This window comes from Musca autumnalis, unplaced genomic scaffold, assembly GCF_047663935.1.
Source record: "Musca autumnalis isolate F117 unplaced genomic scaffold, ASM4766393v1 scaffold_1, whole genome shotgun sequence".
Taxonomy (NCBI): Eukaryota; Metazoa; Arthropoda; class Insecta; order Diptera; family Muscidae; genus Musca; species Musca autumnalis.
Genome location: NW_027411644.1, coordinates 235,206,345 through 235,350,523, shown reverse-complemented (window position 1 = coordinate 235,350,523; position 144,179 = coordinate 235,206,345). Strand labels below are relative to the sequence as shown.

General features: G+C 34.8%; 2 protein-coding genes across 28 annotated transcripts in view; one reads left to right on the top strand and one right to left on the bottom strand.

Moving 5' to 3' along the window:
- Window positions 1-27,808: 27,808 nt before the first annotated feature.
- Skel (DM13 and DOMON_DOH domain-containing protein skeletor) lies at window positions 27,809-90,473 on the top strand. Of its 3 annotated transcripts, XR_012409008.1 has the most exons (11): window positions 27,814-28,033; window positions 28,188-28,322; window positions 52,809-52,958; window positions 53,034-53,384; window positions 57,083-57,342; window positions 79,157-79,256; window positions 85,405-86,184; window positions 86,252-86,445; window positions 86,500-86,886; window positions 87,017-87,174; window positions 89,833-90,473. XR_012409008.1 is itself a non-coding variant. In XM_073960518.1 (10 exons), exons 2-10 carry the CDS (start codon window positions 28,262-28,264, stop codon window positions 87,056-87,058), a joined length of 2,325 nt encoding a protein of 774 aa, XP_073816619.1. In that variant the 5' UTR covers window positions 27,809-28,033; window positions 28,188-28,261; the 3' UTR covers window positions 87,059-88,747. The 3 variants fall into 3 exon arrangements, 2 of the variants coding, with proteins under 2 accessions (XP_073816619.1, XP_073816621.1); XM_073960518.1 differs by lacking the exon at window positions 89,833-90,473 and having other exon boundaries at window positions 27,809-28,033; window positions 87,017-88,747; XM_073960520.1 differs by having other exon boundaries at window positions 86,500-87,060; window positions 87,166-89,924.
- Window positions 90,474-106,799: 16,326 nt separating this feature from the next.
- Window positions 106,800-144,179, bottom strand: part of LOC141389243 (diacylglycerol kinase theta) — a 140,167-nt gene continuing 102,787 nt past the window's right edge. For 4 of the 25 annotated variants that reach the window (XM_073960516.1, XM_073960514.1, XM_073960515.1 and 1 more), the window contains exons 8-18: window positions 133,679-133,909; window positions 133,374-133,510; window positions 132,991-133,280; window positions 132,603-132,924; window positions 132,310-132,539; window positions 128,506-128,654; window positions 128,262-128,441; window positions 121,957-122,266; window positions 121,735-121,891; window positions 121,557-121,664; window positions 106,800-107,083 (exon numbers count right to left, since the gene is read on the bottom strand). In XM_073960516.1, coding sequence (XP_073816617.1) covers window positions 106,928-107,083; window positions 121,557-121,664; window positions 121,735-121,891; window positions 121,957-122,266; window positions 128,262-128,441; window positions 128,506-128,654; window positions 132,310-132,539; window positions 132,603-132,924; window positions 132,991-133,280; window positions 133,374-133,510; window positions 133,679-133,909 — 2,270 coding nt within the window. In that variant the 3' untranslated portion in view covers window positions 106,800-106,927. Of the gene's footprint in view, window positions 107,084-114,565; window positions 115,107-121,556; window positions 121,665-121,734; window positions 121,892-121,956; window positions 122,267-128,171; window positions 128,442-128,505; window positions 128,655-132,309; window positions 132,540-132,602; window positions 132,925-132,990; window positions 133,281-133,373; window positions 133,511-133,678; window positions 133,910-139,183; window positions 141,077-144,179 lie in introns of those variants that run through there. The other 21 variants (XM_073960508.1, XM_073960506.1, XM_073960507.1 and 18 more) reach the window with 9 other exon arrangements.

Genomic DNA, 144,179 nt, shown 5'->3' with positions numbered 1-144,179 from the left:
TTTGAAACAATAGCGCTCATAGTTACGAAAAATATATAAAAAAAAATTATAACAGCATCCAGACATTTTGAGGAATAATATGAAACCAAAGTTGTGAAGGTTTGAGCTATAGTATTCATGTTATTTGCAAAAATACGAAGAAAATATTACGAAAAATTTAAAATCATAATATTCTAATTTTATTTTTTATGGTTTTATAGGAAAAGCTGGAGAAACACTGTTTGAGTTCTTCGGCATTTTCGTCAAAATTTCACGCAATAATGATGATATTCCGTTGTAACAAATTTTTCGCTTATAGTTTTCCTATTGGATAATATTATTAGAACCTTATATTAAATCACAAGGAATTCCAATTGTGGCATAACGTTAAAATAATGTTATATTGAATATTACAACATTTGAGACGCATATAAACCGCGTAATTATGAAAATGACATGATGCGCATCCGATTTTCCAACACAGCGAATCAATCCCTCTTATTTGATGTACAGTTTGTCAAATTCTATTTGGCGGCCACGATGTAGCATCTGCTGCATATTAGGGTGCAAAATACTGTAAAATGGTCATAATTTCCGCGAAGTTCGTTTACATTTTATGCGCATCCGATTTCAATAATCACCATTAAAAAATACATCATTCTATGCCGTTTCCATGCGATCCATCAAGAACCGTGGATGTAGCATCGCACTCAATTTTTAGAAAAAATCTATTATATCTCTGGTATTACGAGAGTTTTTAAATATCTGTTTTCGCACAGTTTAAACACACGTATCGATCTATTTATTTAAGTAGAACTGACACATCCAAAACGCGCTTTAATATGCGATATTTTCAAAATAATTTTTTGCAAATTTTCGAAATTTGAGGGGTATCATATCCGCCGATCTAGTGGGTGGATTTTTACGCGTCGTGGCTTGTTAGATTCAGAACGTAAAAAAAACTAAATTTACGCGGGTTCCCACGGAAATCGAATGACGTTTGTAAATTTTAAACCAAAAAAATAGTTTTTTGAGAAAAATTTACGCACAAAAATTTCGTGTTTGGGCGCAGATTACTGTGATCCTGTGAGGGCTACACCCTCATGTTATACATTAAAAAATGCGAAATCGCGAGTACTACAATCAAATAATAAGCTTTTAGGGAAATCCAGATGCGCGTCCCGATTAGAGCAAAAATTCAAAACCCCCCATTTTTCAGGTTTCAAAATGTCAGCATCCGTTTGAGGTAGATACAGTGGATATATTAAAAAATCATACATTAGAAACTTCAACTCTGAAGTGTACTCTTTAACTTCTCCTTTGAGCATTAAGCTTTACATTGTGTTGTAAAACCACTAATTGGAAAATAACATAATGAAACTCGTTTAATTCAACGATTTTTTTCCGATTTTTTTACATTAGTACGACCACAGCTTCCGCTCAAATTATTATTTTAAGAAACCCCTCGGTGAATCGGGCTAAAACAGTTTATTTTACCGAAATGCGGTCAAAAGTTATGGTATAGTAAAACTGATCGCGAGTTACAATACCCCATACCTCAGTTTCAACATAAGTTAATTTTCTACAATAAGCTTGATATACATGTTCTTATTACAACACAATAGGAATTTTCAAATATTTTTTCTTTATAAGAGATTAAAACCTTCCATAATTTTTGAGTGCAGCATCCAATTTTGTGAACGCGAACAGATTTGAAACCACGATTTTTTTCGTAACCCATGTACCAAAAATGGCGGATGTGCTCGCCAAAAAAGTATTTAATTTTTTTCCTCTTTGTGTTTATTTCAGCTTTAGTCCATATTTTGTTGTATTCAAGTATTTGAATAACAACAAAATGTTTTACAGTGGATATGAAATTGATTAGTTGCGGGCGCAGGGTAGGGAATACTATAGTTTCAGTTGTCACCAAACAACTTCATCAGTTCCCTTTTCCGCCGACTCTGTATCGATAAACAGGTCAATAAGCCCATCCAGCAAATTAAACAAAATGAGAAATTTGCTATATGGCCCTAAAACTGATTACCCTACAATTTGAGTCGAACTAGGGTAATCAGTTTTAGGGCCATATAGCAAATTTCTCATTTTGTTTAATTTGCTGGATGGGCTTATTGACCTGTTTATCGATAACTCTCGAACGGATCTGCCGATTCGGTCCAACATTTGGCCTTCGTAATGTTTTGTCCAAGATTAGTTTAAGTTCGAAGATAAGCCATATCGTCCCACTCCATCAGGTACCTCCCACACAAAAGTTAAAAAATTTTCGGAAAAATTGCGATTTGGTCCATACTTTACACATCCTAATATATCTATCAGGTATAGATCAGGTTCGAATATGGACTATATTTGTGCACTCCTTCGGGTACATCCCACACAAAATTTCGGATAAGTTCACTTCAAGACCTTGCAACGGTAATTTAGCCTTCGACATATTTTGTCCAAACTTAGTTTCAGTTCGAAGATGGGCAATACCGGTCCACAACATCCAGTTCTCCCCCCCCCACAAATTTTAAAAAGTGTCACTAAAATGGTATGCACGATACACTTTCTTGAACGGGGTAACCAATTTGGTCCAAACTTTGGATCTTCTAATATTTTTTCTAAATTTAGTTTAACTTGCAAAAATGACCCATATTGGTCCTCTACTTAAGCTACCTTCCCTACAAGAGTTCAACATTTTTGTTTAAGTACAGTTTAGGGTCTGTTCGAAGATCCTTTGGAAATCTATACCGATGGTATTCGTTGTGGTCCTCTGTACTGCCATATTATGTTTTCCGTGGACAAGTTCATGCTTCCAGGCATACTGGTCCATATGTTATACGTTGATCCACTGAAATGACTAGTGGGTGCGATATCTATCAAAAAGATATGACTCCCAAAATAAGATCCACTTTCATAATGGACTATATCGGTCCATTTCTTCAAGTACCTCCTGCGCAACACTTTTGAACTTTCATCCTAATCCACATTTTTGTCTGTAAGTTCAAATGTTTAAAATTCTGAAAAAACCCCTAAATGCATTCGATCTGTCCGTAGATGAAAGTTTCAATTCGCATAGGCTGAGGGTATATCTCTGTCGACTGATACTTTTTTACTTGTTTTAATGATAAATACCTCTGCCAATTTATTTGGTGTATTATAAACATATAACATGTCAATCCATGCTTGTTTTTCTTTTAATACCCTCAGCATTTATGCTAACGAGGGTATATGAGGAAAAGTCAAAATTTTTTAGTTTCCATGAAGCCAAGGTTTGCACTATTATAATACGCGAACTATTGTAGTTTGCCAGTAACTATGACTATTGCTGGATTTATTTAGATGTTTTTGTACAAAGCTCAAAAATTTAGCAAACAAATTTAATTTACGTGGTAGTTACGACCGCGTAAAGGAAAAACCATAGGTAAAACACGTTGAATCTAAACAGTTTTTTTACATTGCTATTCGATTTCTGATTAAACCATTCAAATGACGGAGAATACAAAATGAAGATTACACTTCTAATGTATCACTCTCCAAAATTTCCACTGCATCCACCTTTTATGGATGCTGACATTTTGAAGCCGGATTTCAGGTGTTTTTTGTATTTTTTATGTAACTGGGACGCGCATTCGGATATTTCGAAAAACCAATTATAGGATTAAAGAACTCACGATTTCGCATAATCTGATATGTATATTGAGTATGTAGTCCACACAGCAGCAGAGTAATCTACTGCCAAAGGCCAAAATTTAGTGCGATATTTTTTCTAAAAAACCTATTTTTTGGGTACAGTATTTACAATATCGTTTTGAGTGTGCTGGTACCCCGCGATATTTTAGTTTTTCGACGATCCGGATCATATGAATCACAGATCGTAAAAATCCATCTAATAGAACGGCGGAAATGGCTACTGCAAAAATTGAAAAATTTGCGAAAAATGTTTTTCTAAATATCGCTGACTAATTCGCGTTTTATGTGGATCGTTTCCATTTCAATGAAGAAAGTGAATCATCACTCGCGTTTGTGCGAAAACAGCGGTTTGAAAAATTTAGTGGCATGGGAGCTGTATCCGATTTATCCTAAAAATACTGTATGATGCTACATCCCCGGTTCTTGATGAATTTTATTGAAATATGTTTAGATCGATGTATTTTTTCACGGTTGATAGTGAAATCGGATGCGCATAAAAAGTGTATGCACTTTGTGCAAAATATAAGCGTTATACAGTTTGTTGCACACTAAACTGCAGATGATGCTACATCTTAGCGGCCAAAGTAAATCCTGGCAAATGTGTACAAATTAAAAGAGAAGAATTCGCTGTATTGGTAAACCGCATGCGCATCAAGTGATTTTGAGGATTTCGCGGTTTACATGCATTTCAAAATGAACATTACACGATACAGTTTTATTTCAAGAGTATACCCCATTTAAAGGAACGCAACATTTATTTGAAAGATATCCATATCTTCTGCTAGATGTTAGCGTGTTTTCGAGAAGTGATTAGAATAAAAAATGTGATTTATTGCGTAAAATTTAACTAAAATAGAAGAAAAACTCCGACCTATTTTTCTTACATTTTGTTCAACTAACTCACAAAATAAATTTTAATAAATATTTTCTCTTACAAAAATTTTATAAATTTCCTCAATATATTTTTTGTTTTTTGCTATAATATGCAAACCGCTAAACGGATTTGTATAGTTTTGGTTTCATTTGAATCTTCGCGATGTTTAGATTACGTACATATTTTTTATATATTTTTCAGATGCATAAACAGCTTGAATTTTATTAGAACAAGTTGTAATCTACCAATTGCTTTGAATGCTTTCCTAATTTCCGCGAAAATTTACAACTTTTTCACTAAAGTTATGGGACCTCAGTAACCATATAGTATGTAGGGAGCCCCTAATTAAGAGAGTTTCTCAATATAATGATTAGAGTCTTTTAAAGATTTTTTTCTTTTTATCAGAATTGAAACCGCCATAACTTTTGCGCGCAACAACTAAACTTAGTATCTCGAACAGATTTAAGAATGGGATTTTTTTCCCAATGTATGTACCAAAAATCATTCATGTAGCTTAAAAAAAAATTTAATTTTTTTTTTTATGGAAAACTAAAAAATTTTGTCTTTTCTTCATATACACATACGGGCAAAATGTGCCTCATCGAAATAATGGTTTTAGGTCACAAGTATGTTCGGACGAAATCCGTTTCAAACAATTTGGAGTCGATTCGGATGCTCGTCTGTCTGGCTGGAGCGCACGATAACTCTCGAACGGATTAACCGATTTGTTCCAAAATGTGGCTTTCCCCATATTTCGTCCAAACATAGTTTAAGTTCGAAGATGGCCCATATCGTCCCACTCCCTCGGGTACCTCCCCCACAAAAGTTATAATTTTTCCCCAATATTATGCGCACGATAACTCTCGAAGGGACTAACTGATTGGGTTCATACTTCGCACATCGTAATACTTCTACCAGACATAGATAAAGTTCGAATATGGACTATATCGGTTCACTTCTTCGGGTACCGCCCACACAAAATTTCGGAAATGTGAAATTTAAGACCACCTCTCGAATCCTTTTGATTTTTGTTGTAACATTTTGTATTCGCTGCCCCCATTACGACGGTGCAAGATTTTTCAGGGACAAGTCCACACTTCCTGAGAAAATGGCCTGAAAGCTGTAAGAACCCGCTATGGATTATTACTTGATTCGATCCAAAATTTGGCAAGCGCAATATTGTGCCCTAAGTTAAATCACTCCCTTGGGTACCTCCCCCACAAAAGTTCAAAACTTTTCGCTAAAATGGTGCAGTAACCGATTTGGACCATACTTTTGACATCGTAGTATTTCTTTCAGACAGATATCAGGTTAGAATATGGACTATATATGTCATCTCCTTGGATACGTCCCACACCAAATTTCGGAAAAGTGTAGGTTAGGGCCGGCTCTCGAATCGTTTTGACTTTTCTTGCAAAAGGTTGCACTCAAGGACCCTATTACAATGGTATAAGTTTTTTCAGTGGCAAGTCCATACTTCTTGAGAAAATGATCCGAAAACTCTAAAAAAAACTGTACGGCCAGCATGTGTGGTGGCTGTTGCGCACGACAACTCCCGAAACAAATACTGCGTTGGCCCACACTCTGCATATCGTGCTTATAGGTTCCCTCTTTCCGGTACCTCCCCCACAAAAGTTCGAAAATATTCGCTAAAATTTTAAGTAGAATATTTCATAAAAGGAGCAACCGATTTGATCCAAACTTTGGATCTCGAAATATTTTGTCCAAACTTAGTTTATGTTCAAAAGTGAGCCATTCCTTAGGGTACCACCCACACAAACGATCAACATTTTTGTTAAAGTGCGGTTAAGGGTCCGTGCGAGAATCCTTTGACAAATTTTATCGAAGATACTCCTAGTAGCCTTGTTAACAGCGGTATGATGTTTTTCTTCGGCAAGTCCATGTTTCTTGATATAATGGTCCTATCGAGAGGAATGACTCCCAAACTAAGACACACTATGTCGGGCAATTCCTTTATGTATTTCTCAGCAAAACTTTTGTGATTTTATCCTAATCCATATATTTGTCGGCAAGTACATACGCACAAAATTCTGAATACCCCCATAGATACATAGGTTTTTTGGGAAAAAATGTTTCAATTCACACAGGCTGAGGGTATACCTCTGTCGGCAAAGCCGTCTGATAACTTTTTAATTATCTTTCTGATCTATTTGACACAAGGTGTGCACAAAAGTAGAGATATATTGAGCGATGTCCCATTTATTCTTATTACTTATTATTATGTATAAATTGTATGTAAATTATTTATAAATTGTATTATTATAATTTATTATTTATTTATAAAGTGTATGCAAAAAATAATTTACTTTTTGAATATACTAGAAAAAATCTTGGTTAATCCAGATGTTTTACTTAAGCGAGCGTATACGACAATGTTATAACTAATGATTTTTCAAATGCAATATGATATACACGCGCCGGTCATCTAATCTGTATAACATCAACATTAAATTGTCTAGTTTCGACAAAAAGAAAGAACGTAAAATAATTTATTTTTGGAGATAAAGCTTTTTGATCCAGTTTTTTTGTGGTTGGATTGTCTCAGTAGAAAACTAATGCGAGCAACTCTGAAGCTATTTACTTAAAGGAAAGTGAAACAACGTTATTGTTTATCACGATTTATAAATAAGTAGTATGTAACTTCCGTGATTCCAAAAAAAATTTCAAACTTATATAAAAACATGAAATATTCACTTCTAATTGTGACTTTTTATGGCCGGTAAAGCAATACAATTTTTTTCCTTCTTTTAGGGTATCCAAAACTTTTGGCAAAAAAAATGTAGATATAGCCTTCATGTAACAGTATCACATCATGATTTAACGATGTAGTTGGTCTATGACCTTTTTTAGGCCGAATAAACATTAGGCTAATCAAGATAAGCCAACTAAAAAACAACTAGACTTGATACGTTGAAGATATAATGTGTATAAAAAAAAATACATTATTTGAATTAACTTTTGAATGCCGACAGAGATAACGGCTGATGAATGTACGACGGACGGGTGCTCTGTTGAAACACTTATGACAACACAACACAAGTCATGGAGTTCATCACATGTAACTGCGTTAGCGCCATTGTGCACTGTCATTAAACAAAAACAAAAACTGTTTAATTTACATTTGTGGCATTATTTGTCGTTTTCTCCAGCAGTTCATATACGCAATTACACAGGTAACATGGTAAATAATGTAACTAATAATTTCATATTTATTTTTATCATTTAAAAAGTTTTTGGATTAAATATTACACATTTTAATATTTTAAAACAACGAATTTATTTATAAATGGAGAACATTTGGCATTGTTCGCCAAGGCGTAAGTCAGGGAACACAATGATTACTCAAAGGTTTGTTATATCCTTTTGAATTTTAACTAACAATTTACATCAACTTCTGCACGAGATGTGTATCTCTTTTTGCATGCCAATGTTGCAACTATCAACACAAATATACACACACACATAAATGTTTTACATAGTTTCTTTGGTAGTTGGATGGAGGGATGTTGATTGTAGGGAATTACATTTCTTGTTGACCGTTTGCAATGCAAATAATTTGGAACGAAAATGATGATTTAAACTTTCATTTTATTTCCTTCAGTCAGGAAATGCAAATTACTCTATGACATTATGATGCCAGATAACATTTCATTACAAGCTGAAAAGGCAACAACAACAAAATTACATTATACTAATGAATGTATTGTGGTCCAAGAGTGCAGCAAGTCAGCAACCAAGTGGGTTTAATGAAAGTGATTTTTTGTGATTGTGCATGTTTGTAGCTTAAGTCTTTTGATTTCTAGAAAAAATAGCGACACTAAGAAAGGAAACCATTATCGATTTTTCTTTTTATATAAAGAAAAAATTATATATGTAAATGTAAATTATATAAAGGACAAATGCACATGTGAGTTTCAGAAGTAAGGTCTTTTCTAATGTATGAACCTACATAACCAAATTTTATTTAGCTTTCAATAATATGATACTATATTCTTAGCATTGCGTCCGAACTAAAAGTCGATCGACATTCGACCCTATAACACAACTTATAAGGAAGTTTAAGGTTTAACCACTGCCAAACGACAGTTCACCACAATGTGTATTTCTAGAATAAATGAATAAAAATAAACTTTTAATGAAAAATAATATCCCAGCAAAATGTTCGATGACAAATCATGAGTTGAATCATGGGTGCATGTGATCTGGCATGTCATCTTTTTGTCAGTTTTACTCATGAATTTTGTATGAGCGCGACCCCCAAAAGATGACGTCCTTTCTTGGATCCTAAGCATGTAATTTTAACCAATGCGTTGACATGTCATTTTCACCAATGCTTTGGAATGAAATTTCCATGTGTTGTTTGGAAAATGAAAAATGATGTATTGAAATACGATTTTCATGATAAACAAAACTTTTTATTAATTCAAACGAATAAATTAAATAATTACAACTAATTGAGACTAAATGCTGATATCCTGAAGGGGCCGCATATTCTCTAAAATGTACGGGAATGGCTTATGCGTATGATCTACGACTCTAGTGGACAGTATGCTATGTAATTAACATTTTGAAGGAATAAGGCAAGCCTTGCCAGGCATTACACTTGATATTAAAAAAAAAACCTTGCCAAAGTAGGATATACGGGTGTATTCTAAATCAGAACGGATATACTTATATTGAATATTGCTTCATTTTCAATATAGAGCGAATATACAACGATATTCTAATACAATCTTTCGGTATACCCAAGTTTGAAAGGGGGGTTCTATTCAAATGAGCCAAATTTTTTACTTGAATTTTTTACTTTATTTCGCTTTCGTTGCATAATTCTTATTTAAATCGGAGTTAAATAAAAGTGAATGACTAAGCTTACTCCAAACACATGAAACAAAATATAAAAAAACATCAACACTTCATATCTGGTATGAAAAAGAAAAAAATGGAGGCTGAATAAATTTGGTACTGGGTTTTATTCAAGTGAGCGGTAATGTATTCCGATTGCACTGAAACTTTGGCAATCTTAAAATCAAAAAAAAAAAAAAACTAATCACTTTAGGGGTTCCACCTACAAAAATCCGACAGCGATTTTTTTAAAACCACCCTAGTGAGTATGCTATGTCCCGTCCACAAGAAAGGCGATAAGACTCTGTGCAACGTTCATAGATGAGAAAAATCCAAAAGCAAGAAAAAAATCACTGGAGGAATTAAAAAAATCGCGGTCAAAGTTCTTTAGGGTTTCATGATTTTGTTTGGAAACGGCAAGTCCTATCGAAGTGGGACTAAACAAAATGTTGTGGAGAATTTTCAATGCCACAACATTTTCTTCGACTGATTTTCGATTTGTTCTTGTTTTTGGATTTCCCTCTTCTGTGTTTCAAATTCCGCAAAAACTTCGCAGGTGTAAGCGGTTTTCATTTAAAATTAGTTAAGGCTCACCGTGCATGAAGGCAATACTTTTAGAAATATGGGTGCCGAAATGACACAATATTTATGGTTACACTTTCATACGTCTCTCGCACTAAGGTTTTAATAGTCTTTGTACAACGGCTGCACGATAACTTTCCGGCCTAGGCAACACCGCCTGTTGCCAGGAGCCATTTGAAATTTGTTTAGAAACTTTCTTACAACTTTCGACATGGATAATCCGGCACGAGTGCATCGATCAAATCAAATCTTTGTATGTCGATAAAGGACAATTATTAGGGTTATGAATTTTTTCTTCAAAAATGATTTCCTGTAGTGAGAATGAATGAACTTTTGCCTAGTAATGCCTAAAATAACATTCATTCCATTTTAAAATAGGCTACAAATTTTGTTGAATTTCGGAAGGGGCGAGGTACTTCCCCTATACCTTATGTAAGGGAATATACAGGAAACACCCGTGGTGAAAATAAGCTATATATTTTTTTAATTTCGAAGAGGGCGGGGTACCTACCCTATGCCCTATTTTTATAAAAAGCCTATTTTATCACGTCCACTTTTTAAATAGGTTACATAAATAAATTCAATACATTGTGTTGAATTTGGGAGGGGTTTGGTACCTCCACTATATCTGATTTAATAAAACCGCTATTTTAGCAAAAATGAAACGAGTGATTGAATTAATTCTTTCGAATAACCACCCTCTGAACCCGGTCCGCACTTCCACCATCCGAAGCACCCCGCCCCGAACTTCCACCTTCCGATCCACCCTGCTTCGACCTTCCACCCTGCTGCGGACTTCCACCCTCCGATTCACCATGTTCCGAACTTCCAATTGTGGTTGTGTCTCCGACCAGAGGGACTTATTTGTGGCTTTAAGACCCGGCCACGCCTACTTTTTTAAATGTGTTATATCTTCAAAACTTCTAAACCGATTTCCATGTAATTTTCAGATGATGTACAGGGATGGTCCTTGGCGGAAAAATGCTATAAATTTTGTTAAATTTCGGAGGTGCGGGTTATACCCTGCGTCCTATTTCTTAAATGCGCTGTATATGTAAAATGTACAAACCATAAGGCCCGACCACTCCTACTTTCTTAAATATGTTACAAATCAATGGAAATACCAGATGTTATTCATAGCGAAGCTTTGGTCTTATTGGAAAGCAAGTCTTTAGATTAGAAGGCAACATATCGATAGCTATAGCTTCATCAGGTATATTAGATGTACATTATAAGAAGGTGGAAGGAGGACACAGTTGGCCCTTAAGTTGCCACTGAACATTCATGTGAATGAAGGGCGCATATGCAATATTAAATATAACTTATCACCTGGAACGAATTTGCAATGGCACATAATAATGTAAGAAGCAATTAACCTTTAGATTTCAGACAACACTTCCAGTTATACAATTCCAGCAGATGAAATAAATGCATGCCTCAAGTCATCAGCTTTTTGGCGGCATGTTAAAATTGCATATCGACACAAACAAATCTGAAGATTTTTCATTTATAATCACTTGCAGTTCCCGAATAATTAGCGTTGCAATAAAAATACAATCGCTGATTGAAGGTAACATGAAACTGCTTCAAGGGCCAGCAGTGCGGACCCGGTCGGCTAGTATAATATAAAATTATATATATGTAATAATACGACGATAAAATAGTGAGAAACCAACAGTTACGTCATTTCGGTTATGTCGTGTACACCTATATCTTGTTTTCAGTTAAATATCTGATTATAGTGACTTCAAAAAATGGTCAAAAGTTCTAAGAAATAAAAACTTTAAAAGGTTTTTGTGCGGAAGCTTTTTTTATCGAAGCCGAGACAAATCCCACGAAAATTGTTCATGGAACAAGCACTTCGAAACAAATGGTCGCTCTTTTCTTCGGCTAAACTGACCATGTGGCTACTATACGGCTTGGAGAATGTAGCACGGTTAAATCTGAGTGATATACTACAATGTGTTTGCCTGAAGTCTCCTGAGAAATTCGAAAATACAAACAAGAGAAGACGAATCATTATGCACCATGAAAATGTGAGCTCTCATACATCGATTCAAACCAGCGGACAGTGGAAAAAAGTACAAATTTAGCGCGCCAAATAATAATAATAATAAAAACAAGTAAGAACGGCGTTAAGTTCGGCCTGGCAGAAGTTGTTATACCCTCCACCACGAGTTGTATTGAAGTAAAATGGAACAATTAGTTTCCTTTCGTTTATGAAGAAGACAAAATACCAATTTCAGTCATTTCTGAGAGATATAGTCCGGTCAAAATAGACATTGAAATAGCAAAAATTCCCACAGAGCTGAATTTTGGTGGAGAGCTAGGGTTTGCCATTAGAAGCAACGTCCTAAAAGTCCCCATCGATCCCATGTGTGCAAAAAAAATTATTCGGGGTCAAAGTTCAAATTTTAAGGGTTTTTTAGGTTTTCGGATTTATTTTTTGAAAACGGTTGATCTAATCAAAAAGTGACTAAAGTAAATATTGTAGACAGAAAAATTATCTACAAGTTTGACTTTTATAATTGTTTTCCTAGGAGGAACCATTCTTGAGATATAGCTGTTCTAAAAGACACATGATTTTTATGCACTTATAAGGGAAATATGCACATATTCAGACGAACCAGCTAAAATAAGCGAAGTAATCGGGTTCTGTCCCCCAAAAAATATATATTTTCTTGAAGAGCGAAATTATAGCTATCTTCTAAAAAAAGATCCAACAAAATCGGAGCGTGTTTAGTAGAGTTATTCAATGTTAGAGTCATTTTATGCGAAAATAGCCCATTTAACCCACATGTATAATCGAAAGCCCAACGGGAACGACCCCAACGAAAACTCTTCGATTTTTTCAAGTTTTGTCCGAAGGTAGGGTTTGTTGCGCTGATTACGGAAATGTATAATTTTCAACGGTTGCGGATCCGGTTCGCCGGTTATTCGACCCGAAAGGCCAAATTTAATAACCGGGTTAGACCCGGCTCTACTGAACCGATTACTGCAAAGTGGATATCGTTTGAAAGCTTACGGAAGTATCTAACACATAGTGTCGTTACTTTAACGGGTTCGCCTCATAATGTACTTACGCGGCTAATTCTTTATTTGACCTTTAGATCGCGATATCTCGAAAATGGTAAGTCTTTTTTAAGAATCATAAAGACCACTCTTGTAGACAATTATTGAATCTACAACTTTTACTTTAGCCGGCTTTTGCTAAGTCTTACCGTTTTTGAGAAAAATTAAGAAAACTGAATAATGCCTCCAAAAATGACCTTTGACCCCGAATAACTTGTTTTGCACACATGGGATCGATGGGGACTTTTAGGACGTTGCTTCTAATGGCTAACCATAGCTCTCCACCAAAATTCAGCTTTGTGGGAATTTTTGCTATTTCCCCCTTATACGCATGTCTATTTTGACCGGACTAATATTGCCGTCACAACCTTCAGAATTGCGAAAATCTGGAGGTATTGTTCTAGGAGGCTATATCGAAACGTGCACCTATACCGATGAATTTCAGTCGGAAATGGGGCTATATACCAACAAATTTCAGGTGGAACGTTTTATATCCTCAACGATGACTATTTAACAAATGTCAACCATTTTGGTGGGATAATGAAGCTAAAACCTTCAAAATACCGAATATCGGGAGGTACCGTTCTATGGGGGCTATATGAAGGCGTGAACCTATACCAACACATTTTAGGTGGAACGTTTTATATCCTCAACGAAGACTAATTACCAAATTTCAACCATTTTGATGGGTAATGAAGCTAAAACCTTCAAATTACCGTATATAGGGAGGTACCGTTCTATGGGGCTTTATGAATGCGTGGACTTATACTAACAAATTTCAGGTGGAAAGTTCTATACACCCAACTATAACTAAATACCATATTGCAGCCATTTTGGTAGGATAATGAAGCTAAAACCTTAAAAATACCGAAAATCGGGAGGTACCGTTGTATGGGGGCTATATCAAAACGTGGACCGATATATCCCATTTTCAATACCCACTATTCTGCAAGTAATAAAAATTTCTGTACCAAACATTGATTCTCTATCTTTTAAGTTGCGAGCTGTATCTTGATTTCAACAGACGGACGGACGGACATGGTTAAATCGACATAGAATTTTATGCTTATGATCAATAATACTTTATAGGGTCTCCGACGAATATTTCGATTATGATGTTACAAACAGAATGACAAATTTAATTATACCCTCCATGATATGGTGGAGGGTATAAAAAGCGTAGGTAGCCGCATCGGCAATTGTTGGTAACATAAGATGTCAAAATTTGACATCAATTCAATGCAATTGACACATTATGTTACCATCAGCTGGCTTGATAATGCTACCTGTATTATTGTACCATGTTAAGTACCATCATGGTACAATCATTACAAGGTAGGGCATAGCAAACAGCTGATTACCATTTTTTGTATTGGTTTGCTTAGTCCGTATTTATATCAGGCAATTTCCCTTGCGGCAATTGTAAGCTTGATGGAGAGAGATGCAAATGTTAACCCTCAACACCCTCTCTCACCGACACACTGACAATTGCCGCAAGGAAAATTACCTAATGTAAATATGGACTACTATGAGAGAAGTCTCCCCTGTCCCTTCAGGGATGTTTGTGGAACAATTATATAAATATGGACTACCATTAAATATTCTGAAATAACATGTAATAAATAGTTTTCTTTTTGTTACGAAATTACGTACCCAGCTAACATTTTTTCCGAATTCGGTCAGAATCTCTGCAGAAAATTCTAACAAAACATTAGAATTTCCCCACGAAGTCGGTCCGAATTCGGGAAAAAAATTCTGGAAAATTTAGATTTTATGAAGAAAATTGGTCCAAATTAGGAAAGAAATTCTGGAAAAATTCGAAGAAAAGTTTAGATTTTCTGTTGCATTTATATTAAAAAAATTCAAAAATTCTTTATGCGAATTTTATAACCAATCACTTTGTTTTTCGACAAGAACTGAACAAAAAATCCCTTAAAAATCGATTAGAAATCGGAACGAAGATTGTTAAGATTCTTGAGAAAATCTGCAGAGATTCTTACAAAAATCGGTACAATTTCTAGGAAAATATTAGAGAAATCGGCAAATTTCTAAAATATATACAGAAAATCTCGGAAATTAGAGCCCTCGAAAAAAATTGTTAGCTGGGTATGTTCATAATTTGCGGTGGTTGAGTGGTATCGTTATATGAGGCCCATACCTAAACTTGGACCAATGTCCGTAATTTTTGTTGGAAATCCGAAATATCACATGGAAGTTGCTTAACACTGGGACGTTTTTGCGGATTCTGAAACTACAATACAATCATTCCATTGTCCTAATTTGAACTTCTATATCTCAATAATGCTAAACACTACGAAGATATCATTAATGTTAATCTTGTAGAGAATTTACTTAGCTACAACATTTTCTTTTGTTCAATTTCGATCGGACTTACGGTTTCCAAGCAAAATCCTAAATCCTGAAAACCTAAAAACCCAAAAAAATCCAAAATGTCAACTTGAATCGCGATTTATTTAAAAGGCGTTCCGCCGATTTTTTTTTTTTTTTTTTTTTTTTGTTTTTTGATTTTTCTCATCTATGAACATTGTAGTTTCAGAATCCGCAAAAACTTCCTTTCCATTTAAATTTGGTTCAAGAGCACCGTGTGCTGCTTTAGCGTTCAAAAAACATGTTTTGGGGGTGTCTCAATCCGAGTGGAAAAAATGCTTCAACAATTGGTTTGAGCGCATGAAAAGGTATATAAATCATGCTGGAAACTACTTAAGAGAACAGTAAAACTATTTTTGATGGTAAATGTTCGCGTTTTATATGTTACGCCAGAAAGTTATCGTGCAACCCTCGTAATAAAGCAATTTTTAGTCCTGTGTTGAGTAGGTCTGGCGGTGGAAACATTAGGACCATATTTATGATACATAAACGCCTAAAAATTTATGATGTTATTTTTTGTTACTTAACAGATGCTAGGGATCTGTTCTCAGCACATTAATGTTCTCCTCTCACAGTCTCTCTGTTCTCTGTTTTGCTTTTAAATGATTTAACATATCTCTCGATTTTAATGAATTAGAAGGTTTTTATAAAGTCCACATACAGCACACACAAACATATCAAATTGGCATATCTTCGAAAATTTCAGTATTTCTCAGTCTATTAGTTAATGTTAATCATTAATTATGTTTAATTTATTCAAATTAAATATTTCACTCAAGTATTGTTATTATAATTTATGATACGTTCTTTGTGAATTGACATACATGTGAACCTCATATTTTTTCTAGAAAGAAATCTATCTATTAAAAAATCATAACTTATTTGTTATCATTTCAAACAAATATTGGACTCGAATGCTACTTGGGTTTTTTGGATTTGATTGAAATTCAAATTCATTTCGAGCTGCTGCACACTTGTCTGAAATATTGTTGAAATGAAGACCAAACAAAACTTGTTTCGTTTAAAACCAATTTATGTCACTGGAACTAATGCGAGAGACATCTACAAGAAATACTCAAAACAAAGAAAAACAAAATTAACAACCAAAAATTAAATAAGTAAAACAAAAAATGAAAAAAAAAAAGATTCCACTGCATTTCTGTATCTCATGTTTTGTTAATTCACCGAATAAAATATATTGACTATTTAAAACAACACAACAGTAACAACAACTTCTTCTTCATCATCTTGTTCGTCTTCTGTTCTTCTTCAGATGAGCCACAACAAGCCGGGCAAGTTAAAGTCACAAAACACAAAAAAAAACTTAAATAAAAACACACACAACGCAAATCTTGACAGACAAGACAAGTAGCTGCAAGTAAAATTGAAATACAAATAAAGCAACAACAACATTCTTCTTTTTTTCTGCTGCCAAGAAATCAGCACTTGAGCCAAGTAACATCTCATCAGGCTGCCGTTTAACATCATCAACAACATTTCCATAGGCGATATCTACATTTGCCGTTGAATTTACAACAAACAACATATTTGCGAGTTGACGACGATAATGTTGTCTTCGGCAGTAGCAGCAGCAACAACTTCAACATCTTTGTTTATTTAGAAATATGTTTAGAAATATTCATAGAAAAATTTGCCCCAAACGGTCTGTGGTAGTGGCGGTGGTGGTGGCCAGTTGGATAACTATTTGCTGGAAACTGAATGAAAACTCTACGAGGATGAGATTTATGCATATAAACCGTATTAGTGACACGAACTATGTTGGCTGATGTATATACATACTCGTATAACATATCTGTGTATGTGTGTATGCTGATATTAATTGAAGAATATCAAAAATGTTGCATACTAGTTTGATCGATTTGTTTGTAACGATAGTTCAGAAATTTCACATCTAAAAAGCCGAACTTTAGTCTACCGTTTCTGTTCTTCGAAATGTTGATCTTTGCCTTACGGGTGACAATCAATTAATTACATTTTAGTAAAATGTTCACGTAAAAGGACGATATATATTGGTATTGGGAAGCCAAAGAAACTTTTCAATGAAATTGTCGCTTTCATCACTCTTATATTTCGAGCCGATAGATATTCTTACAGGAAATGCCATAGAATGGGAAATGTTTTTCATAACTGATAAAGGTGACGTGTTGCATTCCACTGTTCTGTGTGTTTGTAGTTAGATGAGTTTAAAATATAATTTCGCGCCGATGAATGAAAGCTCAGCGACAATGTCAACATTAATCTAGACGATTAGAAATCCAAAATAAATAATAAATATAAAATAAAAGCTGGACATGGTTAAACTACAAACATATCAGAAAACCGCAGAATATTCCATTTAACTTGCAGAATTAATCCACTTGTCGCTCCGATAACATTCCAGCGCAATGGCAAAAGTATAGTACAACCACATATGGGTGCTACCGTGGTCCGAATTCGAATGTTTTTTATCATGAATGTTGTTTATATCTGTCAAAAAAAAAGTATATGGAAATATCTCTAACCTTCAAAAGTTACATGGCGCTCATCTTCCATGACAACGCCAAGAATGCAATCTAGCACAGGATGCTGAAGTTGGATGTGGGCAGCAATCGGCACACAACAACAACAATTTAAGCAAACACTGTTGTTAGTGCGTGGTTGTTCAATTAGAGAATTAGTGAGAGAGCCCTCTTTGCTTGCTCGCGAGTAAAGGGCTGCGGAATGTTGTTGTGGGGTGACCTTTCTATTCGAACTACAATGCCTGTCATTTAGCTGGCATTCAAGCTTGTTCTATCGGCAACAATCACCACAATTGATCCCCCACAGGTTGAACAAATCTAACATATTCAGGAGTTCTTCTGCGATTGTTTAAGCTTTTCCATGCTTCATTCATTCTTGAGAACCACCGTCTGAAATTCTCTCAAAGCTCTCAGTGTTTTTGTCGTGAAAGTGCTGCTGCACTTATCCAGTTAAATCATGCTTAATACGTATTTTTTCATACGAGCAACTTCCTGGTATATAGCCTTATGTATTCCTGCCTGACATGGGTTTGGGATGCCATTCCCCTCAGTGGAAAGCTGGTGGCACATAGTATTTTCGGAATAATAAGGTATTAATGAGCTGGTAAGCGCGAACACAGTTGCTTCCATTGTCTTAAACTGCTAGCGCAAGTACCCAGGCTTCGGAACCATACATCAGCACGAATAGTATCGGTGTTTTGTAAAGTGTTATTTATGTTTGACAAGATTGTCATTGTTTTTAAAATGCTTCTTTAACAAAAATAGCCATTCTGTTATAGGTACTAACTTCCACAGTTGTTCCGAGTTCTATGGACGTATTGATCGTGGACACCATCAACATGGTCGTGTTGTCGTTTAGTGTCTGGCCCACTTTAACAGATCCTCTTTAGACTTTTTAACAGTTAATTCTTTTCTGATGCAGCCATGATGTCAAAGTATTCGGCATCAGCATGTAACAGGTGGCTATTTGTGTACATTTTGTCATTTCTTTTAGCTTTGCTCGTATAACCATTCGCGCAGGATTTTGAAAGCATGTCTCCTTATCTGAAACCTCAGTTGGTACTAAACTGCTCTATTCTAACTGAGGATCGGATATGAGTCATCTTACGAAGCCGAATGGGGAATACCAAAATCAGACATTACGTGGAATAATTTAGAACATATGGGTCTGCCAGTGGCTGCTTTGTTATCGACAAAAATACGTTAAGTGACGATCTGTACTTCTTGGTTCTTTTCCAAGACTTGCCGCAAGGTAAATATCCGGTCAATTTGCCGCATTGGTATGGTCCTTCATACAATATCCCAGATACTACCTTATATGCAATAGGGATCAGATTTATGTTCCCATAGTTTGAGAAGACCATTTTATCTCTTTCTTGTGGACTGGACATAGAATGCTTACATTAGGGTACGCGTTCATCTTGGCAGATGGTGGTGATTCGTCTCCGGTCTTGAATAGTTCGGCTAGTAAGCCATCTGTAACGTGGTTTTCTCGACGGCTATGGTAGCTCCAATCGCGTCTAAGGGCTCCATGAGGACCCACTAAACTTTATGAATTATTGATTAAAACAAGTAAAAAAGGCTTTGCTGACAGAGATATACCCTCAGCCTGTGCAAATTGAAACACTTTTTTCGCCAAAAATCTTACGTATTTACTTACTTACTTAGTTGGCCCATTACAGAACATTTGTTCCATAGACCGAACTAAGAAAAGATCTCCATTCATCTCTGTTTTTCGCTTGACTTTTTGGAATACCGCGCCTTTTCATGTCTTCATCCACTTGTATGCTCCATCGAAGCTTAGTATTTATGGGCTTATGTATTTAGGGGGTTTCAAAATTTTGGTCGTATGAACCGACAAAAATGTTGATTATTATTAAAGTTCAAAAACTTTGCGGAAAAGGTACTTAAAGGAATGGACCGACATAGACCATGGGGTGCCATAGGGGGTTTCTACACCCTTCGGGCTGTTTTCTCAAGAAGTATGGGCTTGCCCCTGAAACAACTTTTACAATCGTAATTGAGACAGCGAATGTAAGTTGCTTCAACAAAAATCAAAGTGATTCAATAGCAGGACTTAAAGTGAACTTATCCAACATTTTGTGTGGGAGGTACGGGATGGAGTGGACAAATATAGTCCATATTCGAACCTGATATATATCTGGTATATATTATGAGAATGTGTAAAGTATGGACCAAATCGGTCACTCCCATCAAGAGTTATCGTGCGCACAATTTTTCCGAATATTTTTGAACTTTTGTGGGGTAGGTATCTGAAGGACTGGACCGATATGGATTATCTACGAACTTAAACTAAGTTTGGAAACAATATTACGAAGGCCAAATTTTGGCCGGAATCGGCACTTCCGTTCGAGAATTATCTTGCGCTTCCACCCATAAACATGGTATCATAGGGTTTGTTTTTCAACTTTTATGCTATTTTTCAGGAAGTATGGACTTGCCCCTGAGGAAACTTGTACCTTCGTATAGGGGACAGTGAATACAAGATGTTACAACAAAAACCAAGGCGAATCGAGAGCAGGTCCTAAGCTGAACTTTTCCGAAATTTTGTGTGTGAGGTACTCGAAGGAGTTTATCGATTGAGTCCATGTTGGAACCTCATATAAGTCTGGTAGAAATTTCATAATGTGCAAAGTATGGACCATATCGGTTACTTCCTACAAGAGTTATCGTGCGCACAAATTTTCCGAACATTTTCGAACTTTTGTGGGGGAGGTACCGGAAGGAGTGGGCCGATATAATCCATCTTTGAACTTCAACTAAGTTTGGACAAAATATTACGAAAGCCAAATTTTGGACCGAATCGGCAGATCCGTTCGAGAGTTATCTTGCGCTCCAACCACTACACACGTTGTCATAGGGTTTTTTGTAACTTTCAGGCTATTTTCTCAGGAAGTATGGACTTACCCCTAATGAAACTTACAGCGTCGTTTAGAGGACGGCGAATACAACTTGCGTAGACAAAAATCAAAGCGATTCGAAGCCAGGTCCTAAACTGAACTTTTCCGAAATTTTGTGTGGGAGGTACCCGAAAGAGTGGACCGATTGAGTCCATATTGGAACCTCATCTAAGTTTGGTAGAAATTACACGATGTGCAAAGTAAGGACCAAATCGGGGGAAGGTACTGAAGGAGCTATATGGCGCATCTTCGAACTTAAATCGAATCTGGACAAAATATTTCGATACCCAAAATTTGAACCGAATCGATTGATCCGTTCGAGAGTTATCGTGCGCACCAGCCAGACAGACAGACGGACAGACAGACAGACAGACAGACGGACGGACATTGCTAGATCTACTCAAAATTGTCTGAAACGGATATCGTACAAACATACTTGGGGTCTAAAACCATTATTTCGATGAAGCACATTTTTGGTCGTATCAAAGTGTAAATACCCTCTTTAGCCTAAAGGCTGAGGGTATAAAAAGTAGTAAGTTCTACTTCAATGAAATGCGATGTTATTAATTTGGTCCTTCTTCCGACCGATTTAAGTGCTTGCTAACGATTTATAGGTGATCGGGAACTTTATCAACTTTATGTGTTAGTGTTCGCCAACTCGGCTAAAGTTTTTCGGGAACGATGATGGTTGACGAAGCTCGGTGATGTTCGAGAACGACAATGGTTGACGAAGATCGGTGACGGCGATTCGGCAACTCGGCTAAAGTTGTTCGGGAACGACGATGGTTGACGAACCTCGGTGATGATGATTCGATGATGTTCTGGAACGACGATGGTTGACGAAGATCGGTGATGGCGATGTTGGCTGCTAACGATAGTTGTTGGTGATCGGGAGCGAGGATCCTGATTGCTGCTACGATTTAGTAGTGATCGGGAACGTGTTGATTGATGTCGGGCGGTATGACGACGATCTGCTGCTGTTCGGAACGACTACTGTGTAACTATACAACTCTAATTTAATTACAACTACGGTCTCGTACAAACTACTGCGTTTGTATCTACATTTTCGTACCAGATTAGTAGACAGCGGAATTTTATGCAACCCCTGTTTTTGGTCCGATTCATGTCAAATTTTGGGACTGGGCATATTTTTGGCTTCCGATTACATTGCAATCGAAACATATGACATATGCAACAAATATTTCAATAATAGTCCATATTTATATTAGGCAATTTTCCTTGCGGCAATTGTCAGTTTGATGGAGAGAGAGGTGGGGCATATGGTAACCCTTTGCCTCTCAACACCCTCTCTCAACGACAAACTGACAATTTCCGCAAGGAAAATTGCCTAATGTAAATATGGACATAGATACAAAAATGTTTGTGTGTACAACTTTTCTGTTTAAAATTATCTTCAGACAAGTCAATAAAATAGCCAGCCACAACCTTCAAAATACCGAAAATCGGGAGGTATCGTTCTATGGGGGCTATATGAAGGCCTGAACGTAAACCGACAAATTTTAGGTGGAAAGTTGTTTACCCCCAAGGAAAACTTAATACCAAATTTCAGCCATTTCGGAGGGATATTGAGGGCACAACCTTCAAAATACTACAAATCTGGAGATACCGTTCTATGGGGGCTATATGAAGACATGGACCTATACCGACAAATTTCAGGTGGAGAGTTTTATACCCACAACGAAGACATAATACCAAACTTCAGTCATTTCGGTGGGATATTGAGGGCACAACTTTCAAAATACCGAAAATCGGGAGGTACCATTCTATGGGGGATATATAAAGACGTGGACCTATAACGATAAATTTCAGGTGGAAAGTTGTATACCCCCAACGAAGACTTAATACCAAATTTCAGCTATTTCGGAGGGATATTGAAGGCACAACCTTCAAAATACCAGAAATGCGGAGGTACCGTTCTATGGGGGTAGAATGTTTTATACCTCCAACGAAGACAAATTGATTGCCTCAACTTCAAAATGCCGAAAATCGGGAGGTACCGTTCTATGGGGGCTATATGAAGACGTGAACCTATACCGAAAAATTTCAGGTGGAATATTTTATACTCACAATGAAGACAAAATGCCAAATTTCAGTCATTTCGGTGGGATATTGAGGCCACAATCTTCAAAATACCGAAAATCGGGAGGTACCGTTCTATGGCGGGCCATATGAAGACGTGGACCTATGCCGACAAACTTCAGGTAGAATGTTTTGTACTCCCAACGAAGACTAAATACCAATTTTCAGTCATTTCGGTGGGATATTGAGGCTACAACTTTCAAAATACCGAATATCGGGTAGGTGCCGTTCTATGGGGGGCTATATGAAGACGTGGATCTATGCCGACAAAGTTCATTTAGAATGTTTTATACCCCTAACGAAGACTTAGTACCAAATTTCAGCCATTTCGGTGGGATATATAGACCACAAATCCTTGAATATATCTTTGCATATGGTTTTGCATGTGATCATTTTATGCAGATATGTCAAAATATGCACGATATGCAAAATATGCAAAAATTTCTGGGCCTAATTCTTTTTATTTTGTAATAAAACGAGTTTCTGTCTAATCAGATTTTCTTTACGACCATCCTAACCATATATGCATTTGCATAGGATTCCGCTGTTTACCGATTAGTTGTAATTGATAATAGGGATTCTCAACGGTCAGAAAACTTCCCCGTCACGATTGTGGTCATTGGAAATTTTGTATCAGAAAGAAGACTGGTTATTTAATTTTAGTTCTTAATATTTCATGGAGGAGAGATAATAAGTTTGGCCTAGCCGAACTTAACACTTTTTTTAATCAGTGATAGTAGTCATGAGGGCTGCTTTTACCTTTTTATGCCCTCAGCCTTTAGGCTAAGGAGGGTATATACACGTTGATACGATGAAAATGTGCCTCATCGAAATAATGGTTTTAGACCCCAAGTATGTTTGGACGAAATGTGTTTCAGACAATTTTGAGTCGATCTAGCCATGTCCGTCCGTCTGTCTGTCCTGCTGGCTGGAGCGCACGATAACTCTTGAACGGATGAACCGATTCGGTTCAAATTTTGGCTGTCGTAATATTTTGCCCAAACTTAGTTTAAGTTCGAAGATGAGCTACATCGGTCCACTCCTTAGTGCGCACGATAACTCTTGAAGGGAGTGACCGATTTGGTCCATACTTTGTATAGCGAAAACTTTCTACCAGAGTAATATGAGTTTCCAATATGGTCTTAATAGGTCTACTCCATCGGGTACCTCCCACACAAAATTTCGGAAAAGTTCAGTTTAGGGCCATCTCTCGAATCGCTTTGATTTTTGTTTTAGCAACTTGTATTCACTGCCCTCCATACGACGGTACAAGTTTTATCAAAGTGTGGCCTACATAAAGCGACAACTTTCTTGAAGTTGCCCACATCCAGGGGAGACCAAGTGCCAACTCCACACAAAATTTCTAGAACTGATCAACCGATTTTGTTCAAAATTTGGTCTTCGTAATGGTTTGTCCAAACTAAGTTTAAGTTTGAAGATAGGCAATATCGGTCCACATTTTCCGGCACTTCCCCAATGCTAAAAAATAACACTATCATGGTACGCACGATATCTCTCGAACGAAGGAACCAATTTGTTCCAAACTTTGGATCTTCTTATATTTTGTCCAAATTTATGGTCCATATCGGTCTTCTTCTCAAGGTACTTTACCCACAAAAGTACAACGTTTTTGTTATACTCTCAGCATTTATGCTAACGAGGGTATGTACACTTCCATACGGACAAAATGTGCCTCATCGAAATAATGGTTGGGGTCTAACCAAGTATGTTTTTTACGAAATCCGTTTCAGACAATTTGGAGTTGATTTAGGCATGTCCGTCCGTTTGTCTGTCTGCCTGACTGGCTGGCTGGAGCGTACGATAACTCTCGAAAGGATCAACCGATTTGGTCCAGTTTCCAGTACCTCCCCACAAAAGTTCGAAAATGTTCGGAAAATTTGTGTGCACGATAACTCTTGAAGGGTGTAACCGAATTAGTCCATACTTTGCACATCGCGAAATTTATTCCAGACTTAGATGAGGGTTTAATGTGGACTCAATCGGTCTAATCTTTCGGGTGCCTCCCACACAAAATTTCGGAAAAGTTCAGTTTAGAACCTACTCTCGAATTGCTTTGATTTTTGTTGTAGCAGCTGGTATTCACTACCCGTCATACGACGGTACAAGTTTCATCAGCGGCGAGTCCATACTTCCTGAGAAAATAGCTTGAAAGGTGAAAAAATCCCCTATGACACCTTGTGTAGTGGTTGGAGCGCAATTTTTTTTTTTTTTTAACAAAATTTTATATGTTAAAGTCAATGGCCACGTCGACTCAAAGACTCGCGGTAAAATTTAACAAATTTTGATACGTTATAATCTATGGCCACGTCGACTCAAAGTCTCGCGGTAAAATTTAACAAATTTTGATGTGTTATAGTCTAAGGCCACGTCGACTCAAAGACTCGCGGTGAAGTTTAACAAATTTCGATATGCTATAGTCCATGGCCACGTCGACTCAAAGACTCGCGGTAAAATTTAACAAATTTTGATATGTTATAGTCTATGGCCACGCCGACTCAAAGACTCGCGGTAAAATTTAACAAGTTTTGATGTGTTATAGTCTATGGCCACGTCGACTCAAAGACTCGCGGTAAAATTCACTATTCGCACTTTCACACTGTTTTCACTATGTCAACTCACCTCCTGTTTACTTGTAATCTTCGCTGGTGTCGCGGCTGGTAAAACTTTGTTCACTGGTGGGTGGTATACGACTGATCCCCAATTTGAGTACTCGCTCGCTTTTATTGCCTCGGTATTGACTTCCAGGTTTCTTTCCAACAGCCTTCCCGACGCTGCCACTCTGCTTCTACTCTCACCACGTGGCCTCTCGGATAACGGGACCTTGTTTGTGCTTTGAGTAACGGGACCTGGGTGGCAACGAAACAATTGGTCGATCCCAAGCCATGTGTTTTGGGCTCAACTGTATCTGTAGATTTGCCCACCGTGTTCGGCAATAATGAAACATTGTATGTAATGTATAATTAAGCTTTAATGACAAGCAGAAAAAACAAAGAAATAATTCGGAAACAAAATAATAATTCGAAAAAAAAACAAGTTCTGGACTCCACAAGGTCATCCCGTTTCGACGTAGGCCTTTTGTGTGGCCGAAAATTAGGGACGATTTTCGTCCTCACATAGTCCGAAGATAAGCCATATCGGCCTTTTTTTCAGGTACCTCCCCCACAAAATTTCAAAAATGTTCATCCTAATATATCTACCAGATATAGATCAGGTTCGAATATGGACTATATTTGTGCACTCCTTCGGGTACCTTCCACACAAAATTTCCGATAAGTTCACTTTAAAACCTGCTCTCGAATCATTTTGGTTTCTGTTGAAGCAACTTGCATTCTCTGCCTCAATTACGAAGGTAAAAGTTTTTTCAGGGGCAAGTCCATACTTCTTGGGAAAACAGTCCAAAAGGTGTAAAAAATCCCTATGGCCCCATATGTAGTGGCTGTTCACCCGATTTCGTTCAAAATTTGGCCTTCGTCATATTTTGTCCAAACTCTGTTCGAAGATGGGCAATACCGGTCCACAACTTTCGGTACTTCCCTCCAATATTTAAAAATGTTACTAAAATGGTGTGCCTGATATCCCTTGAACGGGACAACCAATTCGATTCAAACTTTGGATCTCCTAATATTTTGTCGAAATTTAGTTTAGCTTCTAAAAGGACCCATATCGGTCCTCTTCTTAGGGTACAACCCACCAAACAAGTTCAAAATTTGTGTCTAAGTGTAGTTTAGGATCTGTTCCAAGATCCTTTGGAAATGTATAGTAATGCTGTTTGTTGTGGTCCTGTTTACAACGATATTATTTTTTCCGTAGACAAGTCCATGCTTTCTGACATAGTGAACCTAAAACTTTGAGTTATACGGCGATCAACTGAAATGTTTGGATGGCTCATCGATATATCGAAAAGAAATGACACACAAAATAAGAACCACCTACAAACTGGACTATGCCGATGCATACTTTCAGGTACCTCCTCCCCAAGACTTTCGAGCTGTTATCCAAATATATTTTTGTCGGTAAGTTCATATGTCCAAAAATTTCCAACTGTCCAAAATCTGAAAACCTCCAAAATACATAATAATTGGGAAAAGGATTTTCCTTGTGTAGTCGGTATTCGATTATATATTGTCCATAGATGAAAGTTTCAACTCTGAGGCTGAGATATATCTCTGTCGGCAAAGCCGACTGATCCTTTTTACTGACATTTTCGTATTAATGTCTGCACATGAAGTATTTTTTGCCACTCTTTCAATACAAGTATGGGGACGTCGCGGGATACAATATACATCTAGGTTTTAAACAAAATTGTGTGATCCTCAGTTTCCCTCTATATCTCAGCTATAGACGATTCCAAGAGGAGACTAAGTGCAGAGACTGACATCTTCCTTTGGGCGACCTACGAGTCTCTATGTTAAGAATAAGTTAGACACTAAATATTTATGTATATGATACAACTTGTCCTCAATTTTCAACTGTGAATGATAATGGTTTCCCTTATACATTTTCAAATTATGGAACAGATAAATGTACCGCATCACAAGAACGGTACATTACTATTCATGTTAATTGAATTTTGTGCTAAACCATTGTTTTGTTTTATTCATCTTGGTTTTGTGTAAAGAAATGGAGTTTAGAGAATAAAACAAAAAGCTACACATGTATTCACGTATGTATGTGCAGATAACAAATATATTGTGTCCAGACAACTCAAATACGAACACCAACAACCTGGCAGAAGCAAAAAAAAAAACACACAAAACTAGCCAACAAAAGCTAAACAGGCAGCAAATCAAACAACCAGCCAGCCAGTCAGCCATCTAGTCAGTTAGCCAGCATCTGTAAGAGCCAAGTTATTATTAAGTTGGCATTTAAATTGTCAGTACGGTTTGGGTGTTCGTGGTGATCGGTTGGATAAAAAAGAAGTTAGCTCTCGAGAGTAAACGCTAAACTGGTCATAAGTTTTATCTGTTTTTGTTTCTTCTTTTAATTTCAAGTGTTGTCGGTTGCAAATTCTAATATCAGTGAATGTAAGAAAGTTTAGCACCACGGCAAAAATATAAGAGATGACAAATTTATAAAGGATAAGCATATCCTTAGAGAAAGAAAAATAAAAAGAAAATTAAAAGAAAAAAATTATTTAAAAGTGATTCCCCTAATAAATGTTTTATTTCCATTTTATAGTTGTTGTGCAAGAAAAAATCCTTTAACGGTCATAAAGGACCTTAAATAAAAAAGAATACAAAAATTACAACAAAATGATAAATCCACTGATTACACCAAAAATGCTTTATGCATTTGGATTAATTTGTTTAAGTTGTAAGTATTAAAAACAAATAAATAAAAAATAAATTTTGAAAAAAAAAACACACACACACTAACTATCCAGCTGTTAACAGACCTCATCGGCATATTCCTCCAAGCAAACATCATGCAAAAATAACTGCGGATTAATTATTCTCCCACAGTTTAAAAAAAGAAACAGAAACAAAAACTAACTACTTTTGTTGTTGCTGTTATTGTTTTAACATTTGAAACAACACAATTAGCAAAAAAGTTGTTTTGTTTTTTCGTGTTTGGTGCGGGGTACCACAAACAAAAGACTTAAGACACGAACTTTGTCTGTCTTACAAAGTAACCTCGATTATGTCAGCAGCAGCTGTTTAATTTTTGATTTGTTGTTACTATTGCTATTTTTTTCTTCTGTTGAATATTCAAATATCTTGAATTCAAAATTGAAATTAATTTTTGGGTTTATCTTAATTATTCAAGTTTGAATCAATTTTCCTTGATACAGTTTTGAAGAAGACCTTCTTCTGTCTGCTTTTTGTTTTGTTTTGTTGAATCGAACTGTGATTGACATGTGCAATGCTCTTGATATCACCGCAGCTACTGCTTTTGACCTTTTCTGCTAGATTGAAATGGATTAGTAGATTTTGGGTCAGAAATACGCTATAATTATGCTAAACATTTACATTTTTCGGAGAGAATGTTGGCCTTCGGGGGGGTTTAAAAATTTTGTGGACGGTGCCACCATGGTGCAATGGTATGCACACCTTGCACATTGAACGTCCGGTTTCGATTCCCAGGCTAGGAAACATCAAATTTTCTACTGTGGCAAAATACCCCTCAAGTAATATAGGTGATATTTCCTAAGTATTTCAGCCATGTAAAACTTCTCTACATGTGGTGTCGTAAAACATGCCTTTCGGACTAGGCGATAAACAGTAGGTCCCATGTCAATGAGCTAATATGAATCGGGGTGCACTAATTGATATGAAGGAAGTATTGTTGCCCCTTTCGGGATGATTGTGGAACAATTATGTTATTATTATTATTTTTTTTTTGTGGAGGTCGGATAAGTGTTCCAACTTCCACCGTTGTTCAACAACAAAAACCACCCATCACACTCAAAATCCTTTTAAGATTTGGTGAAATTGGGAGAGTCACCGTGGTTCAGTGGTAAGCACGTCCATCTTGCAATCATAAGGTCTGCGATTCAATGCCCGACCAAAACGTCAAAATATTCCCGCAGCCATGCAAATCTTCTCTACAATTGGCCTTGTAAGGTATGGCGTTCTGACTCTGTGATAAAATGTAGGTCCCATACCCTTGAGCCAATATGAATCGGCGTGCACAAATTGTTGTGGGAAATGTCTCCCTTGTCCCTTTAGAGATGTTGTGGGAATATATTTATGTATGTATGGTGGAGTTCATCCAATATTTTCAAAACTTTCATATTTGGACTGACACAAAACCTAAATATTCATTCAAATCACTTTTTCTTATAAGATATCGTGCATTCAAAATCAATTCTGTATGTTCATTGGAATATCATGCCGCTGTTTGTTGTTGTTGCATTCCGATGTCCAGCGTTTTGTTGTGTCACTTCCTACGTTATTCGCTACATACAAACGGGAGCGAAACATTGCTGCAAAAAAATAGTGATCCAGATCGATGCTTGATTTGAGAGAAGCCACCATTGGGGATGTTTGTGGCAACTTATGTTTGTATGAATATCGACGTTTATGTCCGGAGGTTCTTTGGCGCCTCAATATTTATAATTTTCAATCGGCTGTCTGATGTTTCACTGTAGAGGAAAATTTTTCCGACAGTTGGCCAAAGGATACGCGGCTTACCAATGTTGACATTCAAATCGTCCAGATATATTTTAATATCATGGTCTGGCCATCGGTCGTATTCTCGAAAAATATATTTTTGATCTGTCTTCGTTCGGGGCATGGTATTAAATAATGTATATTTTAATCGAATTGCCGCTAGTCGTTCATGTATCGTTATGAATCTGGAGACTACTTGTTTAGTCCCCCGGATAACAAAGCATAGTGTCTTCGTATAGCATGACAGGTAAAATGTTGTGAATCATCTTTCGGTTTTGTTACACCTCGGAATATAGTTGTTTAGAAATGTAAATATTTAAACATCGTTTCTACCAAATAATTTTTGCAATCTCTGTGCTCAATCAAATCTGCGCTCCAGTGGATTGAAGTTAGCGATACAGAAAGTAACAAAATTCGATTTTTGACATAAGGGTTTGCCTTATTTTGCAGAATAAGTGGTGGTAAAAATTGCAGGTCGATCGGAACAAAATTATTTCTGTGAATTTGGGTAGAACAGGAAGGTGAAATAAAAACTTTAAATTTTTTTAACGGCCTTTGGCAAATCGAAAGCTTACTTCTTATATTTTTGTGAACTTTTTAAGTACTTACTTAATATTCAAAATCTTGTCTTAAAAGGGGCGATTTCTTATTTGCGTTTCTATACCCTCAGCCTTTAGGTTAAGCAGATGTGTTTGACAAAGTCCGTTTAAAACAATCTGGAGCCGACAAAAGTTCAAAATTTTTCGCTGAATGATGCGCATGGTAACTCTCGAAGGTCCAAACGTTACATATCGTAACATTCCATTCAGACATAGATCCGGTGCAAAAGTACAAAAAAAAGTCTTGGATCGTTTTGAGCATTTTTGTTGCAGGTTGTCCTTGTTACATGGGTTACGACGGTGCCATTTTCTTCGGGAACAAGCATACACTTTCTGAGTAAAAGTTCAAAATAACTGATGAAATAAATAACTTATGTATTGAGTACCCGATTTGGCCAAAAGTTTGCACAACGTAAAACATCTTCCAAACATATGAACATGAAGTTCCATGAAGGATAACACATTCTAACCATTGTACGTCATAACATTTCTTTAAAAGTCATCGGACAACTTCATCCGGTATTTCCTTCACAAAAGTCCAAAATGTTCGATTATGTGCAGTTTAAGGGCTGTTCGAGTATTGTTTTGAAATGTTCTTCGAAGCTAATGCTTGTGCATTTCTTTACATGTCATATCTCCAAACGATAGCTATCAAACGGTATGACTCGTAAACTTAGATCCAGTTCCAAGATTCATTCAGTATAAGGTCTTTTCTCGTTGTCGTTGTGAACATGACTACATCATTATTTGTTTGGTATACGCGAATCCAAGACTTCCTGAGATATAGGCCCCGAAATGTCCCGATATTTAGGGTGACTCCCTTACACAACTCTCGCTCTAAAACGCAACGCAATGATTTTATTCTCCATGCTTCTGTCGAAAATGGCCCGAATGTCCCTACAATTCCGTCCAAGGGGTATTCTATATACTATAAATGAACGCTGGAAACTTATAAAACATCTTTTGTCAACTACGAAAATGTCATTCACTTTTAAAATTAGTAATAAAAAAATTAGTAATGCATTAATGCACACCCGCCATGCACTTCAATGCTGTTCTATTCCCAGGTCAGGCAACATGAAATTTTCAACAGTGGCAAAATACCCCTCAGTAATGTTGACGAAATTTCCTGAGTATTTCAGCCATGTAGAGCTTCTCTACAAGAGGAGTATTAAGACACGCCGTTCGGACTCGGCGATAAACAGTAGGTCCTATATCATTGATTAGGATTAGGAATAAACTGTTGAACCTTTGTGTGGAAGGTACCCTTAGGGAGGACCGATATGGGCCATTTTAGAAGTAAAACTAAATTTTGACAAGATATTAGGAGACAGCCTTTCGTGTGATCTTTTCAACATCCTGCTAGAAAAGGTAATACGAGAGGCAAACGTCAAAAGAAGTGGCATAATCTACACCAATAGCCACATGTTACTTGCTTATGCTGATGATATAGACATCATGGGCCGATCAGTAAAAGAAGTAACCGATACCTTTATGAAGGTAGAAGGAGAATCTGCTAAAGTGGGTCTGGCGGTAAACGGTGAGAAGACCAAGCTGATGGTGTCGACGCGCAATGCGCCCAACTGTTGAAGTTGTTTCCTATAATTTTGAGGTAGTAAAAGACTTCGTATACCTCGGCACCGCCGTAAACACAACAAACGACATCAGTTGTGAAATAAAAAGAATTGTATATTGGCCAACAGATGCTACTCCGGCTTAAGTAAGTACTTCAAAAACTAAGCCACAACTCGTCAAACAAAAATAAAGCTTTACAAAACATTGATACTACCCGTGCTGATGTATGGTTCCGAAGCCTGGGTACTTGCGCAAGCAGATAAGGCAGTGCTTGGTGTGTTTGAAAGAAAAATTCTTTGAAAGATCTACGGACCAATCTGCGTTGACGGTGAATATCGACGTCGTATGAACCACGAGCTGTATCTGCTATACAACGACGTCAGTATAGATAAACGCATCGAGATGCAGCGATTGCGTTGGATAGGCCATATAATAAGAATGAGCGATGATGAACCCGCTAAAAAGGCGTGATATCGTCCTAGCATTTTAGAGACATTTTTTTAAATATTGGGGAGAAGTACCGGAAGTTGAGGACCGGTATTGCCCCATGAAACTAAGTTTGGATATAATATGACGAAGACCAAATGCTGGACCAAATCGGTTGAACAGTTCGAGAGTTATCCTGCTCCCCGACAGCCACATATGGTGACATAGGCATTTTTTTACACCTTTCGGGCTGTTTTCCTAGAAATATGGACTTGCCCCTGAAAATACTTTTACCGTCATAATGGAGTTAGCGAATGCAAATCGCTTCAACAAAAATCAAAGTGATTGGAGAGCAGGTCTTAAAGTAAACGTATCCGAAAATTTGTGTGAGAGGTACCAGAAGGAGTAGACAAATATAGTCCATATTCCAACCAGATATATATCTGGTAAATATATTAGGATGTGCAAAGTATGGATTACATCGGTCACTCCCTTCAAGAGTTATCGTGCGCACAATTTTTCCGAACATTTTTGAACTTTTGTGGGGTAGGTCCCTGAAGGAGTGGACCGATTTGGCTTATCTTCGAATTTAAACTATGTTTGGACAAAATATTACTAAGGCCAAATTTTGGACCGAATCGGCAGATCCGTGGGTATACAAAATCAGTTCATATTTCTGTTACTGTTTATGTTTAATCAAATGCTGAGGGTATTTAGCTATCGGCTGATTTTTTTTTTTGCTTCTTATTGTAAAATCGAAAAATGTAACATTGACTTTCTGCTTTTTTATATCCCACCTCAAAGTTGGTTTTGTCCCTGAAATTTGTAAAACTTGGTAGTTATGGCCTTTATATATGTACAAACATCGAAATCGTCGATCTGAGACGATCTGTCTATGTGTATTTGTCCGTTTGAACCCTGTACTCACGCTACAGGTCGCAAAATGAATCTAATTATCACGAAATTTTATGTTCCCTTCCCTCGACCGGAAGAAATCGATTTTATTTTATTATGATTTTAGTGAGAGTCAAATAATATTCAGACGTTGGGGATGCAAACAAACTTATGCGCGGAAATAATCAATTTTGTATTCTTATGCGAATATCTCTGCTTCTACTAGGTGAATTCCCAAAAGCTTGACAATGAAAGTAGAAAATCTCACCTTTGCAATGATGATAAATAGGTTGGCTTAGGTGGTCAAACAACGGAAAGATCGCAATAGTCGCTATCCATCCACCCCATTTTCCATTTTTATACCCTACACGATCAGTAGGGTATTATATGTTGGCTCAAAATGGCTCAAATCAAATCGAAATTGTTTTCTTACCAAAATTAATATCTCGGCGAGCTGTGCCGATGTTGGTGGGATAATATTCAGGTTTGGAAAAAAACGTATGTGGAGAAAACAAAGCATTGAAAAATAGGGTTAAGTCAAGTCGGACTTTAGGAAAGGTTTAGAATTAAATAATTAACATTAAAAAACATACGAATATAAAATTTTCGAATGATTTGTGATATAAATGCTAGTTTCCAAGCTTAGCTTTCGTCCACCCACTAAAGGGGTGATGGCCACTTACAAGTTTTACAAATTCGAAAAAATTTTTATTGGCTCATTTTAAAGTCGATCGGACAAAAATTAGCTGAGATATGAACAAATGAAAGAGAAAATTCATTGTGATTTGTATGTAACATCGAAGTTTTGAACGCGTTTTTTTTTTGTCAAAATGGCATTTTGAAATGCGGTGCCCACTGTAGCTCGAAAACGGATGATCCGGTCTTCATGTGATTTTGTGGGATTATTATACACATAAAAAGTTGGTGCTTAGGTGAGAGACTTTTTAAAATTTATGGCGAAAGAACTATAATATTTTTAGTTAAAATCGAAAGTTTGACTTTGACAGTTGACAATTTTTTGAAAAATGTATATTTTTTAAATCCGCTTCGCTTAAATACAAGATTATTAGGTTCTAAATGATCCCACAAAACATATACTGATCGGTTTATTCGTTTTCGAGCTACAGTGGGCACCGCAAACTGCTTTAGTGAAAACCGCTTTTCGTACGCGCCTATTTGTCAGAACACTGTGCAATATTTTTCAATAAGTAGCTCAAGGTGTGGTCTATCAGATGAAAACAAATTCTTCTGCAAAAATTGGTAGATTTCGCGTAAAAAAATCATGAAAAAAGTCATTTTTCGTTCTCAATAAGTGGCCATAACCCCTTAAAATAACATTCTAATATGCCTGATGATCGGGCTTAAATCAAAATTTTATTCGTATTCTAATATCTCGGGCGTATTCTAAAAGCAAAGCCTGTCAATTGAAGAAGAACATATTGCCTTTACAATGATGCACAGTAGGTTGGCCTAGGTTGTCAAACAAGTGAAATATCGCAATAGTCCCATTTTGCTATTTTTATGATTTGAATTGTAATGACAAATATCCCAACTTTGTGGTTAAATACCAGAGATATGGAAAAGAATATAGGAAATCCAAGGAATAAACCTGATAATTAAAGTATATCGTCTGAGCTTTACATCAATACCAAATGTATTGATGGTCTGATATCATAGTTATTGCAAAAGACGCTAGGAACTTTCTTGAAAAAATTAGATTTTCTTTACATCTCTAAGTAAATTATTTTTATTATAACTACGCTTTACAAACACGGAAAATAAAATACTAAAAATTATGTAGATAAGTATGTTTTACTAAACTTAATTTTATGCCAGGAACACGAATATTCATTTGAAAGTATTGCTACTGAATGGACATGTCCAAGAAAAAAATCGTTCCTAAACGGCCTTTCTCGAAAAGTCTAAACTACCTCAAAAAGTTCAAACTGGCAATAGAAAAATAATATAAATTAATTAATGGGCAATAAATTAATCTTCAATATTATAATGCTGATGTGATAGAATAAATCAAATATTTGGGAACGAACATAGTTTAAGAATATACCACATCTTCAAATGCGGATGGATATAATTAACGACAAAACTTCATTACTAAACTTCATTGGCCTTATTCAATAAAAACAAATAACAAAACAAACCAAAAATAAAAATTAATTAATTTTTGAATACAGCAATCAAATTTTATTTTGTAGATCTACAAGAAAAAAAGTTCTAGAAAAGAGTGGAAATACCATAGATACTTCTCAATAGAAACTTGTTAACAATTAAAAACCTCAATCAAGAAGTTTGGAAAAAAGAAACATCCATCATTCATAAAATTAATTTATTATTTTTTTAATTTATACAAACACCCCGATATTATGGTATTAACAGCCAAATCACACTCCTTAATATTCTGCAAAAATTACCGTTATTTTTGTCGTTTTTTTGCAAACATACAAAAAATTGACAACATTTTTGTGTTTAATTAATTGGAACATTGATCTCTAATAAAAACAAAAAACTAAAGTTGCTCGGTCTTCAGGCCAACGACATTCGTTGGTATTCCATCTATGTTGACATTTAAATAACACCTTTTAGCTTGAAACTAACCAGTGGGTCACACTCGTACAAACGTTCGTATGTATGTGTGTAGATGGAAATATGCATCTGGGCCATTGCAATGCCGTTTTATTGGTTTCTAGTTTTAGTGGATTTTATGCAACTTTAAATGACTTTTTTGAAAATTATTATCATTAGCCTCGTTGAACCTTCGGCGTTTTGTACATATGAAGAGTTTTTTTTATGTTTCGACTTTAATTTTCGTTGTTTCTTAAACTTGTTTTTATGTGAATATATGTGTGTTATTTTGTTTTTTATTTCTTTAATAATCACTTAGTGTGTGTAATCTTTGATCAATTGGTAAGCCGATTTTTTTCCTTTCTTGTATTGGAAGTAATTACAAGTGATAACGAGTGTTGAGATGGGTTTAAAATTAATTTTTGTTGACAAACACGCATAATGGGAATAAGGGAAATACTTTCGATTCATTTTTTTTAACTTTCAAGTACAATTGTATTCCTTTAGAGATTTCTGGGGCCATTGGCAGCATGGGCAATGTGCTTACGAATATATAAGGGAAATGTATTTTCAACAGAATAAAATTAAGGTGACTCTTAACATAACAAGTAAAAAAGTATGAGTCGGCTTTGCCGACAGAGATATACCCTTAGCCTGTGTGGATTGAAATAGTTTTTTCCCAAAAAAAACCTATGTATTTAGGGGGTTTTCAAAATTTTTGCGCATGCACCGACCAAATTATGGATAGGATTAATAGGATTTTATCACAGTAGCCTACGAACAACAGGGCCACTAGGAACAACAGGGCCACTAGGAAAACCTTCGGTAAAAATGTCCAAAGGATCCTCGAACCACACAAAAATGTTGAACATTTGTGTGAGTGGTACCACAAGGGTTGGACAGATATGACCCCAATTTGAACATAAACTAAGTTTCGAAAATATTTTGAGATCCAAAGTTTGCTACGGTTGCTACGTCTATGAGAAATCGCGCGTACAATTTTAGGGAATATTTTCGAATTTTTGTGGGTTAGGTACCGGAAGGAGTGGACCTATAAGCACCACCTTCGAATTTCATCTAGTATTCGAAGAAATATTACAATATCCAAAGTGTGGACGAACGCAGTATTCGTTTCGAGCCCTCCAGCCACTACATATGGTGCCATAGGTGTGTTTTAAAACTTTCGGGCTGTTTTCTCAAGAAGTATGGACTTGCCCCTGAAAAACTTTTACTGCCGTAATTGAGGCAGCGAATGCAAGTTGCTCCAACAAAGATCAAAGTGATTCGATTGTAGGTCTTAAAGTGAACTTATCCGATATTTTGTGTGGGAGGTACCGGATGGAGTGGACAAATATAGTCCATATTTGAACCTGATCTATATCTAGTAGATGAATTAGGATGTGTAAAGTATGGACCAATTCGGCCACTCCCTTCAAGAGTTACCGTACGAACAATTTTTCCGAACATTTTTGAACTTTTGTGGGTGAGGTACCTGAAGGAGTGGACCAATAATGCTTATCTTAAAACATAACTAAGTTTGGACAAAATATTACGAATTTTGGACCGAATCGGCAGATCCGTTCGATAGTTATCTTGCGCTCCAACCACAACACACGGTCTCTTAGGGCTTTTTTGTACCTTTCAGGCTATTTTCTCTGGAAATATGGACTTGCCCCTGATGAAATTTATACCGTTATAGGGGGGCAGTGAATAAAAGTTGCTACAACCAAAATCAAAACGATTCGTGAACAGGTCCTAAACTGAACTTTTCCGAAATATTGTGTGGGAGGTACACGAAGGAGTGGACCGATTGAGTCCATATTGCAACCTCATCTAAGTCTGGTAGAAATTTCACCATGTGCAAAGTATGGACCAAATCGGTTACTCCCTTCAAGAGTTATAGTGCGCACAAATTTTCCGAACATTTTCGAACTTTTGTGGAGGAGGTACCTGAAGGATTGGACCGATATATGCCATCTTCGAGTTTGGACAAAATATTACGAAAGCCAAATTTTGTATCGAATCGGTTGATCCGTTCGAGAGTTATCGTGCGCGGACATAGCTAAATGGACTCCAAATTGTCTGAAACGGATTTCGTCCAAACATACTTGGGTTCTAAAACCATTATTTCGGTGAGGCACATTTTGCCCGTATGAAATCGTATATACCCTCGTTAGCATAAATGCTGAGGGTATTAAAAAAGTGGACGTAAACGTGAGTCTGGTCAAATTTTCTTTTCATAAAATCCTAGGTTGGGTTATGGCGAATATTTCAATAAAAGAATTACCCAAATCGGCCGAGCCGTTCTCAACTGATGCCATTGCCAACGAACGACATTTGATTTGTATTTATATAGATATAGCATTTTTAAAGAAATAGGGTATAAGGGAAGTTCCCTGCCCTCTCCGAAATTCAACAAAATTTGTTGCCCATTTTAATCGGGGTCATTTCTGTATATTCCGGGAAAATTTCAGAAAAATCGGTTCAGTAGTTTTTGTAGAAAAAATAAAAATAAAATATTTATTTTGTTTTTCAAAATAGTCAGGCTTAATCCCATAGTCGTTGTCTTAATATTTTATTAAGGATTAAGCCTGACTATTTTGAAAAACAAAATAGAAGTCGTCATCCCAAACAAAAAACGCCAACCCTCATAAAATATTTATTATAGTGGGCGTGGTCAAATTTTCTTTGCATAAAAACCTAAGTCGGGTTATGGCGAACATTTCACAAAAAGAATTATCCAAATCGATCCAGCCGTTCTTATCTTATGCCATTACCAACAAACGACGTTTGATTTTTATTATAAAGATTAGCAGGTTACATCTTTTTAATACATCCAATAGAAACTGGAATAGGGTCATCTAGTTCCTTGTTCACTGTACTATTTCCAAAAACGTATTAGTAACGTCATAAAATCTAGCCTGTGATATTACGTATACACAGTTTGTTCATACAAATGAGGTGAACCATTCCAGTTCCATATAGTTCATTTGGCACAACTCTAATGGAAACAGAGATATTTTTCATTAAAATATTACTTTCAAAACATTAAAATTGGGATACGTTAGCGCATGTTGCAATAACTCTGATATTCGATCATTAACATCAACATATTTTATATTAATTTAAAGCTCTGAGCGTCAAATTTCATTATCAGCTTCTGTTTAAATATATAAGTGGAGATATCCGCCATGGAAATAAAATTTCACAAGTTGGAAATTCGGATATCTGAGTGTTTTTTTATATATCTCTAGTATTTGACTACTTTGGTAACGCAACCTGGATCAGTTTAAAGCTCAAAAGTTATACTTTGATATTGCGCACTTCTGTTAAAATGCCCCCCAAATGGTATATTCGTTAATAAAATTTAACTTTGAAACAAATTAAAAATGATAAATGGGACATTCTTCAATAAAATTTAAATTTGGAAAAAAAAATTAAAAATAAGTTGGATTGGTGACTATTGCCATATCTTCATTTTTTGACCACCTACGCCAACCAACCTTTACATAGTTGTAAAGCTCAGATTTTCTAATTCCATTGTCAGACTTTTGGAATACCCTCAATAGAAGCGGAGATATTCTTGCAAGAAGAAAAAGTTGACTTTTTCTCCGACCATTACCAAAATCAATCATCAATAAAATTAAAATGATCGGTCACCCATCAACACCCGAAATTTCGTGCGATCCTATCCAAATTGCAACCTGTAGCGTTATTACAAGGTTAAGATGAACGGACATACACATCCAGATCGTCTAAGTAGGTGTACGACCATTATTTCGATGTGTTGCAATCTTTGGAACCAATTGGTGTAGTGTGTAAAAATGTGCCTCATCGAAATAATGACCTTAGACCTTAAGTATGTATGTTTGGACAAAATACATTTCAAACATTTGAAGTCTATTTATCTCTGTCTGTCTGTCCGTCAGTATGTCTATCTTTCAACGGATCAACAAATATTTTGTCCAACATTAGGTCGCTGTTGTTCTCACAACGGCAAGTCCATACTTCCGAATATAATGGTCCAAAAGCTTTAATAAACTACTAAAATGTCCGATTTGGCACAAACGTTAAACATGGTAAAATGCCTTTCGAACGTACATTAAACTCCAAGAAGTTCTATAATGGACAACATATTCGAGTACCTCCCTTACAAAAATTCAACATGTTCACTTCAAATAGTTTGAAGACGCTTTTGATATAATATATTTTTCGTGGGCAAGTCCATGCGTCCTGACATAATATTCCTAAAACTAACATTGGTCCAACCTCTCTCAGACGTACATCAATTTCCAAGAAGGCGTATTTCAGACAACACTTTTGATAGCTCCTCACAAAAGTTCTATATTTGAACTTAAGTTCAGTTTAAGGGCTGTTCGATGATGGTTTTGACATTTACATTGAAAGAAGTCCTTGTAATTCGGATTACAACGATATATTTTTTTCGTGTGCAAGTCCATGTTTCCTGACATAATGATCCAAAAGGCAAAAGAAATCTCAACATAACTATTGAAAGCAATGACTCCAAAATAAGATCCATTTCCAAAATAAACTACAGGCGTGTGTTGGTCCATTCTTTCAGGTATCTCTTACCAAAAATTTCAACACACTTGCTTTTTAATCCAGTTTAAGGCTACTTCTCCGATCGAAATTTAACAGCGGATAGTCCTGGTTATCATGTTAAAAACATTATTTTTTTCGCGAGAATTGATTATACATGGGACTTTATTTTTCATAATGAACCGAATGTTTCAAAAACCCGTTCCACGTAGTATTCCTGTAATATAAGACGGATTTTTTTGGTGTACACTGTGTGGATTTGTTCTGTAAGAGAAATTATTATGATACCTACCCCCACAAAAACCTAAAAAATTACGCTGAAAACTTTCAAACTCTATTGTCGTACAAGAAAATTGTATTTTTCGTTAAATGTTGTGATTTTTTTTATTAGGTCCAACATTCCTGTTATTATAGGTCCACGTCTTAATATAGCGCCAATAGAACGGTACCTCCTGATTTTCGATATTTTGAAGGTTGTATCCTTAATATCCCACCGAAAATGACTGAAATTTGGTGTTGGTCTTCTTTGCGGGCATAAAACTTTCCACCGGGAATACAACTTTCCGGTATATGCTCACGTATTCATATAGCCCCACGTATACATATAGCCCCATAGAACGGACCGCCCGATTTAGGTATTTTGAATATTTTAGCCATATTATCCAAACAAAATGACAATAATTTAGTAATTCATTCATTCCTGCAAAGAAATGTCCGTAAAGGTCCACGTTTCCATACATATAGTCCTTGTAGAAAAAATCCCGATTTTGAGAATTTTAAAATTTCAGCCACATCATTCAACCGAAATGGCTGAATTAATTTTTCAATTAAATTTATGGTGGAGGTTATAAAAAGTTTGACCCGGGCGAACTACACGCCTCACGGTGCCCTTGAACCAATTTTAAATGGAAGGTGCTTACACCTGAAAGTACAATGTTCATATATGAGAAAATTAAAAAACAAAAATTCGCCGTAGCACTTTTTAAATAAATCGGGATTTAAGTTGACATTTTTAGGGTTTTTTTAGGTTTTCACGATTTTGCTTATAAACCGCAAGTCCTATCGAAATGGGACTAAAAAAATGTTGTAGCTAAGAAATTCTCTATAAGATTAGCCTTTATGATGTTTTTGTAGGTTTTACCGTTTTTGAGATATAGAAGTTTAAATTAGGGCAATGGACTGACTGTATCGCCTCCTTATAAAACAATGTCATGAAGGGTGCGCCTTAACTAACTTTTAATGAAAACCGCTTAGACAGGGAAGTTTTTGCGGAATCTGAAACAGCAATGGTCATAGATGACAAAAATCCAAAAACAAGAAAAAATCGCTGGAGGGATTTTTAAATAAATCGCGATGGAAATTCACATTTTTGGAGGTTTTCAAGGTTTTAGCGATTTTGCTTGGAAACCGTAAGTCCTATCGAAATGGGGCTACAGAAAATGTTGAAGCTGTGAAAATTATCTAGAGGATTGACAATTGCGACTTGTTTCTAGGTTTTACCATTTTTGAGATATAGAAGTTCAGGTCACATTTTTAGGTTTTTTTTGTTAGGTTTTTCATGATTTGGTGTTATAGAAAACGAACTAGAGAAAATCATATAGCTGTGAAAATTCTGTACAAGATTGGCTATCGTAATATTTTCCTACCATTTTTGAGATATCGACGCCTCCAAACAATAGTATGCTAAGTCGACTTAGCATGTTTTCAAGTTCTTTACATTTTTATATTTAACGTCCTTTAACTTAAATTCTGTCAAATTTTGGTAATAATCGGACAATCCGAACAGAAGTTATAAACAAATATTTACTTAGCATAGTACTGAAGGTCAAAGAAATTTCCAAACTTTTAGAGCTTGTCCTGCAAAACTCACTGTTCAGAATTAGCAAACTATTATTTGGAGGTGTCGAACGTCCTTTAACTTAAATTCTGTCAAATTTTGGTAATGATCGGTCAATCCGAACAGAAGTTATAAACAAATATTGACTTAGCATAGTACTGAAGTTCAAAAAAATTTCCACACTTTGAGAGCTTCTCCTGCAAAACTCACTTTTTAGACTTAGGGTCATTATTACATGTGTTCTTTTACTATTTGATGAATTTGAAAATGCAAAATAAACTAATTTGGAGGCATTAAAAAGATAAATTTCACATTGAATGTTAATGACTTGAAGCTCCTCCTTGAAATTCAATCATCACTTTTAAATTTAAGTTAACCGGAACGCTATAAATCTGTTCGGTAAATCCAAACTATAACAAAAGAAGACTTATAATAATGGGGGTTAGCATACTATTATTTGGAGGTGTCGATATATAAGTTTATGTTGGGAAATTGCAGTCATGACATTGTCCTAATTTGAACTTCTATATCTCAATAATGGTAAAAACTACGAAGATATCATGAATGTCAATCTTGTAGAGAATTTTCATAGCTACAACACTTTCGTTAGCCCCATTTCGATACGATCTGCGGTTTCGAAGCAAAATCGTGAAAACCTAAAAAACCCTTAAAAATATCAACTTGAATCGCGATTTATTTATAAAGCGCTCCGGCGATTTTTTGTTTTTATTTTATTTTTCTCATCTATGAACATTGCAGTTTCAGAATCCGCAAAAACTTCCCAGGTGTAAGCACCTTCCATTTAAATGTGTTTCAAGAGCACCGTGCCCTTTTTTACTTGTTTTTGTTCGCCGACGTTATACGTTGAACTCACAACTCTCGGTTTTGTAGTCGAACACACCTGTTTCGTGCCACCGAAATCATTGCTTAGTAATTAGTACGAGTCCTAACCACTATTAATTCGTACACAGAGCATATTTCAACAATGTGTTGTTAAAGAATGTATTTTAGGGCGACCAAAAAAAAACATTTTTTTCTATTTTGAAGCTCCTACCTCCTAAATTTGTTTCCATTCGACCCAAAACCCTTATATATGAAATTGTACGGCGATTGGTTAACGTTAACCCGTGTCGAACGAGCAATCTTTGTTTACATAGTAATTTGCATGGGGCCAAAGGTGCATCGTCACCAAAATTGTCTAAAGCCCGAAAGTATGGTCCAATCGACGAAAAAAATTTACCAGTTCATTGTTGTGCGTAAAAAACGATTTCTCAATAAATAAAATCGGTTAACGATAACCCTTGCCCCTGACCACACATTATTTTTCATAGTATTTTGTATGGGGGCCGAAGGCGAATTTTCTGAAAATCGATCTACAGGCCACAATTACTACATTATTGTGGATAAAAAACGAATCCTACAAAACTGTATGAAAATCTATCCTCTTTAGACATATATTTGATGTTATTTAAAATTCATGTTAAATAGTGAAATAAGTATGTAATTAAAAAAATTAAGTAACAGTGTTTTATTTATAAATGCACTTAAAAGTAGAAAATAATTTTGATGATGGAATCTCTCAAATAAAACGCTTGCATTTAAATTAAAACTTGTGATAATATTGAACGGCAAGCGTTTTATTTGAGAGATTCCATCATTAAAATTATTTTCTACTTTTAAGTGCATTTATAAATAAAACACTGTTACTTAATTTTTTTAATTACATACTTATTTTCTAGTTTTTAGTGCATTTAAAAATAGAACACTGAAACTTATTAATTTTATAATTAATTTTATTTTATTTTTTTTTTTTTTTTTGTAAATACATTTTTTTAAGATTTTCAATTTTATTTGTATATACTTGAGATTATAAATGATATTTAATGATGGTGTCCATATAGCGGTACCACCCGATTTAAGTTGTTTTGAGGATTTAGTCTTCGAGTTCCCAGTTGTACAGAAACGTCCCCACCAAAATTGTGTACATGGGTCAGATTTTGAAATAAGTATTTATTTTTTGACCGTTTGTGTGCTTTTGGGTGTGGATGTGTGTAGTAGTGAACAAGTTAGGCTGAATGTGGAAAAGGCAAGTTGAGAAGGGGAAGTTCGGAGAAGGTTGTTTGGAAGTTCGGAGGGGGGTGGAAGTTCCTAACATCCACCTTCATAACACCACCCCTTCGAACAACCTCCACCGATCTTCCGAACAACCTCATCCAAACTTCCGAAAAATCTCCTCCGGACAACCTCATCCGAACTTTCAAACAAACTCCTCGGAACTTCCGAACAACATTCACTTTAACTCCTAACAACTTACACCGAACCACCGAAAAACCACCGCCGAACTACCTCCTCCGAGCTTTCCCCTCTCAACATGCTCTTTCAATTTTCAACGGAACCCCATAACCAATTTAGGCCGAAAATGTAGATACAAACTTTAAAATGCCTGAAATTGGTTGGTACCATTTATAGGGGCTATATCAAAACCTGGACCTATGTCCACAATTTTTGGTGGAGAAGTTGGGAACTCGAAATCAAAGTTACAGCCATTTCGGACCAAAAATTAAGACAAAAACACTTGAAATCGGGTGGAGCCGTAATATGGAGGCTATACCAACACCTGGACCTATGTCACAATTTTTGGTGGAGAAATTTCTGTACCACTGGGATCTCCAAATGGCAAGTTACACGCAATTCGGTATAAAAATGAAGATAAAATCCATAAAACACTTGAAATCGGGCGGTACCGCTATATGGGGGCTATACCAAAACCTGGACCTATGTCCATAATTTTTAATGGGTACGTTTCTGTACCTAGTTGTCAAAAAGCAGCCAATACGCGCTTAAAATGACGATAAAATACCTTAAATCGAGTGGTACCGCTGGATAGGAGCTGCAGGAAAAAATGGACCAATATTGATTTTGGTTTCATATTCACGTATTGTCATCTAAATCTGAAAAGTGTGCAAAGTTTTACTTCGATTGGTCAACTGCAACCGCTTTAAAAATCAGTTACCAGATTTGAAAAGGGGGTTAAGTTAGACACCGTAAAAACACTGTAAGAATGGTCCAATATTGGTTTTGATTTCATATTCATGTATTGTCATCCAATTCTGAAATGTGTGCAAATTTTAAGTTCGATTGGTCAACTGCAACTGTGTGAAAAATTAGTTACCAGATTTGAAAAGCAAATTAGATAAAACACTGTAAAACAGTGTAAAAATGGACCAATATTGGTTTTGATTTCATATTCGTGTATTGTCTTCCAAATCTGAGAAGTGTGCAAAGTTTTAGTTCGATTGGTCAACTGCAACCGTGTTAAAAATGAGTTACCAGATTTGAACTAAACACACACCAAGGCAAGTTAAATAAAACACTGTAAAAATACCTGGTGTACGAATTAATAGTGGTTGGGGCTCGTAATATACATGAGTAATTTTGGCTTTATACACATGTCAACTTGCATATAGCCATAATACTTTGCTGCTACGACGTTCTATCGTACTTGTGGCAAGGTGGTAATATCGCTGTTGCAGTTTAGGACTACATTCCCTTCTCAATAAATTAGGCGGATAAGTAAAAGCCGTCAACATTGGGCCGCTTAATTCGTTCTTCATGAGAGGGCTACTAATGCTATGCGTCAGTCCAAATTTTGTATCCTTCTGGCAAACTATCAATAGTCGAACTAACATTGATTTAATATTCGTAAATTGTGAATCGGTTAAAATCTTGCAGAAATACAAGGTCTCTAACCACAAAAAGCAATGCTCGCATTCAAATCTGAAAAGTAATTCATGTTTTATCTTGTTACTCCAATTGGCAATGCAATTCACATTTAGTTTTATTTTTTCCATTTAATTTTAATACAATTTCTGTGTCACTGTGTTAGGGACAAACTTTTAAATTTCAAGTTCCATTTTGTAGACATGCCATAAACATAAAGCGCACATGTGCAATTTTTATTTCAAGGTAAAGGCTAATTTTAATTTATTGCAATGACTTGTGCATGTCTCCCTCCCACTGCGGCCAGTTATCTTGGCATGGCAAACTTTTCAATTGGTGGGAGTTGTTTGAATGAATTGGATATGCTGTCCAGTTTATGGTTCGTTGAATACGTTTATAATTATTAATTACTTGGTAATGGTAAACATGATTTACTATCGATTCGAATGTCTTTGCGGTGGGGTGGGAAGGTGAATGCATGTTTATGTCTCTTTTATTGCAGTATTTTGTTTTATTTCTTTTTATTTTATTTATTATTATGGTTTTTGTTTAGCAAAATATCAATTCAATTGAAATTAACAAATTTGTTTGCAATCAAGAAAAAGGTTTAAATGAGTATGCAGTTTTTTTTTTGTTTCATTCATATTACTACATTAATTATTATAATATTTTTTATTTGACGGGTGAATATATCAACGCCCCTTGTTTTAACTACAATTTAAATGGCTTTGTTGAAATTATTCCTGTCATGCAGCTGCTGCTTTGCTTGTTAAGAAAGATGGAAAAGAATAAAGTTTGCTGTTTTTCTCAGCTTTTTATATCCCAACAAAATCAAACAAAAACAAATTGTCGAAGTGGACTGTCGAAAGATAATTAAAAAAGTATAATCATTGTCAAAAACTTTTAAGAAAAGATTTAATTACTAAATTATTAATAAAAGTGTTAATAATTTATTGCGCTTTGAATATATTTGTATGTGAATGAGGCATTAGAATTTTGTTTTGGCCATAGTTAACTGACGAAATTCATGTCGAAAAGTGGCGTTAAAACGTCTACCGAAAACACTTGAGGTTTTCCAGATTTTTTCGAATTTCTTATTCGCACAATATGGTATACATCTTGGGGAACAAATTGAAGCCTTCGGCTAGACATTGAGACTTCCATACATGGATCGACCATGGAATTTTTGGGCCTTTATCTTGACAATTGCGGACTCTCAATAAATGTTGGCATTTGCAAATAAATTTGATATGTATGCTGGAAATTAGCCAATTAATGAATTCGGCTGGAAAATCTGACTATAATCTTCCAATCTCAAAAACCACTATAAAAACCATCCAAGTTTATTGTTGTCCAAAAGATTTTTAAACAAGTAAAAAAGTGTCAGTCGGCTTTGCCGACAGATATATATTCTCAACCAATGCGAAGTGAAACTTTCACCTACGGACAGATCGAATGTATTTAAGGTCTCTTCAGAATTTTGTGGCCCTTTTTGGACATTTGAACTTGCCGACAAAAATGAAGATTAGGATTTAACTGCACTTAGACACAAATGTTGAACTTTTGTGGGGGATGTACCCTTAGGGAGGACCGATGTGGTCCATTTTAAAAGTTCAAACTAAATTTTGACAAAATATTAGGAGATCCAAAGTTTGGACCAAATTGGTTGCCCCATTCATGTGATATCGTCCTAGCATTTTAGTGAAATTTTTTAAATATTGTGGAGAAGTACCGGAATTTGTGGAACGGTATGGCCCCTTGAAACTGTGTTTGGATACAATATGACGAAGACCAAACGTTGGTCCAACGTTCGAGAGTTTTCGATTGAACAGTTCGAGAGTTTTCGTGCTCTCCGACCGCCACATATGGTGGCATAGGGGTTTCTTTTTACACTTTTCGGGCTGTTTTCCCAAGAAATATGGACTTGCCCCTGAAAACAATCTTTAAAAAATCCACGTAGCCTTTGTGAAGTTCAAACAATCTTTAAAAAATCCACGTTGCCTTTGGGTAGTTCAAAAAATCTTTAAAATATCCACGTTTAACTTGAAAAAAATCCTCCTTTATTGTTGTCTTTGATTTAAAAAACACCTTTTTGTTTTCTTGTGTTATTCAAACAATCTTTAAAAAATCCATTTTTGTTGTCTTTGGGATGTCCAAAAAATCTTAAAAAATTCAAGTTTTTTTGTTGTCTTTGGTTTGTTAAAAAATCCACGTTTACTGTTGTGCAAAAATCCATTTTTATTGCTGTCTTTGGGTTCCCCAAAAAATCGTCAAAGATGCCGCGTTAATTGTTGTCTTTGGTTTATCCAAAAATCCACGTTTTTTGTTGTCTCTGGGTCGTTCAAAATTAAAAAATTAAATTAAAAATTCATGGTTGCCTTTGGGTTGTCCAAAAAATCTTTAAAAAATCCAATTTGGCTTTGAGTTGTCCAAAATTTGTTTATCAAAAAATCATTAAAAAAATCTACTTTTGTGTTGTCTTTGTTTAAAACACCCTTAAAATTGTTGTTGCCTTTAGGTTGTTCAAAAATCTCTAAAAACTCCTTGTTCATTGTTGCCTTTATGTTGTCCAAAAAATCTTTAAATAAACTTTGATTTTGTTGCCCAAAAGACTTTAAAAAATCCAGGGTTATCGTTGTCTGTTGTTATTCAAAAGTCTTTAAAAAATCTACGCTTATCGTTATATTTAAAAAATCCATGTTTATTGTTGGTTTTGGTTATCCAAAAAATCTTAAACAAGTAAAAAAAGTATCAGTCGGCTTGGCCGACAGATATATACCCTCAGCCTGTGTATATTGAAACAATTGTTTCCCAAAAAACGTACGTATGGACGTTGATTAGATTAAAGAGCAGAAGTTTTGCGGAGGAAGTACTTAAAGGAATGGATCGACATTGACCATTATGGAAGTCGATCTCCAGCCGCTACATACGGTGCCATAGGGGCGTTATACTCCCTTCGGGCTGTTTGCTTAAAAAGTGTGGAGTTGCCCCTGAAAAGACTTTTACCATTATAATTGAGGCAACGAATGCAAATTGCTTCAACAAAAAAGTTACCGTACGAACAATTTTCCGGACATTTTTGAAATTTTGTGGGGGAGGTACCTGAAGGAGTGGACCGATATGGCTTATCTTCGAACTTAAACTATGTTTGGACAAAATATTACTAAGTCCAAATTTTGGACCCAATCAGCAGATCCGTTCGAGAGTTATCTTGCGCTCCAACCACTTCACACGGTGTCATAGGATTTTTGTGAAACTTTCAGGCTATTTTATCAGGAAGTTTGGACTTGCCCCTGATGAAACTTGTATCGTCGTATGGGGGGCAGTGAATGCAAGATGCTAAAAAAAAATCAAAGCGATTCGAGAGCAGGTCCTAAACTGAACTTATCCGACATGTGGGAGGTACCCGAATGGTCTACTCCTTCGAGTCCATGTTGGAACCTCATCTAAATCTGGTACATATTTCACGATGGGCAAAGTATGAACCAAATCGGTTACCCCCTTCAAGAGTTATCGTGCGCACAAATGTTCCGAACATTTTCGAAGTTTTGTGGGGGAGCTACCGGAAGGAGTGGACCGATATAGCCCATCTTCGAACTTAAACTAAGTTTGGGCAAAATATTACGAAAGTCAAAATTTGAACCAAATCGGATCATCCGTTCGAGAGTTATCGTGCGCTCCAGCCAGCATGACAGACAGACGGACGGACATGGCTAGATCAACTCCAAAATTGTCTGAAACACATTTCGTCCAAACATACTTGGGGTCTAAAACCATTATTTCGATGAGGCACATTTTCATCGTATCAAAGTGTATATACCCTCTTTAGCCTAAAGGCTGAGGGTATAAAAATCCACGTTTAATTTTGTCTTTTGTTTATCCAAAAAATCCTCGTTTGTTGTTGTTTTTGGGTTGCTCAAAAAAATCTTAGAAAATCCACTTTTATTAATGTCTTTGGGTTTGCAAAAAAAAACTTTAAAAAATCCACGTTTATTATTGTCTTTGGGTTGTCCATAAAATCTTTAAAAATCCACTTTTATTGTTGTCTTTGGGTTTGTTAAAAAATCTACGTTTTTTATTGTCTTTGGGTTGTCCATAAAATCTTTAAAAAATCCACTTTTTTGTTGTCTTTTGGTTTGTTAAAAATCTTTAAAAAATCCACGTTTATTATTGCCTTTGGGTTGTCCATAAAATCTTTAAGTAAATCCTTGTTTCTTATCTGAAAAATCTTTAAAAATTCATTTTTATTGTTGTCCAAAAATGATTGTCGAAGTATGGAGTATTCCCCCATTGGCTTAACTTCATCACTTTCCTCTTTGCAGAGAAAAATGTTTACAAAACGCACTGACAGCTTGCAAAATTTACTGAACGCTACCTATATCATGATTTCATCCCGGCGGATGAATTATCAATTGGCTTTTCAGTTTTTGAAATGATGATTTTTTAGTGAAAACCTGAACTCTTTAAGCATCGAGTAATCTCATGTTAATGAGAATGATGCTCACTTTTCGGCTTTCCCAAAAAAAAAAAAAAAAAAAACACCAGAACAAAATATTTACAAGCTGACAGCACGATTCAACTAAGAAATCATCGATTTCTGTTAAGTTGAAATAACATCAGCACAGTTACCTGTGAGTATGTTGTTGGAATTTTATTTACAAAATTCCGTTTTGCGCATGCCTTCGCTGTTTTTTGTTTGTTCTGTTTTAGTTGAAGATTCAATCATATGATTGTCTAAGTCTGGAGTATTCGCCCATTGGCTTGACTTCATCATTTTCCTCTTTGCAGAGAAAAATGTTTACAAAACGCACTGACAGCTTGCAAAATTTACTGATCTCTACCAATATAATGATTTCATCCCGGCGAAGGGAATTATCAATTGGCTTTTGTTCTGGTGTTTTTTTGGGAAAGCCGAAAAGTGAGCATCATTCTCATTAACATGAGAATACTCGATGCTTAAAGAGTTCAGGTTTTCAAAAAAAATCATCATTTCAAAAACTGAAAAGCCAATTGATAATTCCCTTCGCCGGGATGAAATCATGATATTGGTAGCGATCAGTAAATTTTGCAAGCTGTCAGTCCGTTTTGTAAACATTTTTCTCTGCAAAGAGGAAAGTGATGAAATTGTCCAAAAATCTTTTGAAAAATCTGAGTTTATTGTTGTCTTTGGGTTTTCCAAAAAAAATCTTAAAAAATCCCATTTATTGTTGTCCAAAAAATCTTAAAAATCGCATTTAATGATGTCCTAAAAATCTTTAAAAAATAGTCATTTATTTTTGGCCAAAAATCTTTAAAAATAATTATTTATTGTTGTTCAAAAAATTTAAAAAAAAATCTACGTTTACTGTTGTCGACAAAATCTTTAAAAAATCTGAATTTATTGTTCTCCAAAAAGACTTAAAAGAAATCCACTTTTATTGTTGTTTAGAAAATCTTAAAAAATCCTAAGAAATTTATGTCCATTGTTGTCTAAAAATCTTTAATTAATTTAATCAATTCACTTTTACTGTTGTCCAAATAACCAAAAAAAAAAATCACTTGTTGGTGTCCATAAAGTCTACTTTTTTGTTGGAAAAAAATCTTTAAAAATTCCCATTTATTATAGTCTCAAAAATCATTAAAAACTACCCATTTATTGTTGGCCAAAAAAGCTTTAAAAAGTTCCCATTGTGGTCCACAAATATTTAAAATATCACGGTTAGTGTTGTCCAAAAATCTTTAAAAATTAACGCTTAATGTTGTCCAAAAAATTTATTTTTGTAAAAAATTTTGTTGTAAAAAAAATATTTATAAAATCCACGTTTATTGTTGTCCAAGAAAATCTTTAAAAATTCCTCGTAAATTAGTGTTTGTTCAAAAAGCCCTTAAAAATCTAAGTTTATTGTTGCAAATTTTGTATAAGCATACCTAATTAACGCCAAAAAATAATTTATTCACAAACCACATTTATTCTTATAAAACCCCCTAGTTCTTTATTTTGTTTATAGGTCAAGAGCTATTTATTATTGATTGATGATATTTTTAATATTAGAGAATGTATGATTTATGACCAACCAATAAATTTTAAACGTTTCAACAAAACTCAAACACTCTACAAAATAAAATAAAAGTTCTTACTATTTTCGGGAGGTTCTTGAAAAAAAAAAACATGATGAGAAAAATTAAACAATAAAAATCATCAACAAATTTCAATTGCTACTGCGGTGATTAATAAGAAATATTAACTGGAATACGCCACACGAGTTTATGGAAACAATTAAAAAAATACAAGTTTCAGTCTTAAGTCTTTTGTTTTCCTAGCCATGCGTCCGTCCAACACTATTGTGGAAACACATTTAAATTTTAATGACGCTAAATTTTGGTTGATAGCTTTGCAAATGTGTGTGTGTTTTTATTTAAATTTCAATAGACTTGAATATTTTTACGTTCTATATTTTGTAAACAAATGATGTTGATGTTAATCTCTTCTTGTTTTTTTTATAATTCCAATTCACAGTGGTCTCATACACACATGCCTCATTTCCATATTATGGCACAAAAATTGGCGCATTAAAGCGATTACATCATGGCGTTTCCGGTGATGTCTATGCCGTAGATTCCAGAACAATATTTGTGAAAAAATTCAATTATGATGGTGAAGCACCAGGTAAGTCCAATGAACAAAGAAATAGCAAAACAAAGAGTAGCTAATAATTTTTGTTTTTGCTTTGTTTCTTTTTAGCTGCCTATTTTTATGTGGGTAGTACCGGTAAGCCAAGTGCTGCTGGTGGTACTCGCCTTAGAGATGAACGTGGTGCTACCGCTTCGCTAACAAAACGTTACCGCAACAAGGACATAACCCTCACTTTGCCTGAGGGTATTTCTCTGAAAGACATTAAATGGTTCTCCGTTTGGTGTGATGAATTTGCCGTGAACTTTGGTGATGTTACCATACCCAATAATTTAGATTTCCCACGACCACAAAAACTTACCGGTCTTTCTGGTGTCCATGGTGTTAAGTCGGATCCTATTGTTGTTGTGGATGCCCAAACATTGTTGGTGCCCAATTTCAGTTATGATGGTGAAGCTCCTGGTAAGTTGATGGAGAAACATAAAAGAGAATCCGTCCACAAAAAATCTTTAAAAAATCCACGTTTACTGTTGCCTTTGTTTAGTTCAAAAAATCTTTAAAAAAATCCAGGTTTATTATTGCCTTTGGGTTGTCTTCAAAATCTTTAAAAAATCCAAGTTTCTTGTTGCCTTTGTTTAGTTCAAAAATCTTTAAAAAATCCAGGTTTATTGTTGGTTTTGTTTAGTTCAAAAAATCTTTAAAAAATCCACGTTTATTGTTGCCTTTGTTTAGTTCAAAAAATCTTTAAAAAATCCAGGTTTATTGTTGGTTTTGTTTAGTTCAAAAAATCTTTAAAAAACCACGTTTATTGTTGCCTTTGTTTAGTTCAAAAAATCTTTAAAAAATCCACGTTTAATGTTGCCTTTGTTTAGTTCAAAAAATCTTTAAAAAATTCACGTTTAATGTTGCCTTCCCAGCAAAAAGTTTGCCCCCAAAGAGGCAGTTAAATGATATGTACAAGTGATCTGGAAGTGCATCAAATTATGCATTTTCACTCATGATTTTTACAAGAGCGTGACTACTGAAAGAGGCACTCCATTGCACTGCATTTTAACTGAACCTCTGGCACTGCATTTTAACTGACCCTTTGGCACTGCATTTTAACTGACCCTTTGGCATTGCATTTTAACTAACCCTTTGGGGTAGAATAGGATGCAGTCCAAAGCACGTGTTTTTGTGCAAGCCATTACAAAATATCCCAGAACAAATAAAATGCATTAATTATTTGTGGAGAACAAAAATATTAAGAACTTTATTACATTAACACAAATTATGAAAATTCTCCATTGAATTCAATCGCAAACATGCGTGTTTCCTCCACTCTCTATTTAATCCAAGCTGAATTGTTTATGCTTCATCTGATATTTGGGTTTGAGTTTGTCTTGCCATCACCAGTTAAGATTTCGACATGTACTCCAACAGCACTCCATTGGGAAATTTTCTTCTCGTGAGTTACCGGAAAAATGTTCACAAATTAAATATTTTGTAGTTTGTATTAGCAAATTTTTGGAAATTTTAACACGCTTATCTCTTTTTGTAAAATGTATACCGCTGTCTGTAGAGATGTACACACTGATTTTTGAACTTGTAGGGATCTCTAACAACTGCTAATAAAATGTAACGAACGGAGTGCCTTTTTCACGACTCCGTTTGGACTGCATCCGGATGCTGTTAAATTGTGAGGAATTGGAGTGCCTTTTTCACGACTCCGTTGAGTTCAAAAAATCTTTAAAAAATCCACGTTTATTGTTGCCTTTGTTTAGTTCAAAAAATCTTTAAAAAATCCAGGTTTATTGTTGCCTTTGTTTAGTTCAAAAAATCTTTAAAAAATCCAGGTTTATTGTTGGATTTGTTTAGTTCAAAAAATCTTTAAAAAATCCACGTTTATTGTTGCCTTTGTTTAGTTCAAAAAATCATTAAAAAAATCCACGTTTATTGTTGCCTTTGTTTAGTTCAAAAAATCATTAAAAGAATCCATGTTTATTGTTGCCTTTGTTTAGTTCAAAAAATCTTTCAAAAATCCACGTTTATTGTTGCCTTTGTTTAGTTCAAAAAATCTTTAAAAAATCCACGTTTATTGTTGCCTTTGTTTAGTTCAAAAAATCATTAAAAAAATCCACGTTTATTGTTGCCTTTGTTTAGTTCAAAAAATCTTTAAAAAATCCACGTTTATTGTTGCCTTTGTTTAGTTCAAAAAATCATTAAAAAAATCCACGTTTATTGTTGCCTTTGTTTAGTTCAAAAAATCTTTAAAAAATCCACGTTTATTGTTGCCTTTTTTTAGTTCAAAAAATCATTAAAAAAAATCCACGTTTATTGTTGCCTTTGTTTAGTTCAAAAAATCTTTAAAAAATCCACGTTTATTGTTGCCTTTGTTTAGTTCAAAAAATCATTAAAAAAATCCACGTTTATTGTTGCCTTTGTTTAGTTCAAAAAATCATTAAAAGAATCCACGTTTATTGTTGCCTTTAAAAAATCTTTAAAAAATCCACGTTTATTGTTGCCTTTAAAAAATCTTTAAAAAACCACGTTTATTGTTGCCTTTGTTTAGTTCAAAAAATCCTTAAAAAATCCACGTTTATTGTTGCCTTTGCTTAGTTCAAAAAATCTTTAAAAAATCCACGTTTATTGTTGCCTTTGTTTAGTTCAAAAAATCTTTAAAAAATCCACGTTTATTGTTGCCTTTGTTTAGTTCAAAAAATCCTTAAAAAATCCACGTTTATTGTTGCCTTTGCTTAGTTCAAAAAATCTTTAAAAAATCCAGGTTTATTGTTGCCTTTGTTAAGTTCAAAAAATCTTTAAAAAACCACGTTTATTGTTGCCTTTGTTTAGTTCAAAAAATCTTTAAAAAATCCCCGTTTATTGTTGCCTTTGTTTTGTTCAAAAAATCTTTAAAAAATCCACGTTTATTGTTGCCTTTGTTTAGTTGAAAATATCATTAAAAAATCCACGTTTATTGTTGCCTTTGTTTAGTTCAAAAAATCATTAAAAAATCCACGTTTATTGTTGCCTTTGTTTAGTTCAAAAAAATCTTAAAAAAACCACGTTTATTGTTGCCTTTGTTTAGTTAAAAAAATCTTGAAAAAATCCACGTTTATTGATGCCTTTGTTTAGTTCAAAAAACCTTTAAAAAAATCCACGTTTATTGTTGCCTTTGTTTTGTTCAAAAAATCTTTAAAAAATCCACGTTTATTGTTGCCTTTGTTTGGTTAAAAAAATCTTTAAAACATCCACGCTTATTGTTGCCTTTGTTTAGTTCAAAAAAATCTTTAAAAAAATCCACGTCTATTGTTGCCTTTGTTTAGTTCAAAAAATCTTTAAAAAAATCCACATTTATTGTTGCCTTTGTTTAGTTCAAAAAATCTTTAAAAATCCACGTTTATTGTTGCCTTTGTTTAGTTCAAAAAATCTTTAAAAAATCCACGTCTATTGTTGCCTTTGTTTAGTTCAAAAAATCTTTAAAAAATCCCCGTTTATTGTTGCCTTTGTTTAGTTCAAAAAATCTTTAAAAAATCCACGTTTATTGTTGCCTTTGTTTAGTTCAAAAAATCTTTAAAAAATCCACGTTTATTGTTGCCTTTGTTTAGTTAAAAAAATCTTAAAAAAATCCACGTTTATTGTTGCCTTTGTTTAGTTCAAAAAATCTTTAAAATATCCACGTTTATTGTTGCCTTTGTTTAGTTCAAAAAATCTTAAAAAAATCCACGTTTATTGTTGCCTTTGTTTAGATCAAACCATCTTAAAAAAATCCACGTTTATTGTTGCCTTTGTTTAGTTCAAAAAATCTGTAAAAAATCCACGTTTATTGTTGCCTTTGTTTAGTTCAAAAAATCTGTAAAAAATCTTCGTTTATTGTTGCCTTTGTTTAGTTCAAAAAATCTTTAAAAAATCCACGTTTATTGCTGCCTTTGTTTAGTTCAAAAAATCTTTAAAAATTCCACGTTTATTGTTGCCTTTGTTTAGTTCAAAAAATCCACGTTTATTGTTGCCTTTGTTTAGTTCAAAAAATCGTTAAAAAAATCCACTTTTATTGTTGCCTTTGTTTAGTTCAAAAAATTGTGTAGTTCGATTTTTTTTTAAATCACGTTTATTTTTGGAAAAATTGTATAATTAATTATTTTCTCCCTCCCCTTTTTATTATTTTCTCTCCCACCATTTAGATGCCAAATTCTGGGTTGGTCAAGGCGATCGTCCCACCCCTAATGGTCTACGTATTCCCGATGAAAATGGCAAGGAGAATCCTTTGCGTCGTTATGATCACAAGACGATTGTTTTGACACTGCCCGATGATTTGACCATTTTCGATATTGGCCACTTTGGTGTATGGTGTGAAGCGTTTACCGTTGATTTTGGCCACATTGGCATACCCAAGCCATTGAATGTACCACCATCATTGAAAATGTTGGGTATTAGTCCTCAGGTAAAGAAACATGCTAACTCTATACTAAATAATTTAGATGTTTAAAATGATCAACAAAATGCTAAAAACTAACCACTTGAAAAGTGTTCATATTTTACGTATTCAACAAAACATTTAAAAGAAAGAGAATCAATCAACAAATCAAAAAATGTCTAGGATAGTTTTTGGGTTTTGTCTCCCCATGTGTTCTGTGTAGTGGTGATGATGATGTCTGATAGCAAGCATTTTTCCATTTTTTTTTTTTAAATAATAGTTTTAAGAGATTTTTTGTTCACCAAGTTTTCCTTGCATTTTCTTTATTTAAATATTTATTTTACATCTTGATTTCACTAAGAATTTTGAACAACAGCTTTTTAAAAATTTTATAAAAATTTTTTAAGAAAAATCGAAGTTTTTGTTCCCCCTAGATCTTCAACATTTGTTCAAAACAACTCCCTTTTTAAAATTTTATATTTATATACTTCAGCCAAATCATATAAAATATATATATTTTTTTAAATAATTTAAGTTTTCTTTAATTAAGTTAAGTATTTTAAAAATTTTTTTGTAATAAACAATTGTTTGTTTTTTTTATAAATAAAAGTTAACAAAAAAATAACAACAAAATGTGTTTGAATATACAAAAAGGTTTTATATATAATTTTGTGTAATTATCGGCCAACATGTGGCAAAATTTTGTTGGTGAAATTAAAAAAGAAAAATACAAAGTGAAATATATAAATGTACTCTTAAAAAATATACACTTGGAATTGGGTTTTATAGATAACTACAAATTATAAGAAATGCTATAAAAGTGTCTTGGTACTGCTTGCATTTTTGCCATTCCTTTCCTTCCTTCCTCTCAAAACCACATTCATCTGCCTGTCTGCTTAAAAAAAAAACTTCCAAACAAAAACGATTACTAACTTTATCCAGTTTTTATAATTCATAATTTGTTCGAACAAAGAAAATTCCTTTTCGACCAAAATCCTTTAAAAATTTCTTTCCTCTTTTCCAAACATTTATTTCATTTTGTATTTTTTCAAAATTAATTTCATACAACAATATCAAAATTATATATAAAACAAAATTTTGTATTATTCAAAACCGAAACTAAGGAAAACACATAAATAAGTATAAAAAAACATCATCAAACTTCAAACTCTATACACAACACCAACGATCTGCACTCACCCAGTCAAAGACATACCACAAAATTGCACACAAAACCAAGCAAAGCTAACGTAATTATCAATTAGCTTAATTATTATAGCCATCGATTGTATTGCTGTGTATCGTAAACCCTCTTAATATCGATATAAACCACCACCACAACAACAACCAACTAACTAACCATAATCGCCATAATCTCCTCCACTTAACAACCAACCAAGCCTTTTATTTTTCGTCGTCTTTTGCATCTTTTGCATGTTATTCGTTTAGTTTATTTGACTTATTTATGATCCGGCCAGCAAGGTTTGCTTAAGGTGCCATTCCTTTTGTACTGTGTGTGTGTGTTTCTATGTAGACAGCCACATGCACTGCTAATATTTGTATACAATTTTTATTGCAGTTTAATTTAATTATTTTGGCAATAAACATTGTCAAGGTGATCATCTTTGCAGAATTGCGCTTTTAATCAACCGCCTATATTCCATTGCAGTCAGTTATTTTTTTATTGTAGTTGTTAACTTACTTATGTGTTGTATTTTTATCATTGTTTTGGCGTGAACATGTTAATTTGGTTTATTTGGGGCGTTATTAGATTTATGTACATTTGCATTGATAAGACAGACCATGACCCATGTTAGTGTTCGTTCACACATAACTATTTGATTCAGAGGGGATTATATTTCGTTAATTTTTTTTTAATGTGATTTAAATGGATGTTTTTAGCTCCCACGGATATCGCGATATGAAAGCGTGGACCTGTAACGATCATTCTCTGTGGGAATGTTTTAACCCCCAAACGAATACTTAATACTATTTCGGTTGGATAATGTGCCTAAAACCTTAAAACTTCCCAAAATCGGTAGGTACAGTTCTATTGAGGCTATATAAAAAGTAGATCTGCAACGAGAAAATTCTGGGGAAAGTTTTGTAGCCCAAACGAAGTGTAAATACCAAAATTAAGCCATTTCAATGGTATAACGAGACTAAAACCTTTATAATACCGAAAATCGGGAGGTACTGATCTATGGGCAAAAGTTTTGCAGCCCCAATGAAGATCAAATACCAGATAATAATAATCAGATCAAAACCCTAAACATACCGAAAATCGGGCGATACTGTTCTATGTAAGCCATACCAAAACGTTGGCGTATATTGATAAATTTCTGGGGGAAAGTTTTGAGCCTCAAAGAAGATTAAATAAAAAATGTCAAATACCAAAAATCTGAAGGCTATATCAAAATTAAAGCTATATCAAAACGGGACCGATATAGCCCACTTTCAATACCAAACATCCTCACGGTGCTCTTGAACCAACTTCAAATGGAAGGCGCTTACACCTGCGAAGTTTTTGCGTATTCTGAAACTATAATGTTCATATATAAGAAAAATCAAAAAACAAAAAAATCGCCGGAGCGCTTTTTAAATAAATCGTGGTCAAGGTTCACATGTTTAGGGTTTTTTTAGGTTTTCACGATTTTGCTTGGAAAATGCAAGTCCTATCGAAATGGGATTAGAAAAAATATTATAGCTGTAAAAATTCTCTACAAGATTGGCATTCGTATGTTTTACCATTTTTGAGATATAGACGTTCAAATTAGTACAATGCACTGACAGTGTCAGTAGAGGGGTAATGCCGATTCCAGATCAGTAATTTGATACCTTTTTACCTCCTGTCTGTGTGTGTGTGTGTGAGAGAGAGTGTGTGTGTGTGTGTGTGAGAGAGAGAGAGAGAAGGAGAGATAAAGTGTGTGTGTGTGTGTGAGAGAGAGAGTATTTGGAGAGCGAGGGTTAAATTTAACTGCACAGTGGGTCAAAACAACAAAAAATTACAAGAAATATGATAGGCTAAGCCACCTATATGAACGGATGAGGGGGAGAGAGCCCGAGAATTTGAGAGAGACCCACATTTTTTCGATAATATAATCAAGAATACATACATACATATGTAAGCGTTTAAATATAAGCGAGGCAAAATATGAAACAATGTTGCATATTTTACCTCCTGTATGTGTGAAGCAAAATATGAAACAAAGTTGCAAATTTTACCTCTTGTATGTGTGAAGCAAAATATGAAACAAAGTTGCAAATTTTACCTCCTGTATGTGTGAAGCAAAATATGAAACAATGTTGCATATTTTACCTCTTGTATGTGTGAAGCAAAATATGAAACAATGTTGCATATTTTACCTCCTGTATATGTGCTACAGAGAGCGAGACCGAGATTTGAGGAGAGAACCACATTTACCCTGTATATGTGTGGGAGGGAGCCAGACCGAGAAGTTGAGAGAGAACCACATTTGATCGCTAATGTAAACAAAATACATTTCAATGTATGTCTGTCCGTAAGCATGCCGAAACATGATCGTAATCAAAGTGGATTTTTTCCGTCCGTCCGCCAGTCTCTCTGTGAGCATGTTCAATCATGTTCATAACTTAACATATGTATACCCAATTAATTTCACAATATTGTGAAATTCATGTTTTAGCATACTACAGTTTTCGTATAAAAAGCAAAAAATCTTAAATAAGATTCACAGTATAAAAGTTAAAGTACAAGTGAAGACATGGCGAGCGGAGATTTAATTACTTTCTTCAATTCCTTCAACATCAAATCAATAATTCCTTTGAAGGATATGGAGGACAACAAGGATTACATCATCACCGGAGCATTCAAGAGCAAAACAAAATATGGGGAGAGAATTGTATTGAGGATAAATGACTCTATTCTTTACTTGCCAACAAGATTTCTTTCACTAGGAGATGAACATGTGAAACAATTAGCTGGTGGAGGATATGCTATCACAAAATCTACCCTGAAAGATTCCAGCGGAGCAGATGTATATAAATTAGAGTTAAAACAATTGGAAATTCCTACATTTTATTATCCACCGTATTAAACAAAAATAAAGAATTTTTATAAAATTTAAAGTTTCTGTGGCTTCTTATTTAAATTTGGGGGGATAGAGGTTTCAGTATGAAAATAGTGCTTTAGTTAGAAAGATGTCTGCGCTTAATAGGGAAGACGAGCGTTTAAAAACCTTCAATGGTTGGCCATTACCGTATCCAGATACAAAGACGATGGCTGCAGTTGGATTTTATTATATTGGTATAGGAGATTTGACCAGATGTTATTTTTGTGAATTAGTTATCCATCAATGGGAAGAAGCTGACTGTCCTGTTGCAGAGCATTTACGAATGTCATACAGCTGCCCGCTAATGAGAAGACTTTATACAAACAATATTCCCATCAATCAAGATATTTTAGATGATATCCTCCCTGAAATTGGTCTAGATGTTTGCGGCACCAGAGAGTTTTAAACAATATTAGTATTATTGTTCACATTCATTGCTTGCACTTCTATGAATAAAATTTGAGAAAAATTAAAACACTCAGATCTTTGTTGTTTTATTTATAATCTTTATTTTATGTTTTGGTTTTTACAATCCATCTTGTATTATATCACGAATATAATACCATTTCTGTTCAATGAAAACAAATATCTTAAATACATTATTAACAGCACATTTATACTTAGAATCTATATGTATTGGACAGTTGGTGAAATAATCTTGACGAGTTCTAAGATTCATATTACTTTCTAAATTAACAATATTAGTTTGAAGATAGTTTTCCAAAAAGCATTTCTTTTCTTTCCCATTTACAAAAACGTATTGATAGTTGTTTAATGGTGAGAGAACATCCTCGATATCATTGTAGCAGATTTCTCCATCGGTCCAGTCTAATCCATTCACATGTGCTTTGGTGTAGTTGATTGTTCGGAGTGCTTCTCCATCAAGCTCCTTTGCACTATAAGGTGGTCGAAACAAAAAATGATTCGGAATAACAGAAGTTCCACACATAAATGATAGCTCCTTCATGAAAATGGTTTTATCATTTCCATGACAATATTGAAAGTCGGCAAATGCGACATCCGATCTTTGGATTAGGTACGACATCTTGGATAAGTTGTATTAGACTGTAGTGAGTAATTTTGTTGTTGGTGTATTTTATTTATAACATCTTGCTCATTTGCAACAAAAATTTTAAGCAAAGATGACCACAGTTGTATGTATTGAAACGTTGATCTCGTTTATAATTATATGTTGTAGCTGATCCCAAGTAACGTAAAATTTCAGCTGGAGGTTGAAGATTGCCAAAACTATCGTAATAGTCGATGATATTATTATTCTTATAATATGCCACCCAATGTGTGCCAGGCCCACTGTCAATATCCAAATTTACGACACCACATTCGATTCGATAAGGCTTTTTAGGTAGTTTATCTCGCATATAAACACCTCTAAAGTGAGGTATGTATTTCTTTCCAAAGGTATTTATATGTGTATCGGCAAGTGGACCATTGGGTAGCTGTTTTATTAGTTTTTTGGCGTTTCATTTTCATCAACATAAATTCCATAGCCTTTTTTGTATGGTTTGAGATAGAGACCTTTACCCATAGCTATAGCTTCTATGGTTTTGTTGTGTCTGGTCTGCTCTTGCAACTCTTCTTTGGCTTTTTTAGCATTCAAAACTGCATTGGTTATCGCTGAACTGCCCGAAGCTAATGCACCCAACGCTCCCAACCCAGTTAGAATAGGTATGAGAGGAAGAAATCCTCCCCTTTTGGGTACCCTTATTACTCTTGGTATAACCACCTTTGACTTTTTTCCTCGGAATGTCTTTTGTATTTCTTTCCTTGCTATTTTGATGGCAGCATTAATATCAGTTGGTTTAACGCTTTTAAGGGAATCTGTTGCATTCTTTATAGCATTTTTAAAAATTTGTTGTCCTATCAATTGTTTGGGTTTCTTATTACCCATCCCCATTCCAAGCTTTGTCTTTGCCTTCATTATATTAGTTACAAGATATGCGTTTATTTTTTCTCCAATGCTACTATCCTTTGATTTTACTCGTTCCCAAGCTCGTTCAGTTAGTTCACGATCAGCAATATGACGTTGTTCAATATCTTTATTCTGCGAATAAGCAATATCGTGTTTTCTACAAGCAGCATCCAGTGGATTAACACCTTGATCTCCTCTTTGTATACGTTTTCTTAGCTTTGTACCTGGTCCACAAAATTGATAGCCTGGTAGATGAAGTTCGACTGGAAGAGAGTTTATCAACTTATTTACAAGTCCTCCTCCTTTAACGGCTTTCTTTCTAATAAATCGATTTGCGTTGTAAACAATCATTTTATACTTTTTTTTACAGGTTCTAAACAAAATATATATGTAAATCGATTATATATATATTATAAATAGTCATGTGTTCTTATACTAGTCATTAGTTGTAAACATGAGATTAGTTGAGCAACAAGCTAAAATTACAGTACGAAATGGGGACTTTATACAAAAGAAAACCCCTCGACATAGTACTTTGTTACCCAATACTATACGAGCATTAATAGTGGGTCCATCAAACTGTGGAAAGACGAATGTTATGCTTAGTTTGATTGAAAGCCCAAATGGATTAAAATTTGAAAATGTTTACATTTATTCAAAATCGCTATATCAACCGTCATATGAGTACCTAAAGAAACTGATTTCCTCTGTAAAAGGGATGGGATTGTTTACATTCACCAACAATGATGATGTTATACAACCAGATGAAATAAAACCAAACTCAATCATGATTTTTGACGATGTAGCGTGTGATAAACAAAACAATATTAAAAACTACTTTAGTATGGGACGACATAAGAATGTTGACTCATTTTACTTATGTCAAACATACACCCGTATCCCAAAGCATTTGTTGCGTGATAATGCAAATATGATAATCATGTTTAAACAAGACGATCTGAATTTAAGACACATATACAACGATCATGTTGGATGTGACATGAGCTTTGATATCTTCAAAGACATGTCTCATGAATGCTGGAAAGAAAAATATGGATTTCTAACGATTTCTAAAGATGATGAAATTCACTCTGGGAGATATCGAAAAGGCTTTCATACATTTATTCAACCATAATATTATTTAAAAGATGTTATATAGTATATTTACATTAGTACACCTGCAACCATGGAGGAAGCAATGTTGAAACGACTTGTAAAGTCCAAAAATGTTTTGAAAAGAAAATTTCAAAGCATTAAAATGGGCGAAGATGCTAAAACTACTGAATTGACAAACACTTTTAAACCATTAACAGAACCCATAAACAAACTACTAAAGCTTTCAACTGAGAATGCAACCAAAATGATTGCACCCAAGAAGGAGAATATGGATTCATTTAGAGAAACTTTTGTAGCGAGTACACCCTTTAAAAAATATAAACCGGAGATTAAGCTTGAACCAAGTATATTGGAGGGGAAAGAGGATAAAGGAGATTATTTACAAAATGATGATACTTACAACACCTCAAAAGATGACACATTTTATTCAGAAAATGAGGCTGATGAAGACGATCCTATTAATCTAACACTCTTAAAGAAAAATAAAAAACTAGATACAGTATATGGACCGCATAAAGATGAAAATGGTGAATGGATGTTTGGAGACAAACCACTGAAAATCAGCGATGAAAAGATTACGATTGGAAATAAAAATTGGGCATTTACACCAGGACTATTTGAACTCTTATTTTATCAAAACCCCAAAAAATATGATCCTACAGAACTCGACATATATAAAACAATCTTGTTGGACTCAAATGCATTTAAAATAAACTATGACCCTAATGGTAGAATCAAGGGGAACAAAGGACAAAAATATAAGCGGATAATTAAAAAGTTAATGGGGGATACTCACAGTGGCAAAGGCTTAATGACACTAAATCCTAGTAAACCCAACTATATATACTGGGACGATCCCAACGAGTTGGTAGAACGATTAAAGCTGTTGATGGCATCACAACAAGCCGGAAACAATAATCATACTAATGAGATTGTTTCGATTATCGAAGAACTGCGAGAAGGCAACATAATCTATTAAGTAAACTTTGAAGGAAACAATCAACCTATGACTGTTGACAAGTTTGGTCATCATTATAATCCAAAAACCCACTCAATAGAAGTAAGAGAAAATGTTTCGAGAATACTGGGAATTAATATTGACGAAGATAACAGCCTTGACGTGCAAAATAAAAAAATTAGGAACGTTGCACCCCCAACAGAAGGAACGGATGCGGTCAACCAAGCATACATACATTCACAAATCAAGCACATACAAGAAGTATTAAACCAAAATATCATTCGGGAGTGTACTCAACTAAGAGAAGAAATATCCCATCTCAAACAATCACATAAGGAAATTTTTAAAGTCTTATCTCAACCCCCATTCAACTCAATTGCTCTAATATATCCCCCAAAACTTGAATAATGGAAAAGCGAGGATTGGTAAACGAACTCCACTCTCAAGCACGAAGAAATTTTAAAAGACGTAGGGTTATTACAAAGGGGATCGATGACCTTTGGCAAGCTGATTTAGTTGAAATGGGCAACTATTCCAAAACAAACAGGGGATACAGATTTATGCTTACTGTTATCGACACCTTTTCGAAATTTGCCTGGTGCGAAGCACTTAAAACAAAAACAGCAACAGAAGTATATAGAGCATTTGAAAAAATTTTAAAAGATGGAAGAATTCCAAAGAATTTGCAAACCGATGATGGAAAAGAATTTTTCAACAAGGAATTTAAAAAATTAATGCAGAAACATTCAATAAACCACTACTCTACATACAGTGTCTTGAAAGCCTCAATTGTTGAACGCTTCAATAGAACTCTAAAAGGTATGATGTGGAAGGAGTTTAGCTACAATGGAAATTATCAATGGATTGATATTTATAGAGACCTGGTTGATCAATACAACAAAACTCGTCATCGAACAATAAAAATGGCACCTATTCAAGTAAACTCATCGAATGAGCAGATGTTGTTAAAAACTGTATATAACCACATAAAAATCTTTAAGAGGCAAAATCTTCGTGCTGGTGATCATGTTCGCATCAGCAAATATAAACATCAATTTGAAAAGGGGTATACTCCAAATTGGACTACAGAAATATTCAAAATAAGAGGAATACGATTAACCAACCCTGCTACTTATTTACTAGAAGACTACGAAGGAAATCCCATACATGGTTGTTTCTATAAAGAAGAACTTTTACCCACAAAATATCCCAACACATACTTAGTAGAAAAAATATTAAAAACAAAGGGTGATAAAGTCTTTGTTAAATGGCTGGGATTTCCAAACAAGCATAATTCCTGGATAGATAAGACAAATGTATTGTAAACTTAACACATTTAAATAATTTTAATAAAATAAATAAAAACCTTATATAAACATATGTATATTTGATGTTTTACTTATTACTAGAAAGAATCTTACAATGTCAACAACGTTTACTTTGACGGGTAAATCATCAATTTTACACTCAAACTATTCACCTCCTATTGAATTGGGAGAGGGTAGTTATGAGTGTTGTTTAATAGATTTTCAATCCTACAATTCCATTCCAAATGTGGATAATGATAACAATCTCTTCCATATCGGAGACAAAATTATAAAGATACCCATAGGATCATATGAACTACAAGACATTGCTCACTACTTGGAGACACAGTATAGAGCAATCCACATTAACAGATCTATTGAGATTAAAGCCAACAATAATACGCTACAGATAGAGATCTTATCCTCTCATGATCCCATATACTTTGATAAAGAAAAATCCATTGCAAAACTCTTTGGTTTCACCGGAAAAGTTTTGGAACCTGGCAAAAAGCACATTTCAAACCTTCCAGTTAACATTTTAAAGGTCAATGCCATACAAATACATTGCAATATTGTTACCGGCTCATTCATGAATGGGTCGCCTGCTCATATTCTGCACGAATTCGCTCTTGACGTCCCTCCAGGCTATAAATTGGCAGAGAGACCGATGAATCTCATTTATTTGCCGGTGAACGTCAAAGAAATAAGTCATCTGGAGATACTCATATTAGATCAAGAAGGCCGCTTGATAAACTTTAGAGGAGAAGAAATTACGCTACGAATTCATATAAGACCCAGACAGCCATGATTATTTACAATAAATACACCCATAAACAAACACCAAAACACATTCATCATCAAGGAGCCAAACCGTCAAGACCTCCTCTCAGCAAGGAAAATAAAGAATTTTTAAAGCTTATAAAATTAAAAGTCAAACCAAATGTCTGAAATACTCGACATTAATGAGCGCCCACTCTCTGACGAGAATATTGTGAAGAGAGACTACCATAGCTATGTTCCATATATTCAATCATTTAAAAATAACGATGAAATTCGTATAAGTATACAAAATCAAGATCTTTACATACTACCATCGGAGAGCTATCTATACATTGAAGGAAATTTGAAAAACTCAAAGGGGGGTGTTTCGCAGAATGCTAAACTAAGGAATAACTGTGTGGGTTACATGTTTGATGAAATTCGCTATGAACTAAATGGAATTGAAATTGATCGTACTCGTTATCTGGGTACCACAACAAAAGTTAAAAATTGGATTTCTCTAAGTGAATCCGAAAGCAAGGTTATGAGTAATGCAGGCTGGAATCCAGATGGTGACGTAAATACAAGCTCATTCAATTTTTGTGTTCCCTTGAATCGTCTACTGGGCTTTGCAGAGGACTTTAATAAAGTAATTTGCAACAGCAAACATGACCTGATTCTCTTGAGAAGCGCCAACGATAAAAATGTATGTTATTCAACTACTGAAAACGAAGAAATTCAACTCACCATTACAAACATTGTTTGGAAAGTACAACACATTCATTTGTCAGACTATAGAAAAATCAGTTTCTTGAAAACAATCAAGGATGGAAAAACTTTACCGATAGCTTTCCGCAGCTGGGATTGCTACTTTAATCCAACTTTTGCTGGTGGAAGACAACACAGCTGGAGTGTTAAATTGTCTGCCAATCATGAAAGACCTCGATACGTTGCTTTGATATTTGAAAGAGACAACAAGCTACAACACTGTGAACTTCAAAACATTAAAGTTCACTTGAACTCTGAAACTTATCCATATGATGATTTGAATCTAAAGTTTGGAGAAAATCGTTATGCAGTACTCTATGACATGTATGCCAAGTTTCAACAATCGTATTATATGAGGGAACCACAACCACTTCTCACATATGCAAGTTTTAAAGACAACCCCATTGCCGTTATTGACATCAGCAATCAAAACGAAACTGTGAAGAATGGACCCATCGATTTAAAAATTCAATTTGAAACCAATACACCAATTCCTCAAAATACCTCAGCATATTGCTTAATTATCCATGATCGTCTGGTGGAGTATGTTCCATTGACTGGAATCGTTCGAAAAATAGTATAAGTTCTTTGCATACTTACCTTTATATCATGTAAACTCAATAATGAAATAAAACACATTGTTTTGTAATTTCAATTATAAAAAAGTATTGTTTTATTTTTTTTTTTCAAAAAACGTTATAAATGTATGTAGTTTGTAATAGTACATAGATAATTAGTAAAAATAATGGTTTTTATGTGTAAAGTTAGTATTATTAATAATATATTGTTAATTAGTAAAACATTGTTAAAAAAGATTAATACAAATACCATGTGTAATTTCTAAAAAGTAACATGAAAATAATGCTGAAATTTTAATGATAATATGTTGAAATACTAGCAGTAAGGCAATTAATAACCAATATTTATACATTAGATTTTATTCCTTAATTTATTTTATTCCTTAATTTAATATATTTACATTTTAATCAATGTCCATTGGGACAGGTGAATCTAAATTATCCGTGTTTAAATCCTCATTTATATTGTTTAGTTTATAGTGGCCCCAAGCATATGTACTTATACCATCTTCTCGAATAAATCTTTTATCGTCTTGATGGCTTAGAGATATTTTTGTAATTTTGTCTGTGGTTATAGTATGCTGTCTTGACCTAAATGTATACATTGTATCATACAAAACCTTTTTATCATATAAACATTCTCTATATGTATCTATTGTATACTTTTTTATTACGGATTTTTTAACACCCTTAGATTTCTTCACATCGTCGCTATCAACTACTTTGATAGCATAGACTTTAGGACGAAGACCTACAAACTCAATCATGGTTTTTCCGTTATTTTCATCCTTCATCATACCCAATTTCTTTTTATTAATGAGAGGAATACCATACTTATTGTTGGGTGAGAAGTCTGATGTGTCAAACCTTTCCTCTATTTCTTTCAAAGTCAATACCCTATATAGATTAAGTCCTTTAAATGTTATGATGAAAGAGTCCGTGTCCATATAATTTAAAATAAAGGCGTCGCCAAATTTTGCTTTCAGAAAGTCATAAAGGAAAGCATACATTAACAGCTTTGATATTTCTAGCACGCAAAAGCCTAAATATAATGGTTTATCATATTTTACTTTTACGTTTTGCATCTGGATAGCTACCATATTTTCAGAAAATATAGAAAGACTATGGAAATTGGGTTTAGCAATTAGCTTGCTAGCTACATTTCTTTTCTTCTTGTTATTCTTGTCCTCCCACTCTGTTACAATTTTAACAGTTTTCCTCTTGTCTATATTTTCCATAGTCTTACCGTATACCGAGTTATTCAGCAATTTGAAAAAATCTTTTTCAAATGCATTTTTAGCATTTTCTCGATGCATATTATTCTTTAATATATAGGGAGCTAACCAGGCACGTTGTGTAAATGACAAAACTCTATGTACTTTCTTAAGAATCAGTCCATGTTGCAAACATTGTTTTAAAGCAGAATAATGAATTGTGTACGATTTTTTGTCTGTCAAGTCCGCAATTAACTTTTTAGTTTTAGACCCCCCAACACATTTGTTTTCTGGACAAAAGGGTAAGTCATTATGTTTGTCATGAAGATGCTGAGGGTAATCGAGATCAACCTCTAATATGTAGCCAGTTATATTATCATCTGGAATTAATTGTATCACATTAGGATCATTAAATATTTCCAAGTCCTCTTCCCACTTGAAATTTTTTTCTGGGAGAGGTTTTGTCATTGCTGTTCCATATAAATTATTAACGTCCAAATAATATATGTTTACTTCTGGCTTGCTTTTGTCATAGTTGGGGACATCTTCATTATTGGCTACAGCATGTCTATTTGAGCACTGGGTTAGTCCACCTCTAATAGCATTTTTACAGAAATTGTACATATTTATATCTGTAAAAAGCTCAAGTTCAACCTTTGTGCATAGTAGCATTGCATCCCAAGATAGAGATGGGGCCGTAAAGTATTGACAGGGGTCTAATTTGTGAATATTCATACAGACATCTCGAAAATTTTCAAAGACGTCTGTTAGTAAGAGGACATCTGTTTTCAGGTACAACTCCATATAATCTTGCAAAGTCTGACAACGAAAATGTGACCAAACTTGTTTTGCATGGTTGTAGTCCTCTACTGAACATTCAGAATCTGTCATTTTATTGTAAAATTCTTCTATGGGTGGTAGTTGGGTATCTTTTAGTTTTTCAAATGATGAAAGATAATCATAAGGAAAAACACCTTTCCTTGTCAAGAGCGTAAAATCTTTCTCCTTAGGGAAATATGATTTCACCGCATGAAAATCGTCTTTAGGCAGATTCTTTGCCAATTTGTCTAAACTTGTAGGCATGAATCTAAAACTGTCCAGGAAACGTAGTTCAAGTCTGTTTTGTCTCTTCTTTTTCTTCTTGTCTTTTTCACATTGTCTTTCCTCCCCTACATCTTCTTCCTCTGAATCCTCTCCCTCATCACTCCATTCTTCTTCATCCTCTTCTCCTACAACAACACTACTATTGGAGCTAGTAGTGTTATTCGACTCATCATCTTTCATATTAATGAAATAAGACATGGATATATAAAGTTCCTTATTTTGAGGAATTACTTTTATATCTCCACCAAAATTAGATAATTCTTTAATAAAAAGGTGACAGTCATAAGATGAGAAGTTATGGAAAAAAATTGGGATGAATTTAGGTATTTGATACTGCAGATTACAACGATTATGTGCAGGCCCGCGATATTTACCAGTTAGGTGGCAATGATCACGAACTCTATCACCACCTAACGGTTCATCGCATATGTGGCATCTGACACTTGTTTTAAAGTGTAATTCTTCTTCGGGTGTTAATGTAATCATTGGTTTAACTTTTGACAAATAGTTATTATAAAAGAACTTGCAATCATTAATTAAATTTTCTAAGAAAACTTTAGGCGCGTCAGGGCCAGTATAAGTAAAGAACTTATCTAAACTAGAGTCAAAACTACATTTTATATTATAACTAAAAGCACATGGTACGTGCTCTTTTACTTGCTCTGTTTTTCCGCTGTTATTGGGTTCCTGCTCCTTATGTTTCAATACGCTCTCAGCATCAGCATATATACTAATACCCACCCTCAGCATCTTTTTGTAGTTTCCAAATTTGAGTATCGCGTCCTTCTTTGTCTTGGGCATGCTGCAAACTACACCTCCACATTGCTTTTTGTGAACATCGAGGTCCTTCTCCTTATGAAAATGTTGAACGCATCCGTTACAGATATATACCGCGTGTCCATGTTTTGATATTTGAGCTGATAGAAGTCTGAAATTAACGGAAATATACAATTAATAAGTTAATGATTTGAGCATTATTAAATGTTGATATATTACCGTGACATGTTCTTAATCCATATGTAATGGAATTTTTCCCCATCGTTGAGTAAAATCAGGTTAACATGATGTCTCTTTTCCTCTTTTGTAAGGTAGTATGGCCCTTCAATGGAATATCGCTCATATCCGTAAACATTTACACTGATTTCGGGGTTGGCTTTTTCAAATTGTTTTACATCCTTTAGAGCCAATGGAAAACTTAAACCCATAAAGTTTAATGTTATTCCTGAATCGAGACGGATGACATCCTGCTTGACATCGACTTTATATGTAGATGGTCTATCGACATTCATTGTTCTCGGGAAACTTAGTGCCGCTACCATACACAGCTTAAAGCAGTATTCATCATTGTTTTTTATGTTTATGCATGCGCCTTTTGTTCTCAATGATGCTGGCGTTTGGATGTATTGTGACCCACGAGTTAAATTGACTTTGTTAATATTGATGTCAATTTTTATAAGTTTTTCCAAGGCCCATCCAGAACCTCTTTCTTGAAACTCGTCTGATTTGTCGACAAGTTCATTCTCTTGGTTGGTAAAGATTTCATCTAGATCATCACCTAGGGAAAGGATTACAGTCTTTGATATGTGATTAAACACTTGTTCTGTTTCTATCGACTCTGTAGATTTTGACTGATTCTCTTTTACAGCGGTGGGCTTCACATATTGTCCCTGCAGCTCCATATTGACTTTGATACAATTTTTTTCAATCAACTCAAATTTTAAACATTTTATTATTGAGTCTTTAGCGTCTCTTAGAAAATCACGGGGTAATATTATGTCTTTAGTATTTTCCACTTCATAACATGTGATGTTTTGATTAAACGCACTTTTTATAATTTTTATATTTTTTTCCAAATTTTTTCTAACAACACCGCGATGATTCTCACTTCGAATATGAGATATCATATTCTTCACTGTAACGTTGCACTCTTCACATAGCTTATCGGCCCGATTAATTTTGTCTATTTTAGGTGCATTCATCTGCGATACAGTTGGTTGTTCTTGTTGTTTTGGTTTCTGATTAGATGTTACAGTTGGTTGTTGTTGAGAAAGAGTTAAAGCTTGTTGTTGTTGAATTTGTGAGATTTGATTAGATGCAATAGTTGGTTGTTGTTGGATACCAGTATAAACTTGTTGATGTTGTTGAAGTTCTGAGCTTTGAATAAATGATTCAGTTGGTTGTTGTTGTTGGGTAACACTTAAAACTTGATGTTGATTAATGAATTGTATATTTGTTTCACTTGATTGGGCATGTTTTGTCAGTTGGTGAAATTTTAGTTGATAACAATTACTAAACAGTTGACCACAATTTTTACAATGCATTTTTACGTGTTTTAAAAACTCGCGTTTAACATTGAAAGTAGTAGCACAATAAATGCAAGTATATTTAGCCATTTTTAAAAGCAATTAGAATTTTGGAATGCGATGTTGAATAATCCGTGACTTGTTAAGTACTGATGATGTTCTCAACAATTCCCATCAATATATAATTATTTGAATGAATCAAAGTATTGATTGTATTCCAGAATCAAAATCCGCCTTCAACCTAATCCCCACATCACACTTGACCCCCTATCCCCCTCCACATGATGGTCAACATAAACACATGCATTGCAGACTCAAACTGTGTAATACCCACAAAGGGCAAGAATTCCTACGAACAAAGAAATATTCTTGTAGCATAGAATACTGCAGATTTGTTTACATTTGTTAAATGTAAACAAATGACCTAATGCTCGTTGACAAAAATCAAATTTTTGGTCAATGTATCGATCACCAGTACGCTAACATGGAGTAAAACAATGGAAAGAATTTGTACGAATCATTTCATGGCCACTTAATGTTTACTCTTGGGTTTTTGTTGCAATATGAGAAACTCTGACATTCATCTCAACTCATAGCATTATGAAATTCAAAAGACGAACGAACCTGACCATCATCAATAATTTCACAAACTTGTGAAATTAATTGGGTATACATTGAATCTTATTTAAGATTATTTGCTTTTTATACGAAAACTGTAGTATGCTAAAACATGAATTTCACAATATTGTGAAATTAATTGGGTATACATATGTTAAGTTATGAACATGAATGAACATGCTCACAGAGAGACTGGCGGACGGACGGAAAAATCCACTTTGATTACGATCATGTTTCGGCATGCTTACGGACAGACATATATTGAAATGTATTTTGTTTACATTAGCGATCAAATGTGGTTCTCTCTCAACTTCTCGGTCTGGCTCCCTCCCACACATATACAGGGTAAATGTGGTTCTCTCCTCAAATCTCGGTCTCGCTCTCTGTAGCACATATACAGGAGGTAAAATATGCAACATTGTTTCATATTTTGCTTCACACATACAAGAGGTAAAATATGCAACATTGTTTCATATTTTGCTTCACACATACAGGAGGTAAAATATGCAACATTGTTTCATATTTTGCTTCACACATACAAGAGGTAAAATATGCAACTTTGTTTCATATTTTGGTTCACACATACAAGAGGTAAAATATGCAACTTTGTTTCATATTTTACCTCGCTTATATTTAAACGCTTACATATGTATGTATGTATTCTTGATTATATTATCGAAAAAATGTGGGTCTCTCTCAAATTCTCGGGCTCTCTCCCCCTCATCCGTTCATATAGGTGGCTTAGCCTATCATATTTCTTGTAATTTTTTGTTGTTTTGACCCACTGTGCAGTTAAATTTAACCCTCGCTCTCCAAATACTCTCTCTCTCACACACACACACACACACTTTCTCTCTCCTTCTCTCTCTCTCTCTCTCTCACACACACACACACACTCTCTCTCTCACACACACACACACAGACAGGAGGTAAAAAGGTATCAAATTACTGATCTGGAATCGGCATTACCCCTCTACTAGTGTCGCCTCCTTATAAAGTAATGTCATGTACGGTGCCCCTTAACTAACTTTAAATGAAAACCGCTTACAACTGTGATGTTTTTTACGGATTCTGAATCAGCAATGTTAATAGATGAGAAAAATATAAAAACAAGAAAAAATCGCTGGATTTTTAAATAAATCGCGGTCAAAGTTCACATTTTTAGATTTATTTTAGGTTTTCTCAACTTTGCTTGGAAATCGCAAGTCCTATCAAAATGGGGCTGAAGAAAATGTTGTAGCTGTGAAAATTCTCTAGAATGTTGATTTATGATTTGTTCCTAGGTTTCACCATTTTTGAGATATAGAGGTTCAGGTTACATTTTTAGTTTTTTGCTAGGTTTTCACGATTTTGCTTGAAAACGCAAGCAAGAAATGGGACTAGAGAAAATCTTAAAAATTCTCTGCACGATTTGCTTTTGTAATTTTTCCTAGGTTGTACCATTTTTGGGATACAAAAGTTTAAGTTGGGATTGCATTGTTTTATAAGGAGGCGATGCAGTTAGTGCATTGTCCCAATTTGAACTTCTATATCATAAAAAATGGTAAAACCTACGAAAATATTATAGGGGTCAATCTTGTAGAGAATTTTCACTGCTACAACATTTTTTTGTCGTATTTCTTTAGCACTTGCGGATTTCAAGCAAAATCATGAAACCTAAAAAACCCCTAAAAATGTGAACGTGGGCGGTGATATATTTAAAAAGCGCTCCAGCGATTTTTTTCGCTTTTTGATTTTTCTCATTTCTGAACATTGTAGTTTCAGGATTCACAAAAACTTAGGTGTAAGCAGTTTGCATTTAAAGTTGGTTCAAGAGCACCGTTTCCTAGTAGTAATATTAACTTCTGTACCAAATTAAAAAGCTCTATCTTAAATATTCACGCTGCGCCTGAACTAACTTTAAATGAGAGGAGCTTACACCTGGGAAGGTTTTTGCGGATTCTGAAATGTTTATAGATGAGAAAAACAAGTAAAAAAGAGTCAGTCGGCTTTGCCGACAGATATATACCCTCAGCCAATATAAAGCGAAACTTTCACCTCCGGACAGATCGAATGAATTTAAGGTCTCTTCAGTATTTTGTGGCCCGTTTTGGACATTTGAACTTGCCGACAAAAATGTGGATTAGGAATTAAGTGCACTAAGACACAAATGTTGAACTGCAATGGAGGTAGCGAATGCAAATCGCTTCAACAAAAATCAAAGTGATTCGAGAGCAGGTCTTAAAGTGAACATATACGAAATTTTGTGTGAGAGGTACCAGAAGGAGTAGACAAATATAGTCCATATTCGAACCTGATCTATATCTGGTAGATATGTTAGGCTGTGCAAAGTATAGATTACATCGGTCACTCCCTTCAAGAGTTGTCGTGCGCAAAATTTCGAACATTTTTGAAGTTCTGGGGGGGAGGTACCTGAAGGAATGGACCGATAGAGCCCATCTTCGAATTTAAACTATGTGTTGATAAAATATTACGAAGGCCAAATTTTGGACCGAATCGACAGATCCGTTCGAGAGTTATCTTGCGCTCCAACCACTACACAAGGTGTCATAGGGGCTTTTTGCACCTTTCCGGCCATTTTCTCAGGAAATATGGACTTGCCCCTGATGAAACTCGTATGGGGGGAAGTGAATACAAGTTGTTGTTGTCATAAAAATCAAAGCGATTCGAGAGCAGGCCCTAAACTGAACTTATCCGAAATTTTGTGTGGGAGGTACCCGAAGGGTACCGTGGTGCGATGGTATGCACGCCCGCCATGCACGCAGAAGGTCGAGGGTTCGATTTCCCGGCCAAGCAACATCAAACATTTTTTCAACGGTGGCAAAATACCCCTCAGTAATGTTGGCGACATTTCCTGAGTATTTCACCCATGTAAAACTTCTCCAAAAGTGGTGTCTTACGACACGCAGTTCGGACTCGGCGATAAACAGTAGGTCCCATATCATTGAGCTAAATATGAATCGGGGTGCACTCATTGATATGAGAGAAGTCTCCCTTGTCCCGTATGGGGTGTTGTGGAACAATGTTTTTTGTTTTTTTTTTTTTGTGGTACCCGAAGGGGTGGGCCGATTGAGTCCATATTGGAACATCAACTAAGTCTGGTAGAAATTTCACTATGTGCAAAGTATGGACCAAATCGGTTACTCCCTTCAAAAGTTATCGTACGCACAAATGTGATGAGGTGATGTTTCATCGTGTCAATCCCGTACATAGAACCGGCCATCGGGGAATTGGTGATTAGCAGTCATTTTAGTTGGAGTCGGATACTCAATTCGTAAGTTTTCGTGCTCATCAGCCAGTTTAAACGTTTCTTCGAATTTTTGGGGCCATTCTCTCAGGCAGTATGGACCTGCCCCCAAAAGAAAGTATGTAGTACCGTTGTATATTAGGATGTGCAAAGTATGGATTACATCGGTCACTCCCTTCAAGAGTTATCATGCGCACAAATTTTCTGAACATTTTCGAACTTTTGCCAAAATTTGAACCGAATCGGTTCATCCGTTCGAGAGTTATCGTGCTAAATCAATTCGAAATTGTCTCAAACACATTTCGTTCAAACATACTTGGGGTCTAAAACCATTATTTCGATGAGGCACATTTTGCCCATATGAAATTGTATATATGGTAACATGGGGCGCCTTCGCCATCGCCGATATTCTTGATAACTATAACTGCTAGAGAAATGCCGTTAAAGGGAAAATTGTAAGTTTAACGAAGATCTTTCGTCTCCAAATAATTGGCATTTCTATCAAATATATGATTGCTGAAGCACGTGGTTTCATGTTTTTGGGGTATTGCGAAAAATATTCATGGTAGGTATATTTTGTGATATCTTGTATACCTTTTGTGATATGTGTTGTGTGTTAATGCAAGAAATATGTCAGGTTTAGCTTAAATTGTTTATGCTATTGATATACCACGCTATAATGTGAAATTGAAATCAAATATTGTGCTAAACCTATCTAATTTGGCAAAAATTTTATTTTTATGCCTAAATTCAAGGTACCTACTTCAATTAACGGCTAGAATATGTTTCTTTTTGTAAATGTTAGAATCATTTTTGATTATTAAATAGAAAACATGTTCCTTTTATGCATAATGTTCATATTTGAGGAGGAAGTATGGTAAATGCCAGGTTTAGAGTCCGTTGATATATGTCCTATGTCGATGGCGAAGCTACCCCATAGGTGGGGAGGCTTCGCCACTTTTTAGACATTTTGTAAAATCTCAAAAATAATATTTTAAATACAAAATTATAATCATTTATATATCAAAACTTATAGGCAAGATATGCTAATATCTTACCAAAAATAATATTTGGAATAACTTTAATGATGCGGATATGAGAACATTTTGAACAAAAACGTGGCGAAGGCGCCCCATGTTACCATATACCCTCGCTAGCATAAATGCTGAGGGTATAAAAATAGAAATTGCTAACTCAGAAAACGAATTTTTTGAGTTATGCCACTCTTCGAGTAAATGAACGATATATTGAAGATTAAGAATACCTGCATACGATTCTTCGAATGTATAACACTTCCTTTATTTGCATTTTTTCCTGTCATGTGAGTGAGAAAAAATATTCATACCTTTGATAAATGTAGTAAAATCAGTTTTTTTCGGATTCGGAGTCGAGTTTTTTGCACGACTTAGACTCCGAGTGTAGTCAAATTGCTCGACTCTGCTCTTAATCTTAGTTATGTGTGGTCCTGCCAACTTGGTCCTCTATACAAGCTTTACGAAATCAGTCCTGTTTTGCACAATGACTGTCTGAGTATGAATCCCCGTATCATTGAACTCCCATATCAATGAGTGCAAAATATAATCCCTTCGGAACATAGTTTATCTCATTGCATTTGTGTCTTAAGTCTTCTGTTTTCTCGACAAGCGCTTTATTTTTCCAAAAACGGCACAGTACCATTTTAAAAAATTATTTAAATTATATGTTAACATTTAACAATTTTAAAATGCCTTTGTTTCTTACTAATGCACTAGAAAATGGTACGAGAAGCATTTTTGTACATTAGATTAACAGTTTTGAAATTTTTGACAAATATTAATGTTTTGTTAATTCTCCTATTAAATTTTATAGTCCAAACTAAACTGCGAGGTCTTATACGATGATTTGGCATTTGAAGTCCGTTGGGCCATGGCTGGTGATAGCATTGTTGTGCAATTGGTCTCCAAATTGGGTAAGTTGAATCGAAAATAATTTTATAATCCATATAAAATAGATTTACATAATCTTTCCCAATATATAAATAAAAATGATATAACACATTTTATGGCAAATTGGCGATGCTCGTAAATATATTGGCAAATTTGTGTTAATTAATTAACGCAATAAACATTTAACACATTTTCCTTGTGAAATAGTTGTACACATTTAAAAGAAGAAAAAAACGCAATAAAATCATAAAACAGCAGGATTCCTTATATTGGTCACATTGCCACATATGTCACAACTTGGTGTGGTGATTTTTTTCTCTTTTCAATAAATTCCTCAAACACACACAAAACAAGTCCACAACACATAGCTGACAACATTTATACACACATATTCTAGATTCAACACAACATCCAATGAAAGTATTTAAAAATTCCTCTTCTTCAAAATGCAATTTATTTCACACCATAATTGGTGATTTGCTGGCGACTGTTTTAGAGTAGCAGCCAACAGTAGACCCCTTGCAAAATATGGCAACAAACTTGAAAGCAACATTCCAAAGTGTGCCAATGAAACAATCTGTGGCCACTTCGTTGCTCCGTTTATTGAACTTCATTGCATAGATCTTTAGCAGGTTATTGCAACCGCCATTCATCCATCCTTCATTCGTTCATATAACCATCTATCCATCCATTCATTGACAAGAAACTAGAAATCACCGTAACAAATTAAGACTGCAAGAAGAAGAAGAAAAAACTAGGCAACTAACAGTAACAGTTAATGGCAGCACCAATTGGTTAAAATGGTATTTCTTGGAGAAGAAGACGAAGACGAAAACCAGTAGCTGACGACCAAATGACCGGAATGTGTAAATTAAACCAAAGCAAACAATCTGACCAACCACACACTTCTTCCTTTGGCAAACATTTTAGCAGCACACACTAACTGAATGCAGATCGGAAAGCAAAAACCAGTAGCCACTAATGATAGAGATGTTGTCATAATAGCCTCCATAAAACACCTGATTTCCTTTTAAGAATTCTTATTACGGTATACCATGGACAGACGGATAGCACCACAGTGTTTCGCTGACAAAATAGTTGGAAGTGGAATTTATGTTGATAAGAAAATGCATGAAATATTTTGAATTGTAAGGAAGAATTGTAATGAGTTTGAAACTTATTTAATTAAGTGAAAAATGATGTAAGCTGATCGAAAATGGAATGGAATACACCGTGGATTAGGAAATGTTTTATTTATATTTACAATAATCGTTCCACTAAATGGAAGCAACTAACAATTATAGAAAAACGAGATTGAATTAGCCAATTTAAACTAAAGGAATTCGCGCACAATTCACAAAAAACTGAAACAAATTGTACTTTTTATATCCCCAACATTATGGCTAAGGAATTTAGGGTAACACGCCAGAGCCGATTTTATTGATAATCCCTAGAAATCGTCAAAGGGAAAGTTGTAGATCTTCGATAAACAAACAACTTGGACGATAATAATGTTGCATGAATGAAAACGGCGTTGATGAAGGCACACCAGTCTCGAAGCTGCCCTATGTTACCCTATATATCACTTTTATTCGATCAATGTGCTTCATCGAAATAATGGTATAAGACCCCACATATGTTAAAACCAAGTCCTCTTCAAACAATTGAGAATCGATTTAGCTATGACAATTCGACTCTCTGGATGGTTTTTGGGCTTAATATCTCGTGAAAAGATAAAACTAATAATTGTTCCACAAACATCCCAGAAGGGACTAGGGAGACTTCTCTCATATCAATGAGTGCACCCCGATTCATATTAGCTCAATGATATGGGACCTACTGTTTAGAGAAGTTTTACAAGGCTGAAATACTCAGGAAATGTCGCCAACATTACTGAGGGGTATTTTGCCACCGTTGAAAAATGTTTGGTGTTGCCTGGCCGGGGAATCTAACCCACGACCTTTAGCGTGCAAGGCGGGTGTGCATACCATTGCACCACGGTGGCACCCAAGATAAAAATATCGAGGAGAATATTTCTTCTTAGACGCAGGCGGTCTGAATTTGGTTTTATTTTTTTTTTTATAATTTTGCGGCAATGATGCTGCTTCTGCTTCAAGTTTAATAGAACGATTATTCTTGATAGAGGGTTTTATGACCTTTGATGACAGCTTTTGTGGCGCCGATAAATAGAAAATTGTTGAGGTTATAGATGCTGTCGACCGATAGGCTCCACACCTCGACACATTGTTTAAATACGAAGATGGAATATACATACCGGATATCTAATTCTGATAAAAAACATGCTGCCAGAAAGCGAAGCTTTTTATTTAAATAACGTTTAAGGAAAACTCGGATGTAATCGATTATTTTTATTGAAGAAACAAGTAAAAAAGTATCAGTCGGCTTTGCCGACAAAGATATACCCTCAGCCTGCATGGATTCGAGACCAGGTCTTAAAGTGAACTTATCTGAGAGGACAAATATAGTCCATATGGCAGCTGATATTCTTCAGTTGCGAAAGCTAGGGAACATACTCCGAGGACTGCATTCAGGCGATTGTTATTTATGCCTTCTGCCACAGCATCTGTGTGAATGTTACTTAAACCTGCTTGATAGACTTGCTGATCTGAGAGTTCTCTCTTGTAACGTTGGACCTATCCACCATACAATGATTAGCATGACTCCCCCGGTAACTCCCGAGCAAGTACTGCAACGAGAAGAATCTTTGTCGCCTTATATAGATAAAACAGTGATGACATGAGGAGGCACCATGTTGTGGTTCTCAGGCGGCGTTTTGGCGTTCCATTGTGTTGCGCTCATATTTGCTGACAACACTGACTCAGCATTTCACAACACAGATTGACCAACAGCATTTTAACAAGATTTTCTTATAAACACCCCAAGTGCTGTCAGCTAGGAACATGAGGATCTTGTTATGTAGCTGTGGCAGGCATGAACGACGTAAACATACTGTTGAAGTCGGAATTCGATTACGTTCGATCTCCGATGTCCATGACTGATTAGCAGTAGATTTAGTGGAGGACATTTGCCAACTTCTCTTGCGAAATAAGAGTTCAGCCTTTGACAAATGGGGTTATCGAAGTACCCCGTAATCAGGATCGTAAATTTAATCATCCGCATACGTAACGATCTCTTTACCGTTTGGAGGGGGTGGAATACATACAGAAAAGGTTCCGCAGTTCCTCTGTTTCAGTCTACGGAGCTTCGTCTTTTTCTTGCTGAACCTAAGTTTGAAACTTGACCGGAGTGAAGTCTGCTCGATTGCCTACAAGCAATGTAAAATAGTGTTTGTAAGTGTCAAAGAAGTTTTGATAAGTCGAGCGCCAACATCACCATCCTATAGCACGGATTCTTTTATGTGAAGGTAGCGTGTAGCGCTTACAAACCTCATGCTGATATACGGCAACTGAATAGCTATGTTTAAATCTGGTGAGGAGTAAAAGCTCGAGAGTTTTGCTGGCTTCATTCCATTTCCTGACTTCAGGAACAAGAGCAGCGAAAGGTTGAGAACTTTGGTGTGATACTTAACTCAATATTACCATGAAGTTTCCATCGGGCACAAAGCTTTGGATAATTTAGCATTCCTAATTGCATTTCATCATCCATTGTAAATCGTGGTGGTTCCCCCTCGGCGGGACGAGATCTAATGCAACATAGTACTCTTCCCTTCGATCGGTCAATCCTGGTATGATCGGCATTGACAATTTTCGATTAAAATGGTTTCACAAGAAAAACAAGTACAAAAGTGTCAGTCGGCTTTGCCAATGTGAATTGAAACGCTCATCTACGGACAGATCGAATGTATTTTGGGTCTCTTCAGAATTTTGTGGCTCTTTTTGAACATATGAACTTGCCGACAAAAATGTGGATTAGGAATTAACATAAATGTTGAACTTTTGTGGGGGAGGTACCCATAGGGAGGACAGATATGGGCCATTTAAAATTTAAATTAAATTTTGACAAAATATCGGGAAATCCAAAGTTTGGAACAAATTGGTTGCACCATTCAAGTGATATCGTCCTAACATTTTAGTGAAATTTTTTAAATATTGGGGAGAAGTACCGGAAGTTGGGGACCGGTATTGCCCCATGAAACTAAGTTTGGATAAAATATGACGAAAACCAAATGTTGCACCAAATCGGTAGAACAGTTCGAGAGTCACATATGGTGACATAGGTTTTTTACACCTTTCGGGATGTTTTTGCAAGAAATATGGACTTGCCCCTGAAAAAACGTTTACGTCGTAATGGAGGTAGCGAATGCAAATCGCTTCAACAAAAATCAAAATGATTCGAGAGCAGGACTTAAAGTGAACTTATCCGAAATTTTGTGTGAGAGGTACCAGAAGGAGTAGACAAATATAGTCCATATTCGAACCTGATCTATATCTGGTAGATATATTAGGATGTGCAGAGTATGGATCATAACGGTCATTCCCTTCAAGAGTTATCGTGCGCATAATTTTTCCGAACAGTTTTGAACTTTTGTGAGGGTGGTACCTGAAGGAGTGGACCGATATGGTTTATCTTCGAACTTTAACTATGTTTGGACAAAATATTACGAAGGCCAAATTTTGGAACGAATTGGCAGAACCGTTCGAGATTTATCTTGTGCTCCAACTACTACACACGGTGTGATAGGGGTTTTTTTGCATCTTTCAGGCTATTTTCTCAGGAAGTATGGACTTGTCCCTGATGAAGCTTGTACCGTCGTATGGTGGGCAATGAATACAAGTTGTTGCAACAAAAATCAAAGCGATTCGAGAGCAGGTCCTAAACTGAACTTTTCCGAAATTTTGTGTGGAAGGTACCCGAAGGAGTGGACCGATTGAGTCCATATTGGAACTTCATCTAAGTCTGGTAGAACTTTCACGATGTACAAAGCGTGGGCCAAATCGGTTACTCCCTTCAAGAGTTATCGTGCGCACAAATTTTCTGAACATTTTCGAACTTTTGTGGGGGAGGTACCGGAAGGAGTGGACCGATATAACCCATCTTCGAACTTAAACTAAGTTTGGACAAAATATTACGAAAGCCAAATTTTGGACCGAATCGGTTGCTCCGTTCGAGAGTTATCGTGCGCACCAGCCAGACAGACGGACGGACATGCCTAAGTCAACTCCAAATTGTCTGAAACACATTTCGTCCAAACATACTTGGGGTTTAAAACCATTATTTCGATGAGGCACATTTTGTCCGTATGAAAGTGTATATACCCTCGTTAGCATAAATGCTTGCATGGTCATAAAGACAGTGTTGAGTTGCCCGCGAACAATTTTATACCGTTGCAGACAGAACCACAGTCGTTTAAACCTTCAAAATGATTCTCGAGCAGCTCTTAATCAAAAGTAAAGCAAAAACTTCTCTTAAACTGTACTTTAACGAAAATACTGAGGGGAAAAGCAGCCGAAGGAGTTGTCCTTTTAGATGGTTACCGCATTTTTGTTACGTTTCGGAAGTCAGCCACAATTGAAAAAATTGAGGTAGGAATGGTTTAGGGTACCAGTGTGGGATAATTTCAGATTGTGATTCCAGAATAAATAGTTGATTAGTCAGATATTTTAGAATATTTGGATTTTTGACATAAGACAAAGACTTGTCTACCATTAAGATAATTATCAAACCAACTACGTGCCGAAAACCCAGCTGACGAGCTGATTGAACATCTGAGTGCCGAAATAGACACTCTTGCGCTTGAGCATTGACGCTTCAAATTGTTGGAATACATTTCAAAGCAGCTTTCTTCTATTATTATTAAAAATCTATCAAAAACGAACAGAAATCTCCCTGGTATCGACTTCAATACCACCCAGCATTCTGATTTACAGAACCATGTGCATCAGCTTTCCGAAGATAAAAGAATGTATTACAGTTCTCCTTCACGTCCAGTGAGGTTGAGACAGTTACGTCCAAATCAAAACATTCTAAAGCTCATGTTAAAGAAGCTTAGTGCAACGGGATTGCGATATCTGTCTACAATTTTACTCGACTTTGGAAAAAACCTTCGATTTATACAGTTCATAATATATCATGAAATTCTGTAACCCATTTTTATTTATTTAAATACATATTTCAAATTAATTAAAATTAGGGAAAAACTAATATTGTACCATACTAACGATGACTCTGTCTTTTACTCTTTTTTTTCAGAGGATAACCACTATATGGCTTTCGGTATTTCACCCAACAAAGATCGCAGTGTTATGATTGGTTCGGATGTCGTGGTCAGTTGGGTTGAGAAGGATACCGGCAAGGGTTATGCTGTCGATTATTATCTCACCGATAAGTCACAATGTTCCGGTGGTCGTGGTTCATGCCCAGACGTTAACATTCAAGATAATACGAATTCTGTACGCCTACTAAATGCTGCCATGGTCAATGGTTACTCAATTGTTACCTATCAGCGTTCGTTAAATGCCACCGACAAATTAGATTTACCCATTTCACGTAATGGTTTTGAGGCTATTGTTTGGGGTATTGGTCCATTGAATGAACGCAACGAAACCTCTTTCCATTCACATTTCAATAAGAACACCCATTACATTGATTTTGGACGTCAACCAACATGGAATTGTCCAACACCTGAGGGTACTACACCTGAACCTAGTAACGACGATGATGATGAAGATAGTGCTGATCAAGGTAAAGGTTATCCAGCTGCGGGTAAACCAAATGGAAATTCAGGACCACCAGAAGAGGAATTCTATGACGGCAATAGGGCACAGGCTTTGCAAAGTACGAATCGTAGGACACAGCAAAGTGGTGGTAATCAGTTGACGCAAAGACGTCCAGTGCCAACACCAAAACCGGTGGCAAATGATAATGGGGCCTGGGAAATACCACCCATACAATGTTATGAACCTGAGGATGGGGTGTTCTATGCTCAAATGGGTCCTACTGGTGGTAAACATGGTTATTCGGCCATAACTGGTAAGAATGATGGAAGGGAGTGGCAATGGCTTATATTATCTTATTTTCAAAATTTGTGTTCTTTCAGGTCACGTTGGTTGGGGTATTTCATGGTACATCAATGGCCTTTTGATTCCCGAAATCCATGTGGTCCGTGGCAAAACCTATACCTTTGTGGTGGAGGGTGGCAATAACCCTGACATACCAGCCAAATATCATCCCTTCTATATTACCGATGATCCAGTGGGTGGTTATGAACACAAACGCGAAGAAGAAAAGAAGGTAGGGTATCATTTGAGTAAAGTAGAAATCGCTAACTCTTTTATTTACTTTTAGAACATACGCATCTTTGCCGGTGTCCATCGTTCACGTTCGGGCCAAGTAACACCCACCGGTGTGGGCCGCCTGTGCAACTGGACACCCGATGTTGATGGTCCACCAGCCGATGATTACCAATCATTTGGTGCCTATCAACGTACCCTCTCGCTGAAGTGTGATCCCGGTGAGCCTGGTGTTATTACCTGGAAACCCGATCGCAACACCCCCGATACCGTGTACTATCACTGTTTCACTCACCGTTACCTCGGCTGGAAGATCCATGTCCATGATAGTTGCGATGATGCCCGTTATGCAGCTTCCGAAAAGCATTCGGTACGTGTACCAGCTCCTGTGCGTGCGGATGATGAACTGGAAGCAGAAGAGTCGATACGTCATGAAACAAAGGTCAGCCCCAACGAAAATTTTTTGTTAAAGCACCAATCAGATTTAATTAAGAATCACAATATGAACGGAACTCCGCCAAAATTATCATTTGAAATAACCAAATCAACGGAAATTACTAAATTGATTTCAGATGGCATCCGCGCTGCTGAGGCTCTCGAGGATAGCATACTGAGGCAGAAACATCAACAACAGCAGCAGCAGCAACAACAAAAGGTGGCGCCAACGGCAAGTGGAGAACAAGGTGACCATATTCTGGGACCAGTGATGTTTACCAGCAACAATCCAAAAGTAAAAACTCCCTCCTCCGCATCGTCCAATCCCTTGGGACCACCACAACAACCGCCGTTCATACCAACAGCTGCACCTGAGACCTTGCATGGCGAAACTAATTTACATACAAATTACAACTCAGCTCCATCTTCATCATCCGCATCTGCACAGGGACAATCACCATCATCACCACAGTCGCCATCACCCTCAGCAACATCACCAACATCTTCATTAGCATTAGCACCATCATCATTATCGCTTAATAAACACCCATTGTCACCTGCACATTTAGCTACACAACACCATAACCCTAACGCACAGCTACACATGGTGGCTACGCACCATCATCTGGGGCCACACAATATTAGCTCTAGTTTACCTCCACAAAAAACCATTTCTCTGTCGGAGTATTTGAGGCCACCTTTCAATGCACCAATCTTTCATCCGGTAAAGCTGCCGGGACCTAGACCTTTCCCGGGACCTTTAAAGAAATTGCCGGGTTCAAAGCCCATATTGCCCCAACATTTGCCCCGACATCCACCAGGCGCAGGATTAATGATGCATGGCAGTGGACCATTACCCCAACCCTCGGTTATTGTCAATCATTATCGTAAACCGGTACCCACCTTGCTGAGGCCCTTTTTCAAGGAGAATCCCTTCCCTCTGCAGCCATTGGCAGCATCAGTCCTACTCTTGGGTCAACCCACAGAACTTGGCAATCATCGTAAATCATCGGATCAGCATATGAAGAAACCCATAATTCCGGTTCCATATGGAGATTTGGCACCGCAGGGTTCTTTGCAGAAACCAATTTTGACAAAAATCCACGGGGACAAGGCTAAACCCCACATAAAAGTGCCGCATCCAGGGGCGGTTGGGGAAAAACTGAAACCCTATGAAATTCCATTGTTAAAATCGCCCACAACCACAACTGCCACCCCAGCTATGGTTAGTGACTTAAATCCGGTTGGGGTATTCAAGAGTCCATTTGATGTCCATGAAGTGGTTGAAGAACCCTCGCCAGCCGAAATAGCCTCTATGAAACCGGCAGTCAATGAGGGCTTTAAGCCCGACACTGTGGTGGTGGAAAGTGGCTTTAAACCCATACTACGTCACGATGGACCCATGCCACCACCCGAAGTCGTTGAACAAATTGCCAATCGTCGTGAAGATCCTGGTTTAGAAATCGATGAGGCAATGGAATCCGACACATTATTCCTAACTGCCCAGGCCCAACACACACAGACGCAACATTTTGAACCCATGTTTATACCCTCACCGCCGGATAGTACCAATGCCACAATAATTATAAGAAAATCCTCGGGTCTGCAATTACAAACTTCTCAAAAGGATTCCCTCTATCCACCACAAGCCATAAGTTCTCACTTGAAGTCGACCCTACCTGAAGCTTCAAAACTAAGAAATGCCACATTGCAGGATATACTCATTGAGGATTCCGATGAAAGTGATGCGGAATTGGAAATCAAGGAGAGCTTACAAAATAATATTGAAAACGAAATGGCGGTTCCGTTGCATCACAAATTGATCAAAGCCCAGGCAACCAATGAAAAAGAATTGCAACACATAAAAAGCACCACGGAATTAATAGAAAATAAGCCACAAGAGGAAAAGGAAATAGAGGAGGAAGAAGACGATGTAGCATATGGAGACAAAGAGTATTCTTCTTTAAAACTGAAATTCCAACCAAGTCCAAAACCAGAAGTCAGAACTACCAAAACTAGCATTACTATAAATAGCACTAGCACCAGTACCAGTAAATCCCCTCCACCCCCGAAACCCTTTCGACGTTATGACAATCAACATTTAGACGATGTCAGCATGGACGACGATGACGATGCCGATGAAGAACAATTCGAGGACAATGAACGCATAGAAGATTTATTCGACTTGGAGGAAGAAGAAGATGAGCCTGAGGCTCAAGCCGCAGAACGTATTGAGGCATATTATCTACCGCCAGATAACAGCAAAGCTCCTCCCACCGATAAACCCAGCAATGGGGCCGTAATCACCTATGATGGCAAATCAGTGGTTGACAGTTCTTTGGTATTGCCACCCAAATTGGATTCAGAACTGGGTAACAATAATGGCAATGATGACGATGATGATAATGACGAATATTCTTCAGCTCGTTTCTTTGGTGGCAATCGGGGTCGTGGTATCTCCAAGCTGGAACAATTAATAAGAAATACCCCACAATTTGTACCATTTCGTGGTGAAATACCACCTCTCAGCCCAGACCTAAGTCCGTCATCAGTTAGTAGGCAGACGGGAAATGCCGCTGTATTGCCACCACCATTGACATCACCCTCATCTTCACGCCCCAGTAGCGCCACAAAATTGCAATTGATTAATCCCAACAAATACAACAATTCATAGATCACTTTAACCACTACTTACTAACTTACCAACCAAGCATTTGACCTGTTCCAGTACTGCAAGAATCTACTAATATTTACTATTTTTTTCGACAACTTAAAGGAAAAAATGTTATCGTAGTAAAAAATAGTAGCTTCTTACAGGTTCTGGAACAGAGCAACTCATTCCATTCGTTCGTTCCATTTCATTAAACCGTAACAAAATATTCCACAACCAACAACCACAAGAGGCATTAGTTTCGAATTTTGTTTTTTCTTTTCTTTTCTTCTTTATTTTTAGTCTTCATAGGGCCAGCCCAATAATCCCAACATCTCCAAACCACCTATTACTACTACTTCTACTACTACTCTCTAATACCACCACCACCAAAACCAACAACAACAGCTCATCAAGTAGTTGAATCATTGCAGCATTATTTTTCGTTGTTTTTTGTACTTGCCATCCATCAATTGAAGAAAGTGTAATTTGTGAAAACTAATTGTTTATTAACAAATTCGTTTTGAAAAAAATGACACACTGTAACATTCAAAATTTGTATATTTAGCCCATGATACAATAAGAAGGTAGCAGCAACTGCCGTTTTTGGTAACATAAGATGTCAAAATTTGACATAAATTCAATGCAATTGACACATTTTGTTACCATCAGCTGGGCTGATAATGCTACCTTCTTATTGTATCATGATTTAGCCTAAGTTATGTATCGTTCGTCATTCTCATTGATACTTTTTTCTACTCTTTTTATACATGATTTAGTTTTTTTTTTATTATTTTATACTTTAGGAACAAAGCTATTCTTATATAAGAATGTATGTGTGTATATTCATATGCGTTTTATGTATCATCTACATTATAAAATTAAACAAATATACTGTAAGAAATTGTATTTTAATAAATCTATATATAATCATTGTTAAAAAATTAAGACTTTTTTATTCAACAAATACGTGGTTGACAAAAATAATGTTAAATTAACATTATTTTTCACAGAGCAGGGCCCAGCTAGGGGATAAACGCATATGCAACGATGTCAACCGAGATTCGTCAGGATTCTTCCTCACAGTTATGTATGTCTAAATCCAAACAACCCAAGTTGTTAAATATGGCATTTCTGTGCTCATTTTAAAGAGGTTTATTGCAACAAGTTGGCGTATCTGAGCTTTGGAAAGACCAACAAGTCATCAAACTATAAGATTCTCAACCTTTCAAATTGATGTATTACATACAGTTAGGCAAGAAATGTATTGCAAAACCCAGAGTTAGAAATTTGGAATGGCGGTCACTGATGGAATATAGGATCAACGTACCGAACGGTTTCTAAAAATTCTAAGTGTATGAAAAGTACTAAAATATACTAAATTTGGTGCCATTTGTTATTATCTGAACAGATAGTGCTAGAAGCTTGACATTTGGAATGAGAATCAAGGTTGAGAAGTTTGGTTGATACAAGGAGATGGCTTTGGAAATGTGTACTCATTTGTACGAAAAGTAATAAATGTAACTAAATTTTGTACAATTTGGATTTGGGCTAACGGATAGAGTTGGAATCCTGAACTTTGGAATTAGGATCACTGTAGGAACGTAGTATTGAGATATGGAGGTAGTTTTGGAAATTCGTACTTATTAGGGCTATAACCAAAAAATACCACGCCAGAACCATGTGCGGAATATTGTCCTGATAACGAAAACACGTGTTTTAGTTCGATTCGGTGAAAAAAGTTTCCGCACCAACTGCGATTACTAAAGCTCCTTTGATATTTTTCTACTTAAAAATTTAAAATTTGCTTTGTTTGAATAAATAATTTTAGAAAACAAATGCAATTTCCACATGCGAAGTCATTAAAAACAGTCTGTAACTTTCGCGAATTCGTTGCAAATTACCACATATTATCTTGTCCGATCGGTACAATAAATACAAACATAAAATTCGCGAGTTTAAAGACAACAAGTAAAAAAGTGTCAGTCGACATTGCCGACAGAGATATACCCTCAGCCTGTGTGGATTGAAAAACTTTTTTTTCCCAAAAAAAAACTTACGTATTTTGAGGGGTTTTCAAAACAATATGGATAGGATTAAAGCGCAAAAATTTGCGGGGATATCGATAGATAGGGCTTTTTTAAACTGAGTTTCGACAAAATGTTGAGTACCATTTTAGCGAATATTTTCGAATTTTGTGGGGGTGACGTAGGGGATGGAAGATACCAAGGAACGGTCCTGAACATGGCAAAGCCCTGGATTTATCTTGGTCCCTTTCATCTCAAGTGGACACTGACCTCCCCGTGGTGTCACCTGGGGAACTGCCTTTAACACCCGTTAAAGGTAGTGAGCTAACATGTGCAGCGCGTTCTCCCATAGGAACGTTAAAAACATGGGTTTGGGCGTCGGGTTAGTAATCTTCAACTAGAAAAAACAGCCTACTATGAAAAAACGAAAAAATGAAAAACAAACCACTCTAAAGTTGACGAACCCCGCAAACGTTTTAAGGACCATGATCTGCGAATCTGCTCCTTGAATGTTCGCACTCTTTATAGAGAAGGTGCAGTTTACGCATTACCAGATGTACTTGAAAAATACAAGGCCGACATTAACGCCATATAGGAAATACGATGGAACGGGAAAGGCGTCACAACCACACCTAAAGGTGACGCACTGTATTATCGCTGCCTGACACAAAGCATGAGTTTGGTTGCGAATTTGTAGTTGGTCGGAGGTTAAAACACCTGGTCTCCAGCTTCACCCCAGTGAATGAAAGACTTGCTGCAATTCGATTAAAAGCTAAATTCTTCAACATCAACTTTATTTGCGCTCATGGTCCCACTGAAGACAAGGACGAACAGACCTGCCCATGACATTAAAATTATTCTATGCGATTTTAATGCCAAAATTGGAAAGGAGAATATCTTTGGCCCAACAGTCGGGAAATTCAGTCTTCACAGTGAAACATCTGACAATGGTATGAGGCTGATAGACTTTGCAGCTGCAAGAAACATGGTAGTTAGCAGTACCAGATTTAAGCATCTCGATATTCATAAGGGCACCTGACTGTCGCCAGATCAAAGAACAAGAAATCAAATTGATCACGTTGTGATTGATGGAAGACATGCATCAAGAGTGTTGGATGTACGATCGTTCCGAGGTGCAAACATAGACTCGGACCACTACCTTGTTGCAGCAAAGGTACGTACCAGATTAAACGTAGCAAACAAAGTGCGAACAGACACAACACGGAAGTTGGACATCGGTATGCTGCCATCACAGCGGGTAGCCACAGCATATTCCACTCAACTGGCCCAACTGCTTAATCAAAGCATTGCTCGTCCCGATAACATATCAGGACAATGGCAAAACATTGCCCACTCCATGTAAACAGCCACAAAATCAGTACTTAGATACCAGAGACCACCATCAAGGAATCCATGGTATGACCAGGAGTGTCGTGCTGCTATCGAAGAGAAAAATGGGATATATATGGCTACTTTACCATCAGTAGCAACGCGTAGCGCATGATAGAGATATCGGGAGAAAAAGACAGAGGAGAAACGTCTTTTCCAAAGGAAAAAGAGAGAGATGGAAAAGCGGGAGTGTGAACAAATCGAGATGTACAGGAGACAGAATGAAGTCCGAAAATTCTACCAAAGAGTGCAACATCAAACTGATGGCTTTGGAACTGGCACATCCTCCTGTAGAGACCAGCAAGGTAATCTGGTAACTGATACAGATAGTGTGCTAAGGACATGGAAAGAGCATTTTTCTAAACGGTTGGTATCCAATAGTAGCGAAGTCGACGAAGATACCACAGATCCATTCCCAGAAGATGGTATTGAATGTAAACCACCCGGCCAAGATGAGGTAAAGACAGCAATAAAGCGGCTGATGGATAATAAGGCAGCAGGAGCTGATGGCCTACCAGCCGAGCTGTTTAAAACCGGAGGCGACACGCTGATAAGGTGTATGCAACAGTTAGTTAGCTCCATCTGGCAGGAAGAACGCGTACCCGACGATTGGAACCTGAGCATCCTGTGTGCCGTCCATAAGAAAGAAGATAAGATTTTATGCTCCAACTATAGGGGCATAAGTCTTCTCCCTATTGCCTATAAGATAGTGTCAGGGATACTGTGCGAACGAATAAAGCCTATGGTCAACGAGATAATTGGACCATACCAATGTGGCTTTAGACCTGGCAAGTCCACCATTGACCAGATATTTACCCTGCGGCAAATCCTAGAGAAGACCCAAGAGATGCAGATCGACACATTTTACCTTTTTGTCGATTATAAAGCAGCATTCGACAGTCCCCTCCGATCAAAGGTATTCCATGCAATGTCTGAATTTGGTATTCCCGCAAAGCTCATCCGGCTTTGTAAGATGACTCTAACTGATACTAGGTCCTCAGTTAAAATTGGAAAGAACCTCTCCGAAGAATTTTGTTCCAAAAGAGGTTTCAGACAAGGAGACAGCCTTTCGTGTGACCTATTCAACATTTTGCTGGAAAAGGTAATACGAGATGCAAATGTCAAAAGAAATGGCACAATTTACACCAATAGCCACATGTTACTTGCCTATGCTGATGACATAGACATCATGGGACGATCAGTAAAGGAAGTAACTGATACCATTAGGAAGGTCGAAGCAGAATCTGCGAAAGTGGGTCTGGCGGTAAACGGCGAAAAGACCAAATTGATGGTGTCGACGCGCAAAGCGTCCATAGAGCTCGGACCAACCGTAGAAGTTGGTACCTACAATTTTGAGGTAGTTAAAGACTTCGTCTACCTCGGCACTGCCATAAACACAACAAACAACATCAGTTGTGAAATAAGAAAAAGAATTGTATTGGCCAACAGATGCTACTATGGATTAAGTAAGCAATTTAAAAACAAAGCCACATCTCGTCAAACAAAAATAACACTATACAAAACGCTGATACTACCCGTGCTAATGTATGGCTCCGAAGCATGGGTACTTGCGCAAGCAGATAAGGCAGTGCTTGGTGTGTTTGAGAGGAAAATTCTTCGAAAGATCTACGGGCCGATTTGCGTTGACGGTGAATATCGACGTCGTATGAACCACGAGCTATATAAGCTATACAAAGACATGCATATAGTTAAACGTATCGAGATGCAACGATTGCGTTGGCTAGGCCATATCATGAGAATGAGCGATGATGAACCCGCTAAAAAGGCGTATGAATACATGCCACATGGCGGTGCACACAGAATCGGCAGGCCTAAGCTTCGATGGAGCACACAAGTGGATGAAGAAATGGAAAGGCGCGGTATTCCAAAAAGTCAAGCGAAAAACAGAGAGGAATGGAGATCTTTTCTTAGTTCGATCTATGGAACAAATGTTCTGTAATGGGCCAACTAAGTAAGTAAGTAAGTAAATAATATTTAATTTATGAACATTTTTCCGGTAACTCACGAGAAGAAAATTTCCGAATGGAGTGCTGTTGGAGTACATGTCGAAAACTTAACTGGTGATGGGAAGACAACCCATTTAGCAGATGAAACAAAAACAGTTCAGCTTGGATTAAATGGAGAGCGGAGGAAACACGCATGTTTGCGATTGAAATTCAATGGAGGATTTTCATAATTTGTGTTAATGTAATTTCCGCAGAATGCCTGTATCAAAACACGTGCTTTGGACTGCCTCCTATTCTACCCCAAAGGGTTAGTTAAAATGCAATGCCAAAGGGTCAGTTAAAATGCTATGACAAAGGGTCAGTTAAAATGCAGTGCCAAAGGGTCAGTTAAAATGCAGTGCCAACGGGTCAGTTAAAATGCAGTGCAATGGAGTGCCTCTTTCAGTAGTCACGCTCTTGTAAAAATCATGGGTGAAAATGCATAATTTGATGCACTTCCAGATCACTTGTACATATCATTTAACTGCCTCTTTGGAGCAAACTTTTTGCTGGGTAGATAGACAGACGGAGGGGCGGACACACATAGCCAGATCGACTCAGCTCGTCGAGGCATTCATTTTGGTATGTACACTCCCGATCAATTCAATAGGTTTGATTTTTCTTCTTTTTATATGTTAAGGTATCTATCTTCAGATGTGTTCGTATTACAGATCCATACTATTTAGTTTTTGAGAGTCCTATACTATGCCAACATTCATAAGAAAAAACCTAACGGTGTTGCCATATTTTCGGAAAATATCCCAATTATAATAAAAAATGTATGTGCTTTAGTTTTGGCCGATACTGTAATTGTCGGTATAGGTCCATAAAACGGTACCTAAAGATATTCGGTATTTTGAAAGTTTTCGCCATATTTTTTAGTCGAGATTGATAAAATGTGATATTTAGTCTCCATTGTTGAACATATGTCCACGTTTTTAAGAATAGCCCTCATAGAACGATAACGCACAATTTTCGACATATTTTATGTTTTAGTCATATTATCCAACTGAAATATGGTTTCAAAATAATTTATGGTGGAGGGTAGAAAAAGTTCGTCCTACCGACACTTAAGCTTTGTTCCTTTACTTTTTTAATGGTAAGAGTTGTAAAAGAGAAAAGTGTCAAAATTGCTCAATATTGCTCTCTCAAGAACATTTTTACCAGAAAAGTAAAGGAACGGAAAAATGGTAGATCTGGTAGCAATGTCAAAAAGAAACATAAAAAATCAATTTTCGTCTTTTATTTCACAATATGCCTGTTCGATAACTTCTCAAGTAAAAAGTATTTGCAAGTTCCTGCAACTACTTGCAAGTTCTCCCAGTTCTCTTATACTGAACAAGTTTGTTATCGAACAGCATTTTGTAAAAGTTTGTACAAATTTGTACAAAATTTTGGGTTATCGTACAGACCTAATTTTTAATTTAGTTTTGTCAGCGTTCGACTTTTTCTTCTGTATTTCGTACATTTTTTTCTTCATTGTGAAATAATCGTCAAACAAAAGTCGAAAAATCAGTTCTACCATTGTTTACCTGCAGAAATTTGTCTGGTAGCCTGTGGTAGAAGAGAAAGGCATATGCGTCCTCTCTCACTCTCTTAAAAATTGCTGCCAGTTTTACCACTTTTTGGGGTTAAGGAACGCTTTGAAGGTTAAAAATGGTAACAAATGGTAAAAATGGTAACCTCAGGTAAGTAAAGGAATACAGCTTTACTCTACGCAATACTTACCAACTTCACACCTCCTATTATTCTTTTATTTATAAATGAAAACACTTACTGTATAGTAGTCTGTTTTTTTTTCTTTACATATAGTTTTTATTTTTTATAGTTTTTCTTTGTTTTTTTGTTTTAATTTTTCTTGTGGTTAATTTCGAATTGTTGTTAATTTCATTTCATTTGTTGTTTGTTCATTTAGTTGTTGTTGTTGTTGTTGTTCATCTTCTTCTTCTTTTTGTTTATTTGGATGTGTATGTTTTATAGTGTAGTGTGGTGTGGTTGTTGTTAAGTTTATTTTACATTTTTGTTTGTTGTTTTTGTAAATAGTTGTAGTTAGAAGTAGTTGTAGTAGTTTGTTCTTGTTGTTTGTGTTTCCTTTTCACATTGTTGTTGTGGTATTCTTCTTCTTCTTCAGAATTGTGTTTTAATGTTTGTTTCATTTTGTTTGGTTTAAACAGGAGGAATGATTTTTGTTGTTGTTGTTCTTATTTTGTTTAGATGAAATTTATGTTTTCTTTGTTTAGAGAAACTACAATTGTTTTTTTTTTGTTTTATAATTATTACCATATCATTTAAGGTATTTTTAGCTGTTTTTTTTTGTTTTTGTTAACTTATGCTAAATTTTTTTGTTTTTGTTTTAAGGATTTAAATTTTTTGGTTTTTTGTTTTGTTTAATGAAAATTAAAATATAGTAGTATGTTGTTAATGAGAAAATATATATGTATTAAGTGTTGTGTTGAAATTGAGGGGGAATTTTGGTGTTTTTTTATTACAAAAATCATGCAATCTCACAACGAATTTAAAATATGTACTCAATCAATCATTCTTTGTTGTTTTTGGTTATTATTTTGTTGAGAAATAATGACCAAAATTTGAAGAATATTTGGAAATATGGGAAAATTCTTTATTTTCTGTAAACCTTTTTTTGTGGTTGAACCCAGAACACTGTCAACTGGGAAAATTCAATCCAATCAGAAAGAGACTTAAAACTAAATTTTTGGGTTTTGTTTGAGAGGATAATTTTCTGAGTCAACTTTGCCTGGGCCAAAAAATAAAGAATTTTCCATATCTCACAAAAGGGCAGAAGTTGGTAAGGGCCCTGGTACACGGAAATTTCGATTGATTTTTGTACATTTTGAGCCCCTTAATTCGTTGTGTATCACCTGACTTTTAGGGAGTTGGAGAATGAGGTCTCTTGATGTGCATACCGGAGTGTTCGTGTAATAGATGTGCCTCTATGCCAATGAATTTTGTGGAATGAAAATTTTGAAATTATTTTAGGTCTCCCCACTAGATTTCCGTGTCTAGACCAGAGGGGAGTCATGCAAAACAATTTCAAAATTCTAAGTGATACTCGTTTGGGGTATGGATGGCTGGCTGATGAGGATGATTTTAAGATGATATTTTTTTAGTTAAAATATTTAAATTTTTCTTCATTTCATTTCTTTTGTAAATAAAATTTATAATTTTCATTCAAAAAATGTTTAGAGGTTGTCGAGTTTTAAAAAACATATTACTTTTAAAAAATTTTTTGAAATGTTTTTCAACCTCTAAATAAAAAATTTGTTTCTTTGTAATTTTCCAAAAAAAAAGAAAGAATTCAAATAAAAATGGAATTTTCGTTTTTGTTCATTTGAGAAAAAAATCCCATTTTGTTTAAGCTTTGAAAAAGGAAAATTTTGTTGTTTGGTTTGTTTATGTCCAAAGATTTTTTCTGTCATGTTGTTCTTTGGAATTTCTTTCTATCAATTCACATTGAGTTTGTTTCTGTTTTCTCAATCTTTGAGAATTTTCTTACAATAATGAAGAAAATTTTTGACAAATGCTGTGCAGTTTCTTTTTGTTTGTTTTTTCCTTGGCCAAACTTTCCTCTTAATTTTTCTAAAATTTTAACGTCTCAAATTGGTTGGTTCTTTCCTTACATTCCAAAATTAGCATTTGTTAATAATTTTCATGCAGTTACTGTATTGGGGTTTTTTTGTTAAGTTTGTAAACTTTTTTTGTTAAGTCAAATGGAAGCTTTTTTTGGCTTCTGTTGGTATATTGAAGAAGTTTCAATCTTTTGCCTTGATCTTGGGTATTAGAATATTCTTTTTTCCTTCTTCTTCTTCTTGTTTTTCTAATAAATGTTATAATATTTTGTTTAGCATTTTGTTTTCCATTTTTTTTTTACAAAGGTACTTCATGTTTGGTTCAATTTCTTTATGTGGGAATTTACTTCTCAGGTTTTTTTGTTTGCTTAATAATTTGTTGTAATGTTAGCTTGACTTGTTCAGGGGTTTCTTTTACATTAAAGGTCCTTTAATTAATTTTGTTTTTTGTGGGAAAAAATCCATTTATGTTTTAATATTGGTCTTAAAAAATCGTATTTTTCTTAAAAGTTTTCCTTTCCCGTGTGTATAATTTTTAATTTGGTTTCCAATTGTTATTTCCAATTTTTTTTAAATATTCATTTTAATTTCTATACATAGTGGTCTTCTTGATTATATTCAAGCCAAATTCAGATTGTTGTTGTTTTTTTTAATTAATAAAAAAAATTAAAAAAATATGCGAAACAATTTTTTTTTCAATAATAATAAAAAAACAAAACATTAAAAATTATTCCATAATTCAGGTTTTATTATTTAAAAAAAAAAAATAAAAATTTCCAAAAATTTTTAAATGTTAAAATATTAAAGTTAACCTTTTTATTTTATGAAGGTCATCTCGCCAACAATAATAGTTATTTTTTGGCCACTAAAATAAGTAGTCACTCTTTGGTTACTTAAAGTCTAAACCACTTATTTAAACATGTATTTTAGTGGAAAAATAACTATTTATTTCTGGCCACATGCTCTCCTTAAAATAATTGGTTAGTAAGGCCATTTGTAATGAGTTTGTTGTTACAAGAGAAAGTAGGACGAAAGCAGAAATATAATACACATTGTAAGAGAAGATGTTAACGTCAGAAATACCAGCGCAAGACATACTTTTGTCCGTTCCTTTGTTTGCACGCTAAAACATCTCATCCCAAGATTTAGCCGTGGTGAAAGGGATAGCCCTTATGGTCAAAATTCATACAAGATTTACAATTAACCCCATTTAGCATAATGTTTCAGACAAAAAGTTCGTTTATCGTGTAATTTTTTTTAATTTTCCTGTAGGCAAAGCTTATTCCGCCGTTTGTATTTAACTGCCAATCGTTTAAGTGCAAATTTTATTTCCACAAATCGATACTCTGCTAGTTTCCATATTTCCTCTCTCTCTTAAAATGAGAAAACATCGTTGTGAGAATCTATACACAAAACAAAACATGTGGCACTTTTACGCTGGCAAAATCGCCGAATTTTACGTTGGCAAAATCGCCGACGCGGATGATGAGATGAAAAGGCGCGGTATTCCAGAGTGCGAAGCAACAAATAGAGAGGAATGGAGATCTTGTCTTAGTTCGGCCTATGGAACAAATGTTCTGTAATGGGCCAGCTAAGTAAGTAAGTAAGTAAAATCGCCGACGCGAGTGGAGTAACTGTCCATTTTCAAAAAGCCATAAAAGAATCTACCGAAGTTAATCTCAAAACGTCTACCAAATTCGGACGGACTTTGTAGAGTCCTACAACAACAACGTTGTCTTTAGGGGTATTAACACTTCTTCCGCTTCTTAGGAAACGTCGAAGAAAATCTGATCTTCTGAAGATCAGAAAACTGCAAATCCGTCGAAGTCCACAAAATGCTAGAAGAAGTGAGCGAGAGCCTTGTAAAGCTCACAACAATGAGAAAAACATATGTTTCGGACTCAATGACGCACGTTCAGGGAAACCTCGTGCCGATGTTAATCTCAAAACATCAACAAAATTCGGGCGGACTTTATAGGGTCCTAAAACAACAATGTTGTCAATGAAGCGCGCTCAGGATGATTCAGTCACGGCGAAGAAGATTCCGGCCATCGAATGCTTCGGGGAAACCTCGTGCCGAAGTTAATCTCAAAACGTCAACCAAATTCGGAGGGACTTTATAGGGTCCTACAACAACAATGTTGTCTTTAAGGGAATTAATACTTCTTCCGGTTCTTCGGAAGCGACGGAGAAAATCTGGTGTTCTGAAGAATAAAAGACTGCAAATCCGTCGAAGTTCACAAGTGAACGAGAGCCTTGAAAGCTCACAACAATGAGAAAAAAACATATGTTTCGGACACAATGACGCACGTTCAGGATGATTCAGTCACGGCGAAGAAGATTCCGGCCATCGAATGCTTCGGGGAAACCTCGTGCCGAAGTTAATCTCAAAACGTCAACCAAATTCGGACGGACTTTATAGGGTCCTACAACAACAACGTTGTCTTTAGGGGTATTAATACTTCTTCCGTTTCTTCGAAAGCGACGGAGAAAATCTGGTCTTCTAAAGAGCAGAAGACTGCAAATCCGTCGAAGTCCAAAAAATGCTAGAAGAAGTAAGCGAGAGCATTGTAAAGCTCACAACAATGAGAAAAAACATATGTTTCGGACACAATACCACACGTTCAGAATGATTCAGTCACGGCGAGGAAGATTCTGCCCATCGAATCCTTCGGGGAAACCTCGTGCCAAAGTTAATCTCAAAACGTCTACCAAATTCGGACGGACTTTATAGGGTCCTACAACAACAATGTTGCCTTTAGAGGTATTAACACTTCTTCCACTTCTTAGGAAGCGATGAAGCAAATCTGGTCTTCTGTAGATCAGAAAACTGCAACTCCGTCGAAGTCCACAAAATGCTAGAAGAAGTGAGCGAGAGCATTGTAAAGCTCACAACAATGAGAAAAAAACATATGTTTCGGACACAGTGACGCAAGTTTAGGGTGATTCAGTCACGGCGAAGAAGATTCCGGCCATCAAATGCTTCGGAGAAACCTCGTCCACGACCTCACAACGGTATTAAAATCTCCACTAAGTAGAAAGTCCACAAGATGCTACATAAAGTAATGCGAGAAAACAGCGCAGGTTAACATCGAACCAGGAACAGCTAAACATGGCTAAATGTCAGGATGGCCAAGAGATTCAGATCTCCGGAAAAAGTATGCAAAAAAAGGAGCTTCCGATACTTCATGGAAACCTTGTCGTGAACCACGGTATGCTATGGAAAAAATTCCAGAATCCAACCCTCCTGGAAATCCTTACTATGAAGGAAATCCGCATGATGTTAGATGAAGCTCAGCTCACAATAATGAGAAACTGCTCTCTGGGGGCGCAAGTTTAGGATCAACAAGGCACGGTATTGAAAACCATCAACATTTCCTCCAATTCCTCGGAAACGGCGAAAAGGATCAAAACTCCCAAAGTAATGCCGGACAACAGCGAAGGTTAACCTCGAACCAGGAACGGCTAAACATGACTAAATGTCAGGATGGCCAAGAGATTCAGATCTTCTGAAAAAGTATGCAAAAAAACGGAGCTTCCGGGTTTCTGATACTTCAAGGAAACCTTGCCGAGAACCACGGTAAGGAGACTTTTATGCGATGGAAAAATTCCAGAATCCAACCCTCCTAGAAATCCCTACTATGAAGGATATCCGCATGATGTTAGATGAAGCTCAGCTCACAATACCGAAAAACTGCTCTCTGGGGGCGCAAGTTTAGGATCAACGATGCACGCCAAAACAAGGCTTAATGCCACAATAGGGGTATTGAAAACCATTAATATTCCCTCCAATTCCTCGGAAACGGCGAAAAGGATCAAAACTCCCAAAGTAATGCGAGACAACAGCGCAGGTTAACATCGAACCAGGAACGGCTAAACATGACTAAATGTCAGGATGGCCAAGAGATTCAAGTCTTCCGAAAAAGTATGCAAAAAAGGAGCTTTCGGGTTTCCCAAAGAGCAAAACATTGCAAAAATGAAAAGGAGGTTGTCGCCTTCTAGTAATTCGTGTAAACCTTGTCGGGAAGCACACAAAAGAGACTGCTTCGAGAAGTCTTTGGCAGAGTTGGCGCGAACACGAAAGAGCTGAGCCCAACCAGTGAATAAACTGGGCCCACAACGGTCTTGAAATCTCCACTAAATAGAAAGACCACAAGATGCTACATAAAGTAATGCCATACAACATCGAACCAGGACGGCTAAACATGGCAAAATGTCAGGATGGCCAAGAAATACAGATCTCCTGAAAAATTATGCAATAAAGGAGCTTCCGGGTTTCTGATTCTTTGGCAGAGTTGGCGCGAACACGAAAGAGCTTAGCCCAACCAGTTAATAAACTGGAAAGCCTGGGGAAACCCCGAAACCTGCAAAAGAAGAAGATGGCTGTAGAGACTAGCAAAAAGCACTACAATGGTGAACACTGTTATGCAGTGATCTGCATCAGGTGAGGGTCTGGCAGACTAAGTCGATCAAGAAGCCATTAAGGATTTTGTCGACAAGAAAACCTACTGGACCTCCTTCTGTAGGGGTATTGTCCAATACAACAACCCAGAGAATGAAAAAGAAGTTGAGCCCTCAGCAGAATCGATAAGAAAACCTGAGGATTCTTGCGAAGGAAACCCAAACCCAGCAAAAACGGACGATGACTGTGGAGACTAGGAGGGAGCCGACATCTTACGCTCCAAAATAGTCCCTACAAAGACGAATTCTTGGTCACAAAGCAAAAGAGGACGAAAATTGGGCATGGCCAAGAAAAGCTAAATTATAGGATGTCCCCAAGGGGATCTCGATCTACTTTGAAAGCGGCGAGAAGGATCAGATCTTCTGCTCCTAAATAAACCTCGTTGAAAATTACACAAAAAATAAGACTGTTTCGAGTATCCTATGACAGATGCTGACAAAGTGAATGCAGATTCCGACCGCGGAATTGTTTGGAAAGCCGGAGGAGAAGCTCCGGACCCTTCTCTAAATGAATACGACTGTGAAGACTAACAATTAGAGGCCAACTTACGGCAAAGTAGACAAGAAATACTACAGAGAAGGACTCTGTTATGCAGTGATCGACGCAATTAAGGGGTGTGGAAGACTAACCGAGACGTCAAGGAGCCATTGGAACCTCTATTGGACAACATTCTACAAGGGTGTTGTGCAATACAAACGAATTTTCAAAAGATCTAGGCTCTTTATTATTATGAGAAGATAAAACTTGGACCCTGCACCTTACACAAAGCTTGTCACTAAAGGGACAATGACGCAAGTTCAGAATGTACCAAGTATGGTGAACAAAGTTTCCTAAAGACCAAAACACGTCAAAGACGTCGAAGACAAAAAAATGAGATAGGCTACTTTCAATGATTCGAGGAAACTTTGTCAAGATTCACGCAACGATGACGGGTTCGAGAATTCTTTAACAGATGGTGGCAAAGTGAAACCTGATCGCGTCCTCGAAATTGGCTGAATAGCCCGCGGATTCTAAGAAAAAAAGCGGAGCTTCCAGAATTGGAAGATACAAAACACGTCAAAGACGTCGAAGACAAAAAATAGCTGGACGACTTTCAATGATTCGAGGAAACTTTGTCGAGATTCACGCAAAGAAGATTATTTCATGAATTCTTTGACAGATGATGGCAAAGTTAGACCTGATCCCGACGCGAAATGGGCTGAATAGCCAGCGGATTCTAAGAAAAAAATACGGACCTTTTATAATTTGAGGATCCATATCTTTCTTCCACTTCAGACTAGGAAGAAAGTGTCATCTCTTGGCAAAGTCGCCAACAAACTGCGAACTCAGTTGAAACTAAAGAAACCATTGAGAAAGGGTCACCAAACAAATTTTTGGTCACATTCAACTGGGGACCAATGGAACCACCAAAGTAGATGGTTCAAGGCTAGTTAAGTATACCATTTCACCCTTTTTGGTCTATAGATATGGAACTTGTTTTCATTGCTGATTCCGAAGTTTATCATAAACCCAACTTTAAAAAATGTGCATTTGTCTTCCGCGGACATTAATACCTGACCCTCATTGTGCTAGACAGATATTCTAACCATCGTAACACTAGGACAGAGATTTTTAAATTGGCTTTCTTTAAGGAGAATACTTCCAGAAAGGTATGACAGTCTAATTTTATTTAAAAAAAATAATTTTATTGATACACAGAAAAAAATCCGGCGATAAAAAAAAAATGTCATATTGACGAAATTCGATAAAATTATTTGATCACAAAGTAAAAATACGACTGATAAAATATTTCACATATTGACTAAAATATTTATCGATTTTTTATAAAATGTTTTTCATCAAGAAAATATTTTTTTTTCAAGCACAATGTGGAATATTTTGATAAATATTTTTGTCAATATGAGAAATATTTTAACAGTTGTATTTTTACTTTGTGATCAAATAATTTTATCGAATTTTGTCAATGTGACAATCGATAAATGCCGGAAAATCGATAAATTTTTGATTGAACCTTTGAATTTTTTTATCAAATGGCTAATTTTTTTTCTTAAACTGAAAAAATATTTCATACATTGACTAAAATATTTATGGATTTTTTATAAAATTTTTATCATCACAAAAATATTTTTTCCGTGCACAATGTGGAATATTTTGATAAATATTTTTGTCAATATGAGAAATATTTTATCAATTGTATTTTTACTTTGTGATCAAATAATTTTATCGAATTTTGTCAATATGAAATTTTTTTTATCGACGGAAAATCGATAAATTTTTGATTGAATCTTTGAATTTTTTTATCAAATGGCTAAAAATTTTTTCTGTGTACATATCTACCTTTACGAATTGAGGAAAATTTACTTAGAATCGTATATTTCTCATATGTTACAGTCAACCATTAACTGTAATCATCATTATCATCATGAGAGACTGAAATCCCAGAGAAAACTGAACACTATGGTTTATAGGAGGTCCCAAAGTGCATACCAGATTAAATGTTTTGAACCTTGAAGCATTCATCTTCTTGTCTTTGCGGAAAGTGAAGAATTGGCCGAATATATAAAATATTAAATATTTTTGTCAATTTGAGAAATATTTTATCAGTTGTATTTTTACTTTGTGATCAAATAATTTTATCGAATTTTGTCAATATGACAATTTTTATCGCCGGAAAATCGATAAATTTTTGATTGAATCTTTGAATTTGTTTATCAAATGGCTAAAATTTCTTCTTTGTCTTAATCTATGTAAGAAATATGCGAGCGCTGAAAGTGTCTATAAAATATAGGCGAAAAAGCTAACATACATATTTATTTCAAATATTTCTATGACGAATGGCTTTTTGTTTTTTTTTTTTGAAATTTTGCCTGTAAAGGCGAAGATAATTTTTTAATGATTTTTATTAATTTTCTCGTTTAGAGTTAAGCTTGATGATCGAAAATTTTTTTGATTGGGAACACAAATCAATGGCTTAGTTATATTTCTAAACAAATTACGAAAAATATCAATCTTTTCTTTTTAAATAATAAACCCTTAATTAAAAAAAGAACACCACGTTTTCCACAAAAAATAATTTTTTTTTAAAAAAAATTAATAATAAAAAAGTAAAAAATAAAAACTGATAAATTTTAATGTTTAAAAAATATATTTCTTTTGTAAAATTTCTTAAAAAACTATATAAAATATTTTAATTTTTTTTTAGAAAAATAAATAACTAAAATACTTTTACTACTTTATGTTTGGTACTTTCAAAAGCTCTTGTTGTTGTAGTTCTTCTTTCACTTTTCTGTTTTGTTAAGCTTTTGGGCAAATTTGTTGTTTGCTTTATTTTCTTTTTTGCCGCCTATAAAGTTTTTTTTAATAATCATAAATCTAAATTACATTTACTTAAAATTTTTAAGTTAAAAAATAAATATGTATAATTGTTGTTTTTGTTTTCTGCTTTACTTTGTGTGCGACGTTTATGCAATTGTTGCGCCATTGGAGTTTATTTTTGCATTTTATTTCAAGTTTCTTTATCTTCAATTAGAGCTATTTGTATTTAAAAGTGTTAATAAATTTTTAAGAAAATAAAATTAATAAAAAAATTAAAATAAATAAAAATATTTAAATAAAATAAACATTCTTAATATAATGGTAATTTTCTTTTGTTATAAAATTATTATGAACCAAAAAAATATTACAAAAAAATAATCACTGATGATTTTTTTTTATTTTGTCGCAAAGGTTGACTAAGTTGTTGGAATATGATGTTGTTGATGGCGTCTTCTTTGTAATAAAAGCGGTGGTGTACTGTTGCTTTTCTCTTCTTCTTCTTTTATATTTTGCTCACGCTTCACTTGACGTAGGGGGATGTTTTTTTGGTTTGTGTTGTTTTCCAAAATAAAATTCATTAACATTTTAAATCAAACGCTCGCTGTACCATATTCAGAAATCGGTATTATTGCTGGCAATTTCACTTTCCGAATCTCCCTCTGCTGTTGTGGGTGGTAATGCCAGCGACATCTGTTGGCCAGCCAGGGCCATTGAGGGTTCTGTATTGCGACGTTTCATTTTGTTTTTGACCTTTTTCAACATTGTCGCCTAGTTTTGGAATTTCATTAATTTTTTTATACAATTCGGATTTTACAAACACATTTTAATTAATGTTTTTATTATTATTTTTTAAATCAAAATCCATTATCAATATTTTTGTTGAATAATTTTTGTAAAAAAAGAGAAAAAAGATATTTTTTGTTTATAATTTTTTAAAATTTCAAATAAATTAATTGTTAATTTTTATTTTTTTATGTATTTGGAAAAAATTTAATTGTTAATTAAAAAACAAAAAATTAACGGTGCAAAAATTCGCAATTTTTTTTCGAAATTAAATTAAAAAAAGATAGCATATCTTAGAATTTTGAAAAATCTGTTAGTTTAAAAATTTAGTAAAATTATTATTTGAAATAATAAAATTATTTAAAAAAAATCAAATCAAAGAACCAAGCAAATAAGGATTAGATTGTCTAATCAAAATTTGTAGCATATTAATTTAAATTTATGGTTTAAGTTAAATTTTTGCTAAGCTTCAATCGTCTCTAAAAAGCTAAAATTTATTAGATGATGCTTTGCTTAGAGCACTAAAATGTTAGTAGCAGTTATATCTAAGTGAAAACTATAGCAGCTTTAATGGTAAAATTAAAAAAGAACGACAATGTAAATTAATGTAAATTTAAAATGTCGAAGATATTTAAACAAAATTATCTCCTAAGTATCTGAAATATAGTCCACCATACAGATCATGTATTTTGCTTGCAAATAAATACCTATTAAATAAAAACTCATCAAAATACAGTTAATTGAAATTGTATAAATGTAATCACCCTACTGTCATGCCCTCAGCCTATGACAGGGAAAGAAATAATGGGGAATAAGATCGTAAGCTAGTTCTAAATGTAAAGTTTTGAGATCTTATACTCGGAATTCCTTATCTTTGAACATGTGGACTTGTCCCAAAAAATAAGTTACACCGTATTACTTAGAGCCCCAATGTCTACATACACAGAAAAAAAATCCGGCGATAAAAAAAATTATCATATTGACGAAATTCGATACAATTATTTGATCACAAAGTAAAAATACAACTGATAAAATATTTCACATATTGACTAAAATATTTATCGATTTTTTATATTAAACTGATAAAATGGAATATGTGGAATATTTTGAAAAATATTTTTGTCAATATGTGAAATATTTTATCAGCTGTATTTTTGCTTTGTGATCAAATAATTTAATCGAATTTTGTCAATATGACAATTTTTTATCGCCGGAAAATCGATAAATTTTTGATTGAATCTTTGAATTTTTTTATCAAATGACTAAAATTTTTTTTCTGTGTACTATGAACATTCTAAAAGCAGACAGAAGTAGGACTTTATGTGGATTTATGCTAAACACGTTTGGAGTTTTTTGATGGAAGGTATCCATCTTAAATATAGTCCATCTCAAAATTTTACCAATATTTGATAAAAATATTATTGTGTGCAATGTTTAAATTAAAAAAATATATATCGCCATGATCAGGACCACAAAAATGTCTGTGGTAAAAATGTATGAAGGATCCGAGAAATATCCCTAAATTTAACTTACGTCAACACTTTTAAGATCCCTAAATTTCGCAATCACCAATCAAGAAAAAAATATTATGTCATGATCAGGATCACGAACTTGCTGAGGTAAATAATTATGAGGGAGCCGAAAATGATCCTTGAATTTAACTAATGTGAAGATGTTTTTATTTGTTATGGAAGTGAGTCGATTGAGATCTAGTATTTGTTGCTCATTTGTAGTGTTACAGCTCACACTATCCATTTTTGATTTTTCAAAACATTATATCAGGAAGTATGGGCTTCCACAAGAAAACAAAAAGAACTATGTGCTGAAAAAATTCTAAACGATCCTCAAAACAGCAATAAAATAGACTGCGGCAACATTTTTGAACATTGTGGGAGTGTAAGCTTTCTTAAAAATATTTAGAGGGTCCGAGAAAGATTCCTAAGTTTCACTTACGTGAACATTTTCATTTTTATGGAAGGTAACTGAAGGAGTGGTCCGATTAAGATTCGCTGACTCATTTGAAAAGTTATAGTGCACACTATCCATTTTTGAGATCTTTCGAATCATTATTTCAGGAACTACGGACATCGTCAAGGAAACAATTAGAACAAACCGATCCTCACAAAGGCATTAACATGTACTGCCGCAACATTTTAAAATTTTTATAGAGTGTAGCCCATCATCGAAATTGATTGACAGAAAAGTTTATGATATGCAATGTTTAGACCAAATCGGATGCAGCATTCGAAAGTTTGGTCGGTGCGGACGACAACCAAGGTAGTGTTTATCATATAGATTTCGGGTCATTTTCTCAGGATGTATGGCTTTGTCCCAGAATGAATTGTAATCGAGGTCGCGAGGACAACTTGTTGCAAAAAAAAAAAAAAAAACATTCCAAGAGGTTTAAACTACAATTTTCTGATAAATTTTGAAAGAGTGGACGGGTATAATATGGACCAAATCGGTTACTCCCTTCGAGAGTTATTCTGCACACAATTTTTGCCAAAAATTATGAACTTTTGTGCGGTAGGTACCAGAAGTAGTGTATCAACTAGCCAGACAGACGGACAGATAGAGCTAAATCGACAAATTTTCTGAAACAGATTTCATCCTAACATACTTTGGGTCTATAACCATTATAGCGTTGTTTTGTTCAAGAACGAACTGGTTCAAACGAACGATTCCGTGGAATGAACGAACGGAACCATATCCAGCTCATTTACTAAAGCTTTGTTCCAGAACTAAAAAGTTTTTACAACTTTTATACATTTTACGCGAAAAACCGTTCCCGTACACAAAAAAGTTGTAAAATGTTCACTTCTCTTTAAACCAAAATGGCGCTCTCTTTAAAAACTTTTTACTCGACAAATTTGAGCGAGTAAAAAATAGTAACATGGTTCCCGCCAAGGAATTGACATCGAGTGGATTTCGTAAATGTAAACCAAGCTTTATTCTATTTTAATAGGTTGAACGTGTGAATATAGTTCTTTCGTCTGTAAACCCTGTCACTTTAGCTGGTCTGTGACTCCTTTTGATGTGAAATATTGAATTAAAATGAGCCAAAGAATGTTATGTTCCTTTTGGTGAACGGAACGGACGGACGAATAGCGCTAAATCCAACTTCAATTTTCACCAAACGGATTCATCTAAACATATTTAGGTTTAATAACCATTATATCGATGTTTTGTTCATGAACGAACTAGTTCAAAGGAATGATTCCGTGAAAAGTATTACGAGTAGCAAAGTTCGGATCAAATCGGTTAATCCTTTCGAAAGTTAACGTGCGCACCAGGCAGACAAACAGACTGATAAGTCTACATTGACTCCAAATTTTCTGAAACGGATTTCATCCAAACATAGTTATGGTCAATAACCATTATATCGATGTTTCTCTTCAGGAACGAACTAGTTCAATGGTTCCTTTTGGAGAACGGACGGAATCCAACTAAATCCAACTTCAATTTTTTTCAAACGGCTTTCATCTTAACATATTTAGGTTTAATAACCATTATATCGATGTTTTGTTCATGAACGAACTAGTTCAAAGGAATGATTCCGTGAAAAGTATTACGAGTAGCAAAGTTCGGATCAAATCGGTTGACCTTTTCGAAAGTTAACGTGCGCACCAGGCAGACAAACGGACTGATAAGTCTACATTGAGTCCAAATTTTCTGAAACGGATTTCATCCAAACATAGTTATGGTCAATAACCATTATATCGATGTTTCTCTTCATGAACGAACTAGTTCAACGGAATGATTCCGTGAAATGAAGATTATTATTAGATTATCTCTACATTATCTCTAAAGACTACATTTATTTCTACTATAACGGTTTACTTTAGATCGTTTTCTCCTTCACAAGAAAAGGAAAGATTGAAATGAAATATTGAACGAAAATGAGCCAATGAATGGAACGAACGACCTGGTTCCTTTTGTTGAACGGAATGGAATATATTTATCAACTAAATGAACGAGATTGGCCAACGCTAGATGAGGCAAATTTTATATGTATCAAAGTGCATATATCCTCCTAAAGGCTGAGGGTATAACAAATTTGTTTAGCAATGCTGAGCGTTGAATTCAGAACTCTCGGTTATGTAGTTGGACATACAAACTATGTCACGGTGCTTTTGAAACAAATTTAAATGGATGGTGCTTGCACCTGGGAAGTTTTTGCAGATTCTGAAACTACAATGTTCATAGATGAGAAAAATCAAAAAACAAACAAAATCGCCGGAGCGCTTTTTACATAAATCGCGATTCAAGTTGACATTTTTAGGGGTTGTTCATGTTTTCACGATTTTTGTTGGAAACCGCAAGTCCTATCAGAATGTTGTACCTATCAAAATTCTCTACAAGATTGACCTTTATGGTATTTTCGTAGGTTTTACCATTATTGAAATGTAGAAGTTCAAATTGGGGCAATGCACTGACTGTATCGCCCCCTTATAAAACAATGTCATGAAGGGTGTGCCTTAACTAACTTTCAATGAAAACCGCTTACAAAGGGAAAGTTTTTGTGAATTCTGAAACAGTAATGTTCATAGAATAGAAAAATCCAAAAACAAGAAAAAATCGCTGCAGGCATTTTTAAATAAATCGCGGTAATAATTCACATTTTTAGTAGAGTTTGGCAATCTCGTTCAATTGAACGATCCGGATCACTGTTCTCGTTCAAAGACGAATGAGTAACATCATCAAAACCAACGTGTGCACTTAAGTATACGCAGTTTGTCAAAGAAATTATCGGTGCCCATTGAACGAGTTAGTGATCCGGATCGTTCAATTGAACGAGATTGCCCAACTCTAATTTTTAGGTGTTTTTTAGGTTTACACAATTTGGCTTGGAAACCGCAAGTCCTATCGAAATGGTGCTAAAGAAAATGTTGTAGCTGTCAAAATTCTCTAAAGGAATGACCTTTATGATTTGTTCCAAGGTTATACCATTTTTGAGATAAAGATGCTCAGGTTACATTTTTAGGTTTTTTTGTTAGAGTTTCGCGATTTTGCATGAATGCGACAAGTCTTATCGATATGGGACCTGAGAAAATCTTAAAGCTGTGGAAATTCTCTTCAAGACTGGCTTATGTAACTTTTCCTAGGTTGTGCCATTTTTTAGATATATAAGTTTAAGTTGGGAATTTGCAGTCATGACATTTTTTTATAAGGGGGCGATACAGAATTGAATTGAATATGAATTGTCCCAATTTGAACTTCTATATCTCAAAAACGGTAAAACCGACGAGAATAACATAAAAGTCAATCTTCTAGAGAATTTCCATAGCTACAACATTTTCTTTAGTCCCATTTTGATAGGACTTGCGGTTTCCAAGCAAAATCGCAAAAACCTAAACAACCCCTAAAAATGCCAACTTGAATCGCGATTTATTAAAAAAGCGCTCCGGCGATGTTTTTTTATTTTTTGATTTTTCTCATCTATGAACATTGTAGTTTCAGAACCTGTAAAAACTTAACAGGTGCAAGAACCGTCGCTTTAAATATGCTTCAAGAGCACAGTGCTGTGCCACCGTAATCATTACTTCCCAGCAAAATTTGAAGGAAGGGGTTCTATGCGATGACGTGATTCCATGGCATATTTTGCATTGGTTCAAACCAAGTCGTGAAAGATCCGATCTTTTCATTAGTATTTAAACTCATGCAAAGGAAGTCGTGAAAGATCCGATCTTTTCATCAGCATTTGAATCATTTGTACAGATCACTACAAAACACAAGTCGATTTGTACATCCCTAGAAGTAGCGACATCAAAACAAAGGAGTATACATTTCCAAAATTTTTGTTATAAAATTACAAAATTACAAATTAAGTGTAGGTTCACGAACTAGAAATTCTTAAAGGAGTGCTGTTGGAGTCCATGTCGAAATCTGAACTGGCGGTGAGAAGATAATAGAAAAACTTTTGTAAGATGAAACAAAATCAGTGGCTGAGAGTGGACGAAGTAAACTCTGTTGCGGTGCAGCGGCGGTGATTAAACTGAAATTTTGGGTGTAAACTTTATGCTGATAAATTAGTTCTAGTTATTTCATGATTTAGTTTGAATTAATAGTTTGGTTTGTCATGAAAATCATATTTCAATACAGAATTTTCCATTTTCCAAACAAGACATGAAAATGTCATGCCAAAAGGTAGGTGAAAATGACATGTCAAAGCATTGGTCAAAATGACATGCTTAGGATCCGACAATGAATGTCATCTTAAGATCCGAAAATGAATGTCATCTTATGGTGGTCACGCTCATATAAAATTCATGAGTGAAAATGCTAAAAAGATGACATGCCAGATCACTTGCACCCATGATTCAATAGCATCCTTGGCATCGAACATTTTGCTGGGTTATTAATGCTGAAAACAAAGAGTTTTGCCTTGAAGGGCCGATGTTGAATGTGAATAGCAGCTAAGCGTCAAGTTTTTTTTCGGCATTTCTGAATTTAAGACAACCTCAATTTGATCCAAATTGAAACAAATTATCGTGCTGTATTTTCCTAAATGAGGCCGGTCAGACAGTTAATGGTGTTAACTATCGTGAGATGATGACAAACTTTTTTTGACCCGAATTGGAAAATAGCGACAAATTATATGACCTTGGGTTATTTAAGACTACGTCGATAATAAAGGATCTAAATAGTACGTTTAGACTATGGTGGATTTGGCAAATCCAGTCGATTTAAGTTGCCATTTTCATACAATATAGGTCAAATAAAACCTATAAACCTCAAATATGCCTTAGCGTAATTCAAAATTGGGACCATCTGATTAAAGTGTGACCGTTATTTTGGTGTTGAAAACGAACTAATTTAAAAAATACTTTTTTCGTCAAATACTATTAGAAAAGTAACGTAGGCAACTCAGCAGAATATTTCTAAACGTTATTGGTTCTACGTAGCAAAACATTACAAATTATTTAAAAAAATTAAAAACAAAATTGAAAAAAAATGTTAATACAAAATTAAATGAATACAGCAAAATATTATAAAAATAATTTAAATAAAACAAAACAATATAAAATGGTGGGGGTTTGGTGGTGAATTTGAACCTATTTTGGCTAGAACGTGGATAATTTACACAACAAAATCCGATTTGCAAAATATAAATACTGGAAACTTCATCCATGTAAAGTCCTGTAAATGTAAATCATTTTTCGTTCTTTTTTTGTTTTCTTTCTATTATTATTTCATATTTTCATTCCGAAAAGAATATATTTCATTTATTTTCATTTAAAAATTAATTTTGGTATTTATTATTTTTATTTTCTTTGTAGGGAGGAGAGAAGTTTTAAACATTAAAATTGATCATTAAATATAATTTATGTTTAAACGTTAATAAATGCTTAATTTGTTTATTTCAACAAGGGAATTTGCATTTGTTTTTCAGTTTGCCTTTAACTATTTTTTTATGTGGTAGTAGATGTGGGTAGTTTCTTCTTTATAGTTTTTCTATTGATATAATTTTTAAGACTTTTTTAATTGGTGTTCTTTGTTGTTGCTGTTTCTGTTGGTTAGGTTAGGTTATTGTTGTAATGAACTAAGTGAACTTTTCTGCGAAATAGAAATATATTTATATTTAGTGATTTGATTTTCCTTTTGTAGTTTTTCTTTGACTTTTTGTTGAATAAATTTATAAAAAACACGAGAAAAGAAAACTTGGACCGGACGGACGCGACCTCTATGTATTGTTGTTAGATGTCTGTTGTTGCTGTTGTGGTTTTTGTTGCTGCTGCTGCTGCTGTGGCTGCTCCAGCTGTTGCTGCTGTTCCTTATCCTTGTCTTTTTCCCTTTCATTGGTATTTGTTACCATGGTCAGAGAAGCAGCTGAATTAGTCATTTCCGTAAATTGTTGTGTTTGTTGTCCCGTTACCTGGGCCACAATTTGCAATGCCGTCTGAGAAGACGATGTAGCTGCAGCTGTCGACGACAAACTAAGGACAGCCGGTGAAATGTGGGGTTCGGTTAAACGCCGTTTACTCTTAACTTTTCGTAACATCCAAGCCTAGATTTGTATGAAGAATTAATTTTAATTTTGAATTAGCCTTTTGTTGAGGAAATTATTTGTTTTTTTTTAACAGTTAACGTCTGTAACATTTTTCATTTTACTTGGGAGGGACGTTCATAGTGAAATAGTGCTCTCTGTTCCTAATTTCAAAGGGTCAATAATTTATTTTTTTTATTTGAATATATAAACAACACCTCATTATAATAAACTAGCGGACCCGGCGAACTTCGTCTCGCTATTAAGGAATAAAATTTCATACAAAAACTCAATTTTCGATTTTTCCAATTTTCCGACTTTTCCAGAGATATTTTCCAAAATTTTCTTCTGTAAAGACCTTCTCCTCGAAAATACGAATAACTGACAAAAAATTTTACAGAAATCGGCCTAGCCGTTCTCATTTTATGAATTACTATACATTTTTTACACCATTTTTATATATATAGATAACATACCTTAATATAAATTTTGTAAAAATATCTAATTGTTTCGAATTTACACATTTCTTTCGGGGGATATTTTTGGGGCTATTGGAATAGAATATAACTAGACACAATGGGGATGGTAAAAAATAGCTTAAAGAATATCTTGAAATAACTCCATACTGCATTGAATAACACTAGGTAATACTACCATCTAAAATAATGCAATTGGGAATTTTTTGGAATTTATTTCAAAAGGTTTCAGTTAAATCTTTACAGTCAGTTTGATTTTTTCGGCATGTGTATTAGGCCGTTTTGGCGCTGAGCGCCACAAATGTGAAACAAGTAAAAAAGTATCTGTTGGTTTTGTGACGTAGGCGATGGAATATACCAAGGAACGGTCCTAACCGGTTTTAACGTGGCAAAGCCCAGGATTTATCTTGGTCCATCTTTCATCTCAAGTGGACACTGACCTCCCCGTGGTGTCACCTGGGGAACTGCCTTTAACACCCGTGCTAACATGTGCAGCACGTTCACTTATAAGAACGATAAAAACTTGGGTTTGGGCGTCGGGTTAGTAACCCTCCCCTAGAAAAAACAGCCTACTATGAAAAAACGAAAGAAAAGAAAAACAAACCCCTCTAAAGTTGACGAACCCCGCAAACGTTTTATGGACCATTATCTGCGAATCTGCACCTGGAATGTTCGCACTCTATATAGAGAAGGTGCAGTTTACGCATTGACAGATGTACTTGAAAAGTACAAGGCCGACATTACAGCCATACAGGAAATACGATAGAACGGGAAAGGCGTCACAACAACACCTAAAGGTAACGCACTGTATTATAGCTGCCATGACACAAAGCATGAGTTTGGTTGCGGATTTGTAGATGGTCGGAGGTTGAAACTTCTGGTCTCCAGCTTCACCCCAGTGAATGAAAGACTCGCTGCAATTCGATTAAAAGCAAAATACTTCAACATCAGATTTATTTGCGCTCATGCTCCCACTGAAGACAAGGACGAACAGACCAAAGATTTATTTTACGAGCGCCTAGAAGAAACTTATGACCGTTAATTAAAATTCTACTAGGCGATTTTAATGCCAAAATTGGAAAGGAGAATATCTTGGCCCAACAGTCGGGAAATTCAGTCTCCACAGTGAAACATCTGACAATGGTATGAGGCTGATAGACTTTGCAGCTGCAAGAAACATGGTATTTAGCAGTACCAGATTTAAGCATCTAGATATTCATAAGGGCACCTGGCTGTCGCCAGATCAAACAACAAGAAATCAAATTGATCACGTTTTGATTGATGGAAGACATGCATCAAGCGTGTTGGATGTACGATCTTTCCGAGTATAGACCACTACCTTGTTGCAGCAAAGGTACGTACCAGATTAAACGTAGCAAACAGAGAGCGAACAGACACAACATGGAAGTTGGACATCGGAAGCTGCAATCACAACAGATAGCCACAGCATATTCCACTCAACTGGCCCAACTGCTTAATCAAAGCACTTCTCGGCCCGATAAAATATCAGGACAATGGCAAAACATTGCCCACTCCATGTAAACAGCCTCAAGTACTTGGATACAAGAGACCTCCACCAAGGAAACCATGGTATGACCAGGAGTGTCGTGCTGCAACCGAAGAGGAAAATGCGGCATATAGGGCTACTTTACAATCAGTAGCAACGCGTAGCGCACGAGAGAGATATCGGGAGAAAATGAGAGAAGAGAAACGTCTTTTCCGCAGGAAAAAGAGAGAGAGATGGAAAAGCGGAAGTGTGAACAAATCGAGATGTACAGGAGACAGAAGAATGTAGTCCGAAAATTCTACCAAAGAGTGAAACATCAAACTGATGGCTTTGGAACTGGCACATCCTCCTGTAGAGACCACCAAGGTAATCTGGTAACTGATACAGATAGTGTGCTAAGGATATGGAAAGATCATTTTTCCAAACTGTTGGTATCCAATAGTAGCGAAGTCGACCAAGATACCACAGATCCAATCCCAGAAGATGGTATTGAATGTATACAACCCGGCCAAGATGAGGTAAATACAGCAATAAACCGGCTGAAGAATAATAAGGCGGCAGTAGCTGATGGCCTACCAGCCGAGCTGTTTAAAACCGGAGACGACACGCTGATAAGGTGTATGCATCATCCAGTTAGCTCCATCTGTCAGGAAGAACTCGTACCCGACGATTGGAACCTGAGCATCCTGTGTCCCGTCCATAAGAAAGGAGATAAGACTTTATGCTCCAACTAAAGGGGCATAAGTCTTCTCACTATCGCCTACAAGATAGTGTCAGGGATATTGTGCGAACGACCATGGGCTTTGGTCAACGAAATAACTGGACCATACAAATGCGGCTTTAGACCTGGCAAGTCCACCATTGACCAGATATTTACCCTGCGCCAAATCCTGGAGAAGACCCAAGAGATGCAGATCGACACCTACCACCTTTTTGTCGACTAGAAAGCAGCTTTCAACAGCCCGCTACGTTCAAAGGTATTCCAAGCAATGTCTGAATTTGGTATCCCCGAAAAGCTTATTCGGCTTTGTGAAATGACTCCAACTGACATAAGATCTTCAGTTAAAATAGGAAAGAACCTCTCCGAAGAGTTTTGTACCAAAAGATGTTTCAGGCAAGGAGACAGCCTTTCGTGTGATCTTTTCAACATCCTGCTAGAAAAGGCTATTCGAAAGGCAAACGTCAAAAGAAGTGGCACAATCTACACCAATAGCCACATGTTACTTGCTTATGCCGACGATATAGACATCATAGGACGATCACTAAAAGAAGTAACCGATACCTTTATGAAGGACGAAGGAGAATCTGCTAAAGTGGGTCTGGCAGTAAACGGCGAGAAGACCAAGCTGATGGTGTCGACGCGCAATGCGTCCATTGAGATCGGACCGACTGTGGAAGTTGGTTCCTATAATATTGAGGTAGTAAAAGACTTCGTATACCTCGGCACCGCCGTAAACACAACAAACGACATCAGTTGTGAAATAAAAAGAAGAATTGTATTGGCCAACAGATGCTACTTTGGCTTAAGTAAGCACTTTAAAAACAAAGCCACAGCTCGTCAAACAAAAATAACGCTTTACAAAACACTGATATTACCAGTGCTGATGTGGATATTTTCTTTTTTTCACTGAAAATGGGTATTTTCTGAAAGTACATACTGAGGCTATCTTATGGCTATATCACACCATATGCTTTTTCACATGTATGTTTTCACTTTGGTTATACTAATATACAGACCAGCTGATGTCACACATGTGAAAAAGCATATGGTGTGATATAGCAATTAATTGAGTTTCGTGTTGTTAGATCGGCTCTGGATTTTATAGTGTCATCTAAACCGGCTAAAACGATCATTTTTTCTACTGATAGAGCCTTTATCTTAGAAACTAATAAGAATTTTATTTCGCGGTCTTCATAAATATTGTAGACCTAAAGTAGAATAAATTCCGTGTCAAACAGAAGAACTAGAAAAAACAACATTTTCCGCATCAAAATCGATAAAATATATGAAAGTTTAGATAATTTCTTGAATTATGGTCAGTAGCAGCTAAACTATTGGGAGTTGAACCTACACGGTGCTCTTGAATCAAATTTAAATGGAAGGTGCTTACACCTGGGATGTTTTTGCGGATTCTGAAACTACAATGTTCATAGATGACAAAAATCAAAAAACAACAAAAATCGCCGGAACGCTTTTTAAATAAATCGCGAATCAAGTTGACATTTTTAGGAGTTGTTTAGGTTTTCACGATTTTGTTTAGAAACGGCAAGCCCTATCAAAATAAGACTGAAGAAATTGTTGTAGCTATGAACATTCTCTAAGAGACTGACCTCTACGATATTTACGTAGGTTTTACCATTTTTGAGATATTGAAGTTCAAATTGGGACAACGCACTGACTGTATCGCCCCACTTATAAAACAATGTCATGAAGGTTGCGCCTTAACTAACTTTTAATGAAAACCGCTTACACAGGGGAAGTTTTTGTGAATTCTGAAACAGCAATGTTCATAGATGAGAAAAATCCAAAAACAAGAAAAAATCGCTGCATGGATTTTTAAATAAATCGCGGTCAAAATTCATATTTTTACGTGTTTTTTAGGTTTTCACGATATTGCTTGGAAACCGCAAGTCCAATCGAAATGGAGCTAAAGAAAATTTTGTAGCTGTGAAAATTCTCTAAAGGATTGACGTTTGTGATTTGTTCCCAGGCTGTACCAGTTTTGAGATAAAGAAGCTCAGTTTACATTTTTAGGTTTTTTGCTAGGGTTTCGCGATTTTGATTGAATACGGCAAGTCTTATTGATATGGGACCTGAGAAAATCTTATAGCTGTGAAAATTCTCTAGAAGAGTGGCTTAAGTAACTTATCCTAGGTTGTACCATTTTTCAGATATATAAGTTTAAGTTGGGAATTTGCAGTCGTGACAACGTTTTATAATGGGGCGATACAGAATTGAATTGAATTTGAATTGTCCCAATTTAAACTTCTACATCTCAAAAGTTGTAAAACCTACGAAAATATCATTAATGTCAATCTTGTAGAGAATTTTGATAGCTACAACATTTTCTTTATTTCCATTTTGATAGGACTTGCGGTTTCCAAGCAAAATCGCAAAAACCTAAACAACCCCTAAAAATGTCAACTTGAATCGCGATTTATTTAAAAAGCGCTCCGGCGATTTTTTTTGTTTTTTGATTTTTCTCATCTATGAACATTGTAGTTTCAGAATCCGCAAAAACTTCCCAGATGTAAGCACCTTTCATTTAAATTTGATTCAAGAGCACCGTGAACTGTCATTAAGTTTAAAGAAGTTTTGGTAATCATCTATAGAAATGGTGATCGAGATGGACACATAACAATGGATGGAGTCACATTTAAGCTTTCTTTAGAAACCAATTACCTCGGTATCATTATGGACCACCAATTAACGTGGAATATAAAGGTAATATATTCATGCAACAATTCCATTTACGCCCAATTTTTGCTTATGGTTCTCTGGTATGGTCGAATGCTTTGCACAACGTCCAAAGTGCGGCATCAATACTAATCACCGGTACCATGAAAAACACTCCACTGCCAAAAGTGCACTTCGGCTCAAGGAGCTAAATTCATGGCGCGGCCCCAAATACGGCCACACAGCTATCAGCATCAAAGCACGATATAGCGGGGTGTTCTTGCGGAAGATTATAGATCTTTTTCAGAAGAGATAGGTTTAGGTTTAATGTATAATGTATATATGTACTTGTAGTACTAATACGTCTCTACCAACTTTCATCATTGTGTCTAGTTATAATTCTATTTTCAAAATTATTATTAATTTCGTGTTTTTTTTTTACTTTCAATTCAAATTCAAAGGGATACGTATAGCAAATATAAACATTAAATTTACACCTTGGCAATTCAAAACATACATCAATTATTACATCAATGTTTTGAAAATTTGCATAATTTTTGGAATTCTGTTTATTGTTTGTTTTGTTAGTTGATTTTGCAGTTTTTCATTGTTTTGCGGATATATTTTCTTCAAATGTTTATGTCTTGATTTTTGTTTTTTGGTATGATTGAACAAAAATGAACAAAAAAAAAAGATAATTAACAAACAAAACATTTTTTTCAACTTAAAACAACAAAACGTTTAACCAAAGCTTAAAAAGGCAGTGTTAAATTAACAAGACTAACTGAATTTTTATTAGCGTTTTTAGCTTTTCAAAAAAATCACACAAAATAAACTCAATACAAAATTATATTATGTGAACAAAGCTAAAACAGAAACAACTACGGGGGGGAAGAAATAGGTCCAATTGAATCAAATGTTGAATATTTGGAATTGGGAATCATGCTTTCAGATGAAAAACATGCAGTAACATAAAATCAACAGAAACTTAAAAGGAAATGGGGAGGGAGTTTGAGTAGCAGTTAACTATTTTCTGGCAAAAAGGGTAACAACATGGCTACTTGAAAATACAAAAACTATGAAAAACTTACCCTTAGAGCAGATTTTAAAACCACAATATCACCGGAACATTGTACCCATGGTTCACCATCAACTTGTACGGGTAAATCTGAATGTAAATGCATTTTAATGTGGCCACCCTAAGAGAGGAGGAGGAGGAAATAAAAAATTAAAAAATTGGCAAATTTAAATCAATGAAATCTCTCATACCTGTGCAATGCGATTTGCATAGCGTATTCCGGATTGTATTTGTCCCAAATGCACCACTCCAGTAACACCCACAATTTCCAATAGACCATCATAGTGGTTTGGTGTTGAGAAACGATCATCCTTATCGGGACCCCAGGGATTGGCACCACTGCCCCAACTAATAGATAACACATTCTCTTAAATTCTATTCTAATTAATTTCATAATTTTGTCGTTTACCCACCTTAATATATTCAATATTATAATACCCTCACATGGTGGCAATTCCACAACTTTGCCATCTACCTCCAAATGCAATTCCTTTTGCAAATCCTTTGTACACTTGCGGCCACCCATCATTTTGCGTAGGCCCATCTTAACATAGACACCCTTGTTGTGAAGACGTGAATTGAATTTAAATGGATTCTCCATACGGGCATTGTGAAAGTCCAGACATAGATCAGCATCCAGACCAATTCCGAAATAATTATTCATAACAAATATTTGGGTATTGTCTTCGTTTTTGGTACCCTCACATTCATCATCACCAGCACCTGGAGATTTGAAAAATGCAATATTAATTATGTTAAATAAAAATATAATGAAAATTGTTCATTAATATTAGTGAAAGAAATAAAGATATGTTACAGAAAAAAACAAAAATCAAGGAAAAGTGTTAAAAATTATAATATAAAAAATATAAAGTGTATTTATACAAACGTTAGCATTTTGATTAGAAATTTGACAGATATTATGGACTCAGTGGAATACAGATCATCCGCCGTTCGTTTGTGATACTAAATGGCTTCTACATAATTCTAAAACGTTTCTTTAAAGCCAAAAATACCTTTTTAGCATTCCATAAGTTTTGATTGCTAAATATGTAGGTATTTTCATCTTAATCATAACGAAATAGAAAATTTTTTTTGAAGTCATGCAAAACAATTTTTTTCAAATGTTCCTCATCAAAGCTCAATTTCAAAAATGTCTTTTGAAAAATCGTCCATTATATCTGCCATTATTATTGCAGTTAGTGTATTTTAAATAAAATTATTGCATGCAGAATAAAAAAATAAAATAAATACACTCGCACGCATACATATGTCACACCACAGAATATATTTTTATAAAGTTAATTACAGAATATTTTTAAATCGTCAGACCATTTTGTTCATTTAACACAAAAGAAAACTATCTTTTTTTTAACCCAACAGACCACTAAACTAAGCATATTTTTAGGCGCCAACACACCACAAAACCTGAATTTAAAGTAAATATATTTTTCATGGCCCAAACCGTGGATTTTTTAAAAGAAATTATTTCACAAAGCATAGATTTTTAAAAAAGTTTTTTAGGGAACAACAGAACACAAAACGCGAATTTTTTGAAAGAAGGCAGCGCTAAACATTTGTTATGGAAGCCATATAGATTGAGTGGACACATATCCACCACTGTAAAAACAAATTGGCAAAATTGTGGTGGTTGTGTGGGTTCGAATCTTCGGTTTTCCTTTTCACGTGCAAAAATCATCGGTCATTAAGCTCGACTCCAACAAGAAATTAATTAAAATTAATATTAAAATTATCTTCGCCCTAATAGGCTAATTTTAATTTTTTTTATTGAACAACAGACCACAAGCGTGGATTTTTTAAAGATTTTTTAATGAACAACTGACCACAAACGTGGATTTTTAAAAGATTTTTTTATTGAACAAGAGACCACAAACGTGGATTTTTAAAATAATTTTTTATTGAACAACAGACCACAATCCTGGATTTTTTAAGATATTTTTTATTGAACAGCCGACAACTAAAAGAATTTTTTTTAATAGAATGTTTTAGGGACCAACAGTCACAAAGCGTGGTTTTTATAAAAACATTTCTTAGGGTCCGAAATGTGGACTTGTTACAAAATTTCTTTAAGGACCAACAGACCACGAACCTGGATTTATACACTTTCATACGGGCAAAATGTGCCTCATTGAAATAATGGTTTTAGACCCCAAGTATGTTTGGACGAAATATGTTGCAGACAATTTGGAGTCGATTGAGCAATGTCCGTCCGTCTGTCTGGCTGGCTGGTGCGCACGATAACTCTCGAACGGATAAACCGATTCGGTTCAAATTTTGGCTTTCGTAATATTTTGTCCAAACTTAGTTTAAGTTCGATGATGAGCTATATCGGTCCACTCCTTCCGGTACCTCCCCCACAAAAGTTCGAAAATGTTCGGAAAATTTGTGCACACGATAACTCTTGAAGGGTGTAACCGATTTGGTCCATACTTTGCCCATTGTGAAATGTGTACCAGACTTAGATAAGGTTTCAATATGGACTCAATCGGTAAACTCCTTCGGGTACCTCCCACACAAAATTTCGGAAAAGTTCAGTTAAGGGCCCGCACTCGAATCACTGCCCCCCATACGACGGTACAAGTTTCATCGGGGGCAAGTCCATACTTCCTGAGAAAATAGCCTGAAAGGTGCAAAAAATCCCAATGACACCGTGTGTAGTGGTTGGAGCGCAAAATAACCCTCGAACGGATCTGCCGATTCGGTCTAAAATTTGGCCTTCGTAATATTTTGTCCAAACATAGCTTAAATTCGAAGATAAGCCCTATCGGTCCACTCCTTAAGGTACCTCCCCCACAAAAGTTCAAAAATGTTGGGAAAAATTGTGCGCACGCTAACTCTTGATGGGAGTGACCGATTTGGTCCATACTTTACACATCCTAATATATCTACCAGATATAGATCAGGTTCGAATATGGGCCATATCTGTCCATTCCTTCGGGTACCTCCCACACAAAATTTTGGCTGAATTCACTTTTAGACCTGCTCTCGAATCACTTTGATTTTTGTTGAAGCAACTTGCGTTTGCTGCCTCAATTACGGCAGTAAAAGTTTTTCAGGGGCAAGTCCATACTTCTTGAGAAAACAGCCCGAAAGTTGTAAAAAACCCCTATGGCACCATATGTAGTGGCTTGAGAGCTCGAACCGAATACTGCGGTCGCCCACACTTTTGAAATTGTAATATTTCTTCGAATATAAGATGAAATTCGAAGGTGCTGCTTATAAGTCCGCTCCTTCCGGTACCTCCCCCACAAAAGTTCGAAAATATTCGCTGAAATGGTACGAGCGATTTCTCATAGACGTAGCAACCGATTTGTTCCAAACTTTGGATCTCTAAATATTGTCGAAACTTAGTTTAAGTTCAAATTTGGGGCCTATCTGTCCAATCCAACATTTTTGTGTGGTTTGAGGATTCTTTGTACATTGTACCGAAGGTTTTCTTAGTGGCCCTGTTTACAGCGATATTATGTTTTTCTTAGCTAGTGTGATAGAAATCCTATTCATACCTTTGTCGATTTATACGCCCAAAATTTTGAAAAATTTTCAATCCACACAGGCTGAGGGTATATATCTGTCGGCAAAGCCGACTGATACTTTTTTACTTGTTTAAAATAATTTTGTTAGGGACCAACATACCAAATTTTTTTTAAAGAAATTTGTTTAGGCTCGTTGGACCACAAAGCCTGGATTTTCTAAAGAATTGTTTTAGGGACCAGCAGATCACAAAACTTTTAAAAAATAATTGTTTTAGGAACCAAAATACTACAAAACGTGTATTTTTTGAAAGATTTTTTTTAGAGAACAACAGACCACATAAAGTGGATTTTTTAAAAGAATTTTTTAGAGACCAACAGATCACAAAACCTGATTTTTTTTTTAAAAAATGTTAGAGACTATCTGACCACAAAACTTGGATTTTTTAAAAGAATTTTTTCAGAGACCAACAGACCACAAAGCATGGATTTTTAAAAGAATTTCTTTAGAAAAAACTTGGATTTTTTAAAACTGGAATTTTTTAAAAGAATTTTGTTAGGGGCCACGTGGTATTTTATACGAATTTTTTAAAGACGAACAGGCCACAAAACATGGATTTTTTAAAAGAATTTTTTTAGAGACCAACAGACCGCAAAACTTGGATTTTTAAAAGATTTTTTGTGACCAAAGCAGACCACAAATCATTGATTTTTAAAGATTTTTTCAGGGACTAACAGACCACAAAGTGTGGATTTTGTTAAAAGATTTGTTTGGGACCAAAGGATCACAAACGTGGACTTTTTAAAAGATTTTTTCAGGGACCAACAGACCACAAAGCGCGGATATTTTAAAAGAATTTTTTTAGGGACCAACAGACCACAAAGTCTGGATTTTTTTAAAAAGAATTTTTTAGGGATTAACAGGCCACAAAACACGCCGCAAAACATGGTTTTTTAAAATAATTTTTAGAGACCAACAGATCACAAAACTTGGTTTAATTTAAAAGATTTTTTAGAGACCAACAGACCACAGAACTTGTATTTTTTAAAATAATTTTGTTAGGGACCACGTGGTGTTTTAAAATAATTTATTTAGAGACCAACAGACCACAAAACGTGGATTTTTAAAAAAATTTTGTAGGAAAAAAAAAAGACCACAAAACGTTGATTTTTTAAAAGAATTTTTTTAGACACCAACAAACCACAGAACTTGGATTTTTAAAAGAATTTTTTTAGAGACCAACAGACCACAAAACGTGGGTTTTTTAAAAAGAATTTTTTTAGGGACCAACGGATCACAAACGTGGATTTTTCAAAAGAATTTTTAGGGGACCAACAGAGCACAAGACGTGGATTTTTTAAAAGTTTTTTAGGAGACCAACGGAGCACAAGACGTGGATTTTTTAAAAGATTTTTAGGGGACCAACAGAGCACAAGACGTGGATTTTTTAAAAGATTTTTTTAGGGACCAAAATACCACAAAACTTGGATTTTTCAAAAGATTTTTAGGGGACCAACAGAGCACAAGACGTGGATTTTTTAAAAGATTTTTTTAGGGACCAAAATACCACAAAAAGTGAATATTTTTATAAGATTTTTTTAGAGACCAACAGACCACAAAACGTGGATTTTTTAAAAGAATTTTTTAAGAGACCAACAGACCACAAAAAATGGATTTTTAAAAGATTTTTTTAGAGACCAACAGACCACAAACTTTGGATTTTTTTAGGGACCAACCAAACGTGGATTTTTCAAAAGATTTTTAGGGGACCAACAGAGCACAAGACGTGGATTTTTTAAAAGATTTTTTAGGGACCAAAAGACCACCAACGGTGTACTTTTGTTAAAGATTTTTCAAAAGAATTTTTTTTTATTGAACAACAGATCACAAACGTGGTCTTTTTAAAAGATTCTTTAGGGACCAATAGACGTTTTGTTTTAAAGAAATTTGTTTAGGGATCGAAAGACCACAAAACGTGGATTTTTTTTAAATAATTTTTTAGGGACCAATGGATTACAAAACGTTGATATTTTAAGACTTGTTGGGGACTATCAGACCACAAAACGTGGATTTTTTAAAAGGTTTTTTTAAGGACAAAAAATGTAAAAAAAAATCTAAACTTGAATTGTTGAAAAATCCTTTTTTTGAAAATGCTGATTGTTATAAAAATAGTTTCTCAATCGCAAATTATTATATTATTATAAAGAAATGTATTATAAAGACATGTATGTATGTATGTACTTGAAATTATACAAACAAATAAGAAAGACCAAAATAAGGCATGCAAATTTAAATGCTTAAAATAAAGACAAAATTTTCGAAATAATTATTAGAAAGCAAAACATCTATGATCACATCAAAACTAGCACAGCATTATTCATCCATTTAATTTCGTTTTTGTTTATCTTTGACCAATTACTCGTCATAGATTTTTTGTATTTTCTTTCATTTTAGATATAATTTTTGTTTTTGGTTTTCATTCTTTGGTTTAGTTTACACAAAACACTTATGTCATTTACAACAACAACAAGAAAAATTGTATATGATGGTTAAAGAAAAAGATTGGGGACTATATTCGAATCACATCACGGGGTATGATTGAGAAAGAAAACTTGGACATTTCATTGCATTGGATTCTCAATAATACATTATGTGACAGTGTCCCTTCACATTGAACATTTGACATTTAGCAAGACCATTTGTTTAGTAGAAGATTTTAAATTACAACAACTTTTAGGGGACACTTATAAGGGGCCAATTAAAAGTTGGCCTCTTTTTTCCCTTTGTGAAACACAAAACAAAGTTTTAAAGATTTTTCTTCTTCTTTTTTTGGTTTAAAAACATTGAATTCAAATCAAAATCCATATACAAAAAAGTATTGTATAAAATGTACTTGTAGTTATGTAAAAAAATGTGTACGAGTATTAAGAATATTGTATTGAGAAAACTTTTAATACGAATTTAAATAATAAAATTATTTATATTTAACTTGTACACATTTTTTTTCTAATTATTTGATTTGGTTTTGAAAGAATATGTAGAGTAGGAATACATAGAGATATATATAGAGTATATATACGTATATATGTATATTGAAAGAGAGAGAGACAAAGAAAATTTTGTGTAATCAAAAGACCTGATTTTTCACTCGATGTAATGGCCGGTTCTTGATGATGCTGATCTGTTTGTTGCGATAGATGTGCTTGATGAGCCTTCTTCTTCTTACCGGTAGTGTTCGTGGGAACCTTTAAGATTTGTTCCTCGGGTTTTTCTTCGGGATGAAAAACAACAGTCCAACGATCTAAACGTATATCTTCGGCTTCGATAACTTCACGTAGATAGCTAAGAGGATCTTGATCGCCAGTATAGCCGGAACCCCAACAGAGGACACGTGCCAAATCGTTGCCTATATTTGTTTGTTTTTATAGAATAATGTCAAATGTATTTGAAATATAAAAGTAACAACTTACCAGTTCCCAATGGTAAGATGGCACAGGGTGGACTTGAACATTCCGAATCTTGTCCCACATTATCCAAACATTGTAGAACCCAACCAACTGTACCATCACCACCGCATACCAAAATCTTGTAATGGGGTATGTGGCGGAAAACATATAATCTGTAAGTGGAAACAAAAGGATTATTTTCAACAGATTGACAACAGATCCAGCAAATAACTTTTAAAGAACATTTAAAGACATTTTTTCTGAGGATCATTAGACCTTAAAACGTGGATTTTTAAAGAATTTTTTTCTAAGGATCATCAGAACTCAAAACGTGGATTTAAAAAAAAAATTTATAAAGATCTCAGACCTCAAAGAGAGATTAAAGATTTTTTTAAGAGTCATCAGACCTCAAAACTTGGATTTTTAAAGAATTTTTTCTAAGGATCATCAGACCTTAAAACGTGGATTTTTAAAGAATTTTTTCTAAGGATCATCAGACCTTAAAACGTGGAATTTTAAAGAATTTTTTCTAAGGATCATCAGACCTTAAAACATGGATTTTTAAAGAATTTTTTCTAAGGATCATCAGACCTTAAAACGTGGATTTTTAAAGAATTTTTTCTAAGGATCATCAGACCTTAAAACGTGGATTTTTAAAGAATTTTTTCTAAAAATCATTATCAAAACGTGATTTTTTAAAGAATTTTTTCTAAGGATCATCAGACCTTAAAACGTGGATTTTTAAAGAATTTTTTCTAAGGATCATCAGACCTTAAAACGTGGATTTTTAAAGAATTTTTTCTAAGGATCATCAGACCTTAAAACGTGGATTTTTAAAGAATTTTTTCTAAGGATCATCAGACCTTAAAACGTGGATTTTTAAAGAATTTTTTCTAAGGATCATCAGACCTTAAAACGTGGATTTTTAAAGAATTTTTTCTAAGGATCATCAGACCTTAAAACGTGGATTTTTAAAGAATTTTTTCTAAGGATCATCAGACCTTAAAACGTGGATTTTTAAAGAATTTTTTCTAAGGATCATCAGACCTTAAAACGTGGATTTTTAAAGAATTTTTTCTAAGGATCATCAGACCTTAAAACGTGGATTTTTAAAGAATTTTTTCTAAGGATCATCAGACCTTAAAACGTGGATTTTTAAAGAATTTTTTCTAAGGATCATCAGACCTTAAAACGTGGATTTTTAAAGAATTTTTTCTAAGGATCATCAGACCTTAGATCCTCCTTAGTTTTTTAAAGAAAATTTATGTAAGGTCCCTCAGACCACAAAACGTGGATTTTTAAAGAAAATTTATTTAAGGACCCTCTTTAGATTTTTAAAGAAAATTTATTTAAAATTATTTAGACCACAAAGCGTGGGTTTTTAAAGAAAATTTATTTAAGGACCCTCCTTGGATTTTTAAAGAAAATTTATTTAAGCTCCCTCAGACCAAAAACGTGGATTTTTAAAGAAAATTTATTTAAGCTCCCTCAGACCACAAAACGTGGATTTTTAAAGAAAATTTTTTTAAGCTCCCTCAGACCACAAAACGTGGATTTTTAAAGAATATTAATTTATGGACCTTCAGACCACAAAACGTGGATTTTTAAAGAATTTTTTCTAAGGATCATCAGACCTTTAAACGTGGATTTTTAAAGAATTTTTTCTAAGGATCATCAGACCTTAAAACGTGGATTTTTAAAGAATTTTTTCTAAGGATCATCAGACCTTAAAACGTGGATTTTTAAAGAATTTTTTCTAAGGATCATCAGACCTTAAAACGTGGATTTTTAAAGAATTTTTTCTAAGGATCATCAGACCTTAAAACGTGGATTGTTAAAGAGTTTTTTCTAAGGATCATCAGACCTTAAAACGTGGATTTTTAAAGAATTTTTTTCTAAGGATCATCAGACCTTAAAACGTGGATTTTTAAAGAATTTTTTCTAAGGATCATCAGACCTTAAAACGTGGATTTTTAAAGAATTTTTTCTAAGGATCATCAGACCTAAAAACGTGGATTTTTAAAGAATTTTTTCTAAGGATCATCAGACCTTAGATCCTCCTTAGATTTTTAAAGAAAATTTATGTAAGGTCCCTCAGACCACAAAACGTGGATTTTTAAAGAAAATTTATTTAAGGACCCTCTTTAGATTTTTAAAGAAAATTTATTTAAAATTTATTTAGACCACAAAGCGTGAGTTTTCAAAGAAAATTTATTTAAGGACCCTCTTTAGATTTTTAAAGAAAATTTATTTAAAATTTATTTAGACCACAAAGCGTGGGTTTTTAAAGAAAATTTATTTAAGGACCCTCCTTGGATTTTTAAAGAAAATTTATTTAAGCTCTCTCAGACCAAAAACGTGGATTTTTAAAGAAAATTTATTTAAGCTCCCTCAGACCACAAAACGTGGATTTTTAAAGAATATTAATTTAAGGACCTTCAGACCACAAAACGTGGATTTTTAAAGAATTTTTTCTAAAGATCATCAGACCTTAAAACGTGGATTTTTAAAGAATTTTTTTCTAAGGATCATCAGACCTTAAAACGTGGATTTTTAAAGAATTTTTTCTAAGGATCATCAGACCTTAAAACGTGGATTTTTAAAGAATTTTTTCTAAGGATCATCAGACCTTAAAACGTGGATTTTTAAAGAATTTTTTCTAAGGATCATCAGACCTTAAAACGTGGATTTTTAAAGAATTTTTTCTAAGGATCATCAGACCTTAAAACGAGGATTTTTAAAGAATTTTTTCTAAGGATCATCAGACCTTAAAACGTGGATTTTTAAAGAATTTTTTCTAAGGATCATCAGACCTTAAAACGTGGATTTTTAAAGAATTTTTTCTAAGGATCATCAGACCTTAAAACGTGGATTTTTAAAGAATTTTTTCTAAGGATCATCAGACCTTAAAACGTGGATTTTTAAAGAATTTTTTCTAAGGATCATCAGACCTTAAAACGTGGATTTTTAAAGAATTTTTCTAAGGATCATCAGACCTTAAAACGTGGATTTTTAAAGAATTTTTTCTAAGGATCATCAGACCTTAAAACGTGGATTTTTAAAGAATTTTTTCTAAGGATCATCAGACCTTAAAACGTGGATTTTTAAAGAATTTTTTCTAAGGATCATCAGACCTTAAAACGTGGATTTTTAAAGAATTTTTTCTAAGGATCATCAGACCTTAAAACGTGGATTTTTAAAGAATTTTTTCTAAGGATCATCAGACCTTAAAACGTGGATTTTTAAAGAATTTTTTCTAAGGATCATCAGACCTTAAAACGTGGATTTTTAAAGAATTTTTTCTAAGGATCATCAGACCTTAGATCCTCCTTAGATTTTTAAAGAAAATTTATGTAAGGTCCCTCAGACCACAAAACGTGGATTTTTAAAGAATATTAATTTAAGGACCTTCAGACCACAAAACGTGGATTTTTAACGAAAATTTATTTAAGGATCCTCATTGGATTTTTAAAGAAAATTTATTTAAGAACCCTCAGACCACAAAACGTGGATTTTTGAAGAAAATTTATTTAAGAACCCTCAGACCACAAAGCGTGGATTTTTAAAGAAAATTTATTTAAGGTCCCTCAGTTCACAAAACGTGAATTTTTAAAGAAAATTTATTTAAGGTCCCTCAGTTCACAAAACGTGGATTTTTAAAGAAAATTTATTTAAGAACCCTCAGACCACAAAGCGTGGATTTTTAAAGAATATTTATATACGGATTCTCAGACCACAAATCGTGGATTTTTAAATAAGAATAATCGTAAAATTAAAAATATGTATTGTTTTATTTCCTTTTAATTTGTAATTTTCAGTTTAACTTACCCCGGTAATGGACCACCATTCTCCAGATTAAATACTTGAAATGGATTCAATAGTTTTCTAAAGTTCGATATCAACTCTAGACCCTGACAACCGCCAGATTTGACATTTACAAATACCAGCAAGGGATTTATGTCGGATGGCACCATGCTCGGTTCAATGTTTGGCAAAAGCATTACCAACAAATCTTTGCCATCCCAGCGTACTTCGCGTAGAATATAGAAAGCTCGAACCTAAAGTAATCGAACATAGAAATTAAAAACATATTGGAACACTTCTGATTGTCCTCAACCTACCGCTTTCTGGGCATCTTCATAGGTTAAGACCACCGAACCATACTCATAATAGATTGGACCAATACTTGTAAATTTACTATCTTCCGTTAAATACTTGTTGAGGAAATCTTCGTATTTACGCTGAGATTTCCCGGGATCTAAATTACCCACAAATAATGCAATATTAGGACCATGTGGATCTTGACGATGTTGCAAATAGAAACGCATCAATTCCATTTGACGTATAGAGTCTTTGCCCATTTGTTTCATAATATTCCATGGGCGTTCGTTCCAGGATAAAATGCGTTCGGTAACACCACTATCTAATAATACTTGGGAACATCTGAAAGAAAGCGGAGGAGGGGTGATATAAAATTTTGTAATTGCTTATGGAAATTGTCAAACCCACCTGTAATCATCGATTGGATTATCTTGTAAACCAAAACGATCTAGAGCATCACGTATCAAATCCTTAATAGTGGTCGTAGTATCGACAGGAACACTAACATATGGCTCTTCCAGTGAGCACTGCAATTTACCAGGATAAACACGAACAAAGCCATTGTCCTTGTCTTGAAACCGAAGAAATATAGCTGGTCGTTTACCCTCCATGTGATTTAAACTTAATACAGGATTTGGATCTTGTAGGGCTGAATCTTCCATGCCAACGGGAGCATATAAATCGGTTAAATAAAATGCCTGCAATTGTTCACAAAAAAAAAGGATGGTCGATTAATAACAAAATACTTAGCATATATATAAGTGTAATCTTATGTGTTTCCCTAAACTTACACCGGGATCACGTGATATATGAAATGCTCTCAATGCTGTTGTTAACAATTGTTCCAAGGTATATGTACGAGGTACTGTTATAACTCGATAGAGCTGACGTCTAAATGAATTATTACCATCAAAGACCTTGATTGCTTCTACAAAAATAAAAGAAAAAGTTTTTCCATTGTAATGCATTCATTCGAATATTTTTTACTTGTAGCTATTCTCAGATTGTTAAAGAGAGAAGTGAGACCACTTGGAACACATGACATTTCTCTCTCCGACAAAATGAAAAATGCCGCCGGTAAAATTATTATTATTACCTATATCCTTTTCTTCACGTTCCCTTTCTTTTTTCTCCTTTTCTTTATCCGATTTATCGGACTTATGTCCCGATGCCGATTCTGGCCGATAATGTGAAGATGAACCACCACTGCTACAACCAGCTGCACTACCGCCCGCCACAACAGACACTGCCTCATTTTTATCCACCGACTCTTCATCTTTGAAGCGTGGAGTATCACCACTGCTGAATTCTTCTGATATACTTCGAGCTGTTCGAGTTGTTGGAATGTATAAAAGGGAGGAAGGATAAAGAGTTTGTTTTAATTAATAACATATGAAAATAATATAGAAAATATTTTGTTATAAAATAAATGTATTGTTGTAAGTAATGTTATGATATCCAATTCGTTTAAAGTTTAGCATAAAAATCATTCACATTTGTTAGATTTTGTTAATTAACTACACAAATTATGTTAATAATTTTGTAACACGCTTCTCTATAAATAAAATAACAAATATTTCCAAATGTAAAATTTTAAAGGTCATAAGGATCTAAAGCAATAGAAATGGACAGAGCTAAATCGTCTCCAAATTGTTTGAAACGTATTTCGTTGAAACATTAAAACATATAAAAACAAGTAAAAGAAGTATCAGTCGGCTTCGTCGACAGATATATACCCTCAGCCTATGTGAATTGAAAATTTCCTCTACAAACAGATCGAATGTATTTTCAGAATTTTGTGCCCCTTTTTGGACATTTGAACTTGCCGACAAAAATTTGGATAAAGTTCAAAAGTGTTGTGTTAAAGGAATGGACTGACATAGTCCATTATGGAGGTGGATCTTATTTTGGGAGCCATATCTTTTCGATTGATATCACGCCTAGTATGCCAGGAAGCATGGACATGTCCACGGAAAACATAATATCGCTGTAAACAGGACCACAACGAACACGATCTTTGAACAGACACTAAACTGCACTTAGACACAAATGTAGAACTTTGTTGGGGGAGGTACCCTTAGGAGAGGACCGATATTTTAGAAGTTAAACTTAATTTGGACAAAATGTTAGGAGATCCAAGGTTAGGACCAAATTGGTTGCCCCATTCATTATCATATGGTTTTTATTCCTTTCGGGCTGTTTTCTCAAGAAGTATGGCCTTGCCCCTGAAAAACTTTTATCGTCGTAATTGAGGCAGCGAATGCAAGTTGCTTCAACAAAAATCAAAATTATTCGAGAGCAGTTTTAAAAGTAAACTTATCCGAAATTTTGAGTGGGATGTACCCGACGGGGTAGACAAATATAGTCCATATTCGAACCTGATCCATATCTGGTAGATATATTAGGATGTGTCACGAATGAACAAAATCGGTCACCCCCTTTAAGAGTTATCGTGCGCACAATTTTTCCGAACATTTTCGAACTTTTGTGGGGAAGGTACTAGAAGGAGTGGACCGATATAACCCATCTTCGAAATCAAACTAAGTTTGGACAAAATATTACGAAAGACAAATTATGGACCAAATCCGTTAATCCGTTCGAGAGTTATCTTGCGCTCCAACCACTATACACGGTGTCATAGGGGTGTTTTTGCAGCTTTCAGGCTATTTTCTCAGGAAGTATGGTCTTGCCCCTGATGAAGCTTGTACCGTCGTATGGGGTGCAGTTAATACAAGTTGTTACAACAAAAATCAAAGTTTTTCGCGGTCCTAAACTGAAATTTTCCGAAATTTTGTGTGGGAGGTACCCGAAGGTACCCGATCGAGTCCACATTGTAACTTTATCTTTGTCTGGTGGAAATATTACGATAGGCAAGGTATGGAACAAATTGGTTATTCCCTTCAAGATTTATCGTGCGCACAATTTTTCCGAACATTTTCCAACTTTTGTGGGGTAGGTACCGGGAGGAGTGGGCCGATATAACCAATCTTCGAACTTAAACTAAGTTTGCACAAAATATTGCGAAAGCCAAATTTTTAACACATCGGTTAATCCGTTCGAGAGTTATCGTGCGCTTCAACCAGCCAGACAGACGGACGGACATTGCTAAATCGACTCCAAATTGTCGGAAACGGATTTCGTCCAAATATACTTGGGGTCTAAAACCATTTTTTGATGAAGCACATTTTGCCCGCATGAAATTGTATATACCCTCATTAGCATAGTCACGGTCCACCTAGCGTGAATATCATTAAAAAATTTTATAAAATTAGGCATTTCTAGAATGAGTTCAATAGTAGAGTAAACTCATGAAATTGATGTAGTGGGCAATTCGATCTAAGAACGCCTAATTTCATGAAATTTTTTAATGAAATTCACTCTAGTGTAGACCGGGTCATAAATGCTGAGGGTATAACTATTTCAGTGAGGCATATTTTTATCTTACTAAAGTGTATAAACCCTAGGTAGCCTAATTTTTTTTATATTTTATATTTTATATTTTATATTTTATATTTTATATTTTATATTTTATATTTTATATTTTATATTTTATATTTTATATTTTATATTTTATATTTTATATTTTATATTTTATATTTTATATTTTATATTTTATATTTTATATTTTATATTTTATATTTTATATTTTATATTTTATATTTTATATTTTATATTTTATATTTTATATTTTATATTTTATATTTTATATTTTATATTTTATATTTTATATTTTATATTTTATATTTTATATTTTATATTTTATATTTTATATTTTATATTTTATATTTTATATTTTATATTTTATATTTTATATTTTATATTTTATATTTTATATTTTATATTTTATATTTTATATTTTATATTTTATATTTTATATTTTATATTTTATATTTTATATTTTATATTTTATATTTTATATTTTATATTTTATATTTTATATTTTATATTTTATATTTTATATTTTATATTTTATATTTTATATTTTATATTTTATATTTTATATTTTATATTTTATATTTTATATTTTATATTTTATATTTTATATTTTATATTTTATATTTTATATTTTATATTTTATATTTTATATTTTATATTTTATATTTTATATTTTATATTTTATATTTTATATTTTATATTTTATATTTTATATTTTATATTTTATATTTTATATTTTATATTTTATATTTTATATTTTATATTTTATATTTTATATTTTATATTTTATATTTTATATTTTATATTTTATATTTTATATTTTATATTTTATATTTTATATTTTATATTTTATATTTTATATTTTATATTTTATATTTTATATTTTATATTTTATATTTTATATTTTATATTTTATATTTTATATTTTATATTTTATATTTTATATTTTATATTTTATATTTTATATTTTATATTTTATATTTTATATTTTATATTTTATATTTTATATTTTATATTTTATATTTTATATTTTATATTTTATATTTTATATTTTATATTTTATATTTTATATTTTATATTTTATATTTTATATTTTATATTTTATATTTTATTTTTTATATTTTATATTTTATATTTTATATTTTATATTTTATATTTTATATTTTATATTTTATATTTTATATTTTATATTTTATATTTTATATTTTATATTTTATATTTTATATTTTATATTTTATATTTTATATTTTATATTTTATATTTTATATTTTATATTTTATATTTTATATTTTATATTTTATATTTTATATTTTATATTTTATATTTTATATTTTATATTTTATATTTTATATTTTATATTTTATATTTTATATTTTATATTTTATATTTTATATTTTATATTTTATATTTTATATTTTATATTTTATATTTTATATTTTATATTTTATATTTTATATTTTATATTTTATACTTTATATTTTATATTTTATATTTTATATTTTATATTTTATATTTTATATTTTATATTTTATATTTTATATTTTATATTTTATATTTTATATTTTATATTTTATATTTTATATTTTATATTTTATATTTTATATTTTATATTTTATATTTTATATTTTATATTTTATATTTTATATTTTATATTTTATATTTTATATTTTATATTTTATATTTTATATTTTATATTTTATATTTTATATTTTATATTTTATATTTTATATTTTATATTTTATATTTTATATTTTATATTTTATATTTTATATTTTATATTTTATATTTTATATTTTATATTTTATATTTTATATTTTATATTTTATATTTTATATTTTATATTTTATATTTTATATTTTATATTTTATATTTTATATTTTATATTTTATATTTTATATTTTATATTTTATATTTTATATTTTATATTTTATATTTTATATTTTATATTTTATATTTTATATTTTATATTTTATATTTTATATTTTATATTTTATATTTTATATTTTATATTTTATATTTTATATTTTATATTTTATATTTTATATTTTATATTTTATATTTTATATTTTATATTTTATATTTTATATTTTATATTTTATATTTTATATTTTATATTTTATATTTTATATTTTATATTTTATATTTTATATTTTATATTTTATATTTTATATTTTATATTTTATATTTTATATTTTATATTTTATATTTTATATTTTATATTTTATATTTTATATTTTATATTTTATATTTTATATTTTATATTTTATATTTTATATTTTATATTTTATATTTTATATTTTATATTTTATATTTTATATTTTATATTTTATATTTTATATTTTATATTTTATATTTTATATTTTATATTTTATATTTTATATTTTATATTTTATATTTTATATTTTATATTTTATATTTTATATTTTATATTTTATATTTTATATTTTATGTTTTATGTTTTATATTTTATGTTTTATATTTTATATATATTTATATTTCATATTTATTTTATAATTTATATTTTCAGTGTTCAGATAGCCCTTTATTGCATATCTATATATAATATTTTTGTAACTACATAAGCTATTTACTCGGTCACGCCGATCTTCATTCACGTTAGTTTAGTTGTGTTATTGACATGCATTGAGGTTATGTTTAACTATGAATTATTACCTAAAACACATTAGAATCATGCTTTTATTTTTTGATTAGTAAGACACATTCAAGACATGAATTTTTTTGATTAGTAAGGACAGATTGTGAGAAATAGAGATCGAATGATTTGTGTTAAGTTTACGAAGGGTGTTGTTGGTTGAGTGCCAAAATATGGTTAACGACAATGAATGATTATTAGCTGATTAATTTTGTTGAAAACAAAAGACGAAATCTTCTAACAAAAAAACGTACGAACATAAATTGTGGTACTCAAAAAATTACACTTTGAAAAGAAATAATAAACAAACGAACTAAAAATGTTGGAACACAAACTGTAAATAAAACAAAAAAATCATTTCAGGGACAAAAAATACAAAACAAATGCTGTTAATTAAGAAAACAAAAATCAATACAAATTTTATTTATTATTTTTTGTTGCTTTACTTTACAAAACAAATTATAGAAAATTACAAATTCAACAAAAAAATAAGAAGAAGAAAAATCAAATCACCTCTGCGTTTGTGATAACGTGGTTTACTACGCCATCCCATTGAAAACCGACGCATACGTTTCAGCAATTTTCCAAAGACGTGTTCATTATCACTCAGCCTTGAACGGCTACGGCTACTACCGCCATCACTGATGTCACCACCACCACCATCATCGCTGTGAATACCGCTACCATATAATGCCGAGTGGTGATGATAGGGTCTTAGGCGGCTACCCAAAAATTGGGAATACTCTTTCAGAACTTCATCATCATCATCTTCGTAGGCATCGACAAGATGATCATCGCTGCGATGACGATCATAGGTATCATAGTTATCATCATATGGCTGATAGTTACCATCCTCATCCTGTATGGTAATTTCAATATTCTGATACATGGTATCAAGGCTATAATTGCTGTGAATATTTTTACCCTCCACTTTACCACCACCAGCAGCTGTGCCACCATGGGAGCGTTTCGAACGTCGACGCTGAAATAAACGGGCATATTTTTTATATCTACCTCCAGGACTTTGGGCATGCAATTTAACACCAGGTTCCTGGAAAGATTTACTACGACCCACCGGCGACAAGGGGTGTGGCGCTGTGGCTGGATGCGGTGGAATTGGTGAGGCTGATGAACAATCACTGGAATTCGGTGAACTCAGTGCCGGATGGCGATGATGTAGCCCCCTGCTGGGCGCTGGTATAGGCTTGGCTGCAGTCTTTTGTTTCGTACTCTCGAACGCACCTAAGGCAGTGTTGGCTGCGCTGCGTTTGGGTTTACTGGGCGTGCCAGGCGTAAAACCCATTGCAGTGGACAGCTGGAGATTGTGCGCATTTCTATGTCTATTTAAACTAATACGTTTCTCTATGGAGGTATTACTATTACTACTGTTACAACTTAAATTGCTAAGCAGATTCATGCTAGAATCAATATCAATATCATCGGTATTGGTTAGTTCGCCACCCGTATCAGAGGTTTCATAGAAACCTTCATGGTGGGTGGATTCACCTTCGACATCGCCATGGTATTCAATATCACTGCCAGTGCCAGTACCAGGTGTCAACTGCTGGCCACCACGGCCACTACTTTCATCACTTAATACTTCGGCTTGTTTTGATTTAATGGCTCGCGATTTTGAGGAATCTGCCAAATCTACATCACAGTGCTCATAATCATCACTTATGTCGCCACCGCTGACATCACATACACCACCATCGACTTCATCATCATCGGTATTGGAAGAAAGATGCTTACGGCCACTGCGACCAACACCGCCACCTCCGGGATATGGTATCTTACGTACTATATTCGTATAAAATAAATGCAACGACGATGATGTCGAGGGAGATTTTGCAATATTCTTTTGGCACTTTTTACGATTGCTGGCTTTTGTGCATTCTCGTTTACTGGCTATCTTAGGGTTAACCTCTAATAACTCTTTAATATTTTCATTGGTTGTTTGATTTGTTTGCTCTTCCGGACGATCCTCGTCATTGGCGTCATTATCATTATCAGCATTTTGTTCATTATCATCAGCATCGCCGTCATCATCTATAACATTTTCATTTGTCGCATCCACAGCTATTTGTGTGAGAGTCGAACTTTCATCAGCTATTAGCATGGGTATCGGTGAAGGAGCATACGATGATGAGGGTGAAGAGGAAAGAAAAAAATTTTGTTTTGATTGTTCTAAACGTTGTCTTTGCAATAGTAAAAGCTCTTTTAATGTTAAAGCATTGCCATTTTTACTACTCATAGCTGTTGTTGCGGCATTTTCCACGGCTTGTTTGGTTGCAGTAATGGACGATACAGTAGCTGCAGCAGATGCTGCTGCTGCTGTTTCTGCAGTTGATGATGTAGCAGCTACAATTTCAGCACATTCAACATCGTCGATATTGCTATAATCTTCTAGGAGAGCGCGCGCACACATTACATTTACATATTTTTTGGATTAATTAGAAGTCGTGAAGGAGTTTTTTTCGAAAGCAAAATGATACAAAAATAAAAAACAAATTTTAAAAAACAAAAAGGTATATACAAAATAAACTTTGCAATAAATTTAATTTAAAATAATATAAAATATAAAATAATGTTGTGAAATATGGAATGCAGATCATTTCATAATTTCTCATTACTTTTGGGGAATTACAATTAAGAAGTCTAAAGGATATGTCTGTTAGCCCAGCCACATTAAGCCTAAGCAAAATCCTGACCTCAATGTAAAAATATGAACTTAAATGTAATTTTGTGCGAGAGGGTTCGGGACCCATATTTTGGGAAATATTTGCCTAGAAAAAATTATACTATTGCAGTCCAGACGAAGGGGATGGAAGATACCAAGGAACGGTCCTGACCGGTTTTAACATGGCAAAGCCCAGGATTTATCTTGGTCCCTCTTTCATCTCAAGTGGACACTGACCTCCCCGTGGTGTCACCTGGGGAACTGCCTTTAACACCCGTTAAAGGTAGTGAGCTAACATGTGCCGCGCGTTCACCCATAAGAACGTTAAAAACTTGGGATTGGGCGTCGGGTTAGTAACCCTCCCCTTGAAAAAACAACCTACTATGAAAAAACGAAAGAAAAGAAAAACAAACCCCTCTAAAGTTGACGAACCCCGCAAACGTTTTAAGGACCATGATCTGCGAATCTGCACCTGGAATGTTCGCACTCTTTATAGAGAAGGTGCAGTCTTCGCATTGGCAGACGTACTTGAAAATTACAAGGCCGATATTACTGCCATACAGGAAATACGATGGATTGGGAAAGGCGTCACAACAACACCTAAAGGTGACGCACTGTATTATAGCTGCCATGACGTAAAGCATGGGTTTGGTTGCGGATTTGTAGTTGATCTGGTCTCCAGCTTCACCCCAGTGAATGAAAGACTAGCTACAATTCGATTAAAAGCAAAATTCTTCAACATCAGCTTTATTTGCGCTCATGCTACCACTGAAGACAAGGACGAACAGACCAAAGATATTTTTTACGAGCGCTTAGAAGAAACTTATGACCGTTGCCCTGCCCATGACATTAAAATTATACTAGGCGATTTTAATGCCAAAATTGAAAAGGAGAATATTTTTGGCCCAACAGTCGGGAAATTCAGTCTCCACAGTGAAACATCTGACAATGGTATGAGGCTGATAGACTTTGCAGCTGCAAGAAACATGGTAGTTAGCAGTACCAGATTTAAGCATCTCCATATTCATAAGGCCACCTGGCTATCGCCAGATCAAAGAACAAGAAATCAAATTGATCACTTTGATTCAAATTGATGGAAGACATGCATCAAGCGTGTTGGATGTTAGATCGTTCCGAGGTGCAAACATAGACTCAGACCACTACCTTGTTGCGGCAAAGGTACGTACCAGATTAAACGTAGCAAACAAAGTGCGAACAGACACAACACGGAAGTTGGACATCGGTAAGCTGCAATCACAACAGATAGCCACAGCATATTCCACTCAACTGACCCAACTGCTTAATCAAAGCACTCCTCGTCCCGATAACATATCAGAACAATGGCAAAACATTGCCCACTCCATGCAAACAGCAGCAAAATCAGTACTTGGATACCAGAGACCTCCACCAAGGAATCCATGGTATGACCAGGAGTGTCGTGCTGCTACCGAGGAGAAAAATGTGGAATATAGGGCTACTTTACAATCAGTAGCAACGCGTAGCGCACGAGAGAGGTATCGGGAGAAAAGGAGAGAGGAGGAACGTCTTTTCCGCAGGAAAAAAGAGAGATGGAAAAGCGGGAGTGTGAACAAATCGAGATGTACAGGAGACAGAATGAAAATTCTACCAAAGAGTGAAACATCAAACTGATGGCTTTGGAACTGGCACGTCCTCCTGTAGAGACCAGCAAGGTAATCTGGTAACTGTTACAGATAGTGTGCTAAGGATATGGAAAGAATATTTTTCCAAACTGTTGGTATCCAATAGTAGCGAAGTCGACGAAGATACCACAGATCCAATCGAACAAGATGGTATTGAATGTATACCACCCGGCCAAGATGAGGTAAAGACAGCTATAAACCGGCTGAAGAATAATAAGGCAGCAGAAGCTGATGGCCTACCAGCCGAGCTGTTTAAAACCGGAGGCGACACGCTGATAAGGTGTATGCATCAGCTAGTTAGCGCCATCTGGCAGGAAGAACGCGTACCCGACGATTGGAACCTGGGCATCCTGTGTCCCGTCCATAAGAAAGGAGATAAGACTTTATGCTCCAACTATAGGGGTATAAGTCTACTCCCTATTGCCTACAAGATCGTGTCAGGGATATTGTGCGAACGACTAAAGCCTATGGTCAACGAGATAATTGGACAATATCAATGCGGCTTTAGACCTGGCAAGTCCACCATTGACCAGATATTTACCCTGCGGCAAATCCTGGAGAAGACCCACGAGATGCAGATCGACACCTACCATCTTTTTGTCGATTATAAAGCAGCCCTCGACAGCCCGCAGCATTCAAAGGTATTCCACGCCATGTCTGAATTTGGTATACCCGCAAAGCTCATTCGGCTTTGTAAAATGACTCTAACTGACACGAGGTCCTCAGTTAAAATAGGAAAGAACCTCTCCGAAGAGTTTGGTACCAAAAGAGGTTTCAGACAAGGAGACAGCCTTTCGTGTGATCTTTTCAACATCCTGCTGGAAAAGGTTATACGAGAGGCAAACGTCAAAAGAAGTGGTACAATCTACACCAATAGCGACATGTTACTTGCTTATGCTGATGATATAGACATCATGGGACGATCAGTAAAAGAAGTAACTGATACCTTTATGAAGGTCGAAGGAGAATCTGCTAAAGTGGGTCTGGCGGTAAACGGTGAGAAGACCAAGTTGATGGTGTCGACGCGCAATGCGTCCATTGAGCTCGGACCGACTGTGGAAGTTGGTTCCTATAATATTGAGGTAGTAAAAGACTTCGTCTACCTCGGCACCGCCGTAAACACAACAAACGACATCAGTTGTGAAGGTTTAAGTAAGCAGTTTAAGAA

What these genes read in the sequence shown, in the direction of transcription:
- Skel (XM_073960520.1), top strand. Translation starts at nt 28,262, where the DNA reads ATGATAAATCCACTGATTACACCAAAAATGCTTTATGCATTTGGATTA. An exon ending in TGTTGGGTATTAGTCCTCAG is followed by an intron (nt 57,343 to 79,156) that starts GTAAAGAAACAT and finishes TAAATTTTATAG; the next exon opens with TCCAAACTAAACTGCGAGGT. An exon ending in AACGCGAAGAAGAAAAGAAG is followed by an intron (nt 86,446 to 86,499) that starts GTAGGGTATCAT and finishes ATTTACTTTTAG; the next exon opens with AACATACGCATCTTTGCCGG.